Source organism: Equus caballus, chromosome 3, assembly GCF_041296265.1.
Source record: "Equus caballus isolate H_3958 breed thoroughbred chromosome 3, TB-T2T, whole genome shotgun sequence".
NCBI lineage: Eukaryota > Metazoa > Chordata > Mammalia > Perissodactyla > Equidae > Equus > Equus caballus.
The window spans coordinates 1813111-1957289 of NC_091686.1; the positions used below are offsets into that span (position 1 = coordinate 1813111).

The following is a 144179-nucleotide window of genomic DNA, read 5'->3' on the forward strand; positions in this document are numbered from 1 at the left end:
GCAGTGGGCACGGGAGCATGGCAGCCACTGGTCCGACCACAGCTGCTCCACCGGCAGCGGCCGGCCTGACGGTGCAGTGGGAAAGCCTCTTAGAAGCACAGCTGAGGGGCCAGCTTGGCACCGTTAAAAAGAAACAACAGGCCCAAAATGGAGTCGCTTATGCCCCACCAAGACTTAGTAGCTAACCTGACTGCCGTTTCAGCCCCTCCCGGAGTCGGGTTTTAAAGCAATCAGTCTGCAGTTCCCTGGCCAGCACTAGCGAGTGACCTGCCTGATAAGACCTCTGTCTTCCCCTCAGGGAAGGCGACCTAGCCTGAAATAATCCACTTTTCACTTCTTCGTCCCATTCTCTTTCTGGCCATAAGCACTGTCACTTTCGTATAGCTTCTCAGGGCTCCCTCCTATGTGCTGGGTGGCTGCCGCCCTATTCATGACTCACTGAAGAAAGACGATTAGATCCTTAAATCTGCTGTTGTTCTCTCACAGCACTGTCACCCTGCCAGGAGGGGGAGCAGTCCTGTAGGACTGGTAAACTCCTTAAACCACAGCCAAACCAGAGGCTCAAGAGCCCAAGGGGTTAGAAGTAGTTATGGCTCCGTCCTCCCCGTGGAGCGCTGGCAGACTCCGTGCTTCCTGTCCCGACCTTCCACCCTCTTGGCTCCCATGCTGGTGGTGCTTTCACTGGGGACACAGGAGACTCCACTAAACTTCAAGCTCTGGGAGCCAGCCTGGTGGTGCAGCAGTTAAGTTTGCACGCTCCGCTTTGGTGGTCCGGGGTTCGCTGGTTGGGATCCCAGCTGTGGACCTACTCACTGCATATCAAGCCATGTGGTGGCAGGCGTCCCACATAAAATAGAGGAAGATAGACACGGATGGTAGCTCAGGGCCAGTCTTCCTCAGCAAAAAGGGGAGGATTGGCAGCAGATGTTAGCTCAGGGCTAATCTTCCTCAAAAAATAAATAAATAAATAAAAATAAAGAATTGGATCAAATAAATAAATAAATGAACTTCAAGCTCCGGCTGCTGCCTGGTCACTTTGGGCTCCTTGTGCCCGTAGGCCCGCAGGCACAGAAAGAAGCCACCATGGTGGGGCCCTGCCCGTCAGGAGGGTCAGGAGGCACAGTTTTAGCACCCAGCAGATCCATGAGAGCCACACTTGGTGCTGCCATGCCCAGTCTAACTGTAATGCCAGGCACGGTGACCATCCACCAGAGGGCATGGGCTCCGGGGCCTCAGGCCCTTCAGGATGAGGGTCTGGGTCGCCCCACCAGACAAGCCAAGCCAGGGAGAACGGCTAGTTGAGGGATGAGATGTTCTTGTCCGGTGGCGCAGGAGGGAGAGGACAAGAAGCAGGTACGGACTCTGCACCAGCTCGGCAGTTTGTCCCACTGACTGCCCCTTGGGACGTTTCCCCAGACACAGTGACCCTAGAGTTCTGCAGAAGCTGCGCCCAGTGGAGTGAACTTCCTGTGAGAAGCAACGGGCCCTGAGAGCTGCTGGGGACAGAGTCAGGGGATGTGTCTGGCACTGGGCCAGCACGCCGGCCTTGAGCCTGAGTGTGCCAGCTGTTGACTGCAGGGGGCGCTGCCCTGTCTGGACGCTCTCGCTCCGGGGCCGACTGGGCCAGGGTACACAGCCGTCCCCTGGCCTCAAGGTGGGACGCACCCTGGCGCGTCTCATGTTCCACAGTTCCCTATCCTTGCTGAGCTCGGTTCCTGGCCTGTCCTGCTTCCCTCTCTCTCCTTCTCCCAAGAGCCCCCTTCAGCAGCCTGCTCCCCCAGGGCCCCTGTCTGAGGCCGCCTACTAGACACCTCTTCCGATTCTCCTGGCCTCACCTGGCTCTTGGGCTGTCGGCCCCTTGCTCCTAGAGCGCCCCAGCATCGTCTCTCGTTACGTCAGTGTCTCCCCTCCCTGGGGAGCTGGAGCAGCTCTGGCACTCAGGCTGCACCCAGGGGACTCTGGTCTCGGGTGGCCCACCCAGGCCCAGGACCCGGCGGCTCTGGACTCTGGGCAGGGATCACACCTGTAACATTAGAGGGTTGTATGTCAGTTAAACGAGAGCCCACTAGTGCACACAGCGTTTCCCACAGCACTGGGCCCAGTATGTGCTCAACAAACGCAAGCTGTGGTTGCTGTCGCTTGGTGCCCTGCCCCTCCACTCTGCCTGGCCATAGGTGACTGGACAGGGGTGGACCATTAGAGACAAGCTGGTTCCTCAGATTCTGCCCCCAGTAAAGTGGGCGTGTCACGCAGTGGTTTTAGTTAGTCCTGGTGGAAAGTTGGAACCAGGAGCCAGAGAGGTTTGACGTGGCCATTTTTGCTGCGCGCACAGAGAAGCAGAGGAAACTGTTCTGCCGCAGAGAGAGGCAAATTAGGCAACCCCTGGGGAGAGGGGGCAGCATCTGGAGCAGTGACAGAGGCCACCTCCTGGCTCCAGGCTGGCTCCTGACAAGTTTGCTTCTGGCTTGAGCCAGGTTGACAGGGTGTCTGTTCTTGCAACCAAATTTCTTGACGGAAACATATAGAAGTGCAAGATCCAGCCCTGCTTCCTACCCATATATACTCGCCCCAGTGGGAGTAATGGGAGACGCTAACCAGGTAAGGGATGCAGGCTGCCTAAGTGACTCAGGCCATGTCAGGGACACAGGCCACAAGCTCCGTGATGGCGGAGACCGTGCTGCCCTGTCCCTAGCTGTGTGCTCCCTGTGCCGGCCGAACCTAGAAGCCACTGAGTGAACAGAGAGCACGAGCTGCCAGAGGCTGACATGCTGGGGGAGCAGCTCCCGGGGGGCTTCCTGGAAGAGTGGGCTTGGGCCTGGTACCTGGAGAACCACACTCCCACACCTCTCTGTGCCCTGACCCCAGGCGTGTCACAGCCGGCCAGTCCAGAGGTAGTGTGGGGATGCACTTGTGTTTCATACTAGGACACTGACACCGGAGAGGGGAAGTCCACCGCAGAGCTGGGACCAGAACTGAGAGGAGATGGGCTTGTGTGGGACGGGGGTAGGGACTTCTGCTCTCGTCCCCCACAACAACCACGCAGAGAGCAGCTGCGCATGGGCCTGGAAGTGTCCACTTCTGCTCTGGACAGCTGGATGCAATGACCACGCACAGGAGGACAGGCGGGCGAGGGGTGGCACTGGGATGTAAGCCAGCTAGACAGCTATTCTTTAAATGTTCCAACTTTAAAAAAAGGAAACAGCCTTCTGCTTGCTACTTTTCTCTGGCCTACCAACTGGGCATGTGATTCTGAAAACCTCATGTAATTTTTAAAGAAAAGAGAAAAAGGTGCTCTTTTTCTTGGAAAGCTGTGCACAAGTGGTTTTCTGTAGATTTGCTTTCCGGAGGAGCCTCTTGGGTTCCACTTGGCAGGGGCTGGCTGATCAAAGCCCCGGGAACGTGCCCTTCTACCCCCCCCCCTCCAGGGCTCAGCGGCTCTGAAATGCCCCAGGCCGTGGGTGACAGAGCTCCTGGTCATGTGGATCAGGTGTCACGTGCAGAGAAGTCCCGGAGCCGGGCTCTCTGCTCTTCCTCTCTTCTTTAGGGGTCCTGGTCTGCTCTGTACAGGAGATGGTGAGCGCAGCCTGCGTGGAGCCTGTTAGCGGTCAAGGTTGTGGTTCCCTTGGGGGGCACAAGGGGGCTCCTGGGACGGAAATGTTCTGTTCCTTCCTCTGGGTACTGCTGACACAGTGTGCTTGGTTTGTGAATGTTCAGCAGCTGCCTATTTAGGATTTGGGTATCATTCTATATATCAACCACACTTCAAAAAAGCTGAAGAAAGGAAAAAGGAACTATGCCCCCTTGATTAACACAGAGCTGACAGCAGGTGCCTCTTACACAACAGGGGGGCTGAGTGTGCACCGGGGGACCTGCCGCTCAGAGGAGGGCAGGGACTCTGCAGTGGAGGTTATCACTTAAGTCACGATTAGGAATGAATCTCCATCCCTGAAAAAGCCAACTTGCCTTTTTCCCAAAGAGGACCTGAATGTGTTTTCCTGATGCCAGGGAAGGCCATGGAACTCTAGTCACAGGTGACAGGACAGCCTACCCCTTGGTCCTGGACCTTCAAGGAGGTGCAAGGGGACAGCCAGAGCGTCCCTGTGGGGCCATCCCGGCTCAGGACTCTCGGGGGAGACTCAGTCCTGATGGTTTGGTAACAGGCCACCACACGCTGCTGACACACCGGGCCTCCCAGGAGGGAGGTGTGGGAGCCCAGCAGTGATTCCTGCAGCCCGGAGGCCCCCAGGCCCCATCCTGCTGCTCCCTCGATGCACCGCAGGAATGGAGCCGGGTTAGCCGGGAACTGAGGCTGCCCTCCCGTTCCGAAGGTCAGCGAGCAAGGGCGGGAGTGAGGGCTGTCCAGCCACAGGCTTGGAAAGCGGCTTTCCGACCAGCAGAGTGTGCACCCCCGTGCACCCCCTTTAGGCCCCCAGCACAGGGAAAGAAGGCAGAACACATTCTTTAGGACACAGCCAAATCCTCTTCTCTGACCTCTCCTGCCTCAAAACCTTTTTTGAGTTCCTCTGGGGGTCCCTCGGCCTCGGCCTTCCTTTCCACTGGCCGTTTCCTCTGCCCAGAAACTCCCGTAGCCACAGCCCCCTCCTGCCCGGCTCATTTCCATTTACCCCATGCACGTGTCTCACCTCTAATCCCCCAGCCCAGGTAGGCCCGTCAGTGCCCCCTAGTTGCCCATCCTGCCAGAAATTGAGTATTGAGAAGGTGTGACTAGACACTGACGTTGAAGAATGAATGCATGGGCACCCAGCTGTGGTGTCCTGAGTCATTGAGTGGAGGGATGTGGGATGGACACATGGGTTCAAGTCTTGGCTCTACAGGTCACAGATGGCTTTGCCTCAGTTTCTCCATCTGTAAGATGGGATAACCATTCTTGCCTACCCCACTGGGCTGCTGTAGACATCCATCCAAGGAAGCAGATGGTGAGCAGCTGTGGCTGGGCCTGGGGGCCCCTGTGAGGGACACCTGAGAAGAGCAAACAGATGGAGTCTGGGTCTTCAGTCTGGAAAGAGTACTGCGGAGAAGGGATAAATAGGGTCAAGGCTCGTGTCATAATGTCACTTCCCATTGAGGCCGGTTCTCAGACACAGGCCCCAGCCCCACGATGCAGACTTTCCTGGTGGTCACCGTGACAGTGATGAGGGGAAGCAAAGCCCCACGGGGTGGTCTGGGCTGGAACAATAGTTCTGACAAGCCTAAGGGAAGCAGATGGCTCCACACCTGGGTGCTGGACCGTCTGAGCCCACGGCCACCTCTGCCGTGGCCGTCCCTGCCGTGGGCGAGGGCATCTTCCCCACAGCTACTCCAGTGCCCTCTCAGAGCCAGGGTTCTGGGAGGGAGGAACCAGGTGACTCTGCAGTCACTCTCCCTTGTCCCCACTTCAGCGGAATCTTCATCTGTGTGTGAGGCTCCTGCTTCCTGGTCTGGGGGGCCGAATCTGGAGGTGTCAGACACCTGGAAAACACTCACAGGGAAGAGACTCCCAGCCCTCTAAGGAGGCAGTGGAGAGGACCGGCGTTGGAATGAGATCTGGATTCAAGTCTTGCCTTACCTAACGGCTGATGGTCATGGGAACCCAAGCCAGCCGGCCTCTGCACACACTATGAGATAGGAGTTCTTACATGGTGGCCTCCTCCTGTCCTTCTCGATGGCGTGGGCTGACCCCTCTGGGTCAGGCCCCATTAGTGCCGTGTGGGACTGTGGGTGGTGTGTGATGGGCAGCGTGAAGGTGGTGGTTTGGTGGAACGAAGCTTGCATGATCAGTGGGTGCTGGTCACTCACTCGCCTCCCTTTGTCCTCGTTCAGAAAGTGTCCCCAGATGTAATTAGAGCCAGCTTCTGCCAAGAAGTGAGGGCACACGGCCGGGCCTGGTCACACAGTTGGGGAGAAACAACCCGACCAGCCCCAGTCAAGGCCAGTGTCAAGAAGCGGGAGGGAGCTGGAAGGGGCCCCTGTGGCCCCCCAGCTCAGTGCCCCCCGCTGCATCCTGCCTCTGCAGGGTCTTGGATTTGAAAAACACCAAAGGTCAGACGAGGCCTTGAGGAGGAACCCTTACCAGAACCATGTTCATTCTAAGGGGCACTAACAGGCCTCCAAGACTGAAAGGTGCGTTCCTAATGGTGGGGTGTCAGGAAAGGGAAGGGCTCTCCTAGGGGCCAGGCCCATTTCTTCGAATTTCATCCCAGTTGCAACTCTTTAGTAGGGTATTGGTTCTTAGTCCAGTGTGTCTCAGAGGGCACACTGCGATCGCCTGGGGAGTCACAGAAATTCTGGTCTCCCTGGTCTGGGGTGTGATCTGGGCATGAGCGTTTTCAAAGCTCTCCCTCCTGGTGACTCTAATGCTCAGCCAGGTTTGCAAAGCACCAGCTGCAAGGGCAGCATCATCACTTCCATTCCAGATGAGGAAACAGGCCTTGAGAGGTTGAGTAACTTTCCCAAGGTCACACAGCAAGTAGTGCCAGAGCAGGGTCCACACCCTCATCGTCAGGGCTGGGGGGGCATGGAATCCTTTAGAAAAGGGGTCATTCTGGCTGTTTCTCCCTCCCCCTAGCACAGTCCCCTGCATGCAGTAGCTGCTCAAGGATAGTTGGTGAACAGGGAAGATGGAGGGATCAGAGAGGGGCTGGGAAGCACAGCATGCAGAGGAGGATGCGGGTGTTTGGGGCTCCAGCCGCACCTCCAACACTTACCAGCTGGGCCTCAGGCTCCTTAGCCATCAAATGGAAGTAAGCATGGGTGCCCTGCCCATCTCGGAGGGGTGGAAGCACGTGCTGTGCCCTCGTGGGGGGCTGGCAAGGGGAGAGGGACCTGCCGGCGTGGACAGACATTCTGGTCTGGGGAAGTCACGCGAGCAAATCAGTGTCTGCGGCTCCTTGAGGCCAGCTGCTGGGGCCCTCTGCTTCCTGCAGCCTGGTGGCTGAAACCTTAGACTGATCCCAGAGCCAGACAGGCGGGCGGACGAGCGCATTCTTTCAGGGGAGGCCTCCTCCCTCTCTCGCGGGAGCAGGTCGGGAAGGGCAGGGCCTGCTCAGTCCTGACCGCAGGCTGGACTTCAGGCTGTGGGGCCCAGCAGGGCTTCCTGGGGACCTGGTGCGGGTGGGAAGGAAAGCCCCAAAGGCCATGGTCCGTGGCTGGAAGTGCTGAGGGAGGTGATGGGACAGGCTGATTCAAGAAGCCCCTAGGTCCCGGGGCTTCTAGCTCCACCTCTGGTTGTGGGCACTTCCATCCTGTTTCTGGGCAAATGCCTGCCTGTCCAGCCTCAGTTTCCCCAATGACTGCCACCAGCCTTGGAACCATACGTCAGAGGATTGGATCTTGAGCTGTGGGTAAGGCTGCTTTCAGTTTTCAAAAGCTATCAAGGACCACTTTACTGATCTGCATCCCCTAAATGAAGTGGCAGGTGGGTATGGCACACACATGGGCTCGCTTTGGACAGAGTGGCTGCAATGCTGGTCAACTTCTTTTAAAAAATGTGCTTTCGGGGCCAGCCCTGTGGTGTTCTGGTTGAGTTCAGCACGCTCTGCTTCAGCGGCCCAGGTTCATGGGTTCAGGTCTGCGGCGTGGACCTGCACCACTCATCAGCTGTGGCAGTGACTCGCAAATAAAGTGGAGGAAGATTGGCACAGATGTTAGGTCAGGGCTAATCTTCCTCAGGGGAAAAAAACAAAAAAAAAAAATTGCTTTTGGCATACTCCCACAGGAACGGGGCTGGACATGGGCCTCACTATGCAGGAAGGTGGGAGATGGGAGGCAGCACCCTTCCACAGCCTCCCTCTGCCCAGCAGGCTGACAACCTAGACCAGGGTCATGGGCCCTCAATTCTGCTCACGGGGGAGGGGTAGGGGGGCCATCTTTGGTCTCATTCTGGCTGCCAAATCACCTCTGAGGAGTCCGCCTTTTGGGGAGGTGAGACGGCCTGCTGGGAGTCAATTCCTGACTCCCGGTACATTGGCTTTGAGAAGTGCAAGTCTCTCATCATCCTGTACGCAGCTCCTCCTGTACAAACGGGGACCTCGGGGAGAGCTGTGAGGGTCCAATGAAACAAAACTAGGCCTGAGCGCTCGGCGTCAGCCCCCGCATCAGCTTTCCCACGTGTCCTGTGCCAGGCAGTGCTCTGCCGCCTTCCCGCGGGTTCCCTCTGACGTCGGCATGGTGGGGGGGAGGCAGGGGGCTCTCCTGGGCGTCCTGCCTGTTAAAGGAGCAAGGCCCCCTCTAGGTCCCAGCTGGACTTCCCGGGCCCTGTTGAGGTCTGAGGAAGGTCTGGTCCGCACTCTCAGTGCGCCGGCAGGGACAGAGGAAAGCATTCAGCATCTAGAAGATGAGCTCTCAGACCCTGGAGCCAGAGAGAAGCAGGTGATCTGTGAGCACGCCACCCCGCAGGGCTGCTGGCAGAACCATGGGGACGAGTCACTGCTGGGCTCCGAGTCAGGCCCCATCCCAGGCGTTCCCGGGCGAGCCCATCCACTGCTCAGCACCCCAGAGCAGGCCTGCTTCGCAGGGGAGGAGATGGGAGGTTGCAGGGAGGTCTAACTCTAAGCGAACAGGCCTGGTCTCTGCCCAGCTGGGGACCTGAGCAAAGAACTCCTCAGGGAAGGCTTGGACATAGCCTCAGGAGGAAGTGGGGTGTGAGGAGGACAGCAGCAGGAGCAGCCTGCTGGAGGTGGGGCCGAGTGCTCCTCAGGCAGAGAGGAGAGGCTCACGTCACTCAGAACCCAGGGGCTTGTACACCATTTTCTCCCTGGGTGATCACTCCCAAAGTTCTGTTTGCACCCATCTCTGGGATCTTTCCAAAGGTACGATGAGCCGCCTCCATTTAACCTGCAAGTCTAAGGACAGTGATGCGTATTTTACTCAAGACTCTTGATTTTAAGGGACGTAAACCCGACTTGAACCAGCTTCGGCAGAAAGGGAAAGCGTTACAATAATGGGGCATCTCCACATCTGGGGAAGGGTATGAGTGCGTCAGGTTTCCATGACAACAGGGACTAGAATTCACGCCACCAGGAATCTCGCTGTCATGCTTCCACTTCTCCCTGACCAGAGACCGGCTTCCCCCAGGGGAGAAAATGGCCTCTAACAGAACTTGGCATGACATTCCTTAGCTCCCACCACTAGATGGGAAAATCCCAAGGGGCGGCTCTGATTGGCCTAGCTTAGGCCACATGTCTGCCCCTGGCCAACTTGTGGGCAGGAAACCAGAGCACACTGCTTGCTTGGCCTGTGTGTTGGAGCCTTAAGGAGAAGGGAAAATGGAGTGTGCAAGGCAGACATCCCATCTGAGGTCTACCACAGCAGAGGGGTAGATTCCTGGGCTCGACTGCTGAAAACTCGATTTCTGAAGGTCTCACTGGCTGCCAGATGCCGCAGTCAAGAAGGCACTGTCCTCCAGGTCAATTGAGCAGACATTTATTGAGCACCTACTAAGTGCAAGGCCAGTGCTAGGTGCCACGGGAAATACAGAGAGTGAACAAAGACGGTCCCTGCCCGCGAGGAGCTCACAGTCTAGAGAGGGAGGTCAGACAGTACAGTCAGCTGCAGGACTCCAGCCAGAGCAGCGAGTGCTGAAAGCGAGACACAGTGCTGTGGGGCCACAGAACAACAAGGGGTTGCTTCTGGTTGGAAGCCTTGGGCAAGGGTACAAAGAGGACTCAGGCGGGGCCTTTGAAGGGGAAGCCATTTGAGAGAAGGCATTTCCAGCAGGAAGAGGTCCAGGCAGAGGCAGGAGCCCACAGGTAGCTGAGGACGCGTGTGTGGCCACAGTGAGTGTGTGCAGGGCTGTACAAAGTGAGCAATCGAGCACGGCTGGGAGGTAGTCAGCCAAGGATGCTAAACTCAGGGAGGGCTGAACTTGGTGCTCTGGTCAAGAGCCACCAAAGACCACTGAACAGGAAGAGGGGTGACCAGAAATGTGTTTTTGGAAGATAAACCTGGCGGTGCTGTGGTGTCTGGGGCGGAGCGGGAAAGAACTGTGAGGTGGGCTGACGCCCGCAGGGAGGCCATGAGAGCACAACTGGTGGGCCATGACAAGAAAGGGACATGGGGGGTTAGGGGATCTCGTAGCAGGGTGCCTGGGAAAGGACAGCAAGGAACAGACGCAGGGTGACAGTCTGGGGAGTTCATCTGAGGATGTCCCAGGGCTTCCAGGTAGAGCGAAAAACACACTCCTGAAGGGCAGGGCCAGAGGTGGGACTAGAAGTCACTGAGAGAGGGGACAGCTGGAGTTAGGAGAGTGATGATCCCTAAGGGTGAGTGCAGTGCCTCAAAATGTGGTCCTGGGGCCACCTGACGGGAATCATCCGTGGAACTGTCTAAGCTGCAGATTTCCAGGCTTTACCTGGGGGGTAGCGCCCAGTAATCTGCATTTTAGTAAGCACCACCCTCCCCGCCAAGCGTGCCGCGGCTGGTCCAAAGTTTAAAAACACCTGTCGAGAAAAAGAAGGGTGTTAAGGACTGGCCTTGGGTAAAAGGAGAAAAATGAAGAACATTTAGGAGAGACAGAAATCTCAGAAAATAGAGAAAATGAGGTCAACTCGGTCAAATGCCATGGTCATTGAGTAGGGACACTAAGATTAAAGATGGAGAAAAGGCCTCTGAATTCGGCAATGACATGTCCCCGATAACTTCGTCTAGACTATTTCCACATGGTGCAGTGGGCTCCAAGTTTACGAACTGGGAGGTGATGAGTGGGAAGGTGAGGGAAAGGGGCAACGGACAGAGGTGATTCTTAGGGGAAATGAGGTCACTTTATTTTAACCTAAAGGATCCGAAGTAAGTGGGGAATAATGGGGAGGTAGATAATGAAGAGATGGAGGGTGTCAAACTGCAGTTGGGAGATGAGAGGAGATAGCCCAGAGGCACAGGAGGGAAGGCCAGGCGAGAAGACGGAAGTGTTGGCGGAGAGGTGGAAGTGGGAAGGGATTCTCAAAGGAAGGCCCCATCTCAGAGGTGTGTGGGAAGCAGGCTGGGATCTGAGGGGAGAATGGTGCCAAGTCCCATCTTCAGTGGGCCCAGAGCCTGGGGCCATTTCCCACGGTTGGGGGAAGGGGCAGAGGACTTGGGGCGTGGGGTGGCGACTGCTAAGAGAAGCACGGAGAACATGGGTTTCTATGTGTGCATCATATTTCACAAGTGCCACAAGTCCAAGTAAGCAAGAAGCCACCCCTTTTCTTACTGACCAAAAGCTGCAGCAGGCCTGAGTCCCCGGCCACACCGCCAAGCCCCAGCTAAGCCTGCCAGACAATGCTGACCCGCCATCCAGGGTGGCTGAGATGCCCTCTTACTGTTTTCCTAGCTGGCAGCCTTGTAGAGTCTCAAACATGGGCTACTTGACAGAAAGGTCAAACACATCTGTCTTCTCCCAGAGGAGGCAGCCTAGGGCCTGGGGAAGAAGGAGGCTGGGAGTCACTCAGCAGCACCCGCTCGTTCTTTAACCCTGGACGACCTGAGCACCAGACCGCAGACTACTGAACAAAGGTGGCATCCTGTGCCCTGTCACCTACTTGACAAGGATGCCATGAAATACAGGATGCAGAGCCACTACACGTGGAAGCCTGAAGGAGCTAGGAAACGAGGAAGCGTGTTGCTGACACGCCCAAGGGGGGTTCGGAACCTACCACGGCAGGCAGACTATCTAGAAACATTTATGCAGCATCAACACTGAGCCTAGTGTGAAGGGAGGCTGAGGACAAGTGATGACAGCTTTTTTTTAATGGTTTGAAAACTGAGTTTTTGAATATTAAATTTAACTAAACTTGATGGATGTCAGAAAGAACTATGAATTACGTTTCATGTTATAATTTATCAAGGTAAGCAATTAATGCTTTTCTGTACTCCTCCCACCTTAGTCTTCCACATCCTTCCTTCCCAGCCCTGCGGCAGAGGAAAGGGGCAGGCAGCCCTCAGAAACAACAGAACACAGAGGTTTACAAAATTCAAAGGGCAAGTCACTTCCAGAGAAAAATCCTGACCCCCAGGCCTAACCAGCTCCATGTGGCATGAGGGGAGGCTCAGCCTCTGTCCAGGAAGACGCGTGGCAAAGCCGCGGCAATCAAGGTGCCCTCCTGGTCCTTGTCTGAGACAGAGGAGAAATACTGGATTGGCAAGGCTGCTAGACCAAACCCTGACCCAGAAATTTAGAGTCACCGCGAGGCAGCCCCAGGCCTCACAGGTCTGCTGTGCTTTTAGAGACCACCAGTTTGGAAGCTGAGGGGGCTGTGACTGAAGTCACTTCTTGGCCCTCCTCAAGTCTTCGACCTCTACGGCCACAAGCTGAGTGACTCAGGCAACTTGCCCCAAAGCAACAGCTGACAACTAGTTCCACATTGGGATGCATCTTAAAGGGATCCAAGATGAAAACATGACTAAAGGACAAGTCTAGCCACCTGGAGGACTCAGGCTTCATCACGTGACGGATGTAGGGATCGAATATGCCTGGAGGGAGCATCCCAGGGGCCACCCAGCTCTGCTTGTGGCCAAGAAAGCCCGTCACCACGAAGAACAAATCAGCATGGCGTCCTGAGAAGCTGTTCCTGGGGGTCAGGAGACACAGGCCACAGGGCAGATGCGAGACTGACCGGGAGCAGCCTGGGGAGAGAACAGGTACAAGATACAGAGCCCTTTGGAGGTCCAGAGAACAGTGAAGATGCCAACAATTAATTACCCAGGAAAAGAACTTCAGGGACACGGAGCGTGGGCAACACTGAAAACACAATACTAAGATGTCAATGCTGAGGAGGACGCACAGGCAGGGGGCTGGGAGGGCACCGCAGAGACAGACACAGGAAAAACAAATACAGGGGCTCGGGGCCCCCACAGAAGCTACTAACGCTATTTATTGGGCCATTCTTGAGAACAGAAAGCCACTTTTTGGCAAAGTTGCACAAACTTCACATGGGGAGTCTTCCAGGTTGTGGACACGAAATCACCATAATAACGGAGCTCTTCAATAAACTTCCTCACACTCCACTATTATCTTCAGAGGTTACGACGTGACTTCTAGAGTCAGGTCAGGTATGCGCGGCTTCGGCCTGGTGAGTGTGTCAGAGCACTGGACGAGGAGTCCGGCCCCTGCCTGGCCGCTCCACAGCTGTGGACTTGGGCATGTCCAGACAGCGAGCACCCTGACCCTCCGTTCCTCTTCTGTAGGGTGGGAACGGAAGCAGGGCTGGACTACATGGGCTCTAAAGTTTCTTTTAGCCCTGATACTCTGTGAGTCGAAGTTGGCCCTGGTCACCAAGAATGACTAGCACAAGGTGCCATCTAGCGCCACAACTCGTCCACTTCTACAAATGGCTCAAAGACCCACAGGAGCAGAACCCACACCTGCCAACGCTAAATCCAGGGTCAAGGGCAGAGGAGGCTGGGAGGGGTGGGCACACCTCATGTTAGTGGACGCGACATGGTCATCTCAAGAAAATATACTTTAAGAGGTCTTGCTTTCACTAAGAAAGCAACTCTTTTTTTATTTAGAAAGGCTAGTCATATCCATTTGTCAATATTTTCAGCTTTAAGGAAAATAGTTTAAAAAACATAAAAATGTAAATACACTCAAGAGTAACTGCTATTAAACAGTTCTGAACAGGCAGAAAATGTAGACTTTCCTTTTACAGAAAATGTTAAATCTGTAATAGCAGCATAATTTATATATAGAAAAAAGCTGGTTTTGAAAACCCAGATTTTTTATACACAAAACACCTGTTCGTTTTTCCTCTATATACTACAACAGTATTTCCGCTGGGAAATGGATTTCTTCACATTATGTCACCTCCTGCTGCCGTGTGCAGACATGAGCCCTGGGCGCCGGCCCCCGACGGCCTTCAATCCAGCACCAGGGCAGAGAGCGCGTTCAGGTCTTTCATGTAGGGATGGGCCGCCAGGATCTGGTCGATCTTCAGTCTCTGCTCCGAGTCGGGGAAGATCTTCAGGAGAGCTTCCCTCAGCTCGTGGGTTTCCGCAGGAGACCTCTGTGCCGGCACGGGCAGATTCTGCTGGAGACCGGCAAGGCTGGACAGAAGTGGGAAGCGGGGCTGCTGGGGAAGCCAGTGGCTGGGTGGTGTGCCCTGAATCCGGGCCGGAGGCTGGTGGCTGGTGCCGGCTGCCTGGGCACCAGGCGCTCGGAAGCTGGGGTCAAACACGCCCACATTTGGCAGGGCGTTGAGTAGGGGCTGCATGTCTCTGTGAACAGAAATGAGTCCTGGTGAGTTGGGTTATAAATGAAAAGGGAAACCTTTTTAAAATATCTGCTGCTAATTCAAGGCTCAAGACACTGTTTCCTGGCCTCTGAAGGCACGATATAAGACTACAGTGAAGGTAGGGATGGCAGCTGCCTACAGGGGACCAGGGGGACGCCATTGACAGCGTCTCCAGACTGGTGCTGACAGGGAGTGACAGCTCTTCACGGACTATTCCACCCCCTACCGTGAGCTCTGCTGCTATGAGCACTGATCCCAGCCAGCTGTTTGGTTCTAACCCAGGGTATGCCAGAATCACCTGGGAGCTTTCAAAAGCTATGGATAACAGGGTCCTACTCTTTAGGAGATTCTGATTCTATGTGGACCCCTGGTTGACAGGGCTTAGAAAAAGGGAACCCTTTTGAGCAGACAGGCAGCCCCCACCGATTCACATGTCCCCCACAAAGTCTGGGTAAGGCAGTGGCACCCACAGCTTGTATGCACATGGGTGTGAGTGTGTGTCTAGGGCATCTGTAGCATGAAAGAGCTTCCTACTGGACTCTGGCTTGCACCTGAGAACGGGGCTGGCTGAACACCTCCCAACTTCCAAAGCCCAACAAACTCCAAAAGTCAGTCCCTCTGTGAGGAGGGTTACTATTAACTTCTTAATCAATTAGTTAACACCTTTGTAAAGAACCATTAGATGAGCAGGCAGGACTACCTTGCTGCCAGGCTGCTTAAGGAGCCGGCGAACTCTCCTGCCATTAAGTCTGACCCACGGGCCTTGATACTTGCACACAGGCCTCAGGTCCTCAAGCTTAGCAGAAGACTTGCAAGCTAAGATGTTTGGGAGAAAAATGAGACATACTGACATCCAGCAGGTGTTAAAGATAGTTGCCATTCTCTCGGTGTAGGTAGAGAAGCAGGATCTTTGGGAACTAAGTTCTCATCTGTGTAGTAAACCCCAAAGGCCCAAAAGAGAAACAATTCACAAGACCAGGGAGCTGAAGTGGTGCAGGTCTCCTCTGCAGAAGATACCTCCATGTGAAGCCCACTCACCGTCCCCAGAATCCAAACCTAGAACCCCCAACGGACCCCCCTTATAAATGGAAAAGATCAACTATCAAGTCTCACTGCCTTAAAAAGCTGGAGGCGCTGTGCATCTTCCTCTCAGTTTAGACTCAGCACACCCCTGGGCAAACATCTGCTGGAAATGCACATAAGTACAACTTAATTTTAAAAGAGGAAAAGTCTGCACTGGTCACATGACCTGCCAGCTAGGCAGACGGGACACTCGGGACAGCAAGGTCCATTACCAGAGAATTCTGAAAACAGAAACAGCCACCAGCAAAGTGTCTTTAAAAAAACAAAAAATCCAAACTACAACAAAAAAACCCCTAAACTATCAAATTAATTTGAGATAAATATGCAATTCTGGCTTCTCCATTCAGGGGCGGTAGAAAGTAATAGCCAGTTCCTCAGGCAGAGATTCCTGAACAGCAAATAAATTAAGATAAGAATAACATACTCAAAGCAGATGACTTCGGAAGATGGACATAAAAAGATATTCATACACAGCACGAGCCTGAGAGGCATTCCCCAGTAAGTGGCCACCAGCAGACTCTGCTTTGTCTTTTTAGACCTACAGAAAGTCTGGCTCCCCATCCTCTCCTAGGATTAAAACCAAAGGACCACAAATGAAGATCTGGTCTTTGGGGTGTTTGTGTGATTAGCAGCACTAAATCCAAAGCTTTTTAAAAAAATAAAATGCCATTTTTAGTCTTCAGAGATAGCACTTGCACTAAAGCACTGAGAACTTAACTGAAACAAACTTGTAAATACAAGACAATCTGAAAAAGGAAATACCTAGGGAAGACTTCCTTCCGAAGAAATTCTTCTAATCGAGGTCCACTTCTTCCCAGAGGATCATCAGGAACCATAAATATGTCCCCCACAAAGGTATACTGCAGCAACCTACAACACAGAGAGCAATCACAACGCCGGAGAGAACGGAGGAGAAGTCCACACAATTCCAGCACAGCACTGCCTGTAAATGACAAGACTGCTGAACTGGCCAAAGGGGAAACCATTTTAACTTGTCTTTTGAGCACAAACACAATAGAGTAAGAGACTTTTATTGGTTGGCTCTCACAGTTCTCATCAAGACTTTTAGACTTTTATCTGGGTTTAGGAAGCAGCTTCTTCTCCTAATACAACTTTCGATACGTGTAGCTTTGAAAAACAAGATTCAAAGACTGTCAGCCTAGGACACAACAGGTGCTCACTAAAGGTTTAGTTTTTAAATAAATGTGTCCATAGGCAAACCCACTGAAGATTCCTTTAAAAAAGATAATATGCTATATGAAGCAGGGAAATCTGAGGTCAGGTGAGCACGATTCGTCAAGTCTGGGGAAAATGAGAGAGGGGGAAAAAAAAGAAAAAAAGAAAAAGTCCAAGTGCCTGTGTTGTTGTCCAGATCTCGGTTTCTGCCTTGTTTTGTGAATTCTGAAAACAATGGGTTGCTACATGAACTTGAATCTTGACTGCATTTAAACCTTCCATGTGTACAGATGAGTGTCCAATAAACACTGACAATGAGCCCAGGGCAAAGGGCCAACAGAAACATGTCCTAGAAGATTAATGGCTTGTTAACTGTGTTCAGAAGGTCAGAGACCAACTCTCAGCTCAGCTATCAACAGCGGCTTTTAACAGCATACGGGTCAAAAGCACATGGTAATGAACTCTCCCTTGGGCATTTACTGCAAAGAATCATTTTCTAAAATCCTCTAATGACTTAGTAAAATATAAATATCAGACAAGGGGCAACAGAGAGAAATATCTAGTCATGCTAGTTATAAACTAGTTATACTAGTTACATACAGCCTTGAGGTATGCTCACTTATGTTTTAGATTTGTGGCACATATGACTCCTCCCTGGCACCTCCGCAGATTACTGCTTTTGGTTTTAAGTAACGGGTCAGATGATGCTTGTTAACAAGCAGCCCTGGAAGTCGTCGTGTTCACTGATTTTAAGGCAGTTAGACACACTCAGAGTTTCATTACAAATAAAACCTTACAGTGGTGAATGCTAAACTCTTGACTTTACTCTGTTATTTTGAATGATATTCAAACATGTTTTCAATATAGATGATTAAACTATGATGGTATAATGCTCAAGAAAGGCACGGGATGTAAGACGCAGAAATACCTTTGCCCCTCCCGAGAAGTGAAAACCCAATCACCGTACTGATTTTGGTCCTATCCTCTTACTGGAATCACGGCTGTCATTTTTTTTTTTTATTAACCTAACCTTCATATGTCATAGTTGAGTAAAGTAGGGAGGCCTGATGATCCACCAAAGTCTCCATCAGCATCAGGGCAAGGCCAAGTTAGGAGGCCATTTCTGCTCCATTACTCAGTTAATAGAGTTCACTGTGCCACAAAGAGGTGCCTCCTGCCTCCTGCCAGGGAACACTGACCTCTCAGAAGACACCTGTGGGCATCACAGTACACCCACATGTCACCTGCTGGCTTTGCTGCTTTGTGCTGGGTCCCCCTGCTTACCTGAAGGGGCCAGCCATCCTGCAGACGGGGAGCACAGTCTTATGGTACTTTGGCCCCTATATTGCTTCCAAGGTCAACAAAACAAACAAGTGCAAACAAAACCAGAAAATAGACAACAACAACAAACATTTTTGACCAAAGACAAAGAAGAGAACACTACCTTTTTGTAATAATTTCTCTCCAAGAGACCGACTCGGTCACAAATTCTCTGAAGTTATCATTTGTTACAATTATGCCACCAGTTTTGTCCGCCAAGTGCAGTAGAAACCTACGGCGATGGGAGAGAGGTTGAGACGGGAGAGCAGGCAGCCCTGGCTCACAGGAAACAAAAGGGTCGCCTCTCCACGGAAAGAGCACTCAAGAATTTAACCGAGGCCCGCAGGCAGAAACGTTAAGCCCCTGTCAACTGAAGATCAATCTGAAAAGTTGAATATTTCTGAAATTACTAGTATGATTATAGATGAAAGTCTGGTTTTCATACGACCTATACTCTTTTTTCAATGATCTCAACCATAATTTATACATTTTTCTGGAGAAGCTGCATGATCAATAGTGGGGCTGAGATAACGCATGAGGATAGAGCATAGGATGAATGAGAGTGGCCAGCCTGTGGGACCTGCTCAATTTCCGTTGCTAAGCGACAGGACTCGGGTCTAAGACGAGCTGCTGGGCACAGTGAGCCCTGCCAGGCTCTTTGTAATTCACAGGTTCACATTTTCTGCTCTGCCTTAAGAACTCACATCTAGAACTGTCATTCTGTTTAGCCCAAGTTCTCGATTCACTCCAATCCAAGTTATGAAAAGAAATGTGGTGACAAAAAAGGGTAAGAATTAAATATCAAGAATTCTATTTCACTGCTGAAGGTTATTCACGTTCAAACCCTCTTAATGAGAAATTTGTGAGGATAACGTGAATTTTATCCCACAGGATGACCACATTTGTCTAAGGCAATGTCGACAAAGATGATAAAACAATAAATTAAGAGAATCACTGGAGTTAAAGATGCAAACAACTACGTTTACTAGTAGTGAGTACTTAAGGGGATTAAAAAAACAAGCCCCATTAGTTTCAGAGATCCTAAGAAACCTTGGAAAGTAAATATAATTTAGCACTTTGGATTTATTAATATTTTACAAATTATTTCTAACTGGCATAAACTTTAAGTAGTGATGTCTACCCAGAGGTATTAACAAAAATAGGTAGTAAGGCTTCAGAGTGCATGCACTAGTCAGGACACATATTCATGTCTGCTAACAACTCAGCCATATAAATTAGGCAAAAGCTTAGTCTGCATACTTGTGTGTGCATTCACATTCTGCTGATACGAGAATGAAGCCAGAGTGTCAGAGGATCTGAAGGAGCCTCATGAACCCAGAGGCCCAGTCTGCCTATCCACCTGAGCACGCCCGGGTCCCCACCCAGAGCTGGAGCAAGAGGGTCCCCTCCCCCCGAGTCTCCAGCGCCTTCTCACGCAGGCCCTGCCCCAGCGTGCTGTTCTCCCTTCCTCTCGCTGTTCTTTCAAGTCACCTCTGATTCTCCCCATCTGATCTGGTCTCTCACACCAGCCTGGTGACGGGCAAGGGCCTGTCAATGAGAAGGCCCTTGGCACTTTTCACTGAAAGAATGTCTGCTGTCATCACAAGTCCCCTGCCCCTGAAAGCCCCTCTTTTCATCTCTCACCCATCCATCATTCACTAGCTTGGGTTAGAAGCTAAGCATTGTCTTCAGTGTCAGGGAGCATTGTGGTGGAACACTGAGGCAAAACCACCAGGGTGCTGTAAGTTTCACAGGCCAGAATAAAACCAAGAGGGTGAACGCAGGAGAGCGAAGGACAAGCGGCCACCACTTAGGTTCTCAGATACTTACTTGTAGGCTCACTACTACTGACTTCATCCCACAAGAGGAGGGCTGAAAATTAGTTTTAATGCCACTGGTCATGCTTGGAACCTTCTCTTATTCAACCACAGCAAAACTACCCTCTATTACTTATTTGTGTGCCTTCTCCCCTAGATCAAAACTCCTTAGGGCAGGAAGTGTGCCTGAATCACCTGTGTTCCCAGAGCCTGGCTCTACGCCCTGCACTTGTTTGGCGCTCAGTAAAGGTTTTAGTAAAAAATTTAAAAGGTACAGATTAAAGCTTGTTGTCTCAGATGCACTAGCACCTGCTTTCTGAGCAACATGCCAACCTAAGAAATACAGCTTATTCCTATCACACCAAGGTCAGCTGAGACCATCTTCTATTATGCGGAAGAAATACTGAGAGCTCAGGCATCACAATGACAGACTAGGTCACTGGCCAAAAGTAATCAGGAGGAGACAGACAGTGTTTGAAAACCACTCTTGGGGCTGCCACGCTAAGACAAGACAAACATTACTCTCAGAATGCACCAAAAAACTACAACTCAATATCTGCTTTTACTTATAGATTCTCAGTCGTTTTAATTAAAAACAAACAAAAAGGTTCTAACTCAACAGGTTTTTTGCTAATTTCTCTAAACCCATACAGCAAAGTCTTGAGTGTACAACCTTAATGACCATAAATATTCAAATCTAAACCCTTGAATCAAGAGAGTCCTTTAAGAGCGTGGGTCCAGATGCATGAAGAACTGTCCAGAGGAGGGGGAGTCGGCTCCTCACCACCCCATACCCACCTCAGAAAGGAAAACAGCCTTTCATACCTGTCGTCATGAGAAGCAATTCTTTCTCCAAAGACCATCCGTGCAGGAGTTAAAGATAATATTCCGAGCTCCTGGAGCTGGGTTAAGAAGTGCTGTTCTGTTCATGGAAAAAGTCGAATACACATTCAGAAAAAGGCTATCTTCCCAGATGTTTAAATAAATGAAAGTACCCCCAAATGTCTCACTTGGAGAGTTGCGAGAAATCTTTTTTTTATTGACTCAAGAAGACTCAGTTTTACAAACTCACTGGGAAGGGAAAAAAAAAAATCAAGCAAGAGATATACGAGGTAAAGGCAATGTAAAAACTGACTTTAGCTATGTTTTTTTTTTTTTTTTTTGAGGAAGATTAGCCCTGAGCTAACATCTACTGCCAATCCTCCTCTTTTTGCTGAGGAAGGCTGGCCCTGAGCTAACATCCGTGCCCATCTTCCTCTACTTTATATGTGGGACGCCTACCACAGCATGGCTTTTGCCAAGCGGTGCCGTGTCCACACCCGGGATCCGAACCGGCAAACCCAGGCGGCCCAGAAGAGGAATGTGCGAACTTAACCGGTGAGCCACCTGGCTGGCCCCTAGCTACTTTTCAAATGTAAAAAAGTTCAGCTCATTTGCTTCTTAAATTAAGACGAGTAAACCATAACCCTATATTTAATGAATGCTATTAAGAACTTTTTCACAGCCGCCTCACAAGCAGTAGAAGACAAAGAAAGTAACGACAAGACTCCCTGAGGGAGGTGGGGGGAGCAGGGAAGAGTGCCAGGAGGGGGCAGCCGGTGGCGCAGTGGTTAAGTGCGCACGTTCCACTTTGGTGGCCCCGGGGCTCGCCAGTTCAGATCCCGGGTGCGGACATGGCACCGCTTGGCAAGCCATGCTGTGGTAGGCGTCCCACATATAAAGTAGAGGAAGATGGGCACGGATGTTAGCTCAGGGCCAGCCTTCCTCAGCAAAAAGAGGAGGATTGGCAGCAGTCAGCTCAGGGCTAATCTTCCTCAAAAAAAAAAAAATAAATAAAAGAGTGACAGAAGTGGACACGGTGGGAGGGACAACCTGCTCTGCCCCAATCCCAAGAAAGGCTTGCTTGGTCCGTATTCCAAGGGTCCATTAAAATCTCCCTCTGGCTGGCGTCCTCTCAACCTCTCTGAGTTATCTGACAAATAGTTACTGATTTTCATGGGGGTGGGTTGTGACAGCGGAGAAAGGAGGGCCAAAGCCATATTTTAGTGGCCACCAGTAATGGCCACATTTAGCCACCAGTAATGGGCAAAGAAAGTGCTAAAAGCTCAGGGTTTGAGATTCCCACACCTGCATTCCCTCCAATGGCAGTCAACACTGACTTCAGCTGAAACACCCACACACGCTGTCTTCTTGTCCTGGGAATGCACAATGCGTACGGCTGACAAGACCCTTTCGGAATCCCATTACAAAAATAGCTACAAAGGGAGCGGACCTGCCTCATTCCTTAGGTGCCTTTGTAGGACAAGTATGCTCACCCACGAGGGAAGCTGGGATCCTTGGGAAATGTGTGGTTTTACCATTTCCACCTCAGCAGTAACTAAGTTTACTTCCTGTTTAACGTGTTAGGCGAGCCCTGTCCTGCCTCTTCCTTCCCCCAGTCTAGCCGTCATTTCCAGGTGCTCTGACCTGAGAAGCTGCCTGGCACAGCCCTTCACTGGTCTTCCTACTATGACCTAAGAAACAAACTACCTTAAGTTTCTCTGGAATAGTTAGTGGTTCAGAGTAAGTTCAAACCTTATGTGTGTGGCCTGCGGGTCAGCCATACAGTACAATACAATTAACAGAAATAATTTAAATTAAGCTATTAAACAAAACAGACTGTGAAAAACACATTCTATTTGAGGGTTCCAAATTTATCAACGGATCATTTTCAAAAATACTATTAAAAGAGGCAGAAACTCAGCGTAGGAAAAGACATATTTAATCCACTTTTTAGAAAGTCAAAGAAAATTTTTGTGATATATAATGAACTCTAATATAACTTTCTATATGAACAGTTAACTTTCCAACCTTCTCCCAACTATTTCTTATGCTGTAAAACTCTCTTCAATTGATGTTTTTTACTGGGTGCAACGGATTTATAATTTTCTTTTTAAAGCTGCTGCCTATGACACATGGCTCTATTCTAAGTAGTGTGAGTTCAATTATAAGCCAACTCATTAAATGTCTAATTAGAAATCTGGGGAAAACAGTTTGTCTCACCTGTGACATTAGGATCACGCCTTGTTCTCCACTGGGGGACAAATACAGTGATGTTTCTGTTGCCAAGTTTCCAAAAATACTCAACTGCAATTGCAATTCCACGACAAGAAAAGAACTTTTTCAGACCGTGGCTATAAGGAAATAAATAAAATTTATTTCAGTTTAAAACATGTTAAGTTTCACCAGGAAAAGGTGAAATCCATATATAACAAAAACAACTAGAACAAAATTCCGTTAATACTTTTACATTTTTTGGCATTAAGTTGCATGGTCTGCTGTTTGAGATAGAGCCCATTATAATGACGTGATTCTTAATAGCTTTACGACTTTTCTTGTATTTTGTTTAGTTGATTTAATTGAGTGTGCTGTGTGGCAGAAGACAGTTTGAGCTTCATGGTAATACTTGTTTATTACACTTTTTATTCTTGCTTTTTTAGACAAAGAGTCCTTTCTAAAGAGTCCTGCCTAGTCATTGGCCTCTAAGAATCTTCTGTAAATTTTATTAAGAACTTGGTTGTTGAAGCAGAAGTAGCTATTTATCCTGTGACACGGTCTTCAACACAACGTCCACAGGCTGCGGAGGCCTCCAGCCCCAGGAGAGCTCCAGCCCCTTTCTGGGGAAATGAGAAAGCTACTCAGTTTACAGCTTCCCGGAAACAAGTGAAGGGCCAGACTCAAATGAAACTAACTGGGCGCTGCGGCAAGTGCTTTTGTTGAAGGAAGCGGAGAGGAGGGATAAAAAGTAACCAAACAAGGAGCTGTATAGAACATGAGTCAGTATACTTTCTGTAAAGGGCCAGACAGGCTTTCTAGGCCATATGGTCTCTGCGACATCACTTCACTCTGCCAACTGGAAAGGAAAGAGTGGGGCTGTAGTCCGTATTTATAAAAACAGGTGGTGGCCAGATTTGGCCCAGAGTCAGCAACCCCTAGAATGGAGGATGCCCCCTATCCAACGCTCTGGTAACAAATTTCAAAAGAAACACGAAAAAATATTTAAATTGTATTCTCCAGCAGTTAAGTGGAGGTTTCCCAAAAAAAAAGTGTTTTGTCAAAGTTGGAAATTTTGCAGCTAGTAAACCATTTGCCTACCCCTGAGTATTACAAAGAAAAAAAACTCAAACTCCCAAACTGTGATGCTATACCTTATGAGATTAGCATAACCCATCTTCACTGCTTCAATGATCACCTGTATTCCAATGACAGTAAATTCTACATCTTCAGTCCTGTCTTCTCTCCAAGTCAAAACCACGTGGTGGATATTTCCTTCACTTGAAAGTCCCGCCACCTCTGGCACAATGAGCCCCAAAGTCAACCCCAGGCTCTCCTAATTGCAACCCACTGCACACATGCCAGTTAGACTGACCCTGAATGCACAAGGCCTTGGATCCTGCTCAGGGACTTCAACAGCACTACCATTCTGGATAAACCCAGTCCCTGGCTTCCAGGTCCCCTGCACACGTGACTAATCAGAAGAGATCTGGCCAAAGCGAACCTTCCACTTTCACCACCATGCATCATGACTCTCTTGGTTTTGGCCAGGTCTTGCCGTCTCATTCTCCCTGGGCTCTGCCCTTTTCTTAGGCTGGTTTCTTTGCGTGCACTCTCTTACACAGGCCCCCACCCCACCTCCTTCCTCAGATGCCTTTAGAGCTCAATTCCAGTCCCTCTTCTATGAAGCTATCTCTTGACACAGGCCCTTAATCACCTCCTCTTCTTCCTTTGACCCGCTACCCTGTACTCTGCACCAGAATCACAGACCTTGGGAGACAGAATGGACTTGGATTCCTGCTGGAGATAAAAAGAAACACCTGACGAGAGACACCAACTTGCCCAGGCTGTCCTGCCGGAGGGCGGATGACCTGGGATTTGACTAAGGCTTCCTCATTCCGGGGCCAGTGCCCTTTTGACTACCCCACAGTGGTACTGTCCCGAGCTCAATCCATGTTCTCATGAAGGAGGAATGGACATGCAGCAAACATCTACGGTCCGGAAGAGCAGCTCAGAAACGCCTCCTTTTGGAAGCTGAGGCCCACTCTCTTCTCAGTGAGCCATAAATGGGGCTGCAGAGGCATCAGCTGTACCCCAGAAAACATACGCAAGTAAACAAACCCATTCTGGAGGAAACAGTTCAGTAGTGGTTTACGTAAAAACATTCAAATACGGCAAGAATGCAGCAATATGACATTTGTTAGTGGAAAAAAGGCTGGGGGTAGTTTTTGTAGACGGGGTCTTTTTTTAATGTTTAAAAAGAATATATCATTCTAATTAATTGTCCTTAACAGCAAGGACAAGCCTAGAGTTAATGTCAACGATAGCCCAAACATAAAAATCCAAAAATACAACAGTCTGCTGGTTCTTAGGAAAACTAAAGGATTTTTATATTAAGTATGTTAAGTCCTGAGAACAACCCTTGAGAGAAATGCACTAAAAAAGCTTGTAAAGTGCCTCCTTAGCTTATCCTCGGATACAAAGTGTACTAACTCTTTATCCTCTTTTCCCTAGCGGCTTCATTGACGGCAAAAGTAGAAACTGAGTGGAAGTGGGGTACCCAGGTCCACTCTCCTGGGTCACTGAGGAAAAAGCAGGGAAACGCAAGTACATGAAATTCTGCTGCCCTGGACCCCTTACAAGTTAGAGGGGAAGAAACGGAGTTTCTAGAAACATTAGCTCTAAAAGAATTTCCAGAGTGTTACCCTCAGTGATAAGACCAGATCACTTCTGATACCCCAAAAAATCGCTAGAGCTGTTGTGGGAATAAAACCAGCAGTTCAAAATTCTGGAGGAGAACATAGAGATTTACCCAGAAAACAAAGCTACAGAAAAAAATCAAATGGAGCCAAATTATCGTCCTCAAAATAACAGGGTCCTCGACCCTTCCTACTTCAACTCCCACAGCCTGACCAGGCAGAAATGTGCCGAATCATCACTGTATCCAAGCTTCTCAGCAATCAAACCAGAGCAGCTCGCTGACAGGTAAACCCACCCAGCTGTCCATCCGGATTCAGGAAAATGCATATACATACAATGACACCTCTCTACTTCTAAGAGGGCAAGCGCTCCAAAGGCAGAATGAACAGACATTGGGCCTGAGAGGCCAGGTGTGCAGGCCCTCAAAGGAGATTTAAACTCTTGTTTCCATATAATTGCAGACAAGTTCTATCAACTGGTTGTTTTCCATATTGTAGCAGGCAGCCAAACCAGAGAGGAGATGGGCAACAGACACCTGATACAAACTCATGGCAGTCAGAGACCCAGACAGGGCAGTGCGGGGAAATAGTGAAAAACCCTTCTGAGTACCCAGGAGAGGGTAATTTCCTTCTATTGCTTCCACTTAATAAAAATAGCCATGGAACCCTGATACAGAAAGACGAGCATGAAAAATGGTTAAAACACAAAGTTCTAGCAAGTGAAGGGGCAAACCTCATCTGCATGGAAAATTATCTACCCAGATAAGTCAGGTGCTCTTATGCTGAAGTTTCAGACTGACAGAGCCCAAGTGTTATCTGACCAACACTGTGATGTCTAGCCATACGCCGCAAACAATTTCCATTTACTCATCATTTGACTCATTCATGGTGACAAAAGGGAAAAACCACGTAGAGATATGCATACTCAGCAGCATTAGGTAGGGTATCTTAGAATTTCTCACGGTGTGTCTGTACGAACTGCAGACATCTCGCTGGATAGGCAAATAAACAAAGGCTCTGAGAAACCCAGGGGTGGGGGGGCCTGCGCTATTTTAGGGTGAGGTTCAAACCAACAAATTGCTTAAGAACTCAAATATCCTTTTTAACTACTTCCCAAGATAGTTGGGTCAAATGAGTGAGGTTTACTCAGCAGTGCTTAAGTAACTCAAGACCTAAGGATCTGACATTGCCCTGCCTGAAAACTCCAAGCTCAACCTCTGTGGGAGGAGGCAGGGTGTACGATGGCTCGGGAGAGAGAGATTATGGGCCCAAACCTCCTATTCCTGTAATCTTGGACAAGATTTTTAAAACCGTTTCATGTTATGTAAATTATAGATAATTTTCACCACACAAAATTGGTGTAGAGATTATGTTTTAAAAGTTACAGCAGTTGACACGTAACAGGTTTTTCGGCTTTAAGATTCCAAATATTTGTTGAATTAAATATATGGCCTCAGTTAAAATTTAAATTGATCACTGGAATAGTAATTGGAATAGCAAGTTATAAATGAGTGGTGAAAAGTCCTTAAAAAAATCCTAATCTTTCCTAAGTCTTTAATTCATTCATTCATCCTACACACCGTTACTGAGTGCCCGCCCTATGCCAGGCACCATGGAGCTCGGCATAGCTCAGCGAACAGAACAGACACGGAATTTATCATCTATAATTCGAGTTTAACATTGAAGCAACTGATTTAGAATAAGAGTAAATTTTTCCCCAACTTTTAAAAAAATTTGAGGTGAAATTCACATAACTTAAGATAACAATTTTAAAGTGAACAATTCAGTGGCGTTTAGTACATTCACGATGTTGTGCAACCAGCACCCATATCTTGTTCCAGAACATTTCCACCACTCCAAAAGGAAAACCTAGACTCATTAAGCAGTTTCTCCCCCGAATAAGAGTTAATTTTAATTACTGCTATTTTCAGATCAATCTACATCAAATTAAGTATAAGTCTGTCTTCTTAGGATAACATATCCTTTGTAAAAGTGTTGCTTTTAACCCGAGGTATCTGTGAATTCAACGAAAACTGAAATCCTCCTCAAATAATGTTTTCAAAAAAATTAATGACTGTGGTTTCCCTCAGTGCATTAACTAATTCAGTGGTTTTCACGAGACAGTACTACAGCGGAGGGGCGAGGAAATATGTGGTGTTGCCACGACGACTGGGGGAGGGCATTATGGGCAAAGTGGGAGGGACAAGACATGCAGAACATCCCTTCAGGCTCAGCCAGCACGGCTCAAAGTTCCAACGGGCCCCTCTGAGGGAGACACTAGAACCTCCCTTCAGGGTCAGCCAGCACCGCTCAAAGTTCCAACAGGGCCCTCTGAGGGAGACACTAGCTAATACTCCAAAAAGGCTTTATGAAAGTGGCATTAACACTGTTCATTCTATGCTAATTTGCATTTCTTTTCTTTGAAAACCAATTTCGGAAATCTTTCCACATATAGAAAAATGAAAAAGGATTAATATTACTCACAATCTTGACCTAAATTTTATGTCATCAGCTGGCTCAAGAAACCGTAACAATGAGGAACTGGTGCTGGCCTTGGACTACGGGTGACTGAAAATGCACATTACACTTTTACTTAGATAATGCTATGCAGCTGTGGGCCATTTGCTGGGTTTCCCCCAAAAGAAATGCCAAAAAACAAAGTGAAAATGACAATAAACAGTATTATTTAGAAATGAAGACAAGTATATTATATATTTCTACTGCCTGTCTTCAAACTTTAACATGTGAAATGCTGGCTTTTTCTTTTTCTTTCTTTCTTTCTTTTTCGACAACAAAGCACAGCATCAATAATTCATTCAAAAAATAAAAACCAAAGAATCCTTACATTTTTAAAAATAGATACTAAAATATTTATAGATGAAATATCTGAGATTTCCTCCAAAATAATATGGATGAAAGGCAATAGGTGGGGGCACAGGTGAAACAACGTTTGAAATGATGAAACAAGACTAGCCGGGAGTTGATACCTACTGAATTGGGTAAAGGGCACACGGGAATCCCAAAAAAATCCAACGTGGGATTCATTATATTATCTTCTTATGTATCTGTTTGAAAATTCTAATTAAAAAAGTTAAAACAAAAAATAAATATATAATAAACATATTTCAATAACAAAACTTATTTTTCAATCTCATCAAGTACTCCTAGAAAATCGGGGCATGAACTGATCTTTTAGAATTCCCAGGAAAGAAGCCACATAAATATTCAGCAATTCAGGAAAGTATGTCAACTTCTTCATTCCATGTCCAGGTGCCCCTTTCCTTGAACAGCAGCTGCTTAAAACACTAGACCTTGAAGACTTCAACACCAACAGAGTAACTGACTTTGAAAGCTGGAGGGACGCTTTACCTAGCAGCTGTGGAAACGGCATGATACAGACATCCTCTAGGACAGGGCAAGAGGCAAGAGATTGCACCAAGTGGAACAGCAGGAAGAAACCTGTCCAAGGTCAAACAGCTGGTCCACAGCGGGGCGGAGACTCTGACCTGGTCCCCACTCTTCCCAGCCACTATATTAAACTACCCCTCAGAGAAGAAACCCAATCTGATACCAGAGGTATCAAATCAGAATCCTAAGAGGGATCTAAGACAGGCTAAATAGAAATGTTCATTTACCTCTTTTTACTAAAAACAAACAGACAAACTTCAACTGAGAGCAGAGGCCCATAAAGAAGCTCAAGCTGATGAGTCTTCTTAGGAAGGAAATTACTATAAATCTATCAACAAAAGTATCAACAGAAGTACATCACACCGATTATCACTGCACACTACTGGCTAGAGACCTGGCATATTGTAGCATAAAAAGACAGAAAAATCTCTCTTTTGCCTTAAGCTCTATCCTTGTATTCAGAAACTAATGATATTCATGGTATTAAGAACTTAATGACTTAAAGGTCTCTATACTGCTTATTACTGGGCAATGCAATGTGAAAAGACAAATTTTCTACCATCTCTTGCCCTCAGAAATAGAGGTTCAGCAGGGTGAAGTAAAGTTTACAACTCCAGAAGATGGAATAACAAAACTTCTCCAACGAGCCGTTTTTTCTTTTTTTCAGGTAAGGCTACAGGTCAACTAGACAGATGCATAGGATGGTTCCAATAAAATGCATGTAATTCTGAGACATTGCTTAGAGCCCTATTTAAAACGATAATATAATCTGCAGACAGCGGACTTACGTAATTGCAACATTGCTCCCATCTATAACAATGTGCTTCAAATCCGTTCTCCCCGGTTCATTTTTTAACTCCAGCTTGTAGGGTACCTTCAGAGTATCGCGAAACCTTTGAACCCCTGTAACTGAGGAATCAATATGATCAGAAGGTCCTGCCAACCTTGCATCAGTAACTGAAGGTAAGAGCTGGGGCAGCGGCATCGGTGGAGAGAGGGGTGGACAATTCGGTTTAGACTGAGGAGAGCTACAATATCCCGAACGGTTTTCATAGGCAGACTTCACATTATTTGGAAGCAAAGGTTCTGCTTGATGCTGTAAACCATTTTCAGGAAAAACTGGAATTCTGGGCTGATGGCTTGAAGCTCCTCTTGAAACAAAACTGACAACTTCTTTGGGACTAGAAGGGGCAACAGAGGGTGAAGGGCCATCAGTTTCAAGGTCTATGTTACACACGTAGTTCTGATTTGAACTCCAGATTTCTTCTTTCTGTTCTATTGGCACTGTTCTCAAAGTATTAATTTTGCAATTTGAGGTACATGGTTTTGATTCTACTTTGAACGGTAACTGAGCAAATTTTCCTACCATGTTTGGCTGTGTGTGTGTATGTGTCTTCTTTGGAGTGGAATCTGCTGTAAGCTCCTTTATGCTGCTACAACCACCTTTATTTTTGGGTTTGTTGGTCTCTGGATACACAGTACCAGGTGAAAACTCTCTATCTTCTTGGAATCTTTTATTTTCTTTTTCAATTTCCTCTAAGAGCAATAATGGCTCTGTGGATGGCCCATATTCCCTAATGACCTTTTCAACAATTTCTTGAGAATAGCCCATGGTTTTAAAAAAGTTTACGAGGATGTTGTATTCCATTTCCTCAGTAGTGTCTTTTATATCTGGACTTAAATTTTCAGGATCAGTAGAAGAATCAGATACGTCAATGATTACACTTCCAGGTACTGTCTTACCATGATGAAAAACCTCCCCCTCCTGAACATTTTCCAAAGAAAATTGTTTCTTGGTATGCCTTTCTTCAGAATCAGAGAATCTCCTTTTGTGACATACTCTGTCTTTGGAAAGTGCCTCTTCATCTGGGGTTAGACCATTTATTGGAACAAAACGTACATCTTGTGAACTAGAAAAGATGGTATCCATTTGTTTCGTAAGCTCAGAAACAGGAGTCCCAGCTTTATTTCTTGCATCTTCCTGCAAAACAATTTCATCTCTGGAAACATTCAGCCCTGTGGCGGCATTCTGTGTAAACTCTGTTTGTTTAGAATCTCTAATTTCAAGAACATCATCATCTCCTCTTTCAAATAGATTCTCCTCACCTTGTGTGAGTGTCAAAAGTTCTTTTTTCAAGGAAGTGGGCAAAATCAACAAGTCCATTGTATATTTATCTGCACGAGCTTCAACAAATTGTTTAAATTCCCTTTTCACCTCTGATTCTTTCTGACTGTTGGGTAAGTTCTCATTATTCTCAAAGAGCTTTACAAACTGCTGAATGTGACTCCTAGCCATCACCACAGCTTCGGCACTGCCTCTGATGCCGAGAAGACCAATGTCCAGAATGCAGAGATCGGCACAGGTGTCCTGAATCAAGCTCTTCAGAAACAGGCTCTGCGCCCCAACAAAAATGCAGTGCATGGCCTTGGGGTAACATTCTCTTTCTTCTAGTTCAGGTTCACAGACTCCTTTAATATATTCCTGTAAAGACAAGAAATTAGATCAATTTACAAAAGCTCTTTACAGCATATGTTGCACCTGTAATTACAAATGTCAAGTTGTACAAAAATCAAAAGCATGCTAATAACTTCGGGGAAAAATGCCATGTTTTAAATAAAAGATTTAAAATAACAGATATAAGTTGCTGAGTCGTTTTCAGAGGAATAGAAAACTTTGCATTTAAGTCTAAAAGGCAGGTATTTGTAACTTTCAACAGTGTATCTTGCAATGTGATCTTACTGGTTTGCCCAGCTGCACAGTAGATAATGACAAAACTGGATTTATTTACATCTATAAAGAACAAACATCTTTGCTTGCTACCAGTCATTTATTATTACTATGACATTATTAAGATAATCAAGTTGAACAATTTACTCCAGGACAAACTTTGACTTTTGCTTCGCTACTATTGCCCTTAGTTTCAAATAAAACAAACTGATTTCTTGAAGGCATTTAAAAATAAGATCTAACAAAAAAATTTTCTCCAGCTGGCTGGAACAATGCATACCCTATATAGTTTTACGTCTCTTTTCTAAGAAAGACCAGACTGTTTACACGGAGATCTAAATATAAAGAATCAGAGAATGGTGGACAGTATTGCCATTCTCAGATGTAAAGCTAGGGTTTCTAGTAAAATTTGGTATCGAAGGCCTGAATGAGGTAAGAAGGGGAACTGGGTTCTTTAGCAATTAGGTTGCTAGTGGAGGCAGACATGTGAATCGAGCAAACACGTGGAGCATACTTGTTGTTGATGACTTGGGCAGTGGAGTCAGTTCCTAGGCTCAAATGCCCACCATACAACTGGTGACCCTGCTCAAGTTCCTCACCCCCAATCCCAATTTCTTCAACTGTAAAACAGAGGCAAGGGTAGGGCAATTTCAGGTATTTTGAGGGAATTCAATGATATAATGAATGTAAAGTTCTGACAACACTGTCTTGCACATAATGAGTGTTCACTAAATAATAACACTGTTATTTAAATCACTAGTGAAAATTTTCTGAATAGATATTTCTAAGAAATGGGCCCGGCAATACCTGATCTATACTTAAAACTAAAATTAAAATGGCACTACCAAAAATGGTGGTATTTAAAAGTTCAACGTGTGCAGCGCCAGTCACAATGAGGCTTTGCAATCTTGCACCTACTTCATACTTGCTACTATAACAGCCACACATCTTCAGTGAGAATTTATACACAAACGTGTACACATTCCTTGTTTACATATTCAGAACTAGAAAATCCCTGAGTAGATGAAACACCAGAATATGAGGAAAACGTCACAAAGGAAAAGCTTGACCTAAGCAGTACGATGCTCAGTCATGAGTTCTTTGTTTCTTATGTCTTTTTAAATAACCCTGGAATGTCTGTGGGCTTGGTGGTAAAGAAGGGAGAAAAGTGGCGCTGGAGAGAGGAGCCTGGCTTTTTATTAGAGCAGTTTGCTATCTTTGTGACATGGTAACTGAGTTAAACACAAAGCACAGGAACTAACCATCCTTTCTTCCTAGCTGTGCAAGGAGAGCGTTCAACATTGATGTCAGCATCCGTGAAAACCTCCATACGGGCAACACTGTGCTGCCACCTGTTTGAACTTCTGCGCAGCTGGGCTGTGGCTTGAAGTTGTTTTTTTAAAAACATTTTATTTTGAAATAATTCTCAGCTCACAGGAAGTTACAGAGATAGTACATAAAGGTCTGTGTACTCTTCACCGAGTTTCCTCCAATCATTACATCTTATATAATCATAGGACAATTTATCAAAACCAGGACAAGTACATTGATAGTGTGTATATAGTTCTATACCATTTTATCACACATAGATTCATGAAAATACCACTTCAATCAAGGTACAGAATGATCCCATCACCACAAAACTTTCCTTCATGCTACCCCTTTATGTCATATTTACCCCACTTCCACCTACCATCCCTACCCACCCCGCAACCACTAATCTGTTTTCGTCTCGATAATTCTGTGACTTCAAGAATGTTATATAAATAGAACTATATACAGTATGTGACTTTTGAGATCGGCTTTTCTCACTCAACCTAATGCTCTTGAAATTGATCTAAGTTCTTGCATTATTCAATAGTTCATTCCTTGTTACCCCTTAGTACTATCCCATGATATAGATGAACTACCGATTTTTAGCCATCTACTTACCGAAGGACATTTTGGTTGTTCCAGTTTGGAGCTATTACACATAAAGCTGCTATGAACAATCACGTATTGGTTTTTACGTGGACTTCAGTTTTCACTTCTCTGGGATAAATGCCTGGGAGTGCAACTGCTAGGCATATGGTAAGTGCATGTTTAGCTTTTCAAAGTACTGCCAAATCATGCTCCAGAATAGCTATACCACTTCACATTCCCACTAGCAACGTATGAGAGATTCAGTTTCTCTGCATCCTTGCCAGCATATATTGCCACTAATTTTTATTTTAGCTATTCTAATAAGAGTGTAGTGTATCTTATTATGGTCTTAGTTTACATTTCCCTAATGACAAGTGATGTTGAACATCTTTGCATGTGCTATTTGTCATTTTTCTTTCCTCTTCAGTGAAATGTCTGCTCATTTCTTTGGTCCATTTTCTAATTGGATTGTTTGGTCTTTACTGTTGAGTTTTGAGAGTTTTTTATATATTATAGATATGAACCCTTGTTATATACGTGGCTTGCAAATATTTTCTCCTGGTCTGTAGTTTCTATTTTCATCCTTTTAACACGGTCTTTTGTGACAGGAAAAGTTTTTAAGGAAGTTCAGTTTATTGGTTTTTGCTTCACCAAGCCCTATGTCCCAAAGATTTCGCCTATGTTCTGGAAGTTTTGCATTTAAATCTATGGTCCATTTTGAGTTGATTTTTGTCTAAGATGTGAGATTTAGGCCTAGGTTCATGTTTTTGCTTATGGATATCTAATTGCTCTAGCACCATTTCTTGAAAAGACTATCTTTTCTCTATTGAGTTGCTTTTGCATCCTTGTCAAAAATCAGTTGGCCATACTTGTGTGGGGTTATTTCTGGGTTCCCTATTCTGTTCCATCAACTTACACATCTATCCCTTCACCAATACCACACAGTCTTGACTATAATAATTATATAATATCTTGAAATTGGATAGTGACTGCTCCCACTTTATTCTTCTTTTTAAAATTTTTAGCTATTCTAGTTCCTTTGACTTTCCATATAAACTTTACAATAATCTTTTTTAGCAACTGTTCAGCAATTGTGTTAAACTTGCACATTGATTTGAGGATAACTGACATCTGCTGAGTCTTCTGATGCATGAACATGGTATGTCTATCCATTTTTCTAATCTTTGTTTTCTTTCATCAGTGTTTTATAGTTTTGAGCACACAAGTCCTGTACGTGGTGTTAGACTTACATCCAAGTATTTCATTTTTTGAGCAATTTAAAGTGACACCGCATTTTAATTTTGGTTTCTATGTGTTCACTGCCAATAAACAGAAATAAAATTGATTTTGATCATGTATCCTGTGACCCTGATGAATCTATTTCTAGTTCTAGGATGTTTCCTTATAGATTCCTTGGGATTTTCTATGCAGACAACTATGTCATCTACGAATGCTTTTTTCCCTGATCTACAGATGCCTTTTACTTTATCTTCTTGCCTTACTGCACTAGCTGGAACTTCCAGCACAGTGTCGAAGTGCAGTGGGGAGAGCTGCCATGCTTGCCTTGCTCACGATCTAAGGGAGAAAACATTTGGTCTTTCACTATTAAGTATAATGTCAGATTTTTTTAAAGATGTTCTTTATCATGTTGAGGAAGTTATCCCGTATTCCTATTTTTTTAGGGATATGAACATGAATGGGTGTTGAACTTGTTAAATGCTTTACAGTATCATATAATCATGTGATTTTACTTCTCCAGTCTGTTGATATGGTTGATTACACTGACTGAGTTTTGAATACTGAACCAGCCTTGTATCCCTGGAACAATGGCCACTTGGTCATGATGTATAATTCTTTTATATATTGATGAACTCTACCTAATATTTTAAGAATTTTTGCATCTCTACTCATGAAGGACTTTGGTCTGTAGTTTTCCTTTTTTGTACTGTCTTTGGTTTTAGCATCAGGATAATACTGATTACAAATGAACAGAAAAGGAAGTATTGTTCTCTCCTCTTGTATTTTCTAGAAAAGGTTATGTAGAATTGATGTTAATTCTTTTAAAAACATTTTGTAGTCTTCCCCAGTGAAACAATCTGGGCCTGGATATTTCTTTTATGAAGAATTTTTAAGTTATTAATTCAATTTCTTTAATAGCTACAAGGTTGTTCAAATATTTATTTCATATTGGTTAAAGTTATGGTAGTGTACTTTTTGAGCAACTAGTCGATTTCATCTAAGCTGTCAAACTTAGGTGTGTAAAGTTTGTAGTAGTTATCTTTTTGATGTCCACAGGGTCTGTAGTTGATTTCCTACTTCAGCCCTGATTAGTAATTTATGTCTTCTTTCTTCAGTGTGGTTAAGAGTTTGTCAATTTTATTGATTTTTTTCAAAGAATAAGTTTGTTGTTTCATTGATTTTCTCTATTGTTCTGTGTTTTCAACTTCATTGATTTCTGCTCTTTATTTCTCTCCTTTTGCTTCCTTTGGGCTTATTTTCCTCTTCTTTTTCTAGTTCCTAGAGGTGAGAGCTTAGATTACCGATTTGAGACTTTTCTTCTTTTCTAATGTAGTATGTGTTATAAATTCCCTTTTCAGAACTGCTTAAGCTGCATCTCACAAATTTTGTCCTGTTCTGTTTTCATTTTCATTCAGTTCAATGTATTTTTAAAATTTCTCTTGAAATTATTCAATATTAAGAAGTGTGTTGTTCACAGTTTCCAAGTGTTTGGAGGTTTTCTTGTTATCTTTCTGTTATTGATTTCTAGTTTGATTCCTTTGTGGTCAGAGAACACACTCTATACGATCTCAGTTCTTTTAAATTTGTTGAGATTTGTTCTATGGCCCAGGTGATAGTCTATCTTGATACGTGTTCTGTGAGCATGAGAAGAATGTGTCTCCTTCTGTTGTTGGGCAGAGTGTTCTAGAAATATATATTAGAATCTGGTTGATTGACGGTGTTGCTGAGTTCTTCTATATTGGTGGTGATTTTCTGTCTAATGGGTCTATCAATTGTTGAGAGGATGTTGAAGTCTCCAACTGTAACTTTAGATTTGTCAATTTCTCCTTTCAGTTCTGCCAGCTTTTGCTTCATATATTTTGCAGTTCTACTGTTAGGAATATACACATTTAGTATTATTTATCTTATGGGGGAACTAAACCTCTTATTATTATGTAATGTCGCTCTTTGCTCTAGAGGCCACTTCGTCTGACAGCAATATTGCCACTCCAGCTTTCTTTTGTTAATGTTTAAATAGTATATGTTTTCCCCTCCTTTTAATTTTAACTTATGGATATCATTAGATAGTCACGCATTTCTTAATGATGGGGATCTCTTCTGAGAAATGTGTCATTAGGCGATTTTATCATTGTGCCAACAGCACAAAGTGTACTAACACAAATCTAGATGGTATAGCCTACTTTACACCTAGGCTCTATGCTACTAATCTTATGACACCATCATCACATGTGTGGTCTCCTGCTGACCGAAATGATGTTATGCAGTGCATGATGGAAATTGAAGACATCATATAGTTTGGTTGTTTTTTTAAGTTTATTCTGACAATCTCTATCTTTTAATTGGTGTGTTTAGACTATTTACTTTTCTCTGGTGAGGAAGATTGGCCCTGAGTTAACATCTGTTACCAACCCTCCTTGTTTTGCTTGAGGAAGATTGTCTCTGAGCTAACATCTGCGACAATCTTTCTCTATTTTGTATGTGGGATGCTGCCACAGCATGTCTTGATGAGTGGTGTGTAGGTCCGTGCCCAGGATCTGAATCCACAAAGCCCAAGTGGCTGAAGTGGAGTGTGTGAACTTAACCACTATGCCACTGGGTTGGCCCCAAGACTATTTACTTTTAATGAAATTATTGGTAAGTTTAGATTTAAGTCCACCATTTTGTTTTCTGCTTGCTCTCTATTGTTAACTCTTTTTTCCCTATCCAGCCTTCTTTTGCATTATACAAACATTTTTCACTATTACAATTTAATTTACTTATTGGATTTTTTTTACTATGTCTCTTTACATAGTTTTTAAAGTGGTCATGCTATTACAATATACATACTTAATTTTTATGGTCCACTTAAAATCAATATTTCATCATTTCAAGAGGAATGTATAAACTCACTGTTGTACTATTGATATTTTTCATTTTCTATACCTTATAATGTTCTGACATCTTCAGAGGCCTTTCAGATCTGGGGAAAGACTTACCCTACCAGGGCTAGCTAATTCCTAGGAGCGGTAGAAAGTCTGCTTAAAGCATGCCTTTCATGTGCTGATTGCCTGATCCAGTGCCGTGCCCCCACTCATCTCCTAATCTAACTCACAAACCAAGCCAATATTTCCCCTGTCCTGCATCAAGCTAGGGCCAGGAACCAGACAACTAAGGACAGCCCCTGTGACCCAAAGCCGCCAGAATTATCAAAACTAGCCAATCCTGAACTGTTTACCCTGCCCTGCCCTGCCTTTCCCTTGCTCCTCCTTCTGCCTCCTGAACAAAACCCGATGCCTCACCTATGGCCCTGCGTGGTGAGATATGCCCTCTTCTCTTGGGAAATATAAGTAATCAGAATCTTCTTTCCACAACACTGACTTCTCCATGCCATCACTCAGTCACCTCCATAACTTAAAATCCCTCAGGTACAAATTTTAGAACGCACTATCGTCTAGGCTCCTTTACTCTTGGTTTCTATCCTCTTTGCTCCCCCTTGTATGTTAGAGCTATCACAAGCATTACATGAATATACATTTGAAATCCCATCAGACAAGGTTATAAATTTTGCTTCCAACCATTAACTCATTTTAAAGAATGGAAGAGGAGAAAGTAACTTATTATATTTCCCTAGATAGTTATCATTTCTGTCTGAAGACTTTCCTTTACCAATTCTTTTGGAGCAGGCTACTGGCAATGACTTCTCTTTAGTTTTTGTTCAACTAAGAATGTTTTATCATGCTTTATTTCACTTTCATTCTCAAAGGATAATTTCACTGGATAGAGAAGTCTTGGTTAACAGCTCTTTTCTTTCACCATTTAAGAAAATACTGTGCCACTTCTCTGGGCTCCACGGTTTCAGATAAAGCAAGCTGCACTCATGCTAATTGTTGCTCTCCTACCCACACACCTTTTCCTCTGACACTTTCACGACTTTTAACACGCCTTCAGCTTCCAGCAGTGCAGTTATGATGAGTCTGGGTATGCAGTTCTTTGCATTAATTCTGTTTGTGTTCACCGAGTTCTCTAATCATTATGTTTACATCTTCTGCCAATGTGGGGAAGTCTTTAGCATTATTTCTCCGAATACTTTTTTACCACCACACTCTTTCTCCTCTACTCCTTTCATTCAGTTTAGATAACTTCTATTGTTCTATCTTCAAATTCACGGACTCTTTCCTCTGGTATCTCCATTTAAAAATTGAGCCCATTCGGTGAGTTTTTATTTAGGTTACTGTATTTTTCAGTTCTTACCTTTCCATTTGGTTCTTCTTAAATCTTCTATTTCTTTGCTGAAACTTTCTATTTTTCTATTAGTTTTAAGAGTGTTTGTGATTGCCTGTTGGAAAATTTTTATAATAAATGTTTTAAAGTTGTTGTTAGATAATTCCAGTGTCTCTGTCATCTTGGCATTGGTGTCCATTGTCTTTTCTCATGAGAGCTGATATTTTCCTGGTTCTTTACATGCCAAGTAATTTTGTACTGTATCCATTTTGAATATTATGAGACTTTGGGTCTTGTTTAAATCCTATGATGAATGTTGACACTTTTGTTCTAGCAGGTAAGTGACCTAGTTAGACTTAGGCTGCAAGCTGCAGCCTGTCATCCGTGAATCTCAATTCCGTTTTTAAAGCCTCTGCAATCCTATCTGCATCTGTCCCACATGTGTGCTACCCAGTGGCCAGTTTGGCACCTGGATGGTGGTTTTTTTGTTAGTTCGGTTCCCAGAAGTCTTTGTCATAATGATGAGGAGTAGATCCATGCATGTATAGCTTGAGGATGAACCTAGGAGACCATCAACAAGGTTTATGGAGTCACTTTCCTGAGCTCTTCCCTATGTGCCATCTTTCTAGTGCTTTCTGGTTCCCTGGGGCTCTTCTTTTCAGTCCTCCAGTCAGAAAGCTGGGGCTTTGGTTATCCCACTTTGCTTTGTACTTCTGCAACTGTGCCTCAGCCCATCCCGAGGACAGAGAGGAAAAAAAGCAGTAATGCTGGCTCCATCCTCTTGGGACCCAACTTTACCAATCAGAGAGCAAGGTTCCCCTCCCTCAGCATTTCGGCTCCTGCAAACTTGCATTGCCAGCATCATGGGAACTGGAAGCTGGTCTACATATAGAATGAAGAAAAGAAGAACACAAATGGACCTTTGTACTCTATTAGGTGCTCCCTTTTCTCCCCCTAGAGCTAAAACTACAGGGCTTCCCCTGATGCTCTTTCTACGTACTGCTGCCCATTTCCAACTCCGGGTTGAGCTGCGCTGAGTTTAGGCTAGGAGAAAACAGAGGGGAAAAAATGGTAAACTTGCCACTGGTTTGCTGGTACTCTGAATTCTGATCTTCCTTCCCAGTCAGCCTGCTACTACTTACTTTTTAGGGTCCTCAAACAGCTGCTTCACGCACTCTGTTCAAGTTTTACAGCTCTATTCAACAGGAGTGACAGGATGGATGTGCTCATTCTATCTTACTCAGATCTGAAACCTCCTTGCTGCCTACTATATTTAAATAACACTGCCTGTTTAGCATAAGTAAGCATACGGTGGAATTCACATGAGTGAAATACTGCTGAGACTACTGTGCTGCCACTGGAGAAGGAAAAGCTGATCACACCCACTCAGTGGAACGCCAGTAACAATCAGCTAACCTGGAAAGAAGGCTTCTTCTCCAGAGAGAAGACTTCCAAAACAGTCATCTTCTCAAACAAGGGCTAATTCTCTAACTAATCCAAGGTAAGGCCCGCCATCAACACATCCTGCCCAGACACAAACTGGCTTTTCAGATTTAGTATGAAACATGAAAACACTTATGCCAGGACAAAGTCTCAAATACGAAGAAAACCAATAAAGTAGAACACAAAATAGAGGAAACTAGGTAAAGCAGGGTATAAAAGAAAACGTCAACAAAATTTTAATTAGTGCTTTCAAACAGATACAAGATGATAATGAATTCCTAAAACAGGAATCAAGATGCTAAAAAAAAGAAAGAAAAATAATCAGAATAAGAGTACTATAAGAATACAAGAATAAGAGTATATATCATAGGAATATGACAGCCAAAGTAAGAGGCAATAGAAGAGGTGAAAGACACAGTGGAAGAAATCTCTCCAAAAGTAGCACAAAAACACAGAAATGAGAAAAATGAGAGAAAAGAAACTTTAAGGTCCATCTAGTATATCCCAAATCCAAATAACTGGCATTCCTAAAAGATAGAATGGCAATTAATAAATAACACAAATCATTTCCGGAGCTAAAATATACAAGACCTCATACATAATTGGTGAAAAATTCCATTAAGCCCTGTCTCAGAGCTAAAGCACACAGATCCATCTTGAGAGTCCACCGAATACCCAAGCATGATTATTTTTAAAGGCCCACAAGAGAAAAATCCGGGGGCAGGGTGGGAACAGGGCACATATAAAAGAATGACAATCAGAATGTCAGAAATCCCCAACAGCAATTCTGGATGACGGCGGGAAAAAGGGTAGCAACGCATTCACATTCTAAGGTAAAATGATTTTCAATCTACAATTCCACACCATCCACATTACATATGAACTATAAGGCAGAATAAAGACATTTTAGACATGCTAAAGGCTGAGAAAATTATTTCCATCGACTCTCTTCTTGAGAAACTATTTTATGATGAAGGCCACCAAAAACAAGGGTGATGAAGTAATTAGGAAATTCAATCCAAGAGTGGCACATAGAAGTCCAAAGATTACAGCTGTTTAGCAGACAAGCTGAGAAAGCAGCTGACTGGAAGAGGGAAGAGAGCTCTAGGGGCACTCTCCCAGAAAACGAGGCTCAATGAATAGCTGAGATAAAGTAATATTTGTAAAATATTAGGGATGTGTTTAAAGCAAATTTCACAAGTAGATGAAAAAAGGGCAGATAAAAATTCAAGGAAAGGGGCTGGCCCCACGGCTGAGTGGTCGGGTTCGCATGCTCTGCTTTGGCGGCCCAGGGTTTCTCCGGTTCGGATCCTGGGCGCGGACATGGCACTGCTCATCAAGCCATGCTGAGGCGGCGTCCCACACAGCACAACTAGAAGGACCCACAACTAAAAATATGTACAACTATGTATCACGGGGCTTTGGGAGAAAAAGGAAAAATAAAATCTTAAAAAGAAAAAAAATTCAAGTAAAGATTAAAAGCTGTACCAGAAAGAAAACATAATGTAATATACTACTTGGCTTTGCAGTTAATAGTATTTACCTAAGTCATAATTATATAAACCCTGTTTCTTGCTTTAACTACAAAAACACCTGTATTAGTGTTTTAGTCTGTTCAGGCTGCTATAACAAAACACCACTGACTGGGTAGCTAACAAACCACAGAAACTGATTCCTCCCAGTCCTGGAGGCTGCAAGTCCAGGGTCAGGGCATCAGCGGGGTTGGTGAGGGCCCTCTTCCAGGTCCAGACTTCTTGTGTCCTCACACGGTGGAAGAGGAAAGGAGCTCTCCGGGGCCTCTGATGAGAGTGTTATCCATAAAGCATAACCCATGATGGCTCTCTGCCCTACGACCTAATCACTCCCAAAGGCCCCACCTCCTAATACCATCACACTGGGCATTAGGATTTCAGCATAGGAATTTTGAGGGCACACAAATATTCAGACCACAGCAGTTGGGAAAATGGGGCAGTTTTTGTCTCATGATCTATCTTAAAGAAAGTGATAATGCCTACATTGATAAGAAATAGCAGTATACTAGTTATAATTATTTTAGGTAACTATCCGAACAGCTGAAAAGGGTAAAAAGTAGCTGACTCTATGAAGCTGGGGAGGGGCAGAAGCAAGGGACTGCTCTTCTTTACTATAAAACCCTCAATACAACTTGATCTTTTTGTTTTAACCATGTGTGGATACTATTTTGGTACACTCCTTACTTCCTAATTTTAATAAAAAATTTTAAAAGTGCTGTGACGCTGTATGGGTGACAGCTTTGGCCCCAACTTTAAGTTTTGCTTGATTCTTTAACACTCAAGATAAGAAATGTTAGCAGTTATGAAATATTGTGAGTGATTCATCTTTAAAGCAAACATTTTCTATTATTTCTCTGTTACTTTTCTGGATTAGTTTAATCAAAGAGTATTCTGCAAGAAGAGCTGTCCAAACACTAGCACATCTGTAACTAATTAACTGTATGATTTAGGATGTCCTCAATTCTATGCAAACAAAAGAAAATGTAAAATTAAACTGGATGCTGAGACAGACAGCTAACTGCAAAAATCAGTGAACAACCTTGATTTCAATTTTTAAAAACAGACTTTATTTTTTAAAGTGGTTTTAGGTTCACGGCAAAACAGAGCAGAAGGTAGAGATTTCCCAAACATAACTTTTTTTATGATAATCATAGAAGTCTCTATGTTTTTATCAACTTAAGTCAATTTTATACATTTGAATCTACTGAAAATACATACCCTAAAATTGTCAATCTGATGTGCTATTTATAAACAAATCAATTTACTTTTCATAGCTTATACAGTCCTTTCACAGCAAGTGACCTTCTCAGGGATATATCCAGATACTGTTTAGATTACTGTCTTTCAAAGAAAAGAAAAATCAAGTAAACATTAGAGCCTCTGAGAAGATTACAGATGCCTCGAAGAGCTCCTGCGGCCCTGGGTGTTTAAGCACTAGGAGGACTGGCAGAGAAACGCCCTGTAACACAAGCAGAGCTGACAGCATCCCCCAAACGACTACAAAGTAGTGCAAGGTGAACTGCTCGGCTCTGAGGAAGAGCTGTGCTAAGAGCTTGTTCTACAGCTTCACAGCCACAAAACTTTGTAGAGCGTGTGTGTGCGTGTCCCCAAAATAAATGAGTAATTATCCCTTGAGATTCCGACTCAATTCTTTTCATTAATAATTCACTCTTGCAAGTTACTATGTGGCAGTAACTGATTTTTATACTCAAGTTCAGAAGTGAACAATAAAGTATACAAGTTTACAGTATTATTACATTCTAGGCAGCGCGTGGCCATCACTTATACTGATGAGAAAAGATTCTGTGAATTCAAATAGCTGTCATTTGCATTTGGCTGTATTTGGTATCTGAACATTTGAATGCTGGTCAAAGACTGTCTCCCTCATCTTGCAACGTTCATATTCTGTTTTACTTTACTCAGGCTTTGAAGAAAAAAAGGGGGGGACACATAATACACATAACAACAACTTCCCTTTCCTATGGTAAAATGAATTTCTATTATTCCACCTTCTACAAACTCAGCTGTCTCATAATATTTCACAAATCCAGAGAGAAGCTATTGGCAGCCTCTGCCATTCAGAACATGGCTAAATCTTTGAAAAGATCAAAGTGGCTATTCAGGAGGCTGCAGGCTCGATGTGGGGAAAGGTTTCTCAGCACCACTTTTCGCCATCTACATCTCTTATCATGGGCACATACTTGAGGGGCTTTGTCAGCTTGTTTCCCAGATCACGTATGGTTGAAGCAGCTGACGGAAAGTGTAAAAGGAACAGCATTGGGCACTACCTGCGGAGCACATGACAGCAAATGACAACTGACAGCACAGGTGCAAAAGCAAATTTAAGAAAGACATAATGGTTAAAAACCATAGCAACTCAAGATCAGCTATCATGAGTACAGATCTGACACACTTTGGCAGCTGCCAGGAGTGTAACTGTGCCCTGGCACAATGTAACAGAAGATACTCCAGTTGACCACAAATTACTGAGGATGGGGAACACTATGCAGGCAAGGAGGCTCTTAATACATCACAGAGACATTTCTAGAATGGTTCAGAATAGGACTTCTCAACTCTGGCTGCACGCTTCAGGAGTATAAAGATTTCTTACATTTAGGAGACTCTTGTATAAATAGCATTGTATATTATCTCTTAGAGAAAAGAAAGCAGGAGGAGTAACATGATTTTTAGACTGACACAGGAGTCCTACAAATATATATAAATTAGAAGCACCAGAAAAGCCTTAGGAAACAACTAACTTTTTAACATTATTAATCTACAAATCTATAAGAGGTCAATTTTAGGTCTCTATCTGGCCATCTATATTAATAGTATTGCTATAAAAATAATAATAACCATATTAGGCATTTTTCCAACTTACTTCCAACATTTGCTTTCTGTTCCATCTTTCTACTCAATCTCATTTCTACAATGTCTACCAAGTTCTTTCCCCAGAGGGGCGCCTTAACTGCCCCACAGGAAAGGACTTCCCTGACGCTCACTCTGAGTGTACTTCTGGAAACACCAGGAGGCACACTGTCCACCCTGACTGCATCCCCATGACATCTGGAAACCTCTGAAATTCTACAGCTTTTTACACTTTACTCTCACCTAAATAACGCCTTCAGGTCCCCAACCTCATTTGTCACTCTTCTCACCCTTAGTAAAGACGTCATTTTATCAGAGTCCAACACACGTGAAGCCCTTCTACTGCCTCTCCCTGCTCATCTAAAAATTCTACCTTTCACGAATTCTTTCTCCGTCCTTCCATTTCAAAGCCATGCCCCTTTCCCAGGCCTTGATTCATCACTCCCTTTTCATGCACCCCTGCCCCTCCGACTACAGACATGTTGGTTTCCCCAAGCCCACAGAACACCTTCCTCAGCCCCAGCACCTATGCCTGGGACCACTCCATTTCTGTCTTTTCATCTTCACACTTTTTGAAAAAGTAGTCTAAACTCCATTTCACTGTCAACGCCTTGAAATCTGGATTCTGCCCCCTTCAAACTGAAACCACTTTCTTGAATGCCAACAATGACAACCAATGCCAAACCCAAAGGCTCCTTCTCCGCACTCTCCTATTCAGGCTCTCTGTACCATGATACCATCGACCAACTTCTTGCCAAGTGCTTTCCTCTCCACACTTCTGAGATACCACTACCTTTTTTACTTCTTATCTTTCTGACTACTCTCCCAAATCCTTTGCTGCCTTTTCAGACTGCACCTTAAATGTAGACATTCCCCAAGGTTCTTCCTGGTCCTCTCCCTCAGTCACACTCTCACAGACTCTTCAAGTTCCAGTCCTAACTTTTACTTCTCTGGTGGTAACTCCAAATCTCCATCTCTAGCCTTCAATAAACACTGTTGGGCTGCAGACTCTCCCCTGGGCCTTTCCACCTGACTATCCCACAAGTGCACCCAACTGAACAGGTCTGGGTCAGAGCTCACAGCTCTCCTCCACTCCATCTTTGGTCCAAGTGCCCTTCAATGAAACACAGCCGCCTGGATTCAAAGCCTTCTTTCCGTCTCATCATATGCAGTCCTTCACAAACCTTGTCTTATGTGAACACTGCAACCAACTCTAAACTCTTCTTTCTGTTGCCAGTCTTGTCACACTCCACTCCCTTGCCACAGTATCAAAGTTACGTCTGAAAGCACACCCGTTTCAGTTCCTCACTCAAAAACTTTCTAAAGCTCCTCACTGCGTAGGATTAATGTTAAAGATCCTCAGAACCACGTTCAAAGTCCTCTGTGGTTTGGACTTTAGCATATTTTCTCATTTCTGCAGCCTAATTTAACCTTTCCTTCCTTTCACTATGATCTAAAAACACCTTCCAGGAATGGGGGTGGGAGGAGAAGACATGTTAAGCTGTTTTCTACACACAACAGTATCTTATTATTTAAACTAGAGCATTTACCATAACTCTACTAGACAGTGGGGACTGGCCTTGGTCATTTAACACAGTAGTTCTCAACTGGGATGATTTTGCTCTTCCTGGGGGCACTGGCAAGGTCAGGAGACATTTCTGTTGTCACAACTGAGGGGGTGCTCCTGGCATCTTGGGGACAGAGGCCAAGGATGCTGCTAAACATCCTACAGTGCACAGTGCAGCCCCCCACAACAAAGTATTCTCTGACCAAAATGTCAATAGTGCCACTGTTGAGAAACCCTGAACCAATCAATAAATGTCTAACAAATACATGTCAAAACAGCAATTAGGAAGTTTGGGAACACAGGCTGACACCCAACCTAGTGTCTATGACGTGGATAACATTGTTTAAGAAAGAAAGTGGCCAAAATGACCAAAACAGGAGGAGGAGGGTGTTCCATTCTAATAATTTGAAAAACATTAAGAAAAATTACCAAACACTTCCAAATGAGGCAAAAGGATGGCCTCTGAATCATAATGGAGCACTCTCTTTGGACCACCCAAAGATTACTTCTCTGGGAAATTGACCTTTGTCTGACACACCATTCATTATTGATTAGGGCCTGGACTGTGATACCACAAGTTAAAATGAAGATTTTTGTCCAGTAGAGCTGCCAATTATCTCAGCCTGGTAGAAAAGGTTATGATTTCACTGCTCTGTAAGATATTAGCCAATCTGTATCTAATCAAGCAATTTTAGTCCATCATTCTTTTTTTAGTGCTGATCAATACTCAGATCCTCAAATGCTCTCTTGAATCTCTTACGTTCTTGTTGGTTCCCTCATTCATGAATCACCTGTCTGAAAGTCACGGTTATAACTTTTTTTAAAAATTTACACTTTGGCAGTTTTGTAGGACTCATGGAGATGTCCAAGTGAACTCACCTGCTTGGAGCTATTAGGCTGAGTGGCCCAAGAAGGGTACCTCGTCGGCTGAGTGAGCCCAAGCAGGTCTCATGTTGGCTCCCAGAGTGAACCCCACGCAGGAAGAGAATTTTACCCATGCTGTTTTCCTGCTATTCTTTTTTCTTCTGATTTTGTATTTTTGCTTTATGGTTCTTGGTCACGTGTCCCTTTCCACACTGGCTCAGGGCCCAGTGGCTCAGACTACCAGGTCAGCCTCAACTGTCCCCTTACTGTCCATGAACCGAGCCTGGAGGAATGTGATCTCAGTATGTGGGGATCTGTCAGAAGATAACGGGATCTACTTTCTGTCAGATGAGAGACAAGAAAGGCTGCTTTTAGTCTTTGCTGTTTCTCTGTTTGTGCAAGAACGTGTCTGAGGGCCACTGAAACAACAGCTCTTGTGCCGTCTGGATCAGTTTTGTGTTTCTGGATTACTTCTGACCAGTGGCTAAGACTGTGGAACCAAAGCTGAAAGCTCTCAGTGTTTGTGTCTATAAACGAGAAAAGCCTTTATTTCTCATGGTGTGAGTGTAAAATGCATTCTTACCTTCAGGGGTATTAATAAATCAGATTATAAAATTTCTTAAAGAACTTCTGTTCTAATCAGCTTATAGAGAACAAGCTTTTACATCAATCTATATTCCTAGAATTCCTAGAAAATAAACTAAACATCTGATACTTATAATGTGTTAGCCTTTTAAGGACCAAAAAACCCCCCCCAAAACTCACAGAAACTGATACTTCAAGAGCATTTTAAGAATCCAAATTCATGAAACAAAAATAATCATTAGACAAATCAGTCTGATTTGATAATTTCAAAGCTAATTTAGAAAGATGTCCTTTCCCTGATTTTATCAGAGTACAATGCATGCATATATTTTTTTTTAAAAATAAGACATTTTTTCATGAAGAGACCATCCGAACTTCCTAAACTTTGTTGGCTTACTGGTCAGATAAGCTAATATTACTCATATACAATATTTATGATTATTAAAAATACAAATTTATATATTCACCTAAATTGAATTATAACACTAATAATTTTTTGGATATCAGTAGTTATATGTTGCTCAGTCGCTGTCAGCCTAAACATAATTTCCAACACCCTTAGTTAACTTTAAGACTTTGGTTGGACTAGTAGCAAATGTGACTAATGGATACTCTGGGATACGCAGTTAATTTCCAAGTGAGACAGACATCAAGTGAAGTTTAAACACACATACACACGCTTTCTTTTTAACATAACGACAATGTCATCAATGCACCAACTCAACAATTCCTTAGTATCATCTAAGATCCAGTCTGTGTTTAATGTCTTTTTCCAGCTGTTCTCATTTTTTCACCATAATTACACAATTAAGTTCGCCTTGTCTAGTACATCACATATATAGAATCATACAGTATATACTCTTTCATGTAAGGCTTTTTTTCACTCAGCATATTTTTGAGATTCATCCATGTTACTGCATGGATCAGTAATTCGTTTTTTTCTATTGCTGTGTAGTATATCACTCTTAATGTCTTCTACACCTAAACTATCTTTGGGTTTCCAAAGGCCCTTGGGGCAATCAATCACAAAGATTTGTCTTTTACCTTACAAAAAGAAGGATGCTAAAACTAGTTAATTTCTTTGGGGTATTCTGTATTTCTTAAACAGCGTAACACTATTAAGTTGTCAAATCAAAAGGGAAGTCATGTTCTGCTTCGGTGGCCCGGGGTTGGCCGGTTCGAATCCCGGGTGCGGACATGGCACCACTTGGCAAGCCATGCTGTGGTAGGCGTCCCACATATAAAATAGAGGAGGATTCGCACGGATGTTAGCTCAGGTCCAGTCTACCTCAGCAAAAAGAGGAGGATTGGCAGATGTTAGCTCAGAGCTGGTCTTCCTCAAAAAAAAAAAATGAAATAAAGGGAAGCTTGGTCTACTTTTACTGAGTCTTCACTTCTCATGGCAACGTAGTTATTTGCATAGGATCATTAAGAACTGTCCTCTCTTTTACCAAGATAAGAGACAAATTCATTGTACAACCCAGGCCATAACCAGAACATCATATTCAAGAATAATTCTCATTGAATCAGGAATGGCAAGGTCACTAATAAAAAACCAGCATTGTAGTTCATGTATGAAACCAATGCTCAGGGCACTGCTCTGGGACCTAATTCTGTGGCATACAGGGTCCCAGCTTTACATACAGTATAAAGAAAGTCACTTCCTGGCAGGCCAGAAATTTTAGCATATTTTGGAAACCTTGAGGAGAGAACTCACCCAAATGTATAGATACTACAGGTGAAATATGTAGAGATGATTTTCTTAATTTTTTGGAGCTTTGTTTCCTAGCTTTAAAAAAGAAAAGCCAAAAAGGTCAATTAAAAACAACAACAAACCAAAAACCCCACCTGGCAATTGAAAATGCAAGCTAAGCTTCCTCATGAAATTTCCAGAGAGGGTAATTCTTAGTACTCCTAGTTGCTAATGCCTCCTGCCATACTCTAAATACAGTGAGACTAGTCTTTAACGGGTGTGTGTGCATGTATGTGTGTGTGTGTGTTTGTGTTTGTATAATTAAGAGTAATCCTTGGAGGTTATTTACAATTGCAAGGGGCACAATTAAAAATTATAGAAACTCTGGAAGTAAGGTAAAACAATGGCTGTAGGCTCTTTTAACATCATACCAGAGAATTGCTTAGCAGGCCACATCAAGGATTATTTAATATCTAGGGCAGCACTGCCCAACAGAACTTTCTGCAATGATGGAGATGTTCTAAATCTGCACTGTCCAAACGGGTAGTCACCAGCTACATGTGGCCACTGAGCACTTGAAATGCAATTCAGGAACTGAATATTTAATTTCATCGAATTTATTTAGTTTTTTTCAGGAAGACTGGCCCTGAGCTAACATCTGTGCCCATCCTCCTCTATTTTATATGTGGGACGCCTGCCACAGCATGGCTTGCCAAGCAGTGCGTAGGTCTGCACCCAGGATCCAAACTGGCGAACCCTGGGCCAGCAAAGCAGAACGTGCCAACTTAACTGCTGCACCACCGTGAGGGCACCTCATTTCATCAAATTTAATTAACTTAAACAGCCACACGTGTTAGTGGCCACATACTGGAGAGTGCAAATCCAGCCTCGGGACTATTTTTGTACAGCCTCTAAGGTAAGAATTGTTTTACCTTTTAAAGGGTTGTAAAAAACAAAAACAGAGAAGAATATGATACAGAGAGTCCATATGTCCACAAAGTCTAACATATTTATTATGTGGCTCTTTACAGAAAAAAACTGCCCATGCATGCCCTAATAGAACACACTTTGTGTTTGGCTCCTAACCATTACTCCACCTTGGACTATTATTTATCTTTAGACTTCTTATTAAGTGAAAGAAAACTAAACTTCTATTTTGCATAGGCTTCTATTATTGCAGCTAAATCCATTACCTAACTGATAGAGATACATCATCTGCATTAACCTATTGTAAAATAGTAATAACTTCATTATCTTAATTTTAAAAATACGAGGGTCAATAATGAAACATATTATATGTAGGTTCAAAATGCATAAAGATCCCAGATGACTTATAGATAGGGAGTTCCAATCAAAAGATGCCATAACCACAACCGACCTTCATGACAAAATTCAGATGTGAATTCACACAGCTCTTACTCCTCAATTAATGTACATTACTAATTCTGTCAGCACTACTCTGAACAAAACCTTCTCTAAGTTGAAAGGAATCTCTTAAAATAACAATTAAAAGAAATAACTCAGTTTCTTTAACAAAAGGATTTTCCTATGTTGTTTCCATATGACAATTGATTTTTAAAAAAGTTCTTTAATTAATTACTGTAAAGATTTTTCCCTCTGCAATTTTGTTTTTGAAATGCAAGACTGCTAACTTTATACAATTACATTAATTTAGTAAAAAGCCAACACAGAACAAGATGCTGTCCTTGATTTAATTGAAACCCTACAACACTAGCTGGCAGACAGACAGGGAAGAGGAAGCTACCGTCATGAGCAATCACTTTTACCCCAGTAGAGTCAGCATGAGTACTCCTTATTTCAACATTCTGGTATAACCCCAAAATATTAACTATAAAAGAGAGTGAACAAACCACTGTTTCTTAAGAAGATGATTTTCACAACCATAGTGTGAATTTAAAAATATCATTCTAAGAAATGCAAAAAGGCCAGCAGCCTCCTTTCTGGTAAAAGCAAAACAAAAACCCCATGGCGCTGCCCAGCGCCACCTATGGATCACTCCTCCAGGAGCAAGCCTCCTGTTCAGCAACTCACTCACGGAACAGCACCAAGTTCTTCTAACAGAAAAGGAAACAGAACAATTCAGGGTCCATTTTAACCCTCTGAAGTCAGTGCAGTAATAGGCCACTTCTACTGACATTGCATTTTCTTTATGTGTATCTTTCTCCTCTCTCACTCCTCGAATATGTAAGTAAAAACTCAAAGTTGGGTAAAGGACAATCACCAATTCTTCATAAGACTCTCTCTCCCCTCTTTTTTTTTGCCTCACAAATTTAAGGTGGATTGGCTGTTAATCTACCTTCGCGCGGTTTCTTGAGTCCACTGTAATTTCAATGTTTAAGACTGATTAGTCCTCCAAAGTGCTCTCCTTTTAAGTCCTCCCGACTGCCAGTGCGTGGCAGGCCACTGGCTATGCCTCACGGTGGCTACTCACTGCCATGAGGTAATGCCTGAAATAACACCAACTGATGGGCAGCTTTGGTTAGCAAATGCAGTGCCCTAGAGGTTCATGGAGAAACTGGACAAGCAGCCGTGCCACTTACAAGTTGCAATTCCTTCTCCCGTGTCTGTTAACCCCCAGGACAGGCTCCCCACTCCCTGCTCCAGACCCCAGTGACCTGAGCCCTCCGTCACCTCCAGACACCGCCCGCGTCTGTCTCCTGTCTTCTCACTGCTCTAAGCTGAAAGGACTTCACCCACCACTGCTGAGGTACCACTCCCTGGTTCTCAGAATCATCCTCAGAATTCCTCTATATCCAAGATTCCGATATGTGCAATTCCTCTCTAACTACAGCCTCTGGAGTTCTCCAATACTTACTGAACTGGTCCTCCATCCGCATGATTCCCTGAGTCTAGGAGGGGACACGGACTAAGGTCATGTCCCCTTCCTGTATTCTCACAGTTCACTAGGCCCCTTCTGCCTTCACCTGCCTGCTCCCTAGTCTGACTCTCAGGTTGTGAGTTCACTGAAAGTAGAAGCTAAGTCTTGCATAATCTGGACTGTCCTAGCCCAAGTAAGGCTACCATTCAGAAACATTCCCTGGGCCCCATCTGCCTTACTCAGCTGTACCTGAGACTCCTTTAGTCCTCATGCGTTGTCTAGGCACCAATGCCCAAGAGCGGGGGACATCATCACCTACTTGAGAACTTCTCAATCAAGCGCTACTATAAATTCATGCCATCTAACCTTCCCTGGGCCTTACTTCCTACTATTAAAGTTGAGGTCCTAAAAAGGCAGTCCAAAAGCTGAATCTGGTCCACTGACACGTTTTGTTTAGCATGCATGGTTACTTTTTGTTTTCCTTTTTTTCAGAATATATATTTTAAAAAAGAACACTATTAATGCAAAAACTTACTGAGATATAATTCACAGCATGCATGGTTTTAAAAACATAAATTAGTTACCCCTTAAGAAAACATTTCACATTATGCAGTCCAGACTCCTGGTGTCTCTCAGATAAGGAGAAGGTCAGGGTCACTGGGCCCACAGCGCGTAGCTGGCCAACAGCCAGAACGGCATCTGCCTCTTGCACAGGTCACCAGTGCCCCAGTTCACCAGCCCCTCCCTACCAGCCAGCCAGCCACTTCCCTATGCAGCCTCCCTGCCTGGTTCTAGGGAGCATCTCAACCTCTTGTTTCCATGTCTGCCATCACTGACTTAGGCCCCTCCACCCTATGGACAATGCCCTCTTCTGATTTTCCTCTCACTCTCAGATGCTGCCTCTCTAGCCCTTGTAGCAACGCCACACTGCTATAAAAAACACTTACTCTCCATTTCTGTACTTCTATCATCACAAACCAGCAACGGACCACACTGAACAGCACAAGCCTAGAGGTATTAATACTGACAAGGGAGGTGTTTCTTAGAATTGCGAATCTGATGGCATCACTCATGTTCTTACAACCCTTCCATGACTCTCCACTGCCTGTCTGAGCGGGAATACCCATGTTTTCCAGCAGGTCCCAAGTGCTTTGTGACCTGACCCCTTCCCACCTCTGCCCATTTCCTCCACTTGAGGAATCCGTGATAAAACAGCACTATTTCACATCCCTGTGATTCTGCACATGCTCTTCCCTCTGGAAAACTCTAGTTCATCCTTTAGCACCCAGTTGGGCAGAGCAACCCTTCCTCTCCTCTATTAATGCAACACCCTGCACATACTTCAACTGTTACATGTACCATGCCAGCCTGTTTGTTTCCAAGTTTGTCTCCCCTACTAGGCTGTGGGTTTCTTGAGGCCAAGGGCAACAATTAGTGTACTTCCTGGAACATTAAGTTTTCTTTACATGAAAGCTACCAGCCCAGCCCCACCAACCAACAGGTCAAACAACGTATCCACCACCCTTCCTGAGAGAGGACTTAAGACCCCTCTCTCAATCCCTACATCGATACTCAGTTGCCAAGCAAGTGCCAGAGAAAGCCTTGCTACCCCACCCATGCCCAGCTCTAACTTGGAACAATGTCCTTTCCACAGTTGGGTGTTCCTGCCTCCAAATATGGAGTTTTAGACAAAACTTTCTTCTCTCAAAATGCTCAGGATGCCCTAGTGAATAAGGCCCTACAGCTTTAGAGCCTGGCATTTGGGTCCCGTGAGGCTTCACCTCTCACAGGGGACCTGGACCCCTCCCGCCAAGACACGCCCTGTTTTCTGGCTTCTAGGCCTTTACTCACAGCCACTTCCACCTAGGAATCTTCCTGGTTCTTCAAAGCCCAGCTCAAGTGCTGCTTCCTCCAACAAATTTCCCCTTTGACAAAAGTGGCCACTCTTCGAGAACGCGTGCCTTTTTGTTAACCTCCCAGGGCATTCTCACTCTCCACCAGTAGCCCCATCTCATGTCTCTCCAGGCCATGGAGCCCTTGCTAACTAGACCTCCACAACCTCCTCCACTCTAGCCTGATGCTCCAGGGGCGCGAACTAGCATTTTTAAAGGAGGGAAACAAAGTAAACCACTCGATGGGACCCAGAACAGTTGCCTGCACCTTATTTTAATTAGAGACCCTATTACCTAGTTTAAAAAGTTCTTCTTTATAAATCTTCCTTCCCCCAAACTTTCTTCTCCTCCACAGCTTATCTTAAAATATTGTAGATGTTGAGGTTTGCTTTCCTGTTTTTAATTTTTTAAATCAAGTTAATGGTTTTCTCTTGCTCAAAAGAATGTAAAAGAAACTCCAAAAGGAAATAAGAACAACATAAAGCCCTTGAGTGTGGCTTTCAACACTTACCTTTCAACACTTACAACAACACGGGCAAAAAAAAAAAAGATTCTTTCAGGTGGGAGGGTTGGATTATGAGTAACACACATCATGCAGGTGGACACATACTACCAGAATACTGTAAGACACACCTTCCCAATTAGCTTATGCTAAACCGGCTGGCAGGGACAGGCCAGGGAACTGGAGTTGGGAGAGTGTGGCAGGACAGGCAGGGCTTTTCTGTAGACCAAAAGCAGCACTTTCTACACCTCGGGTGAGTCTTGAGAAAAGACGCACGGGGAGCAGGCAGAGCCCACAGTAAAAGCAGTGAAACTAGTCAGGTTAGAGTGGAGGTTTAAGCTGAGAGCTGCTAAAGCAGAGAATTGAGAAAATAAGGTGAGATTGGATTAATAAGTGTTTTGTAAATCAGAGAAGTGTAGAGTGAATGAGATAGGCAACAGGAGGCCCTAGTAGGTCCCATGGCAGGAGGATGACTTTTTGTAGGAGGATTAGTCTACTGTGAGTTGTACCAGGGAGAGAGCAAAGGCAAGGGAGTAAGGTGGGCGCCCACACCAAGAATGGACGTCTGTTCACAAGAGTAACGTAATGGAGAGGAATCAACGCATGTGAGAGACCTTCAGAAGCAGTAACAGGATTTAGACATGTCACACTTTTGAGCCCCGGGGAGTGGGAAGAAATTAGGTAGCTGGAGAGAAAAAAAGGAGGGGAGTGGGAAAAAGCTAGACTGGTTTAAAAAATCAAGAACAAGAAAGCAAACTTGATTCAACATCCACAACGTTTTTAAGTTAAGCTGTGAAGAATCATACAGTTGTGTCCTGTCTCCTCTCAACAGGTTAAAAGCAAGCATCCAGATAAACTAAGAAAGTCAGAGTTACAGCTAATCAGTTTCTTCAAGGGCACCGTGAAACTTCTGAAGTCGGATGCCAAAACAGGACCCCCCTCCCTACCTCCGGAGGGCTCCTAATTGGGAGACTGGTCTCCAGAACACGGGCTCTGGACACACACGCCCTGAGTCCGAATCCTGGCTCCCCCTCGCTCTGGATGGGAAACCCTGCGGGAACGCGGATGCCTGGGAGGCGGGGATGGACTTCGTCGCTGTTTCCCGGCTTGGGGAGGGTGGAGGAAGCTGAAGGTGTCAAGTAGGTTTAAGTCTGAAACGCTGATTTAGAGAGAAGGTGAGTCACCTCTTCGAGTTTCAGTTTCCCCAGCTGTTAATTTAAAGAGAGAGAGCAGGCGGACGATAATAAAATCTACCTCATGGGCTTTTTTAAGGGCTGCGTTAGAGAATCCTTCTGAAGTATCTGGCACCATGTCCGACGTGCTATAACCATCAGATGTTAGTTGTACATGCTATCGATACACGGAATGCTCGTCTAATACGATTATTAAACCCCTCTCCCTTCTTGACGTTGAGTATTTTACTACCACTACGGTTCTGCCAGCCTCTCCAAGGGAAGCGAAATCCCCCAAAGCTTCAGGGCCCCCGCAGCGCAGGCCTGGGGCAGCGAGGGGGCGGCCGCACCCCACGGCCGGGAGGACGGCCCTCGCGACAGCCCCCAGCGGGCGCCGGCGTCAGCGCCGGCCCACCCCGGGGAAACTGAGGCGCCGGGCCGGGGCCCCGCAGCAGGCCGGCGGGCACTCACCTTGGCGCTGTGCACCGCCTCCTGCGCGCCGCGCAGCTGCACCCAGATGCGCGCGGGCGGCGGCTCCTCGGCGCCGAGCGCGCCCAGCACGGCCAGGCTCACGCCGAACAGGCCCTCGATGCGGCCACGGCCCCGCTCCAGCAGCGCCGCCTTCGCGGCGGGCGCCGTGAATTCGTCCAGCACCGCCCGCGCCGCCATGGCCGCGCGCCTCCCGCGGCGGCGCCGCCCGTTCCCGAGCCCGCAGGCGGCGTCGGCCCACCGGCCGCCTCGCCCGCGCCGCCCCGCCCCGCCGCCCTACACCATCGCGCCGCGGCCGCCGCGGCTGGGCGACTGCGAGCAGGCCCTCCGCCCCTGCGCCGCCCGGCCGGGCCGCGCCGCCGCGCATGCGCCGAGCCCGCCGCCGTCATCGAGGCTCGCCGCCCCCGGGGCGGAGGGGCGGAGGGGGCGACGGAAGTCGACGTCACGCTCGGACGCCATGTTTGTTGAGGGCTAGCAGTGGCTCCAGAGAGGAGCCTGGCGGCGTTCTTTGGTGAGGGCGCGTCGCTCTCGGGTAACCTGTGGGTGGTGTATTTCTGGCTTTACAGATGGGGCAATGGAGGCTCCGAGCCAGGAGGCGGGGCTGACCCGGTGGCACACAGGGGATTTGGCTTGCCTTCAGACGTTTGAAGCCCAACTAGGGTTCTAGGAATTGAGTTATCCAGCTTCTCATTAATTTATAGGCAGATGCTTCTTTCTTTCCTTCCTTTCCTTCCCTCCGTTTCTCCCTACACATCTCCCTCTCCCTCCCTTCCTTTGCTCTCCTTTGCCTTGTTGTTTCAGTAACAATTGAGGAGGATTTTTAGGCTGCTTAATTTTAAAATGGTTTATGATGAGGATTTTTAGGCTGGTTACTTTTAAAACTGCAGATGAGAAGCAGGCTCCGAGGACTGGAATTTTGCTTGCCCCTTTGAGACATTTGCGTTTGTGAAGGAAGGGGGGATGACCTTGTAGGGACCTGAAATTGGCCACCCCAGGATATGTCTCTTTGGCATCAGGATTGTTTTGGGCTGATTGCTTTCGATAAACTGGGACAGGGAAGGAGGCTCTGGGGAATGGAACTTGCCCTTGTTGGGACACATTTACATTTGTAAGGTAAATCTCTACCTGTAGAACGTGCCTCCCTCTCTGTACCAGGAAGAAGAGGAGAGATGACCTTGTCCCTAGAAGCTCTTAATGGGGAAGGCAAGAACTTAAGTTGGTTGCTGTCTGGCAATCTCATGTAACTGGTTTAGGGTGGTGGCGTCTAACCTTTCTGACCTTTACTTAATCCGATTTGATTCTTGTCTAAAAGTCATGGGATCACCCAATGACCAGACCCCACCTGCACTGATACCATTTTAACTTTTTTTTCATGTTCTTTCCTTTGTCTTGTAAAGAGATGAATCATATACCTATGCCTTAAATTTAGCTCTAACCCTCAACTGGGGGGCAGCAGAAGCTCTGACTGCCCATGGGTCCTGTCCCCATGCTACACTATTCTCTAAATAAAAGAGCACTACTGCCAGATCTTAAGAGTCTAAGAAATCTTTCTTTCGACTCCTCGGCTCACCGACCCCGCATCAACAATGGTAACAGGAAGAGAAGAAAATGGGAATAATAAGTGTGGAGAATTGGAAAGCAAAGAAATGATTAAGGAAGATTCAGGACAGTGATTTACTCTGGGAGGGAAGAAGGGGGATGTGTGATAGGAGAGGTGCAAGAAGTGGGGGATTAGGGGTTCATCCTTGATTTTCCTGTGGGACGTAGGCGAATGCACCCTAGCCCCGTTCCAGGGTTTCCCCGTCTGTAGAAGCAAGGGTTGCACTCAGTTATCTCGAAAGTCTTTTCCAGGCCTTACGTTCTCTGAGTCCATGAAAACACTTTGTGAAGGATAAAGTGTTGGTTTCCCTTCTCTGGGCTAAATCTTGTGGCTATAGGAGATAATTAGGGACCGTGGGAATATTACTTAACTTCTCTCTGTCTTAATTCCTCATTTGTAAAATGTGGATAACAATAGTACTTCTTATTGTTGTGAAAATTAATATAGTACCTGGACACAGTAAGTGATCACTAAATATTAGCTATTGCTAAATTAGCAGTATATTTAAGGCTCCGTTTTCATGGAAAAGCTTTGTGTGGATTATGGAACAATACTGAACTTGTGGGCCTAGGACCCCTCCCCATCTGTGGAGATTTCCCCTTGAGGAGAAAGAGGGGATCTAAAGATGTCACCGTTGGAAATGCCAATAGGGAATGGTCTTGGTAAGAGGGATTACCCAAGATAAAACCTCCCAGGGATCCCGGCTGCTGGGGTTTTCCATATGCCTCGGAAACTCGGGCAGGTGTGGTCCCCTGGTGCTCCACTGAGGGATGACTCAGCACAGGGAAGAGAACTACTGGGCTCACAGACCAACAACTTCCTGTTCCCCTGGGCTTTTCCCTTGGTGTCCACACAACCAGCAGCCTTCCTCCATCAGGTAGATGACCTGAGATTGGCTGAGGCAGGTCAGGTGGCGAGTGTGGCCTTGCTGACAGATTGCACCCAGAGCTGCAGTCAACACAACATGTTGTTTCCTGTCTTCTCATTGCACTCACCTTAAATGGAGTTGCTATTGTTCAGCGATTGGACAGGGCTTTCCCCAGGGTGGTTCCTGTTTGCTCCCAGTAACTTCCCTGCCAGTGATTCTTAATTGCTTAATTGCAAAGGGGGTGAGGAGGGGCTGCCTTGAAAAATACACAACAGCACCTTTTCCTTCCACGGCAAAAATCTGCCCTAGAATAACAAAAGTAGTGCATGTACACACCCCTGAAAGAGCTGGGCCATTATGCTGTGTTCATAAGTTACTGGGTTGGTGTAGCACCGGAGATACAGCTTTGGGGTTTTTTCCCCCTGTTCAGAAGACTTGCCAGTTCATATGTGGTCAGCATTTCCCTTTAGGGAACTCTCAAGGTTTCCTGAGTGAGGGGAACAAGGAGAGAGAGGGAGAGAGAGAAATCCCCTTCTAAGAAACTCCCTTGCTTCATGCAATTTCTAAACCACAGCTTCCCTCATTGCCCAGCCTTGCCTATCTGGTGGCCTTACTAGCCCAGGGCAGTTGATGCCAGGGATAAGACTTCGACAGTCTATAATCCAGACACTTTCTGTATTTTTCTCTAATCTCCACAACTACCCCATGAGATGGTGTTGAGGGAATCAGTTATTTCCCCTTCTCATGTTCTAATGGAGGCGGGGCGGGGGTAGATTCCTACCCTCTTCCCCAGCAGGGCAAAGGAGGAGGGCACACATCCAGCTTCCAGTGCCCGGGCTCACTCTTCCCCAGGGCAGGAGGAAAGCTTCCCTGGCCCATCTGGTGACTCCTGGAAGGCTCGGTGCTGGGTTGGACCACCCTGGCCTCAGAGTGGGTGTGCTGTTGTCTGCTGTCGGCGGTTGCCCACTGTGGCAGTGACTGGGTGAAGAATTTTAACCTCAGCCACATCCTCTAGTCCAGCTTTGTCAGTAATAAACATGACATTGTGATCTCTACCTGTCTGACACTTGCTTCTATTTCTCAGTTCTAAATGCAGGAGGGGGAGAAAGAGTGTTTATTGGCCTCCTAAAACCCCAACAGTGGTTGCTATTATTATCATTCCTATTTTAAAGATGAGGATAAGCATAAACTGGTTCTGGAACATTCCACAATGCTGATAAGTGAAGCCGAAGGGATAGGCATTTGAATCCAGGCAAGACTGACTCTGTGCTGGGTGCACTTATGTGCTATGCCATAATGACAACAAGCCTTTATGTGCAACCAGCCTCCTTTTCTGCCCTTGTGCAGAAGTAAACAAGAGGAGATAATATGTTCTCATAACCAGCCCCCTAGTGCTTAGACCCTACTTGAGTTGAGATGCTGTCAAAAACAGATAGACTTGCACATTGAACGTTGCTTGGCACACCCGACCCATCTGATAAACAGACCCAAGATGCCCCCCTGGCCAGCAATCTCTAGGATGGTGTATCTTCCTGGGTTCTTTGTTTTTGGTGTAATAACATCTAGGGCTTTAGAGTAAGAAACAGGAATACAATTATGCTTCAGCCACACACAAGTTTTAATAAATTTGCGAACTGTTTAATTCCTCTCATCCCCCTTGTCACTAGTCCAAGCCATCATCTCTCCCTTTGACAACTGTGGGGTCTACCCTATGTTCTTCCTGGCCTCTCTCAATTTCAGGAGCTATGACTGATATAAGGTTGGGAGAAATTATTTACAAATATTGATGCTGCACCCAGAGTAATCTTCTCAAATTGCAAATATTATCAGTCAATCTCTTGCTTAAGACCCTTCAAGAACTTCCTCTTATGCTCAGAATGATATCTGAACTCCTTACCTTGAGTTGCAGCCCTTGCAAGATCTGGCTCCTGCTTACTCCACCTCTGCTCTCCTCACCTGGCCTAGCTTACGCTGCCTCAGGGCATTTACACAGCTGTTCCCTCTTCCTGCCTTCTTTTTACATAGTCAATGCCTGCTCATCCATCAGATCTCAGTTCAAGAGTGACTTAAGAATTCATTTACTGGCTTCTCTGATGAGTCAAATCACCTCGTCACAGGCTCATGGGGCACTGTGGCCTCTTGCTTATAGCACTAGGGCTAGTTTTACGTATGCTTGTGTGATATGACTGATTCATGTCCATCTCCAGATGTCATCAGACCCTCAGCTCCATGGCAGTAGTGACCTGAGGCTGGAATGAGCTTGAAGTATTCCAGGAATGGAAAGCAGCCTTGCCTATCTGGCTGCAGCCCTTCATGGCTGGATTGTGCTGAGGCAAGGGAGCACCCAGAGGTAGGATGAGGCTGTGCCCTCCAGAACCTGGAGGGCCAGTTACAGATTTTGTGTTTATCTAAGTGCAGCAGGAAGCCTTCCCAGGTTTTTAAGCAGCAAGTACACCGTTTAATTTGTGCTCTAAGAGCTCTTTCCCTTCCCTGGGGGATGCAACTTGGAGGGGGCTGGAGTGGACCTGGGAAGAACACTTAGTGGGTGTTGGTCCAGGAGAGAGCTGATGGTGGCTTGGACTGGGGAGAAATTGGAGAAGGATGTTGGGGATAGAATCTCGACATTAAAGTGCTGGGGGCTTGTTTCTCCTTAGCTGCAGAGAAAGCTAGGTATTTCTGCTGCTTCCGGTCTTGCATTTCTCTCCCTTTCAAATTCCTTTGCATTTTTATTATCCATGCATTGAAACTACTCTAACATTAATTCAAACTGCTATAATATTGAGAGGAATTATTATAAGACTCAATTGTCTTGGGTAGGAACACAGTTTCTGGGCCAAGTGCGATTACAGAGATTGCCTGCTGTCTGCCAATTCCTGGATACCCCTAATTCGCAGAATTTCCCCATCTCCCTTTCCAGCAGGGTTTCTCAACAATGGGACAATCGACCTTTGGGGCCAGATGATGCTTTGCTGTGGGGGCCTGTCCTGTGAATTATAGGACGTTTGGCAGCATCCCTGGCCTCCACTCACGAGTAGTGCCTCCCACCCTAGTTGTGACAACAACAAAAATGTCTTCAGATGTTGCCTAATGTTGGCTGGGGGGCAAAATTCATCCCGCTCTGTTGAGAGCCACTGGTCTACACAAGTTCAGAGAAAGCTCTGTCCCTGGAGCGGGGTGAGTGGAAATTGTCTCTTCCTCCTTTCTGCGTACTCCCTGTGGGACACACACACACATCAGAGCTCATGGAAGCTCCCTGAGTGCCCTCCGACATGCTGTCCTGTCTGTATCGAGTGTGGCACAACATGGGCAAAGAGGGTCCTGGTCAGTTGTGTGTCCACCGAGCACGTGACTGGGCAATTCGCCGTCCAGTAGCCATCACTGCTTCTCATCAACTTATCTACAGAACATGTTCTTGCCAGGCCTACCTGTCTTTAAAGCTTAAGTCTCACTTCTTCCATGAAGCCTCATTGGCCTGTTCACCTTCCTGTGGCTGGTTAAAGCAATTGAATGCCTGATTGTTTAATTAATTCACTCATTCAACAAATAGTTACTGAGTACCTACCTGTACCAGGAATTGTTCTAAAGGCTGGAATAGAACAATGAACGAAGCAAGGTGTCTGCTCTCCCGAGCTTACTAGAAGGGAGGAGACAATGAATGAATGAATGATAGAGGGTCAGGGAGTGACTGGGGGATTTGGAGGGCTTGGTGTTCTATTTCCCATCTGTGGTAGGCAGTCTGCAAAGATGGCCTCAACGGTCCCTGCCCTCCCTGTGTGACTATACTGCTCTTTACATCAAGAATCTGGCCTGGCTCTATGACTACAGTGACCAGTAGAATCCAGTAGAAGTGATATTCCGGGACTGCCAAGACCAATTCTTAAGAAGACTGTTAGCTTCTACTTCCTTCCTTTTGGAATGCTTGCTTGTGGAACAGTCTTACTTGAAACTTAGTTACCATGCCAAGAGGAAGCCTAGGCAACTATGTGGAGGAGAGCCAAGGCCCCTCATGCTCCCAGCACCAAATACCAGCCATGTGAATGAGGCTGTTTTGGACTTTCCAGCTGGTCCAACCTTTCAGCTAATACCTTGTGAAGCAAAAGAACCATCTGGTTAACCTACAGACTCATGCGAAATAGCAAATTGTTAAGTTAAGCTACCGAATTCTGGGTGATTTGTTATGCACCAATAGATAAAAGAAACACATCTAAATTCATAGTCAATTGATGGGCCAATATAGGAGACAGACAGATACTTAAACTTTTAACTGATGAAGTTGAATGGAGGATGTGGCTAATTAATGCTTTACTGGAGAACAAGACAGAGTCTAGTGACTGGCACAGCTGGACACCCTCAGGCCTTCTCTTCTTCCCCTTCCTTCCTGGGCAGGTGGGAGGCCCCATTCTGTGAGACAGAGCACAGACAAGAATGTACTCTCTGAAGCGGGCTGGCTCTCCAAGAGAAGGGGCTGTGTTGAGCATGCTCAGTGTCTTCTCCCAAGCTCATCGATCAGACAACTCAATCCTCCTATAGAGAAGAGGGAATGATGGGTAGGGAGACAGGCCAGGAGAGATGGTCGCTGGTCTCCCTCCACATGGAAATATGAAGAATGGAGAAAAAGAGTGTGCTGACAGTGGTGAAGATTATGAAATGGAGGAGGCGTGTTTGTGCTACTTCAGACAGGCTGGCTGGAGGAGGCCTCTCTGAGGAGCTGACATCTGAACAGGGATCTGAATGAAGTTGGGGAGCCATGGGGATATTTGAAGAAGAGCTTCTAGGCAGAGAGTGGTTAGTGTGTTTGCAGAGCAGCAAGGAGGCCCATGTGCCTGGAGCTGGGTGAGTGAGGAGAGGAGGAGAAGGGACTGAGGGTGAGAGGTAGGCAATGGCCAGAGCACAGGGGCCTTGTGGACCTGGGAAGGTTGCTGGAGTCTATTTTACATGTGATGGGAAGTCATTAGAAGGTGATCGATGTTCCTTGATAAATAGATTCTCCAAATCTCAGAGGCGCAAGGGCCTCAGCATCCTTGTAGTCAAGTTCCCTGTTTGAGCCAGGGTGGAGGAATTGTAGGGTTCGCATATGTGGGTGAGGCTGCGAAGCTGGGCGTGAGACTTCGGGTACTCAGCCGTGTGCACTGCAAACACCTGGCTGGTTACAGACACTTTCAGAACAAAGTGGCCAAACAAAGGCGTGTGCCTAGCCTGAGCCACCTGGCCAGTGGAATTTCAAACAAACTTCACATAAGTGCCTATGATGTGCAGGGTGTTCTATAGACACTGGTGGGGTGGGAGGTAGGGGCAACAGTGACTAGGGTGGTCTCTGCTTATCTTCCTGAAAGAAGAAGTGAAGTAAGGTAGTGCCTCCATAATGAAAGGTAGAATGCTGTCACCACCACAAGGGACAGCAATCAAGTGCTGAGAGGTGGGCAGAAGATGAGATATCATGTATAAGGAAGTGGTGGAATTGCTGTGTGTGTATATATATGTATGTAACATATGTATACATTATATATATTGCTTTTCCAAATACTCCTTGCATGCTTAACCCTATATGAGGAACTGGGCTATGTACCCAGCGCTTGCAACAGTAGGTGTTCTGCAAACTATTGGTTGGCTGACTCTACAAGAATGATCCCATTTAGCCCCCACAAACAACTCTAAGAAGCAGGTGTCATGCCCATTTTACAGATGGAAAACTGAGACTTAGGGAGGTCAAGTAACTTGTCTGAAGTCCCCACCACTAGGAAGGGGGAGAGCCAGAACTGGCACAGCAGGCCTGCAGTGTTGAAGGCTCTTCCACAGAACCACAAAGGTGGAGGCACGCTTGGTTCCCCTTGAGCTCTCCCTCACCCAGACTTGTACCAGGCTAGTTCGTGACTGCCCAGGACCAATAACTGGGTCTTCTTGACCTAAAGCTGCCCAGGATGACCTTTCTGCATTCCAGGACTGCAGGACACAGACAATAGGAAGGTTTTTCTCCTACTTACCACAGGCTCTTGGTTCTCTGGAGAATGGGAGGAGACCATCTGACATCCTGTTATAAAACTCCTGCATGCTCTGGTAGACAGAGCTGGCCAGAGAGCATCTTTTCCTGGCAGCCCTGAGTTGTAGGCTGGCGTGCGGCTTGGTGCTGGCTCTAACTGTAAGGTCCCATCTGATCCAGCCTCTTTATTTTCTAGATGAGGAAACCAAGTCTAAGAGAGGGGAAGTGACTTGCCCACAGCCCCATGATTCTCTTTCCCTACAACCTGATCCTGAGCAGACAAACTTCTTTCACTACAGGCTCACAGAGGCATTGTCTAGGGAAGGGGCGCTTGGCCTCTTCTTTCTCCAGTCCCAGGTCACGTTCATCCTTCCTGCTGTCCTGGCCCATGCCCTACCCTAGGCTGCCTCCATGGCTGGCAGTGAGCTGAGGCGGAGGCAAGAAGACCCCCAAACAAGGGTGTGGGAGAGGGATCAGTCATCATCTACAGGGGGCCAGCAGGGTGACCTCCAAGGACCTCCTCTCCTGGAGATGCTATCATGTTTTCTGTAAGAGCTCCAGGCTAGTGCAGGTTCACTGGAAGCCAGGTCTCCACCCTTCCCCTCCAGCTTCCCAGAGTGAAAAAATAACTTGCAGTTTCCGGAAGTTTGTGTATACTGCAGGAAGGATGTGGAATGTCAGTCAGGGTTCCCTTTGTTCTGCAACGGAGTAAAAAGTATAGTGGGCTCTCTCTCTGGCTGCCTTCTCCCTTCTCTCTCATCACCACCTCTTTCCTCATCTCATTCAGAATCCCTGGGAGAGGTTGTCCTGGAATCTCAGCTTTTCCTAAAGTGTGGAAAACACACCACTGATGGTATGGCAGATGATTTTCGTTGGTAAACAGCCAGACTTTTAAGAAATCATGATTGTTATGTATTTATTTTTATAGTCCTGTTTTTGGCAAGAAATACTGGGCTTCCAGTTATTGTAGGAATAAACTGTTTCCCATATAATCGTATTTAACTTTAAAAAGTGAGTTGATTTAAAAAAACGTGAACCGAATAATGGTGGTGTGTAGATATGTCCAGAAGCACGAAGGGGGCTGTGCAGGACTCAAGTGTGGGAAACACTCATCGTAGTTGGTGCTTCAGGACCGTGTACACTGTCCCCTATGCAAGGATGTGCTCATAACGGCAGATCTTTTGGAAAAGCCACGTCTGTGGGCCTAAGGGCTGGCTCTAGGTGGGCCAAAGAGCCGGTGGGACAGGAGTCTGGCTCCTCGCTTCTCGCTGGCTGGCTGGGTGAGCCTCCGGCTGTGGGCCGAGTTCCCCATTTCTGCAGTGAGGAGGGTCCCGCCCTTCCAGCTGACGCGTTCTCGTTGCTTGACGCTGCCGGGGACAGGTGTAAGGGGAAAAGATTTCACGTTTCACGAGCATGCTCGCTCTCTCATCAAGGGTTTATTGCGCCTCTGTGCGCTGGACACCCCGCTCTCTCTAGGAAAGCCTCCGCGGCTCGAGGGCTCGCGTCCGGACCGCCGGGGCCCGCGGCGCCGCCTGCTGCTCCTGCGGCGCCGGTGCAGCTCCCGACCGCGGCGGAGCGGGACGGATTCCGAGCCCCCTTCGCCGGGAGCGAGAGTGAGAATTCCCGGGGAAATTCAGGGACGCAGATCTTTTGGGAGCAGGTGGCAAGGCCGAACAGGGATGCAAAGTATGTGGACCTGTGTGATTGGCAGAAAAGCCTCCCACGGATGGAAAGGGCGTCAGAGGGAACCGAAAGAAAGTGAGCAAGCAGCAACAGCCTGATTTGGCCACGCTTTTCTCTGACTTGAAAGTTTGCAGCGGGCTCCTCCAGGCAACCAAGGGGGACTGGGTCTTCTCCCCACCGCCTCCGGGGTGTGGGGAGAGCAGCTGGGGGGCGGGGATGTGTCAGAAGCTCAGGAAATGGATGACGCCTTAATTTAATTGGGACCCTGCATGCTCTTTCTGCTGCTGTCGTAGAGAGGAAGGTGACGCAAGTTGTTAGCGCAGGGAGGGCAGCCCCCCGCCCCACACGTGGAGAAATGCTCCCCAAAGCTCTTTTTCTTAGCAGACTCCAGTAATGAGGCTGGCACGCCCCTGTGTCCAGAATGACAACATCTGCTTGTCAGTCTGCTTGTGGCCTGCCACCTCCCACCTCCCAGGGCCCCAACTCTTGCACCCAGCGGAATTGTGAGCCCAGAGCTCAAAGTCCATTTAGGTTTTGCAGCTGGAGGCAGGAGGTGCCGTCCAGGAGGCAGGGCCTGTCTACCTTAGTTGTTCTCTGGCTTTGGTCTATGTGCATTAAAGGGGGGGTAAGGGGGGGGTGGGGGGGTGCTAAAATACGTGTGCTCGAGTCCCAGCCTAGTAGATTCTGGGGCAGCGGGTTTGGAGTGGGCCGCTGGGCATGTGTATTTTTCACGGGCACCCCTGGGGATTATGGTCCTCCAAAGGTTGCAAACCATTGCGTGAAAGACATTGTCCAGCCTTCTGCCAGGCGCAGGGAAAACATCACAGTCACTGTGAACTGACCGCTTACTCTGGGAGGGGTGCTGGCTCTGGCTTTAGGAGAGCTCTCGGGTAACCCTCGCCGGAGGCTCGCAGGGCGATGCGTGACTTGCGAAGACCAGCAAATAGCAGGGACGGGATCGGAATTCAGTTCATTCTCATTTCAAAGCACATGTTCTTTTTTCCTAACTCTTTCCAATACGATGATTCTTTTTATTTTTCTTATTTGGGCATAATGATTTTAAAGTTAATTTTTAAAATAGGCAAAACAATAATGTGGTTCAAAAATTTTAAAAGGTTTTAAAATGTATTCAGTACCATTTTACAACAGTGTGACTACACTTAACGCTATTGAACTGTACACTTGAAAATAGTGAAGATGGTGAATTTTATGTTGTGTGCTTTTAACCACAGTGTCTTTAAAAAGGCATTCAGTGGAAGGGTCCTCTCTTGCCTTTGTCCTCCCTCTGCCTGGTTCCCCCCCACCATGAGCCCCCCACCATGAGTAACCATCGCTGTTAGTGTTATATGGATCTTCACACTTTTTAAAAGCACACACAAGTAGACACAAATATACTACCCCTACGCCTCCCCTGCCCCAGCACCTTTGCACAAGGAATAGCAAACTCTCCATACTAGTCTGCATCTTGTTGGCTTAGAACTCTGTGTCTTTGACATCTTTCTCTACCAGAGCGTCTAGAGCCCCTCATTCTTTTTTTAAGCACTACAGTAGCTCTTTGTACAATTACCATCATTTCTTTCACCACTCCCCTGCTAATGGGCATTGAGATTGTTTCGTCTCCTGAAGACACATTTGCTAACTACCACCCAAAAGAGCCCGCTCAACTTGCCTAGAGTTTCAACTGTGACAACAGAGTGCAGAGTGTTATTTAGATTCACCTTTGAAAATCAGCAGGCCCACATCGAGACTGGCCACCGGCTCTCGGATATCCCCATGCGGGTTTCCTCCACTGTTGGGATGGCTTGCTGTAGCAGGCCATATGAAGTAGCAGGTGTGCATTTAGGGCTCTTGTAGAAATCAAGTGTCTTTACGCACTGCCGTCACCCACGTCGTGGTTAGCTCCCACTGTAAGAGGCTTGGGAACAGAGGGCTCAGCAGATTTACAGCCCCCGTCTTGTGCCCTCTCTGGGCTTGTTGGGTGGGGTGGTTGGTGGAGTCACTCAAGACACTAAACGTTTTTGGGGAGATGCGTACAGATAGATTAATATAAGTTGCATGTTGGGGCACTGGGGGCTGCCTCTTGCTGTGCAGCATGGTGGTGGTCGCCTCCCGTGGGTACTCTGAGGGCCCTTCCCCTCTCCCTTGTTAGGTTGTGAGCTCCTTAAAGCCCCAACTGGAGATTAATTTGTCCTGCAGTTCTCATGGCCTTGGAGGTATGACCTGAGTGCAGACAGTGCCCGAGCCCTACAGGTGCCAGGTGCCGTGAAGTACCTCATTCAGTTACCTCACTCAATCCTCATCACAACTCCCTGAAGTAGGTGCTATTATTATTCCAAGTTTTGGGATGAAGAAAATGAGGCACAGAGAGGTTGAGCAGCACATCAGAGTCACACAGCTCCTAAGTGGCAGAGCTGTGATTGTGAAGCCAGGCAGTTTGGCTCCAGAATCTTCCCTCTTCACAGCTCTGCTCTGTTGCCTCAGTGGCCTTTCCTCTTTGTCCTGGAAAGTTAGGGAGGAAAGCTGGATTATGTTTACTTTAATTCTACATGAAACAATAACGTTTGATTTGGCAAAAGCGTATTGTGAGTCCTGGATCTGCTGCCAATTAGCTGTTTCAATCTTGGGACAGTTACTTAATGTTTTTGCTTCTCATCCTTAAAACAGGGACAATAGGACTGATTTCATGGGAGTATTGGGGGAGGCTAAATGAATTAGTACATGTAAGGAGCTTCCACATAGTAGGCACTTGGACATTGTATGCTGCTTCCATTTGCCAGGCAATGGGCCAGGTCCTTTAGGCTCTTGGCACTTGGAGTATGGTATGTGGATCAACAGCATGGGCATCACCTGCAAGCTTATTGGAAATGCAGAATCCTAGCCATGCCCCAGACCAGCTGAATCAGAATCTGCATTTTAGCATAGTACCCAGGGGACTTGCACGTGCGTTGCAGTGGGAGCAGCCCTGCTCTGTGTCGGTGACTTCCAATCACCCTTCTCCATCAGACTCCCAGGCCCAGCTCCAGATCCCGACCTTGGTGTGTGGGGTGGGGCCAGACAACCCAGTTTTACCAGCCCCTTCAGGCTCTTCTGAAGCATAGCCAGGCTTGGGGCCCCAGCTGTAAGAGGCAGCAAAGATGAATGAATGAAGCATTTTCTGAGCTTTTGATGTGACAGAGAGGACCCTTTTTGGGGCGGAGCACCATAGTTTGACATCTTTTTCTCCTCTGCCTGCCTTCCATCTTTGACCAACTTAGCAACTAACCACGTTAGTGACTCAGGAAGGAAGGGTGGCCAGAGACAACAGTGCCGCCCCGTGGCAAGAGCCTGGCATTACTGTCTAGAACACAGGCAGTGGGGCTAAGGCTGAGAGCACCTTCTGTCTGTGGGAACAGGACAGTCGTAGCTGAATCTCCCTGAGCCTTTGTGATCGGCCAGGCGCCATGGCGAGCCCTCTTCATGGGTTAGTTTATTTAAAGCTCACAACCGGACTGTGAGGAGGTACTGTTGTCCCCCAGTGCAGGGCTGGGGAGCAGAGCCTGCAAGAGACAAAGCTGTTTGCTAGGTTCCTGGGTTGTACTGGCTGGAGTTGGGAGGGAAGTCAGGGCAGCCTGGCTCCAGAGCCCGGGGTTCTGATGATTCAATATATTTCCTCTGTATCAGGAGAAGGAGCTCTTTCTGGGGTATTTCCCAGATGGTAGACTGTTTTTAGACCTGTGCTATTTTATTTGCTGGAGCCAGGCGAGGAGCGCAGGGCCGGGAGTTAGAGTCCCGGGTTGTGGCATGAGTTCTCCTCTCTCGTGCCCGAGGGATCTCAGGGAGGTCACTCCAGGACTTTTCTGAGTCTGTGGGAGAGGGGACAATGTATTTGAACTGTTTACCCTGTAGAATTTTTGCAAGGATCCAAGGAAGCCCTTGGGAAATGTAAAATTGGATTTAAATTGTTTGGTAGCGTCAAAGGCAAGGTGGTGCCTGATACCTCAGGGAGTAAAAGGTTAAAAATGTGCGATTTTCTCCAGTACGTCAAACCGACTGCATCTGTCAGAACAGACGTGATTATGCGGGGTTAACAATAAACCGTGACATCTCAGCAGTTGAAATGACTGGAGCATCTTTCTTGCTCAACGCTGCAAGTCCATCGTGGTCAGCGGGGGCTCGGTGCACCTCCGTTACTCCCAGCCGGGGCTGACAGGCTCCACCTCCACTCGTGCCTCTGCCACCCTGCAGGCAGCGAAGGGAGCCTGGAGACCCCTGGCCCTCAGCTTCTGCTCAGCAGTCACGTGAGTGACACTCACGTTTCATGGGCCAAAGCATGAGCTCAAGCCGTGGAGAGGCGCAGCCCACGTGTGCTCAGAGGACAGCTGGACGTTTGTGACCTAGGGACTTCCCTCCTTCCTTCCTTTCTTCTTCCCTCCTTCCTTCCTTTCTTCTTCCCTCCTCCCCTTTCTTCCTGCCTGCCTTCCCATCTCATTTACAGAGTGCCAGGTGGGGGAAGGTGCTGTTCCCCACACTGTGATTAGAGCATTAGACAAAACGCCCATCCCCAAGGCACATGTAGTCTCAGGGGGATGTCGGAAAAGCTGACAGAGATAAGCCTGGGGTGATATGTGAGTGCAGAGAAGGGGCTGCTCACCTAACCTGAGGAGCAGCTAGGAAAGGCTTCTTGGAGGAGGTGGTATGCAAGTCACCAAGGACAAGCCAGAGCAAACCCCATAAAAGAGGCAGGGGAGAGCATTTTTAGGAGAAAGCCAGAAGAGATACATGTGTGCAGGAGAGCTCTTTGGCCAACAGTGAGAAGTTCTGTAGGTCTGGGCTATGTTGGGCTGGATGAGAGGATAGGCAGACATGGTAGGAGTTGGGGCCAGAGCTCATAGGCCTGTGGGCCGTTTTAGAGTGTGGACTCAGTGTAAGGTCACTGGGGGCCATAGAAAGGCCTTAAGCAGGGCGGTGACACAGGAGGTCCTCTGTGGGGCCGTGGAGGGAAGGGTGGGAGCCAAAAGGCGGGATGCCGTTGCAATGATTGGAGGGAGACGCTGCAAAGTCACAGTGGGCCGTGTCTGGGGAGAGAAGGAGGATGGGCAGATCTGGAGGGTGATGTGCAGGGATAGTCTGCGGGACTTGGTTTAAATCAAAAGTGGGGGTAACGTAAAGCCTGTAAAAGTGTTTGTTTCAAATTGCATGGAATGAATGAGGTTAATTTATTCATTCAAGATATTTATTAATGTCTATCACAGTCCTGTTCTGGGTTACCTGGGATACACAGTGAAAGAAAATCACAGATAATTCCCTGCCCTCATGTGGCTTATAGCCTAATGGAAGATTATATTGTAATAAATATAAATAAATACATTGTATAGTACATTAAAAAGTAGATGCCATGGAGGGAAAGGGCAGGGAAAAGGTGATCAGGAGTGTTGGGAGGGAGAGGGGTCAATATTTTAAATAGAGCAGTTAGAAAAGATCTCATTGTGAGGTAAGGGACTTGAGAAGGGACTTGACAGAGGTGGAAGAGGACACATTCTTGTTCTAGAGGCTGGACTGAGGGAGGAGAGGCCGCAGTGCACGCCAGTTCCCGGTGGAGACATTTTCCTTTAAGCAGCCTTCCTGGAAGTCCAGAACACATTTCCATTTTTATCTCATTTGTCAGGACTTGGATACACGATCATTTCTGATTCCAAAGGAGCCAGCGAGATGTAGGAAGGGGATGATGTCAAGGTTGGCATCTGCTGCCCCAGAAGGTGATATCTGAGCTTGGCCCTGGCAGATGAACAGGCCTATTTTGGTGGATTGAGATGACGAAGGGCATTTAGGCAGAGGAAATCGAATGCAGAGGCAAAGAGGAGTGAAAGAAAATATAAGATAAATGGAGTGATTGGAAGGAAGGATGTGTGTGTGTGTATGTGTGTGTGTGTGTGTGTGTGTGTTTGTGTGTAAGGGTAAAGAGATGGCAGTGGACATAGAGATCACAAACTCAAATGCTTTCAGAATTTAGGCAGGTAACATAAATGAATGAAGTCAGCTGAGGTTAAGACAATAGGGAATGCTTGGGACTGTGGCATTCTGGTGCTCTCGCTTCCCAGGTGAAGGGGGCAGCTCTGATTCTGCTTCAAGTAATCTGAGAATGCAGGACCAAGGGGGCTAGATATTCTAATATCTTCTGAGCAGCTAGAAATCCCAAGGGAGGATTTTCATGTAAAATCTTCCAATTTTGATTAATTAAAAATTTTAAGCACTGCTAAATGAATACGTCTGTAGGTTGGATATGGCCCATAGACAGCTGGTTTGTGTGGGGAGATACAGATTGTGGACTTTCTATCGGAGTTAACTGCTCTTCTCCAGCCAAATTATAGACCTCAAATAGTGAGGCTGCAAGTTGAAGAGAGGAAGGAAAGCTGGTGAGCCACTCCAGACTGGCCCCTTTGTCTCAGGGTCTGGTTCTAAACTTTGTTGGTTCAGAAATTCTGCTTTTATTTTCCGTACACTTTGAGATGAGGAGACTGCGTGGGACTGGCTTACACTAGCTGTGTCAGTCAGGATGAGCTGGTTCTGCCATGGTAACAAATAATGCCCACATCTCAGTGGCTTCACCTAAGAAGGGTATTTCTTGCTTGTGTTGCATGTCCCACGTGGGTTGGCAGAGGGCTTCTGCTTGTCATTGTCCCTCAGGGATCCAGGCTGATAGAGGCTCCGTCTCAGCAGCTACAGAGGAAGCAAGAGGACCACGGCAAATCCCTTGCTTTCTCCGCAGGCCTCCACCTGGAGGAGACCCATGTTACTGCCACTCACTTTTTAAAAAAATAGGTTATTTTTTTAGAGCAGTTTTAGGTTCATGGCAAAACTGAGTGAAGGTACAGAGATTTTCCGTATCCCTCCTGCCCCTACTCATGCATAGCCTCCCTGGTTATCAACATCGCCCACCAGATGTTAACAATTGATGAGCATACATTGACACATTTTACCACCCAAAGTCCACAGTTTATATTAGGGTTCACTCTTGGAGTTACTTCCACTCACTTCTCATTGGCCAAAGCAAGTCACATGGCCATACCTAATTTCAAAGGAGTGGGGAAATGCAATTCTAGCAGGTTCTTGGAAGGAGAGAACTGGAATGTTTGGGGCCAGCCCTAATAACTACACTGCCAGCAATGCTTTTAGGAGACCAATGGGTAAAACATGAGAAACATTACGTAACAAGATAGCTGTGCTTGCTGATGGCCACATCCCCGGCCCCCCGCCTCTGGGCAGCGGACCTTTGTAGGAGGGGCAGTCAGGGTGTCATCCTGGTGGTCAGCGCATCAGGCTGGGTGTCCTGATGCATCTGGCTCTACTCTGAGGTGGCTCCAGACATGTGTGTGCCTGGGTAAGTCACCACTCCCCACCCCGCACTCTGCTTCCGGACGGTGCCTGACACACGGATGCCTGCGTTTCTGCCTTGCCTCCAGAGATGCCCCCCAACTCTGTCTCTGGACAAGGACCATTGAGTCCATTGTCTATGCCTTCCTTGTTCCAGTTGTAACCAGACAATTCTTGGGCTATTTTGACTGGATTTGGGTGTTCTAGGCACTCCTCAGTCTTTCTATGCATGAATACTTCTTGGCCATGAGTGATGTCTTCAGACGTTTAGGCCGGTTCCTTACTTGTTGCTACTTTTCCTTCTCATTTCATTTTTGAAGTTTAACTTTTCCTTTGAACCTCCCTGCAGCCTGATTCTTCTGACCATTCCCCATATCGAAGTCACCATTCTCATCCATCCTGCACTTAAACACTTTTATGGGCCGGATTCTGTCTCCCACCAAATTCATACATTGAAGTCCTGACCCCTAGTACCTTAGAATGTGACTGTATTTGGAAATCTGGCCTTTAAAGAAGTAGTAAAAGTTAACTGAGGTCGTATGGATGGGCTCTGCTCCAGTATGACTGGTGTCCTTATAAGAAAAGGAGATTGGGACATGAACATGCACAGAGGAAAGACCTGATGAGGACACAGCGAGAAGGCAGCATCTACAGGCCAAGGAGAGGGGCCTCAGAAGAAACCAACCCCGCTGACAGCTTGATCTTGGATTTTCCAGCCTCTGGAGCTGTGAGAAATAAATGTCTGTTGTTTAAGCCCCCCAGACTGTGGAACTTTGTTATGGCAGCCTGAGCTGACCAAGACAAGCCCCTCAAAGCAATGACCACAATCCGGACTGAGTACTGCCAGTGGAAGCTCTATTTAAAAAATGGGCTCTGAGCTGACGAGTGTTACTGTAACGTGGAGGCCTGGTCTTGGATCGCGCTAGTGACTTCAGTGGTGTTTCCCAAGGTGTGGTATGTGGAACTCTGGTGGTACGTGACATGACGATGTTAAGGTTATATGGATGAATATTATATATAGGTATACATACACATACATATGTGTAATTTTTTAAATTAGGAAAATGTATTATGAACATATCACACTCATGATTTCATGGTTATTATTATTTAGAATGAGCTAAGTTAGAAAATAATAAACCAATTTGAAGTTGATTTAAAGAAAATTAGTTGGATGATAAGTGAATATAGCAGAATATTCTGGCAAAGTAATGATGGTATATTGCCATGACTGCCATTGGGGAAATGCTGAGCTCAGGACTGTCTTTCTGGGAAGATGAGTGTATGTTGAGACAGGCCCCTGCTGTGTGCCCTCCCCCACAAAGTGTTCCACTCCTGCTTGTGGATCTGAATGAACTTGAATTTTAGTTTATTTTGTTTCTTTTAAACTTTATTCTTTTTTTTGAGGAAGATTAGCCCTGAGCTCACATCTGTGCCCATCTTCCTCTATTTTATATGTGGGATGCCTGCCACAGTGTGGCTTGAGAAGCGGTGGGTAGGTCCTCACCTGGGATCCGAACCTGTGAACTCTGGGCTGCCGAAGTGGAGCGTGAGAACAACCGCTGCATCATGGGGCCGGGCCCTGAACTTGAATTTCAAAATGTCTCGATACAGTGTGATTGTAGCTGCTCCAAACTGCTAATTCCGACATAGGCTGCATTATACAATTCTTGACATTATTCCAGAAAAGGCCTTGACCTGTAATAAAGGGACTTCCTGTTGGGTAAGGTGGACCTTGATGCCTGTCTCCATGCAAACACACACCCAGGGAGACAACTGTCCTGTCAAGATCAGGTGAGGAAATGGGAGGAGAGAGAAAATGCAGGAGTGGAACAAAATGCCAGGCCCTTATGACTGCTTAGCCTGTAACAATTGGCAAAGGGCTTACATGCCCATTTTCTTGATTAAACTAAACTATTTTTTTTGAGGAAGATTAGCCCTGAGCTAACTACTGCCAATCCTCTTTTTGCTGAGGAAGACTGGCCCTGAGCTCATCCATGCCCATCTTCCTCTATTTTATACATGGGACGCACACCACAGCGTGGCTTGATAAGCGGTGCCATGTCCACACTGGGATCCAAACCGGGGAACCCCAGGCTGCCAAGAAGCAGAATGTGCACACCTAACCGCTGAGTCACCGGGCCGGCCCCTAAACTTTTTCTTATAGTTAAGAACTCTAGTCAAGCTGGACAGAACATCGGAAATGGTAAGCACTTTGTTTTTCGGAAACTCCCTTCAAAGTCCCATTTGGCTCGGCTCCTGCCTCGCCACCCCAGCAAGCTGCCCTCTTCAAAGTTGCCAGGGCTCTGGGACATTACCCAACTTTTGCAGATAAGGAGACCAAGGGTTACCACAGTGAAGCCACCTCCTTGACTTAAGGCTGCGCATCTGGTCGGGGGCAATGCTGAGGCACTTTGGTTCCATTGTCTAGGACTTGTTAGGACATAGAATTTCTCTTTCTTTACATATTTTGAGGACTATTGTACAGAATTGACATTACTCTGTCTGGACAGTTTGAGAGTATAAATCTGAGCCTCACTGGGAGAAGATGCCAGCACAGGGCGGAGCTGGCAGGAGAGGGTAGGGCAGTAGGTAATTTTCTGCTTTATGTTACCTAACCAGGAAAATTCTCCTGACTTCCTTATTTCAGTAGTGTCATGCTTTAAGTCACTAGGCCTGAGGTTTTTAAAAAACAACTTTATTGACTTCTAATATACGTACAATAAACGCATCCTTGTTTTGTGTGTAGTTCCATGAATGTTGAAAGGTGTTTACACCCAGGTGCACACTGCACCGCAATCAAATGTAGAACGCTTCCCTCCCCCCAGTGCTGCCTTGTGCCCACTGGTCTCCTTCCTGCCGCTACAGGTTAGGTTTGCCATTTCTAGAGCTTCTTTTACGTAGAATCACGCGGTATTTTTTGTGCCCATCTTCTCCCCCAGCATAATGTTTTTGCGATTCATCCAGGTTGCATGTGTTAATTTTTTTGTCGCTAGTTTCCGTTGTATGTCTATACCCCAATTTGCTTACTCATTTATCTGTGGGTGGACGTTTGCATTGTTTCCAGCTTTCAGCTAATCTGAGGAAAGCTGCCATGAACAGTGCTTGTTTAAGGTTTTGTGTGGACCTGTGCTTTCACCCTCTTACGTGGGTATCCAAGGGTGGGATTGCTGAGTCATGTTCTAATGAGTAATCTTTAAAGAAAATGCCAAACTATTTTTCAAAGTGTTTTTGCCGTTTTGCATCCCTGTTAGCAATGCATGAGAGTTCCAGTTGCTCCACATCCACACCAATGTTTGCCATTGTTAGTCTCTCTAATATTAGCTGTTCTATTGGGTGTGTAGTGGTATCTCTGCATTTTGATTTGAATTTGCACTTTCCTGATGACCAAGGATGTTGAGTATTTTTTCACGTACCTATTGGCCATTTACATAAATCTTTGTCAGTGAAGTATCTGTTCACATTTTTGGCTAATTTTTTATTGGGCATTGTCATTACTGGGTTGTGAGAGTTTTTTTTTTTAACCTATCTGGACACAGGCCTTTTTTCAAATATATGTATTGTGAATATTTTCTCCCACTCTGTGGCTTGCTCTTTCATTTTCTTACTGCTATCTTTAGAAGAGCGGGAATTTTAAATTTTTGTTTTTGCTAAGTGGATTCTTGAGTTTTCGTTTTCACATTTTCTTTTGGTGATAGGAAGTGGGAAGGCTATTTACATATTTACATAACATTCCCTAGCCAGCAGACTTTCTCTCGCCAAGTCCCTTTAGCTGCAGGTATCTCACCACGCTGTGTGGGAGGGATGCATCTGTCCCCGACTGACTCTCGGTCAGGAAGGCCAGCCTGGCGGAGCCTTGGCCCTGACCTCTCAGCTGAGGGGGCTGCGGAGGGAGAGGAGCGCCCGCGCTGAACCCCAGCTGGGCAGGGTAGGCTTGGGTCTCTCCTAGGGCCCTCCTTTTACAACATCTAACACTGTGAATTTAAATTAGAAACATCCTCTTCTGTTTCTCTGTAGTGCTTATGCTGGTTTATAATTTTATCTTGGTGGGTTTATGTATTTGTCTTTCTTTTGTGAGGGCAGGGACCTTGTCTGTTTTCATGTCCGAATATTTGCTGAGTCTTATTGGCTTTCAGAGCTCCTGGCACTGTGGGAAGAAGGCAGACAGTTCCCTTCTCAAGGTCCACAAGGAGTTCTGGCTCTCGGCAGAGAAGGGTCCCTCGTGGTGCTCCCTCCACGGACCAGGGAGAGGTGCTTGTCCTCCGTGGGCAGGGGGCTGGGAGAACCCCACCTCGTGGCCATGTGCCCGGAGCCCTGGCCTTAGAAAACGCTGGTTTTCATCTTTACCCTCTTATCTTGTGGATCCCCTACTGGCCTCTCAGGTGATGCCAGGAAGGGCTGTGTTGCACCCATTCGCCCCTCCATTCTGTCTTCTGTTCCCTCTCTTCTTCCCATCTTTCTTCTGGTCTCTTTTCCTGCCCCCTGCCTCCTCCCCACGTCCCTCTTTCGAGCTGTAAGATGTGGCGAAGACCTCAAAGACTTGCCAGGAGACACGTTCACCTGTAAGGACAATAAATATAAGTGTGGACAACTACATAGATTCCAGAAGGATTCTTCATTCTTTTCAAAGTGATCTGTTAAACAGCAGCTCTTGCCGTGTATTATAAACTTCCTTATAACTTATTACCATGTATAACAGCGCATGTGTCAGCCTCAAATTTCACCTCAAATTCCCAGGACTGCAACTTAGGCTTTCTGGGGGGGTTAATCTCAAAGAACCCAACAGAGCTGAAGGTGTGGGAAGGGAAGGCACGTTTGGGAGTTTTCACATAATCCTGCAGGAGTTTTTACATTTGATGAAGTCCAGTTTATCAAATTTTTTCTTTCATGATCTGTGCTTTTTGTATCCTATGGAAATAATTTTTTCCTACTCCAAAGTCTTCTATATTTTCTTTTGGAGTTAACTTACGTATAGGTCTATGATCCATTTCAGGCTAATTTTGTGAATGCCGCAAGGTCGCCTTTTCGTTTTGTTTATTGTTTCACTTGTGTGCAGAAGCTTTTTAGTTTGATGCAGTCCCACTTGTTTATTTTTGCTTTTGTTGCCTTTGCTTTTGGTGTTCACTGCCAAGGCTGATGTCGAGGAGCTTTCTCCTTATTTTTTTCTTCTAGGAGTTTTATGGTTTCAGGTCTTATATTTAAGTCTTTAAACCATTTTCAGTTGATTTTTGTGTATGATGGAAGATAGAGGTTCGGTTTTATTCTTTTGCCTGTGGCTGTCCAGTTTTCCCAACATCATTTATTGAAGAGACTGTCATTCCTTTGTTGTGTATTCTTGGATCCTTTGTCAGAAATTAATTGACTATATGCATGGGTTTGTTTCTGGGCTCTCTATTCTGTTCTGTTGATCTGTGTGTCTGTTTTTATGCCAGTACCATACTGTTTTGATTGTTATAGCTTTGTAATATAGTTTGAAATCAGAAAGTGTGATGCCTCCAGGTTTGTTCTTCTTTCTCCAAACTGCTCTGGCTATTCAGGGCCCTTTGTGGTTCTGTATGAATTTTAGGATTGCTTTTTCTATTTCTGTGAAAAATGCCACTGGAATTTGTAAGGGATTGCATTGAATCTGTAGATTGTTTTGGGTAATATAATATGAACATTTTTTTTTTTTTTTTTTTTTTTTTTTTTTTAAGATTTTATTTTTTCCTTTTTCTCCCCAAAGCCCCCCGGTACATAGTTGTGTATTCTTCGTTGTGGGTCCTTCTAGTTGTGGCATGTGGGACGCTGCCTCAGCGTGGTTTGATGAGCAGTGCCATGTCCGCACCCAGGATTCGAACTAACGAAACACTGGGCCGCCTGCAGCAGAGCGCGCGAACTTAACCACTCGGCCACGGGGCCAGCCCCCTATAATATGAACATTTTAACAACATTAATTCTTCCAATCCATGAGCATGGAATATTTTTCCATTTATTTATGCCTTCTTAAATTTCTTTCATTAGTGTCTATAGTTTTCAGTGTACAGGTTTTTCACCTCCTTGATTAAATTTATTCCTAGGTATCTATTCTTTTTGATGCAATTATAAATGGGATTATTTTCTCAATTTCTCTTTCTGATAGTTCATTGTTAGTTTATAGAAACACAACTGATTTTTCTATATTGATTTTGTGTCCTGCAACTTTACTGAATTCGTTTATTCTAACAACTTTTTGGTGGAGTTTTTAGGGTTTTCTATATGTAATATCATGTCATCTGCAATTACAGTTTTATTTTTTCTTTTCTGATTTGGATGGATTTTATTTCTTTTTTCTTGCCTAATTGTCCTGGCTAGGACTTCCAGAACTATGTTGAATAAAAGTGGTGAGAGTGGGCATCCTTGTCTTTTTTTTCAGTTATTTTATTGAGGTCATAATGGTTTAAACATTGTATAATTTCAGGTGTACATCATTATTTACAAAGTTCCTGTATAGATGGCATCATGCTCACCACCAATAGTCTAATTTTTATTTGTCACCCCATTTCTGTGCTCCTTCACCCCTTATGCCCATCCCCCAATCCTCTTCCCCTCTGGTAATCACTAATCTGTTCTTTTTATCCCTGTGTTTGTTTATCTACCACACAAGAGTGCAATCATGCAGTGCTTATCTTTCTCTGTCTGGCTTATTTCACTTGACATCATCCCATCAAGGTTCATCCACGTTGTTGCAAATGGGATGATTTTGTCTTTTTTTATGGCTGAGTAGTATGCCATTCTATGTATATATCACATCTTCCTCCATTCATCTGTAGAAGGGCACTTGAGTTGCTTCTACATCTTGGAATAAAGAATAATGAATAGTGAATAATGCTGTAATGAACATAGGGGTGCATAAATCTCTTTGAATTGTTAATTTCAAGTTCTTTGGATAAATACCCAGTAGTGGGATAGCCGGATCATATGGTATTTGTATTTTTAATTTTTTGAGAACTCTCCGTACTGTTTTCCATAGTGGCTGCACCAATTTGCATCCCCACCAGCAGTGTATGAGGGTTCTGTTTTCTCCACATTCTCTCCAACACTTGTTATTTCTTGTCTTTTTGATAACAGCCATTCTGAGGGGTGTGAGGTGATATCTCATGGTAGTTTTGATTTGCGTTTCCCTAATAATTAGTGATGTTGAACATCTTTTCATGTGCCTGTCGGCCATCTGTGTATCTTCTTTGAAAAAATGTCTGTTCATATCCTCTGCCCAGTTTTTGATCAGGTTGTTTGTTTTTTCATCGTTCAGTTGTAGGTGTTCTTTATATAGTTTGGAAATTAACCCCTTGTTGGATATATGATTTACAAATATTTTCTTCCAGTTGGTGTGTTGTCTTTTCATTTCATTGATGGTTTCTTTTGCTATGCAGAAGCTTTTTAGTCTGATGTAGCCCCATTTGTTTATTTTTTCTTTTGTTATCCTTCCTTGAGTAGACCCAGTATTGAAAAAGATGTTGCTAAGACTGATGTTAAAGAGTGTACTGCCTGTATTTTCTTCTAGGAGCTTTATGGTTTCAGGTCTTACATTCAAGTCTTTAATCCATTTTGAGTTAATTTTTGTATATGGTGCAAGATAACGATCTACTTTCATTCTTTTGCGTGTGACTGTCCAGTTTTCCCAATACCATTTACTGAAGAGACTTTCCTTTCTCCGTTGTATATTCTTGGCTCCTTTGTTGAAGATTAGCTGTCCGTAGATGTGTTGGTTTATATTTGGGCTTTCAATTCTGTTCCATTGATCTGTGTGTCTATTTTTGTGCCAGTACCATGCTGTTTTATTACTATAGCTTTGTCGTATATTTTAAATCAGGGATTGTGATGCCTCTAGCTTTGTTCTTTTTTCTCAGGATTGTTTTGGCTATGCAAGTTCTTTTGTTGTTCCATATAAATGTTAGGATTCTTTGTTCTATTTCCATGAAAAATGTCATAGGGATTGTACTGAATCTGTAGATTGCTTTAGGCAATATGAACATTTTAACTATGTTTTTTCTTCCAATCCCATGTGCATGGAATATCTTTCCATTTCTTTATATCTTTTTCAATTTCTTTCAATAACGTCTTATAATTTTCAGTGTACAGGTTTTTCACCTCTTTGGTTAAGTTTACTCGTGGATATTTCATTCTTTTTGTTGCGATTGTAAATAGGATTGTATTTGTGACTTCTTTTTCTGATGTTTTGTTGTTATTGTATAGAAATGCAAGTGATTCTTGTATGTTGATTTTGTACCCCGCAAATTTGCTGTAGTTGTTGATTATTGCTAATAGTTCCTTGGTGGATTCTTTAGGGTTTTCTATATATAGAATCATGTCATCTGCAAACAGTGAGAGTTTCATTTCCTCCTTTCCAATTTGGATTCCTTTTATTTCTTTTTATTGCCTGATGGTCTGGCCAAAGCTTCCAGTACTATGTCGAATGGGGGTGGCGAGAGGGGGCACCCTTGTCTTGTTTCTGTTCTCAGAGGGATAGCTTTTAGTTTTTCACCATTAAGTATGATGTTGGCTGTGGGTTTGTCATATATGGGCTTTATTATGCTGAGGTAATTTCCTTCTATACTCATTTCATTTAGAGTTTTTATCATAAATGGGTGTTGGATCTTCTCAAAGGCTTTCTCTTCATCTAGTGGGATGATCTTATGATTCTTATTCCTCATTTTGTTAATGTGGTATATCACATTGATTGATTTGCGGATGTTGAACCATCTTTGCATCCGTGGTATAAATCCCACTTGATCACGGTGTATGATCCTTCAAATGTATTGCTGTATTCAGTTTGCCAATATTTTGTTGAGGATTTTTGCATCTATGTTCATCAGCGATATTGGGCTGTAACTTTCCCTCTTTGTGCTGTCCTTGCCTGGTTTTGGTATAAGGGTAATGTTGGTTTCATAGAATGAGTTAGGAAGTGTTCTGTCTTCTTCAGTTTTTTGGAATACTCTGAGAAGGATAGGTATTAAATCTTCTTTGAATCTTTGGTAGAATTCTCTAGAGAAACCATTTGGTCCTCTACTTTTGGTTTTTTGGGAGGTTTTTGATTACTATTTCAATCTCTTGTGATTGGTCTATTCAGATTCTCTATTTCTTCTTGATTTAGTTTTGGGGGTTGTGTGAGTCTAAGAACTTATCCGTTTCTTCTAGGTTATCCAATTTGTGGGCATATGGTTTTTCATAGTATTCTCTTATAATCCTTTGTATTTCTGTAGTATCCATTGTAATTTCTCTTCTTTCATTTCTGATTTTATTTATTTGAGCCTTCCCTCTATTTTTCTTGACGAGTCTGGCTAAGGGTTTGTTGATTCTGTTTATCTTCTCAAAGAACCAGCTCTTAGTTGCATTGATCCTTTCTACTGTTTTTTAAGTCTCTATTTCATTTATTTCTGCTCTAGTTTTTATAATTTCCCTCCTTCTTCTGACTTTGGGCTTTGTTTGCTCTTCTTTTTCTAGTTCTGTTAGGTGTAGTTTAAGATTACTTACTTGAGATTTTTCTTGTTTGTTGAGGTGGGCCTGTATTGCTATGAATTTCCCTCTTATAACTGCTGTTGCAGCATCCCATGTTGATATAACCAACATACCAAGAGTTGGTACATCCACATATTTGTGACTTCCCCAGCTTTTTTCTTGTAGTTGATTTCTAGTTTCATAGCATTGTGGTCAGAAAAGATGCTTGATATGATTTCAATCTTCTTAAATTTATTGAGGCTTGCCTTGTTTCCCAACATATGGTCTATCTTTGAGAATGTTCCATGTGCACTTGAGAAGAATGTGTATTCTGCTGTTTTAGATGCAGTGTTCTATATATATCTATTAAGTCCATCTCATCTAGTGATAGAGTATTCTTGGTTGGTAGTTTTTGTCTTTTAGTATTTTGAATATATCTTTCCACTCTCTCCTAGTCTGTAAGGTTTCTGCTGAGAAATCTGCTGAAAGCCCGATAGGGGTTCTTTTGTAGGTTATTTTCTTCTCTCTCGCTGCCCATAATATTTTTTCTTTGTCATTGGCATTTGACATTTTTAATATATGCCTTGGAGAAGGTCTTTTTGCACTGAGGTAATTAGGAGTTCTTTTAACTTCCTGTACTTGTGTGTCCAGTTTCTTCCCCAGGCTTGGGAAGTTCTCAGCTATTATTTCTTTAAATAAGCTCTCTGCTCCTTTCTCCCCATCTTCGCCCTCTGGGATATCTATAATCTTTGTTTCTTTTCCTAATTGAGTCAGATATTTCTTGAAGAATTTCTTCATTTTTTAGAAATCTTAGTTCTCTCTCCTTCTCCACCTGGATCATTTCTAGTTTTCTATCTTCCAGCTCACTGATTCTCTCCTCCATAATGTCTGCTCTCTTTTTTATTCTTTCCATATTATTTTTTATCTCATTAATTATGTTCTTCATATCCAGAATTCATGTTTGGTTTTTTTTTAGAGCTTCAATCTCTTTGGTGAAGTATTCCTTCTATTCATTAATTTTATTCCTGAGTTCATTGAACTGTCTCTCTGAGTTTTTTACAACTTGTCAAGTTTCTTTATGACAGCTATTTTGAATTCTCTGTCAGTCAGATTGTATTCTTCTGTGTCAAGTTTGGTTTCTGGAGAGCTGTCAATCTCTTCTGTTCTGCGGTATTACTGTAGTTCTTCACAGTGTTTGATGAGCTGATCCTCTGCTGGAGAATTTGTGGCAGTACCTACCTTTCTTATTTGGGTGAGGCTTTGGTTCCTTTGGTTCCTTTGGTTCTGAGCTGCTTCTGGTTGTATTTGAGAGCCTGCACTTTACCATCCACTGCCTCTGCCAGAGGCATCATCAGTGCCTTCCTTGTGCTGCTGTGCCTCTGAGGTTGCTGGTCCTTGCTGCGTAGATGTCACTCCAGGCTCAGGTTTTGCCACAGGGGTCACCAGGCTGTGAGCACTTCTGCTGCTTCCAGAGTTTCCTGGGTCTTGTGTTCCCCCCTTGCTTTCTGCTGGCTCTCCCCCATGGGCTTGGGTGCTGCAGCCACATGCACCATCTGTGCTGCTGCTCCTGGGTTATCTGGGGGTGCTGGCAGCACTGCTGCCATGGTTTCTGGGTTCACACGTGTCGCAGTTGCTGTCAGGGGCCCAGGTTCTTGTATGTAGCTCCTGCTGCTGGTAGAGCCAATGTTGGGGTTGCCACCACTGGGGGGTGGGTCTCATGTTCTGCTGTGCTTCCTGAGGCCTCAGGTTGCAGGTGGCACCTGCCACTGCTGGGAGAATAGGGGCTAAGCTGCATTTGTTGTGGCTGGCCCTGCAGTCTCTGGTTGCTGGCGCCTGCCAGTGTGCTTTTTGAGACCTCAGGTCAGTGCACCCTGCTCCTTCTGGTGAAATCCATGTTTTGGTTGCTGTCCCCACTGCTGGAGAGACAAGCACCACTGCCAGGGGAGGAGGAGGCAGCTGGGTCAGTGGTTCTACTCTGTCCTAAAGCCTCAGGTTGTGTGTGCCATCCACCACTGCTGAGGGAGGATGGGACCACAGCCTCTGGTTGATGGTGCTGGCACATCCTGGTGGTCTGCTCGAAAATATTCAGATCATGGTGCCCCACCCCTGCCAGAAAATTCACGCCTTGGATGTAGTCCCCACTGCTGGAAAGACTGGTGCTACTGCTGGGGAGAGGGGAAGGCAGCTGGGCCACTGGATCCACTGTCTTGAAGCCTTGGGATGTGTGCACCACCTGCCACCACTGGGAGGGGCAGGGGCTGCAGCGTCTGGTCACTGGGGCTGAGGCATGTGATGGTGGCCTGCTCTGAGACCTCAGATCAGGGACCCTGCCCCTTTAGGGACATTCATGCCTTGGATGTGGTCCCCACTGTTGGAAAGGCTGGTGCCAGTGCTGGGGGAGGTGGAGGGAGCTGGGTTGCTCATTCCACTGTGTCCTGGAGCCTCGTCACCCACCACTGCTGGAGGGGGGCAGGGGCCAATCCATGAGAGCCATGTTTCATTGCAGCCTGTGGTCACTGGCGTTTGCACTGGTGTGAAGATCTGTGTTTTGGATTACTGCCACTGGGGGACAAGGGAGGGGCTGCTTCCCTAGGTCCAGTGACTCCTAGAGGCCCAGTCCACTCGCCTCAGCTGTATAGATGCGTGGGTCACTCAGGCGTTCTAGTGTGCTGTGTAGGGAGTCCTTTCTTGGTCACTGGATGTCTGACTGTTTGTAACTGAGAGGGGGAGAGACAAAGGGAACGACTCACTCCACCCTGATGCTGATGTCACTCCTCCATGAATTATACTTTCATGCTGCTACACATGTCAGTAATTTTTTATTGAATACTGGACATTGTAGACTTTACATCATTGAGTGCTGATCATTGAGTGCTGCACTTTGCTGTAATCTTTTAAAGAGTATTGGACTTTATTCTGGAAGACAGTTAGGTTACTTCAAGTTAACTTGATTCTTTTGAGGCTTGTTAAACTTTCTAAGGGTAACTCTAGAGTGGCCTTTCCTCTAGGACTAGTTTACCCCACTACATAGACCGTATCCTTTTGGCCTTCTACTAAAGGCTGGGCATTCAGTGAGGTCTCTCCACTCTTGCTGGTGGGAACTGGAATGATTCCAGGTCGAGGGTGAGCTCTGGGAATCATCTAACTTAGAGCTCTTCAGTAATTATTCTTTCCCCAGAGTTTGTCCTTTGCCCAGCTTCGTGGAGTTTCACCATACACAGCTTGGGATCTGGCCAAAGACTCAAGGGAATCCCTGTACAGATATTGGGAGCTCATTTTGTGATTGCTCCCTCCTCCTTGATATTCTGCCCCACAAATTTTAGCTACTCCAACTCCCCCAAACTCTGATCTCTGTCTCCTGAATTCAGCAATACCCATTGTGCTCTATTTAGCTTCCCCTTCCCTTTGCTGCAACCCAGAAATTGACTCCAAGCAGAAAGCTGAGTGATTGTGGAATTTACTTTGTTTATTTCTGTTCTCTCAGAGATCACAGTCTTTCGTTGCCAGTTGTCCAATATCTGAAAACATATTTTATAAAGTTTCCCACTTGTTTATAGTGGAAGGGAAAGTCTAAATACTGTTATTCCCTCTTGGCTAGAAGTAGAAACTGGGCTGGTACTTTTGACTCTTCCCTTCCTTTGTTATGTATTACCAACCCTCAGGTTAAGCCCTTCATCACTCCTTTCCTGATTATTCTAAAAGCTGCCTCCTTTACCTACCAACGCATCTGCCTAGTGCATCCATGTTTATTTTTATCTTGTTTTTCCCTTGTATCGTCATGTTTCATTTTGTTACTCTCTTCCTCAAAAATATTTAGTAACTCCTGGAGTGAATATATGTTGTTTTTCCTACTCTTCTGTCCTTTCCTTTGGGACCTATCCTTCCCCCATTCGATTCTAATGAAAATGGCAATCTCCAGCCTTTGCCCCAACCCTACACACCCACTCTGGCTAGCCAATCTTCATACCTCATTTCATAGCAATAGTGGTTGTTCCAGTCATAGATAGTATCAATCATTGTCTTCTCTAGGACAGATACATGGACACTGAGACAAAAGGATGCTCTTCTGGCTGAATGTGTTAGGCTGGGAGGATGTGAATTTGGGACTGTCAAGTGATGTGGGCTCAGTGAGCTGAGGAGTCAAAATAAAGATTTCTTGTACTCAAGGTCTGGTAGTTGGGCTCCTTTATTCAGAGAATAACATGGGGACGTGACCCATGGGCAGTGAAGAGCTGCAATGGGTTGAGGGTAGGGCTAAATTTATAAGGCATAGGGATGTGAGTTATTTCTCTACAAGACAAAGGAAAGATCATGTAAAAATTCTTTAAAATCGCATCAGTGCAGGCGAAGTCTGGTTATCCGGTGGTCGGTCCTATAACTTTGGATACAAATCAGGTGGGATTAGGTCAGGACGCCCTATGCTTCCTGGAGGATGATATAGATCGGGACGTAGGGCAGGACGCCTTGGGCTTCTCTCCCTGGGGCAGCCTTGATCCACATCATCAAGGACCATATTCCTCTACCTAATGGAGAAAGATTTACTGCTATGGGAGAGAATGAAGTCAATACACTAAATGAAGGAAAGCAAAGAAACAGAGACAGAGATAAAGAAAGAGAAGAAATGAAAGAGAACAACGTTGTTAAGCCCCTTGACCCGTATGTGCATAAAGCTAGCAAATCCCCACACCACCCAGTTGTTTAAACCAATTAATTTGCTTTTTTGCTTAATCTAGTTTGAGTTGAGATTCTCTTACTTACATCTGAAAGAATTTGGTTTAAGACAGTCTCCTTTGTTTTTGTGATAAAATGTAGCTTTAGAAAAGCTACTTACTAACCCCTCCTTTGGTACTTTGTGCTGACATTCCTCTCAGTGTGCCATTCCATGCTTGTCAAAATGCAAGTCAGAGCGGCTCTGTGGCACTGTGGAAAGAGCTCAAGCTTCAGAGTCAGGGAGACCTGGGTTGGAGTTTTTTGCTGCCTATTAGTTATGTGAGCTGAAAGGTCAATGATGTATTTTACTTCCTTCCCCAATAAAGAGTAGAGGAAGTAGGAAGCCCATGGGACCAGTAAAGATTAGATTTAACCACATATAACTAAAAACCCAAGATAAGAATACTTTGAACAGACAGAAATTTCTTCCTCATGTAAATTGAGTCTGAAAGTAAACATCCAAGCTTTATAAAGTCACCAGGGAGCCACGCCTGCCTTTTTGTTCTACTGTCCTAACACGTGGCTTCAATTCTAAAAGTATTTGTCTCTTTATGGAAGTCAGCTGGACCTATGATACGGAAATGATCAGTTATTCCCACCCAGCTACATGGAGAAATGATTAGGGAGAGCACATGGGCATTTTTCTGTTTTGAAATTTTCTCCTTAGGAGGAAGCTCTCCATTGCCCCTATTGTTCACCTCGCTGAGCAGAATCTGCTTGAACAGGAAGTCGGATGCTTTTCTGTGATCGAATACTATATGATAGTAGCAGCTGTGATGAGTTGCAAGCTTTTTATCATCTGGAAAAGATGGTGATTTGCTTAAAATGACTAGGCTTGGTCATGTTTGTGGGCATGGTAAGGAAGGGACAGATATAAAGAAGCTAAATGACTTGGGGACTCTAGGAATATGAGCAAAGGAAGGGTCAAAGTTCACATACATGCCTGGAGTCCCCAGGGCCCCCTTCCACCATCAGCCATGATTCTCACGGTCCCTCTAGCATCATTTTATTGGCTCTCCTTTCCTGTGTCTTTATCCTTCCTAGCCTCTGATTTTTCTCCATCTGTATAGTCCCTACCTCCTCCAATATATCTTCATATTAGAGCAAGGAGGTTCTTCCAAAAATACAGTTTTCATTATATTGCTTTTCTGTTTGGTGACTTTCAGGGGCTTTTTTGGTACCATGGCTGCTGTGATTTGATTACGAGGACCTGACTCTTCAGGAGCTGTGACCCCTAGGATCTGGAGTAATGTAATTTAAGAGATTAAGACAAAGGCAATATAGTTGGTCTCTCGGGAGATTTTTTGACACTCAACATGCAGTATGTCTTTGGAACTAAGCCATGCTACAGTTCATGCCTGAACCACAGGGTCAGGATGGTCTTAGTCAAGGTGTGTTAACAGACAACCCTGAAATCTTGGTGGCTCAACACAATACACAACAAAAGTGTGTTTTTCTTGCTCTTTCTAAGTGGGCAATGTAGGCTGGCAAGAGGTTCTTCTCCATACGATGCTCAAGGAGCCAGAGTTGCCACCATCTTGTGGCTGCACCAGCTGGACGAGTGGTCCTCTCAACACCTGAGGCAGAAGAGAGCACTGCAGAGTCTCTCCCAGGAGCTGGGTCTGCTCCCGAATCAGCGAAGTTCCCTGAGGGGCGGGATTGTGTCTCACATCCACGTATTTGTTCATTCTGTCAGAAAGCTGGGTGAAAGATGGTATTAAGGTGAAGTTTGGCCAAAAAGACAGGAAAATCCAAATTATGCCTGTTCTTTCCTATGAGAATCCTGTGGGGAATGAGCAATGGAAGATGGAAAAGTGGTGCTTGCCTCCAAAGGCAGATCTCTGGCAAGCTGGACGGGGCAAGGAACCAACCTTTTTGCTTAGACTACCACGAAATGTGGCGGAGCAGGGGTCCTGCTTTGTCTGTGTGGTCCCTCAGTGAAGCCTCAGTTCTTATCATCAAGAAAAAAGGCCGGTCTATTCCACCCCTTCCAGAGCCGGAAGATTTTAATCAGGCACTCGGGCTGTAGAAAGACAGTGCTGTGTTCAGTGCCGGGCACCAGGCTGTGCCAGGGCTGGTGCCACGTGAGAGGGGGCGGGCGGTGAGAAGGGTGGGTGGCTCTCGGCTCTGGTCTCCTTGCCCCTCCCCCCACATGCACGGGTCTCCTAACACGTGGTGTCTCGTCTCCCAGCGCAGTGTTCGCAGCTCTGGCCATGGAGACTCCTCCTTCCTGGGCAGGTACAGAAGAGGACGGGGCAGGGCAGGGGTCTTGGAGATTAATTAACTAATTCAAGGCAACATATTACTTCATTACCGTTTAAGAAATTGTGTTGAACATCTCCTATGGGCAAGCATTTCTTGCCGTTGCCATAACAGAGCTGGGCAAATAGTAAAGACACGATGATATGACAGGCCACCATTTTTATTTCCCTGTAAAGTCTGCGTATTTTCAGAATTCAGTCTGCTTGGCTGCCACCACAGAGTTTGCAGGTAACAGTGACGATGACGGCACAGACGGCGGTGGGTGTTGCTCACTCAGTGTTTGCCGAGTACCAGTCACGGTACTAAACGCAGGTGTCCCTGAAGCCTCACAACGCACCAGAGGATGTGGATGTTATGACACTCCATTCTGTAGGAAAGCTGACTGGAGTTCAGAGAGGTGAAGCAGCTTACCTAAATACACACAGCAAGTGGCAGGCATGGCCAGATTTGAATTAAATTCTGCCTGGGGTCGCAGTCCCAGTTCCTTTCCTTGCCTCCTTGAAGAAAATCTATTTTTTTTTTTTTCCTGAGGAAGATTTTCCCTGAGCTAACGTCTGTTGCCAATCTTCCTCTATTTGGTATGTGGGCTTCCATCACCACATGGCCACTCTGAGGCAAGTGGTGTGGGTCTGTGCCCGGGGAACTAAACCCTGGCTGCTGAAGCAGAGGGTACTGAGTTTAACCACTAGGCCACCAGGGCTGGCCCAAAGAAAACCTAATTTTGAGGAAAAGTAAGGGTTTAAATTTACCTAAAGGAGGGTTGCATTTCAAGTTTTAATAATAATTTTAATAATCATAATTGCAATCATATTAATCCTACTATGAATAAAGCACAAACTTACCAAGGGCCAGGCGCTGTTCTAAGTACTTTGCATCTGTCCATTCGTTGGGTCTTCACAACCACACTGTGAGGCAGGTACTATAATTATCCCCTTTCTTCAGACGAGGCAGCTGAGGCTTGAAGTTTTGTATCTAGTGAGAGGATCCTGGTTTGAGTTGTCCAGGCTGTCTGGATAATAATAATGGCATACTCACAATGACAGCAATTATGCGTATAAATAAATAAAACTATGTGTGTGTGTATTTAATAATAATAGACACACTCTTAAGTGCGGAATTGGCAGGATAACGGGCAGATTTGGTGGTGGGCTTCCAGAATTCACTTTACGTCTGTGATTTGCTTCACATGACTACACACATGAACGCAAGCTCCAGGAGGCAAGAATATTTGTTTTATTCTCCTGCTGCTTCTGAACTCCGAGCACAGTGCTCATCACACGGAGGGTGCTCAGCGGCTCAGTCCCTCTTAGCCCTTTTGTGTAGGTGTACGGTAGTAGTTATATGGCCACACGGGGAAGGGCGCTGGCCAGGAGGTACAACTGGCTTTGGTAAGTCTGCCCTGACTCGCTTTACTAGCTGCGTGACCTGGCTGGTTACTTCCGTCTCTCTGGGCCTTATCGCCTCCTGGGTGGAGCGGGGCAGTCACCGCCTTCTCCTGGCTGCTGTGGGGACCGGGTGCCTGGCAGACGGCTGCGTGGCTCTGAGGGCGTTGCTTGATTACGAGCCCTGGCTGCTCTGGTTGAAGCAGCAGAACTTTGCAAAGATCACTGCATCCTTGAGATTTTTCTAAGAGGATGTATGTGGACTCAGCCTTGTCCCAGGAGCTGTTGAGGAGGCAGAGTTGGGCATAGTGAGGGACTGGAAGCGTCCAAGGCCCTTCTGCTGACAGGGTTATTTTGGCCCTTAGGTTAGCATTCGCAGATATGCTGTCCTAAGGTAATGTAGTCTCCTAGTATTTGCCTTTATCATTCCTGCTGTTGCTGACGTCCTTCCTTCTTCTGTCCCTTGAGCACCGCCCCCTCGGCCACGCATCTTTCTCTTCCTGATGGCTCAAGCTCCTGCGTAACTTCAGCTTACTTACAGCCCGTGATGCCTCCTGTGTGCACCCTTGCGACTTGGGCTCTGGCTATCAAATATTCTAGATCAAATTCCTGAGGGAAAGACTCTGACAGGCTCTGTTGTCTCCATTTCCTTTTTTTTTTTTAATCAGAGCTTTTCCCTGCAGACACCTCACGGGTCAGTGTCCACCTCTCGTCCCATCACCTGTGGCTAGAGGATGGGGCTGTGGCTTCTTTATGCTCTGTCTTGAATCTCTCACTCTCAAGAAACCCAGCCACCATGTAGCGAGGACACCCAAGCAGCCCTGTGGAGAAGTCCATGTGATGAGGACTGAGACCTCCTGTCAACAGCCAGAACCAACTTTCAAGCCATTAGAGTGGACCGTCTTGGAAGCATATGCACCAGTCCATAGTCAAGACTTCAGTAGATGCCTCCCCAGCTGACATCTGGACTGCAACTTCCTAAGAGACCTTGAGCTAGAATTGCCCAGCTAAGCTGAATTTCTCCTGAATTTTGGACTCACAGAAACTGTGAAAAGTAATAAAAGTTTGTTGTTGCTTTAGGCCACTAAGCTTTATAGGAATTTGTTGTTAACTAATACTGAGTGAGTCTTGAGGAAAATAGGCGTACCCATGCAAGACGGCAAGTGAAGTTATTACAAGTCTTTAAGCGAGGCACGATTAGTCTCCTGGATACAGGAGGAGGTGCTGCTCCTTTCTATGAACAAGAGGGTCAGAAAGACCCAAGGGTTTAGGGTCCTCAGCTTCATCTGGATCCACCCAGATATCCCTATTTAAGTCTAGGGTCTCACTTCTTCCCAGTCAATGCTTCACTTTTACATGCGAGACTTGGTGAATCTGAGAATTAAACCTAAGTCGAAATTCTGCAACTCACACTATTAAGTTTTGGGTTTGCTTTTTGTTGAGAAGGAACCTGCAGCTGCAAGAAATAAGAATTTCTTTTAGGGCTGCCATCAAAACTCTCTGGTTCTCTAACTATGACTTAAGCTGAGAATTTGAAGCCCTGAGTTTGTCATTTTCTTTCTTAATCCCTTCAGTGCAGTTAGAAGCAACAGTCCCGCTTTGTGGTCTTTGGGGTGATTGTCACTCCTCTCTCAGTCAAGTGCAGCAGCCACTTGGTCTCCAAGGCAGTTGCTTCAGTGGGCACGCCATCACGATCAATTACAGGTGATAATTTGACTAATGGTGATGTCACTGCCCACTGTGGGTTACTGTTGCTTAACATGCCATTTCTCAAGGATCTCAGCGCTGCATTCAAGTCCAAGCACAGGACCAATCCCAACGTTGAGGGTGATACTAGGATCTCTCCTGGTATCAAATATTGGATCAATTGGAGTCAAGTCAGTGAAAAAAATCTCACCAGCCTTCTCTATATTAAATTATCTCTTTTAAACAGGCTTAAAAGGCAAAAAGGGAACACTGAGGTCTCAAAAGGTAGTAACTGCAGAACGCATAGTTTACTCTTAGGGTTGAGAAACAACGTTAAGAAGATGGGGCTTTTGGAACCTAGATTCTTGGAGAAGAGTCCTATGGAACTGGGATTCAGAACTCTGAGAAGGACGTGTTGCCAGCTGGTGCTGGTATATCTGGGTGGGTGGGGAGGATGCAATGAGGTGATTTCTGGGAGGACTGGAAGAATCTGGAAAATGGGACCAACTGTTGCTTTTGGGGTGAAAGGCCGTTGCTGGGGTAACAGCAACAGGAAACAGCAAAACAGGAAAGAGCAAGGCCTTCCTCCCCTCTCCAGCTTTTCAGTCTCCCTTTAGGGCCCTCTATGAGCAGCACCTAACAGGAAGCCAGCTGGCAAAGGAGAACTTAGTTTGCAGAGTCTTAGCGGCACATCACAGAGAAGAGTGTGGAAGGTGGCTTTGTTCCTGAGAACAGCTTAATCGCTTGATTACTGGCTCCCGGAGGCCATGGCATGTGTAAGCCCTGATTGGGATGCTGAAGGATAACACTACAACTAAGAGAATTTTACTTAAGAGTAGGGCTTCCCTAAAGCATTGCCTGGAACCCGAGGACAAGAGTAAGGAGAGACTCCATGCTATTTTCTTTCTTTCCTCCCTCCTCTGGTTGGCCTTCACCTTCCTTCTGCTTCAACACCGGCTCTGTAGATAGATGGTGGGCGCTCAGCTAAGGAGGGAACCACTTGGTTGTCGCTACTTCTGCACACACTCGGACCGCTGCACACCCCAACTAGAGCTCTGAAGAGGGCACGGCACGGGGACGTTTCAGTGCCTTTAAGTAGCATTAGCAAGCTTGTTTTCTTGCTTTAGCCCTTAAACTTCCTTTTCTCATTAGCACAGTCTTCTGGAGGGAGAGGAAGGGGCTGAGGAGCTAATTAGTGAAGCTGGGTAAGTGCCTCGTACCTCCAACCTTTCCCGAAGATCTGTCCTCCGCTAGAGGAAGCCAGAGCCTGCTGCTAGCAGATTTCCTCTTTTGAGAAACTATCAAAAAACATTTGCAAATAACTATGATTGCCTTAAAATGGAGGAAAGAAGCACATTTTCCACTTACAGCCTGGGTGATTGCTCCGGCTTGTTTAATTAACAGAGTCTGCATCTGTTTGCTGAGGCCCTTTTGAATGTGTTTTCTGGAGTTCCTTAATTAGTTACAAAAAGCTGCAGGTGTACTGGCAGGGGAGCACAGTAGAGCTGGGATGTCTTCCAGAAGAGAGAATCTTTTCTAATGTAAATATTTAGTCCTATGATGATGAGCTTCATTTTAAAGTTCTCTTCCCTATTTGGTCTGTGTGCAGTGCTGTTGGAAGATATATTCCAGCTCCATTTGGATTGTTGACAAAATAAATTGAAATGGAAGAGACCAATTTTCATTATGACAGACACTTATATGCAGTTAGACCATTACCAGGATGACAAGTTATTCTCATGCTGTCACTATGAGAATGCCGCCTGGTTTTTCAGGCAAAAATGCTTGCAAGGGGAGATGAGATGTTGCATACTAATTCTGTGGGTTGAATTGCAGTGTTATATGTGTTGTGTAGAGGGACCCACAGGGAGACTGAGAGGGGGTTTTTGTCGTCCTGGTAAGTGAGGATTGTCTCAGCAATGTGGATGTGTCGGAAAGGTTTACCCTCCTGTGAACATGGCTCTCTGCCTGTTATTGTTTATGAAAAGCTGGGGATGTTGTCTCTTACTGCAGTAATCACCACCTCTGGATCTGAGAGATGATGTTATTGTTTGAAAGTGTTCAAGGCTGAGTTTAAAGAGTGTAATGATCGAGAGTGTGGGTGTTGGATGGTGCAGTCTGATCAACTAGAGCAGGAATGGGCAAACTACGGCCCATGGGCTAAATTGGGCCTGCTGGTTTTTTAAATAAAGTTTTATTGGAACGGGGGCCGGCCCGGTGGCCAAGTGGTTAAGTTCCCCTGCTCTGCTTCGGAAGCCCAGGGTTTCGCTAATTCGAATCCTGGGCGCAGACATGGCATCGCTTGTCAAGCCACACTGAAGTGGTGTCCCACATGCCACAACTAAAATATACAACTATGTACTGGGGGGATTTGGGAGAAAAAGGAAAAATAAAATCTTTAAAAAAGAAGTTTTATTAGAATGTATCCACTCCCATTTGTTTACATTTGTGGCTGCTTTCGCCACATTGGCAGAGTTGAATAGTTGTGACTGTGTGGATTGCTCAGCCTAAAATATTTACCATCTGCCTCTTCATGGAGAAAATTTGCTGACCCTTGAGTTATAGAGACATTGTGGCTGACTGCATAAAGCTTCGGGTGTGGGGCTGCAGCTTCCGTGGTTTTCTTTCCAGGCCCCTGTCTCCAGAGCTCTAAGTTGGGGCTGAAACTTTCTACCCTTTGTGTCCTAGAGTGCTGTGTGAGATGTACAGCCGAAAAATTTCCCGATGAATTTTTGTATTTTCTCTTTTAGAAACATATACTCAGTAATTGAGAAAAACGGAAGGTATGTTTCATCCTTTCCTTGATGTTCTCTATCCTGTGAACCAATATTGAGATAAGCCAGGCAGTGAAACGAAACATTCCTTGGGTTGGCCCCTTCTCTTTCCCATCAAGGCTCCTCTCCCACATCTTTTGTAGCATTTGCAGGACAAAGACTCCTCTTTGTTCCAGGAGAACAGAGGCACACGTATAACTGCCCGATGGCAGCTGGTGCTTCTCTCCTGCGCCTCCTGCCCTACCTTCAGTGTCCTCAGTGTCTCGTTCCAGTAACCACAGGTGGAGGTGTCTCCATACTGTAAATCTGAAGTTTTTAATGTTCAAAGTGTTTCACAACATTGTTCTTAAGATTTCATAAATCAAGGTTTCTCTTCTTGGCCAGGATTAGAGTTTGAAGGCAAAACAGATTTTAGCAAAGCATCTTGTGAGCATTTAGGCACAGCTTGGTGAGAGAATTGATGCCCCTCTTTTGTTTAACTCCAGCCACGTCATGGTGCCCACATAAATAATGCAGTTAGCAGCTGAGATAGAGGGGCTTATAGAAGTTGCTGTTGACTAGCCAGGTGGCCTCCACTGACTCACCCGCCTCCTCTGGGCTCGTCTGCCGGATGCAGGGTTTGGGGTGGACGCTCGCTAACAGCCCTGTGTTTAAAAAGTTCAGTATGTGGAAACCAATTCCTATTATCTGGATAGTGGAGGAGTAGTTTCACCCAACATGTTATTTTACTTCTAATTCCACACACCCCTTTAAGTCCAGCCTTTACCAGACTCCTTATGTAGCAAAGCAAGGTGGGATAAACTGGCAAGAAGGGGTTTGTGGTCAGGGATCTGCTGAATGGACAACAGGGGTGCAAAACCAGAAACTGAGTCCTGCAACCTTAAGCAGAAAGATGTGTTGGGAAGATAACGGGATGCTCACAGGATCAACAGGAAGGCTGGAGAACAGGGACCAAGGGAGTTGCGGTAGGTGAGGAGCCAGCCTGCCACGTGCCCTGGAGCAACCCGTGTAGCTGGCTGCTGCTGGCACCTCCGCCTGAGCCCCTACTCAAGGCCACAGTGACTCATCTGTGTGGATTAGGAAAAGGGGCTTGCTCTGCCACCACATAGCAGAAGCGTGAGCTTGGTGAGCAGAGTGTGGACTAGATTCAGCCCCTCCCTGCCTCTTCACCCAGGCACCCTGGAGCAGTAGCAAGTGGCAGCTCTGCCCCACCCCACCACTGCTGGACTCTCAGCTCCTCTGCTGCTGTCTTTGATGATCTGTACTTAGCCTGCATGTTCGTGTCACCGCTTCTAGCTGTAGAGTTCTGGGCAAGAGCACTGGTTTTGCTTACTCTAACTGAGCCTGGTCCAGATCCAAGCTGTTGGAAAGAGGAAATACATATCCCCTTTGGCTACCATGACAGGATTTGGGGTCGTGCCTTCCTGTGGTTTGGGTTCCCCTCACATTGGAGAGATAATTCCATGCTGGGTAGCCAAACAAAAGACAACAGTACAACTACACATTGTACCAAGCACAGATGTGCAGGTTGTTCACTGCAGAACTCTAGGGGGTGCCATTCCCACTGTGGTCTAAAGGAATGGAGCCCACCAAGGTCCTGCGGTGTACGGCAGCTTTGACTGCGCACTGATCAAAGCCAGCTCACACGCTCCCTTCTCTTCTCAGCGCTCTGAAATGCTGACCCAGCAGTCTCAGTCCTCTCTGTCTTCGGAGAGCATCACATCAAATTCAGAATTATACAAACATTCTGAGTGCATCGAACAGAAGCAAGGATTTAATTGCTGGCTTCTCGATGTGACTTGGGTCAAAAGTATGCCAATTGTCATTCAAATATTTTCACAAATACAAAACAACAAATCCATCACTTGCCTTTTTTAAGAGAGTTTGCTTCACTTACGTGATCTCTCTTAGACATTTACAAAATTCGTTTTCCTCTGTTCAAAGGAATTTGCTCTGGAAACACCATAGGAATACTAAGAAAGAAGTTAACATTTAAACTTGTGGTAGGCGTGTTCATATTTAATGTTCAATTTCGAATGCTAAAGGAGAAAGAGAGATTTCTAGAGATTTTTACCAGCAAAGGTGCCTTCAACAGTTAAGGGTTTGAAAATAGAGTTTAAAAGGAGATTGTTTTCCCTCTGACTGTTTTACGAAAATCCTGTACTTTGCTCTCCTTGATTGAGCTGGTTATGTTCATTTTCCAGGTTTAATAATGAAAATTCTCTTTCTATTATTTTATCTGGAAGCCGATATTTTGACATCAAACCAAGAAGCATTTCCACTTCTTACATTTCAGTTTCCTCACTTCTCAAAGCAAAAGTAGTTCAATTAAATATCATCTGAGGGCTCCTTCGAGGCAGAGACCTTTGGAAATTGCTCTGACCCTTTAACATTTAGAAAAGCATGTTTATAGAAGCAGAATGTCTTTGCAGGATGTGCTTGCTGCTCAGAGTGGGAAAAACTCCCTGCACTGTGCTCTGAAGACTGAAGGGACCCGTTTCAAGGCTAGCCACTGGGAGGAACGGAGGGGCTGCCCAGATGGAGCCTTGGGTGTCCCAGGCTTGTCAGACTGGATTCATGGTCAGGCTTTAAATTAGCTGCAAGCAGAGTGCCCGCTTTTCTTCCCACTGGATCAGAGAGGCCCTGGGGTGGTGATTTGGGGGGGTGGGTGGATCTTTGAGATCCCAAGAAATTTCCTCCATGGTAAGAGGGGGAGAGTACCACCTCTGTCCTCTCATTCACCTCCCTGAAAGATCCATCCATTGATCCATTCATCCATCCATCATCCATCCAACCATTGTAGCAACTAGTCAAGGAATATTTATTGAGTACTTACTGTGTACCAGATGCCATCTGAGAATGCAACAGAGAATAGAGAAACATAGAAGGCCGGAGAAACAGATTCAGGAACAGAAAGGGATCAAGGTGAAAATGGGAAGACAGAATGGCAGAGTGAGGCTAGGGAGGTGGGTTGGTAGCAGGAGGAAATAGGTCCAATATATTTTTACATTAGCATTTTAAGCTTCTTTAGATTCACCCTCCATTTACTTGTATGTGGGTTCTCTACTGTGCGGAATTTCCATGGCCAAGTGCATTCTCACGGGATGAATTCATTTATTCATTCAACAAATATATACTGATTCCAGGCACTGCGCCAGGCCTTGGGTATATAATAGGAGACGAAAGAAGACATGTTCTCTCTTCTTATAGAGGATACAGTCTGGTGGGACGCAAATACACGTAAATAAGTATCTATTTGTGATTGCAGTACGGGTCACAAAGGACAAGTGAAAGGTACAATGATGATTAACTGAACACTTATTCCAAGCCAGGCACTGTTTCAGCTGCTTATGTGTGTTATATTTCATTTACTCCTCAAAAAAAGCCTATTTTTGTTTCCATTTTTACAAATGAGGAAACTGAAATACAAAACAATAAGTATGGGGAAAACTTTATTTTGATTAGGGGCTCAGAGAAGGCATTCTGAGGAATGGATGCAAGAACAGGGGTCAGCTAGGTGAAAACTGAGGGGAAGAATGCTCTAGGTGGAGGTAAAAAATAGCTCATGAGAAGGTCCTGGGGCAGGAAAGAGCCTGGTGCCTTGGAGCAAGTCCAAGCCAGCCAGTATGGGTGGAGCCCGAAGAGGAATGGATGATGAGGTCAGTGGTGGGGCCAACAACGGAGGCCTTGTTGCCAGGGGAGGAGTTTGGCTTTCCTTCTGAGAAGAATAGGACAGCCGTGAGGGGTTTACGAGGGGCTGCGGTGAGGGCACAGCCCTGGGGGGGAAGGCCTGACAGAGAAATATCACCCCTCTTGGGTATTTCTGTCTATCTGTGGCTGATGAGCTCTCTCAGTGGTGTCCAAGCCAGCTGCTGGGTGACTGTTCCAACAAGTCACTTGAGTTTCGTGTTCTGCAAATTAAAAGTTTTCTCACTTTTGAAATGCTCGATGTGGAAAGGTTGGATTGGATTAAAAAACATTTGAATTATTACAAGACATTTTAACATTCAAAAGAGCCATGGATTCTTTAAATGTAATTTTAACACTTTTGGAATTGTTGTAAAGATAATTCAAAAATTTCATCACTACCTGTGCGTACAAGTTTTCTCGTGGATGGTGACTACCAAGAATTTGGATAGATTATCATTAACAAGTCTTTATCGGGAATTATGTGGCTATTTCAAGAGTAAATGTAATGCAAAACAGTTATATTCACCAAAGCAAGCCAACGTTTCTTAATCAAAAAACTGAAAAGATTTTAAGTGGAAGGTTTGTCAAATTGAATAATTAATATGTTCCCTAAAACTTTGCATTTTATTTTGCATGATTACATAATGTTAGGAGAATAACATAAAGTTTTCACCAAATCCTGTATAGATGTCCCCAGTTTTCCATCTGTTTGTCCTAGGTGTCATGCGCATGTTAACCCTTTCTCCAGGTGCCACAGTGTGAGAAAGGCAGGAGAGTGCCGTACTGGATGGGCCCAGCATCAGCCTGACGTTAGTTCTTCTCGCTTCAAGCAGCAGCTAAGCCCTGGCTTACCTGGCTGTATCAGCCTCACAAATCCTCTCTGGGTTTCAATGTTCTGGGTGGAAGCTTCTCAGCCCTGTGAGCTGGGATGATGAATCAGCCACGATGGACCAGGTCATGCTGCATAACAAACACCCCTCAAGTCTCTAGTTTTATTTTTCTACTATTGTACATGGCTCTTGTGGGTTGGGAGCTAGGGGAACTCTGCTCACTGTGGAAAAAGAACTTTGGAAGTTCTCGCACCTGTGGTTAAATGCTCTGATCTGCTCAAAAAGCGTTACCTGGAACTATTCACATGGTTCCACCCAACCACACGGGGGCCAGAAAGTGTAATCCCAGCATGTGCCCAGACGACTGCTGGGCAGCACTGCTTGGTGCACAGCACTATGGACCACTGCAGGTGGTTTCTTGGAGTGGCTCTGCTGAGGGCTACTGTCAGCTTCGTCCACTGTGCCTATTCCAGATGCCCCTTCCACAATTGTCCAGAGACTGGCTCATCGGATCGTGGATTTTCCCTTCTGTAAAAAGGCATTTTAAGCCTTGATGTGTCCCTCTCAATTGCCCGGGAACAGGAAGAAAGTCATTATAGTGGGATCTGCAAGTGGGGCCTCGAGCCTCTCAGCTGGAAAGTGCGTGATGGGCTTTGAGATCAGGAGTGGCCGACTGGCGAGGGAAGGGGGCGGTGAGTGGCAGCACTCCCGCCGTCCACCCAGCCTTGGCAGACATGATAGGGTCGAGATGGAGAGGCTCGTCTGTGTCCATAAGGGGCCTGCCTGGGGCTTCCCACCCAGGGCCAAGCAGACCCTCTCATTCAGTCTCTCGGTTTTGCAAATACAAGTGCAGCTCCAATCCTGTGCGAGAAAATGCTGTGCTTTGTTTCCCACAGAGCTCCTCCTGCTCAGTGGCCTGAGCAAGCAAACATGCTCCTAGGGGAACCTGCGGCCCTCAGCACTCCGCGGCCAAGGCTGGCGGGCGGGTCCCGCTCCGACCAGTAGGGGTCATCATTTCCCTTCATAATTCTTTGGAGACTGAGGCTGGTATCTTCTCAGGCCTAACTATATTTTTCCTCTTTTGTTTATGGCATTAATCCTGAGGTTAGGATTGGCCTGTGGTGAGCGATAATACGTTTAACCTTTGACTTTGTGCACCAAGATGTAATTGATCATTTGTGGTCCCCTTCACAAGAGCTGGAAGCCACGGTTCTGTGTAAGATAAATGGGGACAGGCGGGCCCTCGGCTGTAGTGATGAGCGAAGAGAGCAAAACACAGATCTGACTGACTTATTTTATGAACTGCACTATCCCTCTCATCTTTATTTAAAAGCAGAAAAATTTCTTTTTCACTAAGTGAATTGTTCTTTACATTTTACAACCACAGTTGGATCCTGTGAGGGTAATTTCCCTTAGAATGCACATTAGTGTCCAGTTGGTAAATAAACTTGAGGCATTTCTACGTTGGGCATAAAATAAAGATGAAAGCGTTGAATTCTCAGCCCACGGTAGCATGGAACCAGAGGCCCCACGCTGTGCTCGCTGTGTGTCTCTTTGATTGTTGTCTCGTTGCTGTGTGTCAGAATTGCAAAACAGTTTTCCCACGTGTTCCATGCAACATAAAGAACCATTTCTGGTGAATTCACAGTCACTGGGACTGTTTACTGAAAGCCCCGTCTGTGTCAGGCACACTAGTAGCTACTGACATCCTCTGTTCTCTGACCTGCACAAAGGTAAAGAGGAGAAGAGGAGGCATCGCCAGATTTGATGGACAAGGAGAGGGAGGCAGAGAGAGAGGAGGGCAGAACAAAGACGGGCGTAGAACCCAGATTTGCACCCAGGCCTCAGCGGCTCGCGAGTCTCCTGGTCTCGCCTCGCTGTCTTGCCTTTCCATCTTTTTTCTTTGGTTTGTTTTTCTCGTTTCCCAGTTTGAGACTCTAGACACATGAACTCTTCAATTCCCTAATGTGTGTCTGGACTTTAATTTACCCTGAGACTTAAGCAACATCCAGAGTAGTCTGGTTAGAGCTTGCTCCTTATCAGAGGGAAACGATATATGCTGGTATGTTTTGGATCTCCTAAATGGATACAGCAGCCAACTGAGTTCTGCAGGGCTTTGGTTTCCACTGTCCCTGGGGCATTCTCTCCTCGTCTTCCAACAGTAAAACAGGCTATCGAAAGAGAACCTTGGTCTGGCAGAGTCTGGGTAAGTAAAGGGCCCCAAGTCAGGAAGCTTATCTTCAGAACGACCAGCCTGCCTCAGGCTACGGGTGGGCGTGCCCTTGAGCGGGCACTGTGGGCAGGTTCTACAGACTTGGTGACCACACGGGGCTTTCTGCAGGGCCCTGGTGGCCCAGGATGATCCCGGTCTCTGGCCACGCAGACGCCATCTCCGTTAACTCCTGCTTTTCTGCCTGCTGGGGAGACTGGGTCAGAGGACGCATCCTTCCACGGTCAACACGTTCCCGTCTCAGAGGACGGCCAGCCCAGCTGTGCTGCCTCCGATGCCAACGTCAGATCCAGACGTCTAGGTTTTGTATCCAACTGTGCCCTCAGAGGGATGAGAGATGCCATCTCCTCTATCCTCCTGCTCCTTGCACACTGATGTCCAGGAGCTTCTCCATTTTAAAAAAATTTAATTGATTAATTTTTGAGGAAGATTAGCCCTGAGCTAACATCCAATACCAATCCTCCTCTTTTTGCTGAGGAAGACTGGCCCTAAGCTCACATCCGTGCCCATCTTCCTCTACTTTATATGTGGGACACCTGCCACAGCATGGCCTGACAAGCCGTGCGTAGGTCCACACCTGAGATCCGAACTGGTGGACCCAAGGATGCTGAAGCGGAACGTGTGAACTTAACCGCTGTGCCACCGGGCCACCCCCAGGAGCGTCTCTGTTTTTAATGAAACTCTAGGATATAAGGTTCTTTGATCTTCTGTAATAACATTTGATTATTTAAATCTGTTGAATGTTTGTCTTCCCTTACAGCTAACTTAAGTAGTGCACTCTGTGATGTCAGCCCATTTCCCGTTATTGCCTTGGAGAGAAATCTGAAGAAACTCACTGATGTTCCTTAGGGCATGAATCTACTGAATACTAACAATCGAGAAATAGAAGGTCCTTAAGTGCACAAGTTACCTTCATGGACCCCATGAAATGGGCTTTTAGCAAGGAGTAAACTGAGGCTCAGAAAAGTTAGGGAACTTGTCTGGGCCACGCGGCTGGGGGCTCACACTAGACAATGGGCTGAAAAGGCCTGGGAAAGAGAAGGTGCAGAGAGGGTCAGGCCTGGGTCCTCCAACCACTGAGGGGTGGGGGCAGTGAGCGGGCCTGCTGGGGGGCGCTTTGAGATCTTTGCTCATCTCTTACAGAAGCTTAGCCTCCAGGGACCTGCTCCAACACCCAGAGCCCTGCTTCACTCTCCAGAGGAGCCACTGCTGTGGGTGCTGGGGCGCTGGCTCCATAAGGACCATTCTTAGAACATCCCACCCACATTATGCTGGTGCCCCTGTATTAGCCAGGGCTCGCCAGGGAAATGTATACATTTTATGTCTATGTTTATCTTAAGGAATTGATTCACATGGTTGTGGAGGCCTGTCAAGTTGAAAATCTGATGGGGTAGATTGGCAGGCTGGAGACTGAGGGAAGAGTTGCAGTTCGAGTCCAAAGGCCTCCTGCTGGCAGAATTCCTTCTGTCCCTGGGGGGAGGTCAATCTTTGTTCTCATCAGGCCTTCACCTGATTGGATAAGGCCCACCCATATTATGGAGGGCAATCTGCCTTACTAAAAGTCCTCTGATTTGAAAGTTAATCTCATTCAAAAACACCTACACAGAAGAAACATCCAGAATAATGTTTGACCCAATATCTGGGCACCATGGTCCAGCCAATTTGACACATAAAATTAGCCATCCCATCCCCATTCTGGCTCAGCTGCCAGACTGCAGGGTCCTCCAGGGCGGGCATGGTCCTTTCTCTTTCTCTCCAGCACTTGCATGGGGTGAATATAAAGCAGGTATTCAATAAATGCACAGTAATTAAAAAAAACAAACAAAATAAACAAAAACCAAAAAGTGATTTCAAAAATAGTATCCCCTTTGATTCCTACCACACCTTTCTGGGGTGGGCATACCCCACTTTCCATAGTAGGAGACAGAGGCTTATGGAAATGTGCCCAGGATCACAAACCTGGCAGGTGGCAGAACCTGGACCCTGACTCCGGTCCTTATACTTTTTCCTTTTTGCACTGTACTACAGTGACCTTTTATTTGATCAGAGGAGGTGTCTGGGGTATTCTGAATCAGTAGCCTACAAAACTTATTTGAAGTCCAGCCCAACTGCCACCAGCAACAATGAGTGTTTTATTGAGATCTACCATTTGCCTGTCAAAGTCAATCAGCTATTCTGTTAAGCGCCTCGCCCTGCCTGGAGGTGGGTAATGGATCTGTTTCTCTATCCTTCCATTCCTCCATCTTTCCCTTCCTCCCTCGGGCCAGTACTTACTCAGCAGGTACTCTGCACCAGCCCCAGAGGAGGTACTGGGGGCACAAGGGTGGTTAGACCTGGTTCTGCCCTAAGGTGCTCCCAGTCAGCGGGGGACCCAGACGTGTTATCCACCAGCCACAAGGGCTCAATGGCCATGATGTCTCCAGCGACAGGGAAGCCTGTGAGCATCAGGGGGCCCGGGGTCAGCAGGGAGGAGGAGCCCGCAGGAGTGCCTTCCCAGAGAAGGGGCAGACTGGCAGTGGGCGGTGAGACTGACCTTTGGGTTCTCAGGCACGTCCCAGGCAGGAGAATGCTTGAGGAGTTCTGCTCGCTCCTTTGTCCTTCATTTGTGGCTGGGAGAGACCACACACTTTCGCCAGGGCAGCATTGCCTGCTCACAGCCTGGCCTCTTTGTCATTTTTATCATCATCATCAATTATTATATCAATACCTATTGTCAAATATTCAGACCCATCCAGCTGTAACGGGTCGTCTGGAGGTTCCCTTTCCTTCCGTCTTCCCTTCTCAGCCCTTAACGCCAAAGCCACGTGGGAGATGACTGCCCAGGCACTTTCCATCGGCCCTCTTTTCAGTGTTCCTTGCTGGTGACAGCTCCGCCTGCTGTCCCCTCTGGGGACCCCTGAGCCTTCTCACATGCTGTTCCGTATGCTTGGAACACTCTTATTTTTTACAGGGCTTCTCCTCATCCGTTTACATCCTAACTCACATGTCACTTCTCTGGAAAGACTGTCCCTGGCCTCATCCCGCTGTCTGGAGCAGCTCCTTTCCCATCTGCTCCTTGCTGCCTCTAACTGTCTGGCGTATTTAGCTGTTGGCTGCCCCCACTAGAATGCAAGCTGGTGGGGCCTCGCCCGTCTTGCTCCGTGTGCCTCGTACAGTGCCTTCATGTTGTGAGTGTTCAATCAACATTTATGGAACGGTTGCAGGAATCTGTGGAGCCACATGTCCTGTCTCTGCACAGCACAGCACCTCTGACCCCTGTGCCTGCTGGAACAGCTTTAGTGATGGGGAGTTCATTATGTCCTGCTCCTCTTTCAGGTGTTCTGATTCAGGGCTGACAGCACAACCCTGGTGGAAAGCAGAACCTTGAACTGAGGTTGCCCAGCTCTGCCGAACCATCTATTCTGAACCCTTCTAGAACCTTCCTTGTGGGCTGACTGGTGATTCCCCTTGCTGCTTCTTGTCCACGTTCCCAGGCAGACTGTGAGCTTCTAAAGGGCTTGCTATGCTCTTTCATATCCCTTACAGCACTAGGTGCTCAGGAATACCTGTCGGGTATCCAGTCATGATTGTTTAAACTCGTAACCATCTAAATTTGCACAGGCCAAGTAGCATCCTGAGCATCCCGGCTAAGCTGGCAGCCTCCCAGCAGCATAGTGGGCTGGACAGGGAGTAGATCTTGGGAGTCAGTCGGTCTGGGTTTGAGTTCTGGCTCTGCTACTGTGACATCAGGCAAGTCATTTAACCTATCTGAGACTCAATTCCTCATCTGTAAAATGGGCAGAATTATAGCACCCACTGTGCCGATTTCATGGATGGAAGAGGGTATCCCAGGGCCTATCTGGAGGGCCCGAGGGGTGAGGAAGGATTAGTGCCAAGCTGTTGCCCCATTACATGTTCTTGCTGAATATGATGGTTTGTTAGCAGCAGGCAGAATCTGGCTGCTGGCGGGTGGCAGTGGATGGTGAGCTAGAGAGGAGGAGTAAGTGCACAGTAAAGATCGTGGTAGGGCCTGTGGGGGCTGCTCTGTGTCACAGGGCTGCACAGCACTTGGAGCTCCGAGTCACAGCCGTGGAGCTCCAGGCGAAAGTCGACTGTGCTCAGCCACCGGCTCTGTTTAAGAAATAGTGACATCTATAACAATCTTAGAAAGGTTCCCACCAGGAATGATTAAAATAAAAATACTTACACAAACTCATAGTCACATAAATTGGCAAGTAAACAGCGTAACCTCCAAATCTACTAAGTTGTGAAATCTTTGAGGGCAAGATGAATACAGCTTCATCCTGGAAACCCTGCTGCCTGCGATGCCCCAGCCGCAGCATAGGCCCTCAGGATGCTGTGTGGTTGGATGCATGAATCTGGAACTTGGTATTTGAGAGGCGTGTCATTCCTATCCCCTCTGTGGCCATGGCCCCAGCTACCCACAGTCAGGAGGGTGGGGTTCGACTTTGTAGAGGGTCAGCTGAGGCAGGGCCAGAGAGGAGATGGGCTGGGTGCTGAGCAGGCTGGATAGGTAGGGGTGTGCTGCCCATGCACACTCCATCCGGGCAGGCACGGCTTCCTGGCTAAGAGTGTTCTCCAGCCCCGGGTGGGCGCTCTGCCAGAGCGCTGGCATGTTGTGTCCCCAGAATGATGCTCAACAGTGAGGGATGGGACATGCCGGATAAACTTCCCAGCTTCCTTGCTCTGTGCTGGGACAATTCGGAGGCATGTCCACACAGGGTGTCTCCAGTGTGGCAGAGCCCCAATTGTCCACTGAGGGAGTCCACTGATTAATGTACACTCTTACTCTTTTCCCACTCGCTTACAATGCTTCCTGGGATCATTTCTCAAATTATCTACCTGAATCCAAATCCTTGTCTCAAGGTGTGATTCTGGGAGAACCCCAATGGACAACCTGGCTGCACTCTGATGCACAAAGGGCACATGGTAGCAGTGGAGGTCAGAGAGCTGGGCAGGGCTGGATCACCCAGGACTTTGTTGACCATGGTGAGAAACGTGGACTTTATCTTAGTGTGTGGGGAACCACTGAAGAGCTTAAGCAGGGGTGAGATCTTACATGATCCACTTTATAATTTAAAAAGCTTCTTGGGTTGCGACTTGTGGAGTGGATTGGATGGGAGCAGGATAGAAGCAGGGGAGCAGCTGGGAAGCTATTTGCAGCGGTCCAGGGAAGAGCGGATGGCAGCTGGCGCGTGGCGGGACAGATGGAGGCACAGGCACAGATTTGAGATGTATTTTGGCGGATAAACCAATAGGACTTGAGGGTGGATGGACCGTGGGGGGCAAAGAAAGGGAGGAGGAGTCAAGGATGACACTTTAATTTCTTAATTCACAGTGTGGATAGAGGGAGCTGGGGGACATTCTGCCACGAAAGGCGCTCCGGGAGTCAATGATTAGGAGAGTTTTCTGCTTTAGTCGTCCTTCAGAGGTAGCTAAGTCACACTGGCTGATCCAGGAACCCACTGCATGCAGTGAATCGCTATGAACTCTATGCATCTGGGTGGAATCTCAGAGAAGATTAAAACCACCACTGCAGGCACGAGGAGAAGCCACTCCCTCTACTTCACCAAGCATGGCGGCCTCAAACTTAGGCTAAAAAATGGAGTGTAAGACCAGCCCAGGGACCGCAACAGCTGCTGACAAGCTCCTGCCGAGAGGATGCCCTCAAGGTGAAATGGGAGATGCAGAAGAGGGACCAGGGACCGAGGCCCCAAGCCACAAGAGCCAGGGGCTGCCAAACCACCATCCTCAAGCCACAGAAGGTCATCTGAAATGCTCATGCACATTTTCCAAGATGTGGCTGCTAAGGGAGAGAGTAGAGACCTGGGGCCATGTTCTGCACAGAGTGTGACCTCTCCTGGGCAGGACCTCTGGAACGAAACACAAACCAGTGATACCCACGTTTTAACAAATGGACCAAGACTCAAGTTCCCCAAATGAAACTTCCTTTAGGAAGCAGTCTCCTTGGAAGGCCACGGTCCTATAGGTTTTCACAGTCAGAGATGTCCAAAGTTGACTCAGGCTGCCCCAAAGTGCAGTGTGTGGCAGCATTTTGAGAGGGGTTCTGATGGGGAATGTCTGATTCCAGTCCTGAAATTCAAACTGCCTTCGTATTCCCAGTTGATGACACTCACAAGGCAACTAGTTTTCATACATCCTGTGGCATTTGGGTTTAACCTCAATTATGACACCTGGATTGGTACCTTGCTTTGTTCACTAGACCGATGTCCATCTATCTATCTATCTATCTATCTATCTACCTACCTATCTATCATTTTCTAGCTATCTTTTGAGTGATGTTTGATTCTTATCAAAAACAAAATCTGTTTTCATCGTAAAGCCTGACCACCAATGAGCATTGTCCAAAGCAAAGCAGACATATGAACACATGCTCTAGAGTGAGACTGATGGCGTCCAAATTCTTGGTCTGTTCCTTACATGCTGTGCAGTCTTGGGCAAGTTAGTTAGCTACTCTGTACTTGAATTTTTTCATCTGTCAATGGACTAATACCTCATAGGATTGTCATGAAGATTAACTGTATTAATGCGTCTAAAGCCTCAGAGCAGCACATGGTTGCACTCAGGTCTCAATAAGTGTTGGTGATAAAGATTTTGGTATGTTTGGGGTCTGAAGGTGCATCTTGAGTGGCTCAGTAGAGCCTGAGCCAAGTCAGTGTCCCCACCTTGCAGGGTCTGCATCCTCAGCTGTGGGCGTTCCCACCAGACGAACTGTTAGATGGTCACTGGGATTGCCTGCGACCCCACAGCTCAGTGATTTCCCGTATGTGCCATCCATACCCTGCTGACCTGCCTGTCCAGACCCCTCAGGAACCCTCTAGTAACCTTGGGATAGCAGCCGGGTGGGGGGGGTGGTGCTTTGAAAGATACTTAAATATCATTTACTGTACTTTACAAATAATATCTCCATTGTTCTTCTGAGGTTGTTACAAAAGGAGTGTATATTCTTTAAGGCAAAATCCGAAACTCTGGAAAAGGACAAAGAAGAAAATAAACCCCCCTGTACCCCACCCTCTAGAGATAACTGTGCTTAACAATATGGAGCCCGGTCCTGTTTTTAGGGGATTGTTAGTAGCTGTAATTTAGTATTAACTATGTGTTTTATTAACATATGTTTTATTTACTCTAATCTCATTTTATCCTCACCATAACCTTGTGAGGCAGGTCTCATTTTTGTCATTTTATAGATAAGAAAATTGACGTTCACAGACATGTGACTTTCTCAAGGTCAAACATTCTGCTTCATAAGCTACTTTTTCCCTTTAACAATATAAATATTTCCCTATATAGTTGAATATATTTCTACAACATATTTAGAATTTTAAATATTTAATTTTGTGACTAGAAATACATTCACATGGTCAACAAAAATATAAAAATGTTTACAGTGAAGAGCTTTTCTTCCATTCTTGTCCCCTATCTGACCCACCTCCCACCAATAACTGTTGTTCACCTCTTGGGTCTCTTTCTGGAGTCTGCTCATGGTTATATAAGGAGATATGCCTACATGTTTTTATTTTTCTGCAAAAGGTTGCACGCTGTAAACACCATCCCTTACCTGCTTGTTCAAAGAACAATGTAACTGGTAGAACTTTCTGTGTCAAGTGGATAGAGAACTTCCTCTCTTTGCTGCTCTACAGAAAGCCATTATGTGAATATGTCACATTTATCTACTCAGTTCACTATTGATGAACATTTGAATATTTTTCTCACTATTTGCTCTTTCAAATAAGGCTGTAAAGAATAACATTGCAAACAAGCCATTTTTCACTTTTTAAAAAATTATTATTTTATTTTTTTGAGGAAGATTAGCCCTGAGCTAGCTACTACCAATCCTCCTCTTTTTGCTGAGGAAGACTGGCCCTGAGCTAACATCCATGCCCATCTTCGTGCCCATCTTCCTCTACTTTATCCTTGGGACGCCTACCACAGCATGGCTTGCCAAGCGGTGCCATGTCCAAACTCGGGATCTGAACCGGCGAACCCCGGGCTGCCAAGAAGTGGAACGTGTGCGCTTAACTGCTGCGCCACCCGGCCGGCCCCCATTTTTCACTTTTTAAAGGTTATGTGGTATTCCTGCTGAGTGACACGTCACAGTTTATTTAACCCATCCATTATGGATGGATATTTGGGTTGTTTCTGGGCTTCCCTTATAAATCAAGCTGCCCATAAACCCTGTGCTTACTTTTGATCTCCCCTTTAAGGAAATGTTTTGAGTGTTTTTAAGGCTTTTGATACACACCGCACATCTGCTTCCAGGGAAAGTGTACCAATTGCCAGCAACAGTGTCTAAGAAGCTGATGGCCTGGTACTCCTGAAAGGACATTCTTGGGAGATGGCAGCTGAGGTGGGTGGAGAATAAAGCCACAGGCCAATGGCAGCCAGCTCTGGGAAGTCCTTCTGACTTCTTTGCTACGAAGGAAAGCACACTCAGAGAGAGGAAGAGACCAGCCTGAGTTCATGTGGATCACATGGCTGGAGATGGGACGGAGCGTCGGGGCTCCCGAATCATTGCCCAGGAAGCACAGGGCAGTGGTTAGGGACGTGAGCTCTGAACTCAGACCACCACTTTGGAATGCTCTTGGATCTTTGCTGGCTGTGTTCTCTGGGGCATGTTACCAAACCTGTCTGAGGCTCAGATTCCTTATCTGTAAAGTAGAACATACTCCATTTACTTAAAGTAGATTAAAGCAAGGACTTAAAGTAGATAATCTGGTGGAACACAGTGGTTAGCTCACATTTGTTAGTCTTTCATTAAAGACAGTCATCATCATCATCAATTTATTCTTGCTCTCTCCGAGTTGATCCAAATAAAGACAAGCAGCTTGGGAGATAATTTGTAGGTACCAAGTCAAACTCAGGCTGCTGACTGATAAATAGATTTTGATGGCTATAGGGATGCCCTAATCTTTCTAAGGGTCCAAACACTCATTCTGCTGTGGGCTTCTTCTCCAAACCCTGAAGTTCTGGAGAGAGAGGATTCAAAGAGCAGGCACGGGGATAGTCTCTGACCCACCCATTTCTTCTTTGCTTATCTCCTAGAAGCTTGGACCACTCTGGCCGGTTGAAGGATTATTGCACTTTGTGAAAGCCTGACAGTCGTCTGGTGCTGCAGGGCTCTCTCATTGCTGGTGTGACCTGGTCCACCAAGTATTCATCCATTCAGAAAATATTTATTAAGGGCCCATAGTACATTAGCTGGTAAGGATTCAATGTTGAACGAACAAAAATTTGATCCATGTTTAAATGGAGCTTAGCATACAGTGGGGTATATCAGTCAGCTATTGCAGTGTAACAAACAGTCCTGCCATTTCAGTGGCAGGCAGCAATAAGCATTTGTTTTGCTCATGCATCTGTGTGTTGGCTGGGGGTTGGCTGACCTAGCTCAGAGCAGTTCTAAGTTGCAGGTTGAGTCTGGGTCTGATCCTCATGACTCTCATCCTCCTTGTGCCAGTGGACTAGCTGGGAATGTTCTTCTCATGCTGATGGCAGAAGCACAAAATGCCTCCTAAGGTCTAGGATCAGAATTGGGTTGTCATCACTTCCCTCCCCATTCCATTTGCCAAAGCAGGTCATGTGGCTGGGCCCAAAGTCGGGTGATGGAGACTGCAAAGTCACAAAGGGTGACAAAGGGTGCAGACAAAGGGATGGATAAAGAATTAGGGCCAATATTTTCACCTCTCACAGCAGGGAGACAGACATTAATCAAACAGTCCCACAAATACATAATTATAAACTATGACACAGGCCATGAAGAGAAATTCCTGAGTGTGATGGAGAGACCTGATGGAGATGCACCTGGGAAAACTTTCTGAAGGGAGTGATATTTAGGATGAGATCTGAAGGATGACAGGCTAGGGAAAGACATCCCGGAAGAGGAAGCATCACTTGCACATTTCCTAGGTCAGGTGGAAGCAAGCGCAGCTGGAAGGTACTGAGCAAGGGGAGAGAGAGTGAGACAAGAAGTTTGAGAAGTGGTGGGAGCCACGTCATTTAGGGCCTTGAAGGCTCTGCCAAGGATTTGATTGTAATCCTAAGAATAGCTCATGTCTTGAAAGTGAAGAGCGTTGGCTTCTTGTCATGGCTGTTCCTTTGCTGGGAAGTATGCTCAGCCCTTCTCCTTGCACAGTCCTGTTCAGCCCTCAGGAGCCATCAAGAATATCACCTCCAGGAAGCACTTTCAGCTCCCCTGGGCAGCTAGTTGCTGCCTCTCTGGACTTCCCTTTGCCGGGTTGGGTGTCTTCTGTGACCCTGCTGGCCTGTGATGTTAGTGGTTTCCTCCCTTGCAGGGCCATGGGTTTCTCTCTACCCCTCCTGTACTTGGAAACAGACCTTGCCCAGGACAAATGTTCATTGTTTTGAAGATTAAATAAGATCATGGGTGCAGGAGTACTTTGTAAAGTGAGGCGCATCACCATGTTATTATCATTCACATCATCTAAGTGTTGCCATGCTATCTTCCCTGGTAGGAGTGGTGCTCTCATTCATAAGAGGGGGCTCTGGCCTAGTGGGTGACACAGAGGTTGCAAACTCAAACCTTTTTAGGGGCCAGGAAGGTAAAACAAATGAGCAAAGAAGGGCTGGTGTAAAACAACAAGGAGTGGTGGGGGTTGGGATGACTGCAGAGGGGGTGCCCATTAACGGGGAGCGTCACCTATTCAGCTCCATCAACTATGTCGATGGAGGAACTCTGTGTCTATATGGGCTCTGAGTTACAAGATTTGATTATTTTTGAGAGAAGCTAAAAATCCAGATTTTATTTGGTGAAATAAACATTTTTAAATGTTGCCAATTAGTTAAAAATTAAAAAAAAACACTGTGCAGGTCAAACAAAACATACCTAGTGGCCTTTTAAATCTATGACCTCCCAGTGTATGACCTTTGGACTAACAGAATGAGCCTTGGAGCCAGATGAAACGAGGGCCAAATCCCAGCTTCTCTTCTTACCTGCTGTGTGATGTCAGGAAGATAATCTAGCTCTCTGATCCTCAGTTTCCTTCTTTCCAAGATGAGAACAATGATAGAACACACTACATAGGGTTGTAGGATGGTGTATGTAGTATAGGCCTGATACACACTCAGCACTCCATGAGCTATAGACATCATTATCGTTGTTGCTGCTGAGTTCCGTTCCCTCCCACCCGTCAGCTTGGAGCACGGTCTGTGGGCAGGAATGGTCACATGCAGCTGGGGGAGAGCAGTTGGTGGGTGTGGTCAAGTTGGTTTGAAATCCTCTGAAGGTTTTGGCACTGAGGATGACGTCACCTTTGAGGCCAATGGTGAATAACATGAGAAGGGACACCTGGGCAGGTGAAGAAATGACCTGCCTTATCTGGAGGATCCAGGCAGCTGCTGAATGAACGTTCAGGCCATTCATTCATTCTCTATTTCCTGAGCTCCTGATGGGTGCTATCTTTTAAGAAAACTCTTCCTGCCCTGAAGAGTTCACGTGTGGGCAAGGAGAAGAGGTCATGCCAATATGTGGCTCTGCTGCTCGCTGGCTGCGGGATGTTGGCGAAGTTGCTTGAACTTTATATCACATTTCCTTATCTGCAGAGTGGGGCGCACTGAAGTGCCCACCTCAGGGGATTGTCATGAGGAATTCCTGGGTTAATCCATGTGAAAGTGCTTAGAGGGCCAGAGACAGTATCATACAGGGCCTGAGGCTGAGCTGAGGTGTTGGTGGGGTTCCTAGAACAGAGTCTGAGGTGAGGACTTGAGTGCTCCCAGGAGAAATTCGTAAGGGATGGGGAGGTAGGTCCGAGGAGGAGAAGCCGCCAAGCAAGAGTGCAATTTTAGACATAGTCCCACGCAGGGCAGCTTCAGCCCCATTCTACAGGGACCCTGGAGCCTGCGTTACACCTCAAAGTTGTCCTGACCACGGGGGACGAAGTCCCGGGAACTCACAGCTCTCTGCCTGAGCATACAAAACAACTCCAGTAGCCCAGGGCAGGCCTTCAGAGGGGCCGTGCAGCTGCGGCCGCCGGAGGCAGAGAACACCCGAGGTGGGGACGAGTGTGCAGAAACAGCAGGGCGGACCTGAAGGGCTGGATGGCGAGCCAGCAGGGTCAGCCCCACTGGAGCCAGTGTGGTTCTGAAGAGTGAGGGTGCTTGCTGAGAGTCAGTCAGTGACTCAGAAAATTTGTGGAAAGATTACTGAAATGACAGACTTAAGATGTCACTTTGATCCCAGCACTGCCACCTACTTCCTTGGGCACTAATAGTAATTATCATTACTATTATGGTTACTAATGTTTGTTGAGCACAAACTGCTATGGACTGAATTACGTCCCCGACAAATTTATATGTTGAAGCCCCTAACCCCCAATGTGACTGTATCTGGGGACAGGGGCTTAGGAGGTAATTAAGGTTAAATGAGGTCATAAGGGTCAGTTACTAATCTGACAGGATTAGTGTCCTTATAAGAAGAGACACCACAGGGCCAGCCCGTGGCCGAGTGGTTAAATTCGCCCGCTCCGCTTTGGCGGCCGAGGGCTTCGGTGGCTCGGATCCTGGGTGCGGACCTAGCACGGCTCATCAGGCCATGCTGAGGTGGCGTCCCACATGGCACGACCAGAGGATTTGGGAGAAGGAAAAAAAAAAAAAGAAAAAGAGACACCACAGGGCCCGGCCCCGTAGCCTAGCGGTTAAAGTTCCCACACTCTGCTTTGGTGGCCCAGGTTGGTTCCTGGGCACAGAAGCACACCACGCATCTGTCAGCAGCATGCTGTGACAGTCGGCACACACAGAAGAACTGGAAGGACCTACAAGCAGAATATACAACTATGTGAGGGGCCTTTGGGGAGGGAAAAAAGAAAGAGAGGAAAATTGGCAACAGATGTTAGCTGAGGGCGAAGCTTTCCTAGACAAAAAACAAAAGAGAGACACAAGAGAGCTCATGTTCTCTCTGTCTGTCTTTGTGTCTCTGTCTCTCTGCCGTGTGAGGACAGAGAGAAGGCGGCCACCTGCAGGCCAGAGGAGAGCTCGCACCAGGAGTGAAGCCCGCTGGAGCCCTGAGCTGGGACTGCAGCCTCCAGAACTGTGAGAAATACATGTCCGTCGTTTAAGCCGCCCAGCCTGCGGTGTTTGCTATGCAGCCTGAGCTGAGGCATATACTAAGGCAAACACCATTCAAATCACTACACACGTCCTCTTATTTAAACCTTACAGCAAACCCAGGAGTCAGATTCCATCACTATCCCCATTGTACAGATGAGGAATATAATATTAATAGTAGCTACCATGTGTGAGCACTTATTATATTTCTGGCTGTGTGCTTGGCACTTTACATTTATTTTCTACTTGAATGCTCTGAACACGCCTGAAAGGTGTTCTTATCCCCCAGTTTATACAAGAGGGCACTGAAGTTTATAGAATTAAGGAGCTTGTTCGAGGCCACAGAGCTGTAGGTGGTAGAGCTGGGATCAAATCCGGGATGCTCCAGATCCCCACACGACAGGTGGTGCAGCTGGCGAGGGGTGCGGCCACCTTGACTTCAGGGCCATTGCACCCGTCTGTCCCTCCAAGGCTTCTCCTCACCTATAAAAAGGATGGTCCTTCCTTCCTTCCCTCTCAAGGGACTCCTGACAGCACCTCATAATTGAGAAGGGTTACAGCCAGCGACTTACAGCTGTCTTTCCAAGCCACACACAGACCCTCTGAAACCTCCATGGGAAGAGCATGGTTAATCTGTCCTGCACACTGAGAGTCTCAAGGAGAAACCTTGCTTCCTCACATGCTCTTTGTCGCTGTCTCTCTCTCTTTAAGAAGAAAAGAATTTCCTCTCCAATAGTCAAACTAGATGAGCATGTTAAGCCATGAATAGAAGATTATTAAAGCAGTCCATAGTCAGCCTTTGGGCTCACAATGTAATTAGCTGGAAGAGGCCCCTTGGAGTCTGCACCAGAGAAATCTTCCAAGGCCCCGGGAAGGTGTCTAATGAGAGAAGACGGAACCACCAACGAAGGGGGAGAAGCTCATGTTTGTGTGTCTGTGGGAGGGAGGAGAGACACCGGCTCCTGTGTAGACTTCAACAATCACTTTCACAGGCACCTCCAGCCGGAAAAATAAAAAACATCATCACACAGTTTTCAGCTAACGCAGTCTGGGCAGTTGTTGCCCCGGAGCCTGGTGGAGAGGACACCTCCTCGGGTTTTCCAGAGAGAGGAAGATTGGTTTTCTTTAAAGCTACTGCAAGCCCCAGGCAGCCAGCCTCTTCTCACTACCTTAATAGACCAGAGAGGAAGAAACAGGCTAAACACAGCCTGTGATTGTGTTTGGGAGGCCTCTCACATTCGGAGAGTCAGAAGTGACCTGTGACAGGGGATGGGCCGGTCAATCGAGTGTTAGACTCTTAGTCACTGCTCTGTGCTCCAGGAACAGTAGGAAACAGAGCCTGCCCCTGAAGCCTTTACAACTGTCACTCAACCATTCATTCACTCAGCAAATATTGATTGAACGTCCGCTATGATGCATGCGCTGTATTAGGCACTGGGACATGGAATTGAAGAAGCTTGTACATTCTGGACCAGAGACAGACAACACACAAGAAAAATTAACAAGATAATTGTAGTGTGTGAGAAGTGTGCTTTGTGGGGAAATAAAGCAGGATTTTGTGAGACAGGTTGTGTGGTGGGGTTTGTGAGGTGCTACCCAGCTCTCTCCCTTCAGGGCTGAGGTGCTTATCCAGCAACTCTGGGCTCTGTGGCCTTGGACATCTGGTTCCCAGAGTGGGGTGGGTGGGGTGAGGGGCAGCCAGCAGCGGGCCATAGCAAGAGTCACAAACACCACAAGCTATGGCTGCCGCCTGGTCACTTCAGACTTCTGATAAATGACTCTGATCATCAGTAGGAGGTAGGCTGCTATTTCTTGCCCAGCTTTGTGAGTAAATGCAGCAGCCATTGCCCAAGAAGGGCATGGTAACTGCGGCTCAGACCTCTCACCAGGTACGCCATAAAGACCAGCATGCTTGTTATGGGGGGAGGTGAATCCAGAATGGGTAGGAGAGGAAGGTGACCGTGAGGGCGGCCACCGTGTTGGGGGCTGGGTTCATCCCACTAATCTTCTCTTGTATGTTTGCCCAGAAAAAGAGCCAAACCAGAATCCCAGAGGAGCTGCTCCCAGAACTGAGCAAATGAAGAAAGTGGATCTGAGTAGCACAGGGTGGAATGTAGCAGATGCCGCGATGTGCCACCAAAATATTCTCCTTTTGGACACAAGCACTCATTTTCCCCATTACCGGGAGTGTTGGTGGCTGACAGCTCTCAGGCAAATCACTCTCTGGAAACTGTTGCGCATCAAAGAGGGGCCTTTCCCAAGGTCATGTCCCCTTCCGCAAGGGCAGCTTGCGTCCAATGACTGGTCAGTGTAGGGATACAAGGCCCAGCCCCCTTGGCTCAGGGTGGGGTGACTTTAAAGGTCCATCGACGCTCCAGGGCTCCCAGTAGAACCAGTTGGGTCCTTTGTTGTGAATGTATCTCAGCTTAACTCCTCTGTCTGCTCAGTCCTGTTTCCTTCACTTCCCTACAAGTGCTTGTCCCAAAGGCGATGTCCGCAAACTTTCTGCAAACAGGTCTCTGACTCAGAGTCTGCTGGAGAATCCAACCCGAGACAGTGAGTGTTAGGGGGGAGTTAGTGCAATGGAAGGAGAATCACTTTATTTAGAGTTGCCAGAGAAGACCTCTCTGAAAGGGTGGTGTTTGAGCTGAGTCCTGAATGATGGAAGACCCAGCTTTGAGAATATCCTTGGGGAAGATATTTCAGGAATGGGGATAATTAGTACAAAGTCCATGAGATGGGAACGTTCTCAGCATATTAAAGAAATAGAGAGGAGGCCTGTGGGGCTTGAGGGTGGTGATGGAGAAGGAAAGTGGAATAAAAGGCAGAGAGGACGATGGCCAGGTCTTGCGTTGCCTTCCAGGCTGCAGTGAGGGCTTTGGGTTTTATTCTAAAGGTGATGAGAAGTCAGTGAAGGGGGTCAAGCAGAGGAATGAAAGGATACAATTTACATTTTAAAAAGATCATTCTTGGGGCTGGCCCCGTGGCCGAGTGGGTTAAGTTCGCGCGCTCCGCTGCTGGCGGCCCAGTGTTTCGTTGGTTCGAATCCTGGGCGCGGACATGGCACTGCTCATCAAACGACGCTGAGGCAGCGTCCCATATGCCACAACTAGAAGGACCCACAACGAAGAATATACAACTATGTACTGGGGGGCTTTGGGGAGAAAAAGGAAAAAATAAAATCTTTAAAAAAAAAAAAGATCATTCTGGCCACCATGAATTTAATTTCATCAGAAAGACAAGACTAACTGACATGGAAAATTAGAGAATAAGCTAAAAGCAATATGATTCTGTGTTATAAAGAGCATGCATCAGACTCTTTGGTGTAAGTGTATCTCATATTCATTGAATATTCTTTTAATAGTAATAATAGTTGAGCATCTATTATGTGCCAGACACTGTACTAGGTTCTCAGATAACAGGAAATAAAGAAGATAAATAGTATCCCGAATGTCATGGAGCTTACATTCATAGTGGACAAACTTTAATAAAGAGTTCAATTGGGTGGCATAGATTTTAAGCAAGTCTTTGGGAACTATATAGAAGAGAAAGACTTCATGGAGAAGATGAGACTCAGATTAGGTGGGAAAATAAGTAGGAAGCACCCAGGACAGGTAGAAGAAACTGTAAGAACAATAATATGGCAGCAGCAGTGAGTGGGGCAGCAGTATCAACAATTACCATCTATTGAGTTCCTACTATGTGCCAGGCATCATGCTAAGAAATTAGCATCTTTCTTTTTTAGATTGGCACCTGAGCTAACAACCATTGCCAATCTTCTTTTTTTTTCCTTCTGCTTTTTCTCCTCAAATCCCCCCATTACATAGTTGTATTTTTAGTTGTGGGTCCTTCTAGTTGTGGCATGTGGGATGCCACCTCAGCATGGCCTAATGAGCCGTGCCACGTCTGCGCCCAGGATCTGAACCAGCAAACCCTGGGCTGCCAAAGCAGAGCACACAAACTTAACCACTCAGCCATGGGGCCGACCCCGAAATTAGCATCTTTTATATTGTGTAATCTTCAGGGACACCATATAAAATAAGCATTATTTTTCTCCCATTTTACAGATGATGAAACTGAGGCTCAACTGATGGAAATACCTTGTTCAAGGTCATGTAGAGAGAGGTGGATCTAGATGTCATTCTGTGTCTGCCTGATTCTGAAACTGAGTCCTATGCCCTTAAGAGTATCCTGATTAAGCAAAGTGGTCCTCTGGCTATTTACCTCTCTGGCTCCTCTTCCAAGGACAACTTCTGTGGCAAGACTTGCTTGTCTCCTATTGTGTGGACACAGCCCTTGGTTCAGTGTTTACTTCTCTGCATATGACTCTTTCTTCACCACCTGTCTCATTTCTCATTTAGAAGATACTGCTAAATGGTCACAAACACGAGTCTTCTCCTCTTATGGCACATAGTTTAATATATTTCCCAGCATCCTTTGCAGTTATGTGTGGTAATGTAACTGAATTATGGCTAATGGAGTGTGAGTGGAAGAGGTGTGAGGCACTTCCAGGTCTGGCTCCCCAAATCTCCCACTCACACTCCTCACTTGCTTCCCTTGGCTGTTTGGGAAGCCACCCACTGATGATGTCAGAGCCACTCAGCCTGTATCTTTGGATAACTGTGAGAAGAGCTCACTCCTTGACCTGCACCTTCTCTGGACTGTTGTGTGGACTGTGATGTTTTATTTATCAGAAATAAAATAGGCCACTTATTTCTATCTTATTTAGTAGAAGTAAAATTCTGTTGTGTTGAATCTTTACGCAATTTGGTCCACTTGTTACTGCAGCCAAGCCCACACTAATTCATATGCCTCCTTTCTGTCAAGGCTCCTGAGGATCTAAATTGCCTTTCAAATATCACTCCAGCCTTTGTTCAAGATTGCAGGTGGAGTCAATGGAAATTTGGACCACTTTAATAAAAATGAGCTAAGCCAAGGAGCCTACAGATAAAAATCAAAGAGTGAGTGAATGAAAACTTCACATTTGTTCTACTTATTGTGGTAATAAGATAGTGGGAGACAAGGGCATGAAAGAAGGAGAAATAGAGACAGAAAAAGAAGACAACTGGGAGGAAGAAAAAGAGAAGAACTCGAGTGAGAGAGAAATAGGGAAGAAAGGAGAGAGAGGAAAGAGGAGAGAGGAAAGAGGAGCAGATGCAGAGGAGGAAAAGAGTAGATAAAAAAGTCTGAGGGGGCAAAATTGAAATCATGTCGCTCCTAAAGATCTGAGAAGATCAGGCTCTTCTAGCGTGACGTCCCCAGGAACTCATCACATTCAACCTCTAATATTAAAAGATGCTTCTTTCCTGGCCTGGGACTGGCTTTTCTGGTCTTCCACCCTGTCACTCTCTCACACCTGCAAATATTCTGAGTAGCTGTGGCACTGTGCTCAGCAGCCTTAGACACTGTGTCAAATCTGAGATTAGCTCCCAATAACGCTCTTAAGGAAATAGTGTTTCCTCCTGGCAGGCAGGAAAGAAGAGGGATAAAGGTTACATCAACAGGAGACAACCTTGGCGTCAGTAACTTTATATTTAGATGGCAGTGCCTGGAAGTTAATTAGGTTGGTGGTTTTTTCCCTTCTCCACCTCCCCATCTTCTTTTTTCTGACTAATTAGTTTGAAAGTGGGTTATAAAGAAAATCAGAGTGATTCTCAGGACTGGTAATGGGGTAACAGGGTGGTTAGGAGAAAAGCCCCCTTGAAGCACTTTCTAACAGGCCTTTTAGAGGATGTTTGTCAGGACTAAGGACAGCTCCGGGGCTGCCCTGTGGGAGGGCCATAGAGGAGACCACACAGGTGGCTTTCACGACACGACGCCCAGAGACTCCTGGATAGCTGGCTCCTACCGCCTGCCACCTTATTTAATTATGCAATGATCAGCAACCTTTACATTTTAATTAGGGAGTCACTGTAATGAAGCCATCCTGCTTCTACTGGGGCAGGCCTGCTCATTCTCCTGTCTCTCCGGAAGGGTCTTTGGCACTAATTGGCTGTTTGGTAGCTCCGTCTTGACAGTACGAGGTAGGTAGTGATCCCTTGCTTTCCTTCTAATGCATTCTCTGGTCTCTTTGCCCTCCTCCTCTTTGATTTGCCTAATTAGTGCTAATAATTTAAAAGCTGCATGGCCCTCTTTTGATCTTGCTGTCGACGGCAGACAGAGCCACTCCATTAGCAGATATTAAATAGCGCTAATATATGGTGACACACGGTTGGAGCTGGCTTGCACACAGTTCCGGCCTGGGACCCCGGGGCTGCCTTAGACACATGTGCAAACACACACTCACCTCATTCACTTTATTTCTAGAGAAAAGTCATCCTAGGCAGTAGCAGCTTAGAGTGCTGTGTCTTAATAACTGTTTGAGGCCTCTTTTATTGTGGACTGGCATTGAAAACCACATGATTTATTCCACATTTCAGGATTTTAATGATTAATTCATGAATGTATCTGCAAGAATGCCAAGGTCTCCAAAATAATGAAAGCCTTTTTTTTCTTCTAAAGTTGTTTGTTTTCATTTCAAATCAAAGCAATCTGTCTTGAGCATTCATTTCTCTCCCCCTTCACTCGCTTCACCCTGATAAGGGGGAAAAAACAGCTCATTTCATTGGGGTCTTGATAACATTTTGACAAGTAATAGAATTCATTTACATTTATCAAAATAAACAGATAAGCCTTCCATCTTCTCTCTGTTTAGCTGACACAGACAGGTCTTTCACCTCTAACAGGCAGCAATAAGTTCGAGGTCATGTCAGTGATTCAACCTATTCCCAGATATTCTGAAACTTTTTTTGAAATGCAAAGGGATGCTCAGACTGAAGGGCCCCAGAGGAGCTTCCAGCAGAACCTTCCTCAGGTCCTGAGGAGGCAGACATTGTCGCTCTCAGTCTGACCTGGGCTCACAAACCGTAGACCTCCCCTTACTTATTTAAAGGCAGTAGGACTCCATAGTTAAGAAGCTTGGTTCTGGAATTGGATTGATTGGGTTCTAATCCTAGCTTCATCACTTTCCCACAAAGTGTGTGACTTTATGCAAGTTTCTTAGAATAGTAGTAGCTACATCATAGAGCTAGTATGAGGGTTAAATGAGATAATACATGCGAATGTATTGGTTGGTACGGCACCTGGCATGTAATAAGTGCTCCAAAATGTTAGAGATGATGATGATGATGATGAGGAGGAGGATGGTGATTGAATGGCATGAGATTCTTTTAGCGAGTTTTTATGTTTTGTGCAAGACAAGATGGAGACTCTGTTTCCGGATAAACTCTGATGCTTTGGGGAACTGAAGTTAATTATTATTTTTAAAAAATTCCTTCCATTAAGATTGTCTCTGACAAACTGCCTCATTTTTAAGGAGTTGTTATATTTCCCTAAAGTAGCCCCATTATCTTAAAGCTGGTGTTTTATGGACTTAGACACAAGCAAGCTAGCCTGGAAGTGTGCTATAAGAGCGGCAATCAGAACAAAGTGCCTGGTTCTGTGCGAGGAACCAGTCTGCTCAGTCGTTGCATCTTGGGCCAAAGCAGACTGACCTCCTTGGGCCTGGGCCTCTGTACAAGGGTCTGAGTGGGTGGGGGTCATAGTACGGAGCATCATTCAGGGTCCCAACCCTTGCTGACAACGTTCTCTTTGTGCCCCTATTACTTTTTTTCAATTAATGAGCTTTATTTTTTAGAGCAGTTTTAAGTTCACAGCAAAACTGGGTGCAAAATACTGAGAGTTTCCATATACCTCCTGTGCCTCCATGCGCACAGCCTCTCCTGCCATCTCCATCCTTCACCAGAGGGCACGTTTGTTACAAATGATGCAGCTCCATTGGCACATCATTGTCGCCCAAAGGCCGTAGTTTACATTAGGGTTCGTTATTGACGCCGTACATTCTGTGGGTTTGGACAAATGTATAACGACATGCATCCACCATTATGGTATTGTACAGAAGAGCTTTTCTGCTCTGAAAAGCTTCTGTGCTCTCCCTCTTCATCTCTCCCTCCCTTCCCCCTAAGCCTTGGCAACCCCTGGTCCTTTCAGTCACTCTATAGTTTTGCCCTTTCCAGGATGTCATGTAGCTGGAATCACACAGTGCGTAGCCTTTTCAGATTGGCTTCTTTCACTTAGGAATACGCGTTTAAGTCTCCTCCATGTCTTTTTGGGGCTTGACAGCTCACTTCAATTTTAGCACTGAATGATATTTCGTTGTCTGGATGGACCACAGTTTATTTATCCACTCACCTCCTGAAGGACATCTTGGTTGCTTCCAAGTTTTGGCAATTATGAATAAAGCTGCTATGAACTTCCATGTGCAGATTTTCGTGTGGAAATGTTTTCAACTCCTTTGGGCAAATGCCGAGGATGTGATTGCTGGATATTTTGGTAAGAGTATGTTTAGTTTTGTAAGAAACTGTCAAACTGCCTTCCAAAGTGGCTGTGCCGTTCTGCATTCCCACCAGCAGTGACTGAGCCTTGCTGTTGCTCCACATGCCCACCAGCCTGTGGTGTTGTCAGGGTTCTGGATTTTGACTGTTCTAATAGGTGTGTAGTGGTATGTCGTTTTTTTTTTTTCTAAAGTTGTTGGCTACCAATTTTTCTTTTTTTAAAGATTGGCACCTGAGCTATCAACTGTTGCCAATCCTTTTTTTTTGTGCTTTTCCTCCTCAAATCCCCCCAGTATATAGTTGTATATTTTAGTTGTGGGTCCTTCTAGTTGTGGCATGTGGGACGCCACCTCAGCGTGGTCTGATGAGCGGTGCCATGTCTGCACCCAGGATCTGAACCAGCGAAACCCTTGGCCACTAAAGCAGAGCGTGTGAACTTGACCACTCAGCCACAGGGCAGGCCCTCTCATTGTTTTTAAAATTTTCAATTCCCTAATGACATGTGATGTTGGATGTCTCTTCATATGCTTACTTTCCATCTGTATATCTTCTTTGGTGAGATGTCTGTTAAGGTCTTTGGCCCATTTTTAAATTGGGCTGTTCATTTTCTTATTATTGAGTTTTAAGAGTTCTTTGTATTTGGATTAACAGTCCTTTATCAGATGTGTCTTTTGCAGATATGTTCTCCCAGACTGTGGCTTGTCTTCTTTCATTCTCTTGACTTATCTTTCACCAAGCAGAAGTTTTTAATTTTAATGAAGCCTGGCTTGTCAATTGTGTCTTTCATGGCTCTTGCCTTTAGTGTTGTACCTCAAGTGTCATTGTCATATTCAAGGTCATCTATGTTTTTTCTTATGTTATCTTCTGGAAGTTTTCATTTTACATTTAGATCTATGACCCATTTTGAGTCAATTTTTTGTGAATAGTCTAAGGTCTGTGTCTACATTCATTTTGCTGTATGTGGATATCCAGTTGTTCTAGCACCATTTGTTGAAAAGACTATCTTTTCTCCATTGTATTGCCTTTGCTCCTTTGTCAAAGATCAGCTAACTGTATTTATGTGGGTCTATTTCTGTGATCTCAGTTCTGTTCCCTTGATTTATTTGTCTGTTCTTTCACCAATACTACACTATCTTGATTGCTATAGCTTTATAGTAAGTCTAGAAATCATGTAGTGTCAGTCATTCAACTTTGTTCTTCTCCTTCAGCATTTATCTGCCTCTCCATATACACTTTAGTATCCGTTTGTCAGTATTCACAAAAGAACTTGCTGGGCTTTGATTGGGGCTGCATTGAATATGTAGATCAAATTGGAAGAACTGACATCTTGACAATATTGAGTCTTTCTATCCATGAACATGAAATATCTCTCAATTTATTTAGTTCTTTTTTTGATTTCATTCATCAGAGTTTTGTAATTTTCCTCATATAGATCTTGTACATATTTTGTTAGATTTATACCTAAGTATTTAATTTTTGGGGGTCTAATGTAAATGGAAACTTGTTTTTGATTTCAAGTTCCCCTTGTTCATTGCTAGTATATATGAAAGCGACTGACTTTTAATGTTAGTTGTGTGTCCTGCAACTTTGATAACCACTTATTAGTTCCAACAGTTTTCTTGTTGATTCTTTTGGATTATATACACGGATGATTATGTCATCCACGAACAAAGACAGTTTTATTTCTTCCTTCCCAATCTGCATACCTTTTATTCCTTTTCTTGTCTTATTGCATTAGCTAGGGCTTCCAGTGTAATGTTGAAAAGCAGTCATGATAGGAAACGTCCTTGCTTTGTTCTTCATATTAGTGAGAAAGCTTCGAATTTCTCACCATAAAGTAGGATGCTGGCTGTAGGTTTTTTGTAGATGTTCTTTATCAAGTTGAGGAAGTTCCCCTTTATTCCTAGTTTTCTGAGAATTTTTACCATGAATGAGTGTTAAATTTTGTCAAATGCTTTTTCTGCATCTATTGATATGATCATGTGATTTTTCTTTTTGGCCTATTGACGTAATGGATTACATTAATTGATTTCTGACATTGAGCCATTCTTGTATATGTGGGATAAATCTCACTTGGTCATGTTGTATAATTCTTTTTACATGTTGTTGGGTTCAATTTGCTAACATTTCATTGAGGATTTTTATGTGTATGTTCATCAGAGACGTTGGTCTGTAGTTTTATTTTCTTATAAGGTCTTTGTCTGGTTTTGGTATTAGATTATGCTATCCTCATAGAATGAATCAGGAAGCATTCCCTTGGCTTCCATCTTCTGGAAGAGATTGTAGACAATTAGTGTAATCCCTTTCTAAATGTTTGAAAGAGTTCACAAGTGAACCCGTCGGGACCTGGCATTTTCTGTTTATTAATTTTATTGGAGGTTATTCATTATTGATTCCAATTCTATAATAGATACAGGCCTATTCAGATTTTCTATTTCTTCTTGTGTGAATTTTGGCAAATTGTGTCTTTTGAGAAATTGGTCCATTGCATCTAGCTTATCAAATTTGTGGACATAGAGTCATTCATAGTATTCCTTTATTACCCTTTAATGTCCACAGGATCTGTAGTGATGTCCCCTCATTCATTCCTGATATTATTAAGTTGTATATTTTCTCGTTTTTGATTAGTTTGCCTGGCTAGGCTTATTGATTTTATTGGTCTTTTCAAAGAACCAACTTTTCATTTTGTTGATTTTCTCTATTGATTTCCTGTTTTTAATTTCATTGATTTGTGCTCTAATTTTTATTGTTTCTTTTTTTTTTAAAGAAATCTTTTTTTCTTTTTAAAGATTGGCACCTGAGCTGACAACTGTTGCCCAACTTCTTTTTCTTCTTTTTTCTCCCCAAAGCCCCCTATTACATAGTTATGTATTCTAGTTGTGAGTGCCTCTGGTTGAGCTATGTGGGACATTGCCTCAGCATGGCCTGATGAGTGGTGCCATGTCCACTCCCAGGATCTGAACCAATGAAACCCTGGGCTGCAGAAGTGGAGTGAGTGAACTTAACCACTCGGCCACAGGGCCGGCCCCTATTGTTTCTTTTCTTTTGCTTACTTTGAATTTAATTTGCTCTTCTCTTTCTAGTGTCCTAAAGTGGAAGTTCAGATTATTGATTTTAGATCATTCTTCTTTTCTAATATAAGCATTCAATGCTATAAATTGCTCTCTAAGCACTGTTTTCTCTGCATCCTACAAATTTTGATAAGCTGTATTTTGATCTTCATTTAGTTCAAAATATTAAAAAACTTCTCTTGAGATTTCTTCTTTGATGCATGTGTTATTTAGCAGTGTTTTGTTTAATGTTTAAAAAATTCATTTATTTATTTGTAAAAGTAACATGGAGCAAAGTTCAAATGGCACAAAACAGGGAGATACAGTGAAAAGTCAGTTTCTTTCCCATTTTGATCTACCAGTTCTCTTGTTCTCTCTGGGAGGTGGCCCCTATTATTTGGCTCTCAGATATCCTTCCACAGATATTAGATACAACGCAAGATACAAGGAGCATGACCTTCCCATTCTTTTTTCTTTGAAAAATGGTGGCGCACTCTTTACTTTTTCCCTTGCATTTAAACCAGGCTAAGAAATAGAGATTCACTGGTTTATTTTGTAGGCGAGACATATTAAAAGGAATTCATAGCAGACTATGGTTCCCCCTGGCTCTCCTGCATTTATTTCCTCTACTTTCTATAATAGAACCCTGGTTTCCACAGGGGTACTCTCCCTTACTCACTTTCTGGCCATGAGATTTGGTTGGGGCTGATTTCAAGGATGGGCATGTGAAAGAAGTGCAGTCAATCAGAAACACTGAAACCCCTGGTCGCTGTGATTGGTTCAGAGAGGAGCATGTGACTAAGTTCAGGCCAAAGAGAAAGCTGAGATTTGTTAGAACTGCTGGGACAGAGGCTCCCTCTTTCCACTGAGGATACGGAACCAGTAGGTGGGCCGGAAGAAAGGAAGCATTGAAAACAGGAAGACCAGGTCTGAGAAGATGGAGGCCTGCTCTGGAGTGGTGACTGCACAACTGGTGAAGGAGTAGTCAACAGGAATTTATTTCAGAGAATAAATAACAGGACTTGTAGACATACTATAGTGGAGGGAAGAAGCAGCAGGTGGAAAAGGTTGGGCATAGCGCTTAGCTTCTTAATTTGGGGAACTGAGGAATGAAGCCACTTGACTAAATGTTGACATTGAGAGGTGAAGCTTTTCTGGCTATTTGCCTGTTCTTCTGTTCTGCTCTGTGTCACAGAGAGCTACATTTCCTGGTCTACTTTGACTTCCAGTTCAGGGAGACATTGATGGAAGATTGGAGAGCAGGAGGACAGGAGAAGGGAGAGTTTTCCTCCTCCTCTCTCTGTTTCTAGTAGCATGTCTGGCAGTCTACATCTCATCCCTGATTCCAGTTGCAGTGATAACCTCTCTTTTTGTAGACTTAGCTCCAACAGGCAGCTCCCGCCATGACTGTATGGCCTTCTGGACAGCTCCAGCTTCTAGGCTCTGGTGACACCATTCCTCCAGCCCTGTGGGTGGTAGCATCTTCCGGCTGCAGTTAGTCTCTGGGTTGCCTCGGTGTCCCCTGTTTGATTTCTTGGCTCTTCCATCACTTGAGTAACTAATTCTTCATATTAAATTATCTCTGTTTGAAACACCTAGAATAGTTTTTATATTTCTAGATGAATCCTAACTGATAAAGTGAAGGAGAGGAAGGAGGGAGAGGAGATGTGTGAAACATGTGTTGATGCACAGATGAAAGGGGTGCACATAAGAACACAGGTCTAGGACTTAGTCACAAGATGGAAGATGTTCAAGAAGGGTGAGTTTAGAGGGAGAAGAGGCCAAGGACAGGACCTGGGGACATTCCCAGATAATTGAGGAAAGATAAAGGGGAATCATCCAAGGTGACTTAGAAATGCTATCTTCCAGACATATAGGGAAACCACCCAAATATAGTCTCACTGGAACGAAGGAAGAATTTTAAGGAAGTTGGGGGGAGTCAGAATGATTAATTGGCTGATTTATAGGAGTGAAAAAGAATGAGGACACTAAACAAACAGTATGACTCCAGACTAGTTGGACTCAGCCATAGTGCTGTATCACTTAAAGCAGGAGGTTAAGAAGGGAGAAATGTAGAGAAATTGGAAATTGGAGGTTGATACTGGAGCTTGATGACTAATATCTTTGTTATGGGATCACTACATTTATTACTAAAAATGAAAAATTTTTATTGGACATATTTGGAAGTATGTGACTTCCAAATATGTCTCACGGTATTGCTAAACCTACTTAGTCACGAGACATGTCACTGTGGTTTTTACTCTGGTTTTGAAAAACTACGGAGAGGTCTTCATGACCTCTGGTTCTTCGTCTGTTACAGAAAGCTAACTCCAAAGACTGACACCAAAGGAAAGCTACAATCAATCACAGACACATGGGCTTTCAGAGTTGGAAAGGGTAATTTTACAGAAGGTCAAACTGAGGCCCAGAGAGGGTCAAGTATTTGCTAATGCATAGGCTGCATTAAAGAAACCCCTCCTCCCTTTCTTATTTTTGCTGAGGAAGATTCAACCTGAGCTAACCTCTGTGGCCAGTCTTTTTCTATTTTGTATGTGGGTTGCTGCCACAGCATGGCCATCGATGAGTGGTGTAGGTCCATGCCCAGGAATGAAACCCGGGCCGCTGAAGTGGAGTGCACTGAACTTAACCATTAGGCCATGGGGCCGGCCCCAAGAAAGCCCTTTTTGACACTTGGTACAACGTCTTGTAACCAGCACATCTCTGTCTCTCGTGCACACTGCTCGCTCCTTGAGAGCTGGAGTTGATCTTGCTCATCCAGGACAGTGTGAGCCCAGTACAGGACTCAATAAATGTTGAGTGAATTAATACACAAATACTGAGCAACAGATGATGAGTCTGACAGCTTGCGGACTCTAAAGTTGGAGGATTCTATGCAAGGACACACACAGATAACTCACAGAGAAAAAAGTGACACCATTTCCTGAATTGAGACCTTACACACGACTAAGTAAAGATCGCCTGGGAAACCACACCTTGCATGGTGGGAGCAAATGGTGATTGATGGATAGTGAAGTTGCATGATGAATCAGTTAGAAAGATTTTGGGTGAAAGAAACAGAAACAGAACTCTCTTTGCTTTAAACAGTGAGGATGTTTACTGACTCACGGAACTGGAAGTTCAGGTGCCAGCTGGGCTTCACAGTTGCCCGAATTCTCTAGTTCTGTCTGTGTTTCCCTGCACTTCTCTTGGTTCCACCTTCTCCCCGGAGTGGCTTCATATCGGGTGGGTCTGGAGAGCCTGAGCAGTTCCTCTCACGTCCACACATGATAACATCAAAGGACAAGAGAAGGAGCTTCTGGAAGCTCTTCCAGAAGACGGAGGAGGGACTCTTTCAGCTCTTGTCCTTGCTTTCTCTCAGTCTGTTCCCCAAACAGCAACCAAAGCACACCTGCTGCAGCGTGAGTGAAACCGTGACCCCGTCTGTTCGGAGACTCCATGTCCCATCACAGCCTGTGACAGCCAGAGCCCTTCCCAGACTGCAGAGCCCATGGGGCCTGGCCCGGCGTCACTTCTTTGCCTTCCTCTGCTGCTCTCATCCCGCGTGTCTGGTCTACTCCAGCCACCCTGGCTTCCTTGCTGCTCCTCAAACACGCCAAGCCCATTTCCACCTCAGGACCCTGTGCCTGCAGCGCTCTCCCTGAAGACATCGTTAGGAATCACCCCTCACCTCCTTCAAGTGGCCTTCCCTGAGAACATGATTTAAAAACACAGCCCCTGGGCTTTCCCTTTCTCTTCCCTGTTCTACTTTCCCTTGTTTCACTGACTGCTGCCAAGTATTTTGTATGTACGTATAATGACTTATTTTGTTTGTTGTCTGTCTCTTCTCGCAAAAGCAGTGATTTCTTCCTTCCTTTTTTTTTTTTTTTAACTTCGCAAGTTCTGTATTCCCAGCCCCTAGAGCAGTGCCTGGAACACAATAGATACTCAATAAATATTTGTTGAATAAGGAAACAAAGTTCTCTCCCAAGCTTCTCCTTTTCTTTCGTTGGCTCACATTTGGTCGCATGGCATTCTTGAGCAAACCATTGCAGGGAGTTTGGGATTACTTTCGAAGCAACCAGGCTCACTCTCAGAGCTGGAGGTGGGGTGAGTTTCCTGTGAAGCACTTGGCTGCATGCACACCTGGACCAAATCTGGGTTCTGGTAGGAAGGAAAAGAGGGGAAGGGGTGTTGGTTGGGCATTCAAAAGTGTCACCACAGATGGTGCCAGCCCTTTCTGAAGACCTCAGTGAGGACACCTGTGCACACCCTGCCTCCCCAGAGAGCTTTCCACTGACCCAGCAAGATGGCAAAGACCTTCTCTCTGGAATGTTGGAAGGGATGGGGAAGGGGGGGCCTGAGGGAGAAGAGAAGTTACTTCACAGAAACAATGACAAACACCTTTGACAAGCAACAGTACAATCACCAAAATGAGAAAATCACATACAAACTCCAGACTGCAAAATCAGAGGTGCTAATGTAATCCCAAACAGGACTTTTCTTGAATGACAGTTCAATTTTCCCATTAGAGAGCTCCTCAGCATGGGCCTCTGTGAGCTAAGGTTTGTGCATGAGAAAAGTGTGACATGCCCATTTCTGCCTGGAAGCAGCACGAGGTGCTCCACAAGGACCCCTGGTGTGTGAGTCCCCAGGGACCACCATCTACACTGGGGCTTGTTGTAACACCTCTAGCACCAGCAGCACCTAAGCGTGTGAGAACATTTCACTTTTGCTCAGTAGCGGTCATAGAGAGAGGATCCAAAAAAAAGCTGAGCTCAGATTGGGAATGGCTTCATTCAGCACCTGAGAAGGTACAGGCATGTTCACTCTTTAATGATGATGATGGTAATGACAATTCAAAACCTGCTGTGGGGTAGACTCGATCCTAGGCACTGAGGATATACTCTTGCCTCTCTGTAAAAGCAGCCAGGGTGCTCTTTTAAAGATGAAACCTGAATCCTCTCACTCCCCTGCTTAAAACTCTCTGTCTCCTCCCCACACTTAGCATACCCCCCAAATTCTGTCCATGGCTCCTGCCCACCTTGCCAACCTTGGTAATTTCTGTGCTCTCGTCACCTGGCTGCCTTCTTTCTGGCTTTCTCTTACTCCAAGATTCTTCCAGGCCTTTTGCACGTGCTGGTCCTGTCTCCTGGAGCAATTCCCTGATATCTACCCACGGCCAACTTCTCACTGTTCAGATCTGGTTCAATACTGTGCTCTCGAAGATGCCTTCTGTTGTATCTAATGATGTACCACAGCCCAGCAGTGGCGTTAAATATTTCTAACCACAGGGATAGCACAATCACTGGTTAATCCAAAACAGATGCTGGCCATGCACAACTGGGACAGCTGCATCTGTGCATACCGGCTGAACGCCACCCTGGTCACGCACCGCCTCCCTGTCGATACATCAACCACCTACATTTCTTTCATGGTATCTATCACTCTCTGACATTTTCTTGGTTTTCTTTTCTACTTTTTTTCCCTACTTAATTGCATGTCTCAACTCACGAAAGCAGGAGTTTGTTTTGTCCCTTGGGCGTTATGGCATCAGCAGTGCCTGGTTCATGAACTAGGCATAAAGTAGGCTGTCCATAAACACCTGTGGAATGAAGGACCAAAACATCCCAGCCCTCAGGCAGCTTACGTTCTGGGGGATGGGGTTAGTGGTGGCAGAGTTTCAGAGGTATGTGAATGGATCACTGAATTGCCTTAGAATTCCAAATTCTGGAATCAGAAATCTTCTGGAATTGGAAGTGAGTCTAAGTCAGGGGGCAGAGTGATCACGTCACCGTGAGTGCCCAGGAGGGGCAGGTCTACAAGGTTCTGCAGAGACACATCTGGAGAAATGGCTGGAGGATATGACCTTTGAGTACAACAGCCCCGTCGGTTTGACCCTGAAGTGCCACAGTGCTCCCCGTCCGTCTGCAAAGTCGGCCCTTTCGTAGATCCTGGTACAAAATGGCATGAATTTGGCTCTTGCTAGGTCAAATGCCTCATTCAGTTGTCTTACCTAGAATGTCTCATTTAATTCTCCATGACGCCTTTGTGAGATAGGTGGGGAAAATCAGCTTTATCTTGCAGACTAAGAAACGGAAATTCAGTGAGATTAAATGACTTGCCCAAGGTCACAGAGGCAAGGCTTAAGCCATGTGTCCCCTGCCTGTCTCCTCCGGACTGACCCCGGACCCTGTTGTAGAGGAGACTCAAGTAGGTTTCCCGGCTTCACAGACTCAGGAAAGAAAGTGGACAGAGCCACGAACCTCCTCCTAGCGGGTTGACGTCAAGACAGTGGCTCTGCTAGGCTCTCTCTAAGCGACCTCGGGCAGGTCTCATGCTCTCGCAGGCCTCAGCCTTCTCCCCTGTAAAAGGAAGGGCTTGGGTTAAGACCCTAAGAGTCTTTCCAGCTTTGATGTAGGATTCTGTGGTGTCAAAAATGAGAGATTGTATTATTGTGGATTGAAAAATAATGATCTTTTATGCTCCACATGTAACTTTCTACTTCTCAGCTACCTGTTATACAGTGTTAACGCCGCCTCATATATCAGACACTGTTGTAATAAGTATGCAATTTGTGGCTGCAATTTCCATTTTATGGCAATATCTGACTTACACGAGGTGTTTTTAAAGTGTGTCACTTGTAATGTATGTGCCCGCCGAGAGCCTGCTCTTTCATAATGACTTTCCAGCGAGGTCAGAGAAAGTGTCCAAATTTAAGTAAACAAATAGCAGGCAAGTTTTAGCACTAAAGCCTCCTGCCCACCTGGGGAGGGACGCCGCATCCCCGAGGAGGACAGCGGCAACTCTCCCATATTCTGTCACAAAGAGCTTCTGGCTAGGTGGGTCAAGATTATAGAAACTTCTGACAGGTGCTCTCAAACGCTGATTGGGGAGGGAGGAGCTGTTCAGAAACCTCTGTATTCACTAGGTGAAGGAGCCATTATAGGTCAATTTGCCAAAAATCAGTTAACTGAGAATTAATTCATCAAATGCCCAGTTCATTGAGTGTCCAATTTGTTGACTGATCATTTTGATAAGATTTTTAAGGCAAATATTTGAAGGGCAGGCGCAGGTTGAGAAGCAGGGGCATCTAGAAAAAAAATCCTAACTTGGTAAATTTTTCTTTCTATTTATTAGTCTTGGAAGATTGATTGTTTTGCAAGTTAGCTTTTGACTAACTGACTTTTGGCAAATCAGTCTGTTTCTGAGGAGTCAGTCCAGTCAGTTGGAGGTCTGAAACTTTGACCTTTCAGTGCTGCTGCTGCAGATCTTAAGCCCACCTAGCCCATCCCTCTGCAGCCAGGCAGAGCATCCTTGAGCCAGCTCAACCCCTGGAAAAGAGAGAGCAGTAGATGGGAAGACAGCTTGTGATGTTGGATCTAATCCTCACCTTGCACACCCTGAGTGAAAAGGATTTTGAGGAATCTTTCTCCTTAAGTCTAGCAGGAATTTAGTGACCTTTGAAGCAGAGCCAAGCAGACACAAGCTTCTGGGAAACTTGATCCTCTTGCAAGCCTCTGAAGCCCTTTCCACCAGCCCTCAAACACCGTTGCTCCCATAGTACGCTGCTGGCATTTTTAGAAAACTTCCCATGCTAGTGCAATAGTGAGAAAGGCACCCCGAGGCCAGGAAAGACAAGGGAAGTGGGCTTGTCTTTGGAGAAAGCACCCGCTGACCCAGCTTCTCTTGGACACTCCGAGGTCCAGTTACACAGTTTACCACAGTTGGCTGCCCACCAGGACAAAGGCTGGCTGAGAAAAGGGCGGACGTCTGTCCCAGGGATTTGGCCACATGTTCAAAATCCTCCCAAAGTTCACTCATCTGGCTAGGACTTCTTGAGCTTTGCCCGGGTTGTGCAGCTTATCTTTGATGCACACTGGCCTCTGACGCCTACAGCTCAGGTCTGCAATGTCCAGCTACTCATTGCTACAGCCCCAGGCCCCCCACAGTGGCAGATTTGGTGGAGAGGCTCAGAAAACCTTCACAGATGGATGGTGGCCTTGAAAGGCACGCCAACAGCAGGGTGCCTCCTTCCCTCCCCTCACTACTGGCTACTTTGTCATAACTGAGGACTTTCTCAGATCAGTTCCAGGGTGTAGGGAATGACAAAGCACGATTTCTCATTCCTGTAATGTGGTCTATTTCCTGGTGGTGGTACTGCCCATCATGCCCTTGAATGTGCTATTCTGTTAGCCAAGAATGCCCTCTCCTCCTTGTCTGTTAGATTGTCTGAACTTATTCTATAACACCCAGCTCAAAGGTCACTTTCTCCGGAGAAAGCTTCCCAGGCGCACCAGGCTCGATGACTTGGAATTGTAACGGCGCAATATCAGTCTCCATACCGTAGAACCTTTCAAGACAGGTACTTCATCTTCGTTCTCATTTGTTCAGTCGCTTGTTCAGAGACAGCGTGATATAATGGTTAAGAGCACAAACCATAGACTCAGATATAGCCTGGGTTGGAAGTCTAGCTGTGCAACTTATTGGTTATGTAATTTACAGTGAGTGACTTAACCTCTTTAGACCATGCGTTTCTTATACGTAAGAACGAACATAGTGGTAGCATTGGTCTCCTAGGGTTGTTGGAAGAATGAAGTGCAAATGTTATTTACCATACCCCAAGCATTATGCTGATAACAGTAATTATTAGGATTATTTATTTATTCAACAAGCATTTATTGTACAAGTGTTGGGGGCCTAATACTGTCCTAGGCTGCCTCCAGGATATAACAATGGCTTGGTAAATGTTCACTAGATGAATAAAGATTGCACAAGTCATGGATTAGTTTCTAAGTCTGTGTATTAGTCAGGTACGCCGGTTTATGGTGTGTAACAAACACTCCCCCTCAGCCCCACTCCCACCAAATCTCAGTAGCTTAATTGAACAAAAATGTATTTATTGCTCCTATTATATGTTCAGTGTGGGCTGTCTGGGATGCTCTGCTCATCAGGGGGCAGTGAGCTGGGCTGACTGTGGTGACATCTCAACAGATGCTTTCACGATCTCTGTGGCAGAGGGAGGGGAATGGGGCACTGTCTCTAAAAGTTTCCACCTGAAAGTGGCACATGTCATCCTGCTCACATTTTATTAGCTAGAGCAAGTCACATGGTCCTGCACAACTTTAAATAGGAGGGAGAATTGCAAACGCAAGCCTACCCTGTGCCCAAAAGGAGGGGGACCAGAACGTCTGTGAATGTCCCTAGGACTATCAGAGGCCGAAAGCTGACGGCGCAGTCTGCTAATACGCGGTCACCTTTGGCTACGAAGAACCTCCACTTCAAGGTCAGATTCAGCAGCTACCCCCAGGCTTCTCGATGGTTTGGAATTAAATTTTGACACTAGGTCTTTTTGTCTCTTCTCATTTCCCCACTTGGTTATACTTTAAGCAGATAGGTGATCCTGTCAGCCTTAAGGAAACAACAGAAAGCAACAAATTTATGTAAAACATCCCACTCTCTAATTAAATCTCTCTGCCACTCCAAGATTTGGGCTTGGATGCTGATTTGCACTTAAAAAAAATCAAAACAGAAGCCCAAATTCAAGAAAACTTGCAAAATGCTTTCGCGTTGTTCTCCAGGACTGACGTGTAAACACAAAGAATGCTTTTATTTCCCCCACAACAAACACCTTTGTTTTTGTTGCTTGACGGCTTGGAACGGGATTCTGTTTCAAGATAATTGAAAGCAGCTTCTAAATGCAGACGCAGTGAAGCAGGCCAGGGGGAGATGTACGTGGAGGGGTGCGGGGGACAAACCTTAATCAGGCGGTTGTGGGTCTCTGGCCAGGCCTGCAGTACCTGTGGGCTCAGGCTGCGCCTCCAGAAGATCCATCGTCACAACCCTGCAGACCACCTCCCCCCGCCCCAAATCAAGTGAGGGTGTGTTAGTTGACTATTTCTGTAACAAATAACTCCCAAACTTAGCAATTTAAGTCAGCAAACACTTATTATTCCACCCAGCTTCTGAGGGTCAGGAGTCCAGGAGGGGCTTATTTGCGCGGTTCTGGCTGAGGCTTTCTCATGAGTTTGGGGTCAAGTTGTTAGCTGGGGCTGAGTGCTGAACTGGGGCTGGCGGATCCCTTTCCAAGCTCACGCACGTGTTGTTGGAGGCCTCAGGTCGTTGCTAGCTGTTAGCCAGAGGCCTCAGTTCCATGCCATGTGCTCCTCTCCATAGAGCCATTCGTGACATGGCTGCTGGCATCCCCAAGTGCTGTGACAGACAGAGAGACCAAGAGGGGAGTCCGTCTTTCATAAGCTATTCTTGGAAATGGCACTTCTCCTCTGCTCTCTTCCCCTGGTCACACAGACTGACTCTGGTAGAGTTTGGGAGGACAATACACAAGGATGTGAGCATCAGGAGGCGGGGAGCGCTGTGGTCCTTTCAGAGGCTGGTTATCGCATGAGAATAAACTTGAAGTGCCCACTACGGCCAAGAGCTGGGTGATTTATGTAGGTTATCGCAGTGCTTACAATAACCCGGCATGGTAGGTGCTGTTATAAAGCCCGTTTCCCAGATGAAGAAACTGAATTTCAGAGAGGTTAAGTAGCCAAATGCTATCTGGGCAGGAAGTGTCTGAGGCAGGGCACAAAACAAAATCTGTCTCATGCAAAACACTTCTGGGAGTTGCACGACTACGGGGTGGAGCAAGGATGGCCTAGCGTGGTCTTGAGAGTCGCCTTTGAAGTCAGCCTGACCTGGCCTCTACTCTAGACACTGCCACTCACGCACTGTGCGGCCGTGAGCAAGCTCCCGACCGCTCCCGCCTCTGTGTCCTCGCCTGTGGGACGGGGCAGGACGAGGCACCCTCTGCACGAGGCCGTGAGGGGATTAGATCCGGCGACCGATGTGCTGACTCAGCGCCGGGCACGGCAGGGGCTCCGTAAATGCTGATGCTCTGGTTGAGCCCCGGACCCTGCCCCTGGCTGGAGCCAATCCCTCTCCCCACTGGGCCTCAGCTTTTCTATCTGAGAAATGAAGACAGTAGGTTATCTGTCCCAGGTCACTTCCAATTCACAGTCCGTGAAACTTTTTTTTTTCCTGCTTTTATCTCCCCAACCACCGCCCCCCACCAACCCCGTACACAGTTGTATATCTTAGTTGCACGTCCTTCTAGTTGTGGGATGTGGGACGCCGCCTCAACGTGGCCTGACGAGCAGTGCCATGTCCGCGCCCAGGATCCAAACCCTGGGCCCTGCAGCTGAGCGTGTGAACTTAACCACTCGGCCACCGAGCCGGCCCCTGTGAAACTTTTTTAACATAACATTTATTTGAATCCTGGAGCTATGCTAAGTGGTGTGAAGCCAACGTATCCTCTAATTATTTCATACCGCACAGCTGAGATTTCCTTGATTGTAGCTGGAAATTAAACAAAATGGGCTGTAGCTTTCTCTTTGATATTCTTTACTCAGAGCGTGAGAAGGGGGCCCTAAGGTTTAGGGGAAAGCACGCTGGGCAGAGGACTCAGGGGTGAAACCCCAGCTTTGACTGATTGGCTGTGTGACCTCAGGGAAAGTTCTTGACTTCTCTGTTCTTATACTTGCTCATTTTTTCAGATGAGGACAAAAACTCCTGTGTTGGTTCTTTGGAGGGGTGCCTTATGTCGAATGACTTTGGGACACACGATACAAATGAAATGCCTTCTTAGAGATGAAGCTCCTACGCCCTTCCCTCTGTCATACATATTCCAGGGCCTTTGAGCACATGGGGCAGGAGGGCCGTGCCAATTAACTTCTCGAGAAAAATAGCGGTTTGAAAACTCGGAGGACCTTTCCACATCCTTCTCCCTAACGGAGCTCTCAGAGGGACAGGTACAGAGGTGCCGGAGCAGGCCACAAAACAACCTGGCATTTCTTTAACCTCTGGGGGCGGAAAGGCGGGCCGTCTTGGACAGACTAAATTTTGTCTGCTCAGTGAAAAGCAGAAACCAGCACCAAGGACAAGCAGAAGAAGGGGAGGGAAGGCAAATGAGGTGTGTGTGCGTGTGCGTGTGCGTGTGTGCTTTTTCCCTCCCTTGTGTTCATCCCTCCAGGGGAGGCGGTTTGGAGCCAGCTCTTTCTCCGGCCACTTTGACCTCTCCTCCTGCGTGGACGTCGCAGGTGCTGTTTCCAACCAGTGACCGCGGGTCGTCTCTGCTTCTCCAGCTACCCGTCAGCATTTTGGTATCCGTACCAGTGCCGTGGGTGTAGAATTATGACCCGTCACAGAGGAGAGAAGCCTGAGCCAGCCCGAACATGAGGCACTCTGTAGGACTGAGTTCGCAGCCGCCCCGCCCACCCCAGACCCCTAGTCCCAGAGTGCAGCAGACTCTTGGCTTCGACAGAGTCCCCCTGCCCCCATCTCCTTAGAGTTGAGTGTTTCTACTCCGCTTCTGATCTCATCCGGGGAGACGCTTGCTTTGTGTCTGAGGGAGGCTATGCCACACATGCACGCGGATACATTTGAACACTTTTCCTATCACTGCTCTATATTTCTCTCTTTGATTCAGAGGTTGGTTTGATGAGCCAAACACAGCCAGTGTCATCTTGACTGGGTATATGATTTCATGCCATTTTGAAAATCCTCTCATGGTATTTTTTTTTTTCGGTGAGAAAGATTGTTGCTGAGGTAACATCTGTGCCCATCTTCCTCTGTTTTGTATGTGGGACACCATCTCAGCGTGGCTTGATGAGTGGTGCAGTTCCACACCCAGGATCCGAACTGGTAAACCCTGGGCTGCCAAAGCGGAGTGCAAGAACTTAACCACTATGCCACCGGATTGGCCCCCCCTCACAATTTTTTAATTGAAGTTTTTATTGAGATAATTGTAGATTCCCATGCAGTCATAAGAAATAATACAGAGAGATTCTGGGCACACTCTATCCAGTTTCTCCCAATGATAAGCATTTTATACAACTATAGTATAACGTCACAACCAGGATATTGAATCTCTCTCAGTTTCTAAGAGAATTAAAAAAATTGTTCCTGGGGAAGTTGGAGGGGCAGGGTGCATGCTCCCCTCCCTTGGGCTTTGCCAGCACTGTACTTGCAGGCCTGGAGTCAGGACCCTGGACGCGAATCGGACCCAGCTCTGTCCTTGCAGCTCCTGGGTGGCCTCCCTGGGACCCAGCTTCCTCACCAGTAAGATGAGAGTTTGGGTGAGAAGGTCTTCAGCATTTCTTCCATTTCTACCGCTTTAAGATTTTATACATAGCCCGTGACAGCCCCTGGGGCCAGCCAGCCCCGGGCTTTATGAGCTGGATTTGCTCTCCCTCTGAGGCTGTGGAATCACGGAGTGGGAAGGCTCCATTTTGGACACCTTTTCTGTTATCTTCCCAGCGTCCACACTGCATTTCCTCAGTGACTCTTCCCAGCCCCCAGCCCCTGGATTCAGTGGGACAGACCCCCAGCCTGGGCTCGAGGGCTGGGCATATGACTGGCTCACTAGGTCTAATGAGACTTTCCATTCCTTTTCTGGGTTGGCTCAGGTTTGGGGGCATGACCCAAGCCATCCACTGAGAAGCCATCCAGGGACGTTTGTTAAAGTGACAGGGGCGCCGAGGGTTAGGATGCAGACCGGGGCTTCAGGCAGTCACCTGGCCACCTCGTTGGAAGAGCTTGGTCCGCGCTGGGTCGAAACAGAGGAAAGCAGAGCTGACAGATGAAAAGAGAGGGAGATGGACACCGGAGTCCAGAAATGTCAACTGATCGACGGGAGGTCACACGACTGTTCCCAGTGGCCCTTGGAGTAGGTGGAGCCTCACTGTATCCACTAAACTCAGGTAAGTAACAGTGATTTCATGCAAAAGGAACCATCTACTGACTTCCCGCATTTGGGTCTGCGGGCGGCTCTGCTGGGAGGCCGGATTGAGGGAAAGAGTTTGCAGCACCTGCAAACTTGGAATTAGTGGTGAACTGGAGGGGGTTTCACTGTCTGTGAAGATCTTGAAGGAGTTTACAGACATGATCTCATTTGTTCTCAGCTGTAATCGAGTGAAGTCACCTGATGCACAAGTGTTTTCCTCGTTCCCATGAGGAATCCAAGTTATGACGGGAGCTGGGCCTCCTCCCCCCACGCCCACAGCCCAGTACAATGTACATGAGCTCCTCCCCCCACGCCCACGGCCCAGTACAATGTACATGAGCTCCTCCCACCTTCCAGCCCTGCTTGGTGGCCCATCTTCTCTTCAGTCATTGTCCAGAGTGACTCACAGACCTCACCCCAGGCCATTTGTCAGTGAGACGATTCATCGAGAGGGAGACGATAACGTCTAACCAGCTGGTCCAGGCCTCATGAGCACCGAGTCTCGTAGAGTTCAGTAGGTAGAGTTCATGGCAAGGGGTTCTCTCACCTCCTGTTCCTCCCTCAGGGGTCTTCTGGAAAGTCTTGGTACTCATTGGGGCGGGAATGGTAACCTTAGGACAGAGGCTTTCCACTGGGGATGTGAGATAGGCTCACCTGGAGAAGCTGAAATCTGTCCATCCGTCCGTTTATCCATCATCTCTATTTATTTAGGTAGGTAATGCGAGCTTAAGGTAAAAAATTAAAACAGTGCTTCCTCATCTGTAACATAAGCATCATAATAATGTCCACCACAGAGAGTTATGATAACTAAATCAATTACTCCATGTAAAGTGCCTCGCGCATAGTAAGTGAAAATGTGATAGCTATTATTATTAACATAAATCTTATACTTCTACCCTCCAACCACCCACTTCCTTTCCCCTTATAGATTCCAGAGATCATCTACATATATAGATACGAGTATATAAACCCTCCCACCCCCAAGGTGGCATCACTTGAGCAACTTCTCAGAACTACAGAAATTTCTAGTGCTGGCCAGGGTTGGGAATCTCAGGCTTGGAAGCTGAGTGAGACTCTGGGGACTATCAGGAAGTTAGAGGTTGGAGCCACTAAGGTAAGAAGAAGTGACCACGTTTCCACAAGTGCCTAAGCTGGGAGGACTGCCTGGAAGAGGAATTAAATATGCTCAATATGGCTGTGAAAGTCACAATAACAGTAACAGATGGAATTGTGGGACATCGGCTGGAGCTTATGCTGTTACCTCAGAGCTCTGGGGAGAGCCGCAGGCTCAAGACGGTGGGCACTCAGAACTCCCAGAGCCCCGAGGGCCGCGAAGTGGCCAGCAGACCATTCCCCAGCGCCTCCTTAGGGGGCAGAAATGCTCTGGCGTTTTCACCGGGCGCTCCCCTCCCTGGTGCGAGGGGAGAGGTCTGAATCTGCAGGAGCTGTGAGTCATCAGCCTCTTGGGGGTGACGCTTCACTTTCTCTTCCCTCTTCCGTGGGGACGTCACCCTGCAACCCAGCGAGGGGCACCAGGCCGACTCCTATAGAGAAAGGAGGCGAGCGTCTCCCGCTCTGGGGGACACTGTCTGAGCTGAAAGACCTGTGGGCCCTTCTGGGCTGCCAGGGGAAGGGGAAGCTTGGACGGCCCGGCGGGGATCCGCCCCTCTGGGGGCGCGCAGCCGAGCAGGGGCAGCGCCGAGGCCCCGGGGGCCGGCGCGTCCTGGGTGTCCCCTGGGGGCCGGCGCGGCGCCCTCTCCGGTTCGCTGGGGGCCGCAGGGCCCGGCGCCGCGAGCTTTGACGGGGCCCAAAGGGTTTCCGCAGCCTCGGTGAGGGGAAGAGGGGGCCCCTCTCCCTGTTCAGCCCCCGAGGCGCTGGCGCGAAGAGGGGCGTGCGGCCGGGCCAGCGGCGCTACCCCGGCCCGTGCTCTGGCCACCCCTGCAGGCTGAGCAGCACGAGGGCGGTGCCAGCGCCGGGCCGCGCTCCCGCGGAGGAGCCCGCTTGGCAGGTGGCCGGGGAAGCGCTGTGACAAGGCGGGGACTGAGACAGCCACGGGAGGGGAGCCCGTCAAAGGCGCCCTACTTAGCGGGGTACTGCTGCGGGCCACGTGGCTCAGCCCCACCTCTGAGTTGTCCACTAAGGGTCAAGCTGGGTATCCATCCTGCAGCTCCCTCTGTCACCGACTGGGCGCTGCTCCCGGGTGTCCGCCCTCCCCCCTCATCTGGTGGCTTCACCAGTGGGAGCAAAGTCCTGATGCCATGGGTGCTTGTAGGGGGTCCCTTGGTATGTGCTGGAGGGAGGAGGGCCCAGGGCGGGGCACTGGCAGCCTGTGCCACCCGGCAGGAGGCTTACCTAGGATAGAGATTAACGTTTTGAAGTGAGTTGAGTTGGACTGAGCAAGACTGGATTGTTTCATCCCTAAAAGTGACCGGGAAGCTGTGGGGCCAGCTGGCAAGGAGGGTAAGGGACAGAAAAGGGAGATTCAGGAGAGCGTATGCGAAGGCAGGAACAGGAGAAGGTAAAGCTGCTTCAGGTCACTTGTCGAGTCTGGACTGCGAAAGGCTCTGACGCCCCTGCCGTGGGTGCCCACCAAGTGCTGCGAGGACGGCCAAGTGCTTGTGTCATCTCGTCCACAGCCACCTCATGAGGCCGCCTTGTGGTTCCTGCTGTCTCCCGGATGGGTGGGCTGGGCTCGGGGAGGCTAAGTGACCTTCCCAGAGTCACTCAGCTGCTTGGTGGCCCAGACCCACGCTCTTCACCATGTGGCAGAGACTCCTGGCTGCCTGTCTACTCTCCACTTCCTCTTTCTTCCTTCATGGCAGAACTTTGGTTTTCTTTCAGGTGACAGTGTGTCTAGCGACATAACCACATTTTCCAGAGTCCTTTGCAGCCAGGGGTGGCCAGTGAGATACAACCAGAGGCTTTTCGGTGGGACTTCCAAAGAATCCCCTTGAGAAGCAGACGTACAGGTAGCACGTGCCTTTATGCCCTTCACTATTCTTTCTGCTTCTTCCCTGAACCACGGACGTGGTGTTGAGTTCTAGCAGCCATCTGGGGCAACGAGATACCTTTGAGAACGGGCACCGCGTACAAAGGACCATGGAGAAGAAAGTCTGCAGAAGCCTGGGTCTCTGGCGACTTTGCCCTAAG

The 144179-nt window shown here is 46.2% G+C and overlaps 1 protein-coding gene, 1 long non-coding RNA gene and 1 other non-coding gene across 3 annotated transcripts; 1 reads left to right on the forward strand and 2 right to left on the reverse strand.

Moving 5' to 3' along the window:
• Window positions 1–9404: 9404 nt before the first annotated feature.
• On the reverse strand, window positions 9405–56618 carry N4BP1 (NEDD4 binding protein 1). The gene is made up of 7 exons (XM_023636926.2): window positions 56238–56618; window positions 29529–31222; window positions 22643–22773; window positions 20426–20522; window positions 17908–18015; window positions 16050–16157; window positions 9405–14187 (listed from the first exon to the last, which is right to left on the reverse strand). Exons 1-7 carry the CDS (start codon window positions 56433–56435, stop codon window positions 13830–13832), a joined length of 2694 nt encoding a protein of 897 aa, XP_023492694.2. The 5' UTR covers window positions 56436–56618; the 3' UTR covers window positions 9405–13829.
• MIR9072 (microRNA mir-9072) lies at window positions 10286–10424 on the reverse strand. The gene is given in 1 exon segment (NR_128095.1): window positions 10286–10424. It is a non-coding gene; the product is annotated as a microRNA mir-9072 (primary transcript).
• A 76397-nt stretch (window positions 56619–133015) lies between the features above and the next one.
• LOC111772740 (uncharacterized) lies at window positions 133016–136593 on the forward strand. Its single transcript, XR_002806742.2, has 3 exons — window positions 133016–133203; window positions 135474–135611; window positions 136346–136593. It is a non-coding gene; the product is annotated as an uncharacterized lncRNA (long non-coding RNA).
• Window positions 136594–144179: the final 7586 nt, after the last annotated feature.

Bases quoted from the DNA above. Each gene is read 5' to 3' on its own strand.
- N4BP1 (XM_023636926.2), bottom strand. From the start codon at position 56,435: ATGGCGGCGCGGGCGGTGCTGGACGAATTCACGGCGCCCGCCGCGAAG. The intron at 22,774-29,528 runs GTAAGTCCGCTG...ATTTCCTTATAG, and splicing joins GGGAGCAATGTTGCAATTAC to CCACGGTCTGAAAAAGTTCT. The intron at 18,016-20,425 runs GTATGAAAGGCT...CCATCGCCGTAG, and splicing joins ATTGCTTCTCATGACGACAG to GTTTCTACTGCACTTGGCGG.